The sequence below is a fragment of the Schistocerca cancellata genome, chromosome 10 (assembly GCF_023864275.1).
Source record: "Schistocerca cancellata isolate TAMUIC-IGC-003103 chromosome 10, iqSchCanc2.1, whole genome shotgun sequence".
NCBI classification, from domain to species: Eukaryota; Metazoa; Arthropoda; class Insecta; order Orthoptera; family Acrididae; genus Schistocerca; species Schistocerca cancellata.
In genome coordinates this window covers 223,220,651-223,364,829 of record NC_064635.1, presented here as the reverse complement: position 1 = coordinate 223,364,829, position 144,179 = coordinate 223,220,651, and the positions used below count along the sequence as shown (strand labels likewise).

Sequence of the window (144,179 nt, the reverse complement as noted above, 5' to 3'; positions counted from 1 at the left end):
GAAAATGTTCGACTGCTGCCCTGGCCAGCAATTTCTCCAGATCTCTCACCAACTGAAAACGTCTGGTCAATGGTGGCCGAGCAACTGGCTCGTCACAATACGCCAATCACTACTCTTGATGAACTGTGGTATCGTGTTGAAGCTGCATGGGCAGCTGTACCTGTACATGCCATCCAAGCTCTGTTTGACTCAATGCCCAGGCATATCAAGGCCGTTATTACGGCCAGAGGTGGTTGTTCTGGGACCGTTGCTGTTAACAATATGTAAAAATTATTTAGTAGAAAGCGTCGGATGCTCTTTAAGGCTTTTCTCAGATGATGCAGTTAGTAGTGGGACAAAGTATGTGTCACGCCACTCTGCATTGTTGCCAAATTTATTCAAGATGGTACTGCTGACGTCATCCAAGATGGCGGCGTGTAGACTTAGCATCAGCGCATGGCATCATCCAAGATGGCGGCTTTTGACGGGAAAATAGACAAATTGTGCTATGTCCACTAACCTAAGCCTCCAGAAAAAATGGCGGCAAATTTGAATTCCAACAGGATAATGGCAGGCTTCTCTTTATTATTATTGATATCAAGTACGTGTCCAACTGGGTTATTTGATATCTGCCCCATCTCCATTATGTGATTAAAGACGGCCAATTGGGCCACATCCACTAACCTAAGTCCACCAAGTTTGAATTTCCGTGGTCACTTTGCTTCCGCCGCTAAATTATTAAAATCATGTCATTAGTACTACACTAAGTTACAAGGTGGGAAAAGGACTCTTTATTTCAGGCATTACGGTCATGCAGTTGTGTCCCAACTCACTTAGTAAACATCCTCGAGATTCTCACACCACGAACTGCAGAGCACAGCTGACGTACGCGCGGCCGGCTGATGCCACGCTCGGCAGGTAGGCAGCGACCAGCTCCCGGCTACTGGCATCCCAGGGTACGCCACACCACCCGCCTTAAGTAAACATGTTTTGACGAGCACTTAATGCTGGACAGGATGGAACCTGTCCACGGCTACGTCACAACGGTCGGCCATTCGATCCAGCATGCGGTGGACAGAGAACACACTCTCACACTTTTGGCGGCAAAGTTGTTTTTCTGGACAGGTTCTAACAGGTCCAAATTCACGTCAGACACTCGCCAATCCGCCCGCATTCCACCACGTGTCTCAGTCGCGGGCAAAAGAACACGTTTCGCGCCAAAGTTGTTTTTTGGGACGCTGGATTCTTCCCTGACGTCACAGAACGGTCCGAGATGTTTGCTACAAGCTACAAAGTTCTATCACGTGACCCGCTAATAGCTATTCTTTATTATTATTATTCATTATTACTCATTATCATTTATTATTATTATTCATTATTAGTCATTATCATTCATTATCATTTATTATTATTATTATTATTATTATTATTATTATTAGTATACGACCGAGAATGCCGTGCTACACTTTTGGCGCCAAAGTTTGCTCAACAGTTGAATCAGCCATGACTGTACAAGACCCTTCGCTAAGTTAGTTGACTCTCTGTCTCTCTCGCGCGCGTGTTATAACCAGACACGTGCTCTGCGGACGTCTGACCGCTTATGTCACACACCCTCGATCGCTCCCTCCATACATGTGACGGACACAGTCTTCTGTAAATATGCTAACACCCACATTGTGCATCTAACCTATCAATTGCCTAAGTACTTAATTCTATTTCAATTTTAATCATATTAAATAATTCAATTTACAATTTCATATACGTATGCAAAGGTGTTCAACTACCTACTTCCAACTACTTTTAGAGGACCAGACCGCCACCTCTTCCTACAGACCCTCGCTGAGTTTGAATTCTGTCAGTAAAGAAACGTCGCTTGCGCTTTTGCTGCCAACCTAAGAAAACTGCGCATAAAGAAATGACACTTGTACTAACCTCATCCACCTGACCACTACTTCCTCCTAGGACCAGGCGCCAAGTGTGAAATCTGCCAGTAAACAAACCCCACTTGCGTCATCGCTACCAACGTTAGAAAATTACTGAAAACGAAGCGTACCACCACCACCAGTTCCTAGGGGGCGGGTGGTAAAAGGACTCAGCCTGCACTAGGCTGATGGAAGGAGGAAGGAGTGTACTCTATTTATTTGGGAGCAGTTTATTTAGGGATGGAGTATATGTATCTCAGAACACACACTCTGACATGCCCCCACAGCATACAGACCTGCAAACTACCCCTACATAACTCATGTATAAGGCTCTACACACATGCTTGCTAATTGTAAACCGTCAAAAAATTCACTGAACAGTCTACAGACATGTGAAGCATACCTAAATAATTCAAAACATTCACGCCCATAGAACGGAACAAATCTTAATTTCTTTAAATAATAATCCATCTGAAATACCCTCCTCGCTAATCGTCAACTTTTCAAAATCATACACATGTCGTTATTTAAACAACCAGAGATAGACAGCACCACCACCCTCTGTATTCGCTACTCAGTCCACTGTCCAGCTGACTTACTACACAGGACACCCCCCATGACATCGGAACATCGAATAGTTCCACATATCTTTTTGAAACTTTTGCATCTCATATGTTTCGATATGTAAGGCAGGATCTGAACTCTAGCAGTGCAGTACACTTGGCAACACAACCACACCCATCAAGATATTCATTCCAATCCAGGCCTGTAACTCCTCTACAGATAAAGTTGTCCAGTTATTTGTAGACGCAGTTACAGTCTGACCAGATTGCCGTTTTTGCGCAAAAACCATTCAGACTGCGCTGTGCTCCTCGGGGAACTAAGGAAGGACTGCACTCTATTTATTTCGAGCCCCTTTATTTAGGCATGGAGTATATTTGTCACAAAACACCCGCACTGATCTGACTGTGGTCATGTGACACAGCCCACAAACACGTAAACAACTCCTAATTTCACCACACAATAGCAAACTGCTCTTAAATAATGCAGTACACAATATCCGGAGACTAGCTCTGTACTCTTAATCTCTCCAAATAACGCACAGCACAGTGCACAGACATGCTCGCAGAATAGTGCAACAGGCGCGCCCAGTACCCTGCCCCCATCTGCCACACCGACCAAAAGTCTCTGCTCGGCCTCCCCCAAACATGACCTCCTCACAGTCGCATTCGCGCCTAACACCGGAGAAATTCATATCACCTATGCGCCTTAGATTACGCTCCAAGGCAGGCCACGTGCGCGTGCGGTCGGCCAGAAGGTGGGTTCCAGAGCTCAAAAAATGGCTCAAATGGCTCTGAGCACTATGGGACTTAACATCTGAGGTCATCAGTCCCCTAGAACTCAGAACTACTTAAACCTAACTAACCTAAGGACAACACACATCCATGCCTGAGGTAGGATTCGAACCTGCGACCGTAGCGGTCGCGCGGTTCCAGACTGAAGTGCCTAGAACCGCTCGGCCACACTAGCCTGCGGTTCCAGAGCCTCCAACCAAGTTCAGCTTCCGCACGCTCGTGACAGCCGACACTTGTGAAAGCTGCATTGTTCTTCTCACGTATACCGCCGGCGTGTCAGGTCTGGACCTGCCTTCACGTCTATTGTCAGAATACCCCTTGGGTCGTTGACACACACGATTAACGCCGCCACAAAACACTTACTACTCGCCTGCAACTGAGATGGTGACGGAAAACCAATCACTCTGATCTGCGCTGCAGGGGCGTGTAATGATTGACAGCACTCTATTTATTTTTTCAAACAACTTATTAAACCATACAGTATATCTATCACACTATCACGAAACAACACCTAGATGTGTCCTGGGCCATGTTGCACAGCCTACAGACAAGCACCCAACTGACAATTTCAGTACACACAATAACAAACTGCTACTAAATAATTCTTCACACTGGTGTGTAGATATGCTGAGTACATGTAAACTATCCAAATAACGCATAGCAGAGCCTGCAGATCCGCTCGCAAAATAACTCAGCAGACGTGCGCAGGTACCCGCCCACCGCACCCTGCCCACAGGATCGTCAAGTCACCCATCCCTCTTATTTCAGGCCTCGCACAGCCCCTGCTCGGCTTCCGCAAGCGTGAGTTGGCGCTGTCAACGCGCTCGTCAGCGGTCAAAGCACACACAGACGACCGTCCAGGACCGCGATCCGTCACAACCCGGAGCCGTGACCACAACTCGGGTGAAAGTCAACCTTATATCAAGGTAGCATAATTCCAAAGCGCAGCCTCCATACCCTAGACACATCATAGCAGCAGCACATGTCTTTACCTCCTACGACACACTGCGCATTGCTCCTGACACGACATTACACGGCCCTTTAACTAAACATAACTACACATCCCTGCTCTTGCCTAGTCGCGTGACCAGCCATCTAAAACCTTCTCAATATTATTCTTAGTTTACAACATTTTTTTGAAAAAAAAGATATAATTTACTCCTCCCACCATACCTAACCTCACACCCATCCCACCACCAACATACGCAAACGTCCTCAACCCTGTCTTGAGGCTCATACATCACCCCACAAACCATGTCCATCAATCAATTTACCATTCTCATCCCATCTTTTCGAATTACAAAAATAGCCTCTATCTAAACACCAATCAACTCATCTTCCTCGCACTTTCAACAGTAAAATTAATTTTACACACACCCCAAAATACCAAACGCAATTAAAGAGTCAAACTTTTATACAGACCATCAAGCACATACCACACTCACACCAATATTCAAAGCCTGGTACATATTTACCACCTCCAACTTGAATTAAATATTATTACCATTGCCCCAACATTCTGCCAGCGCTCGATTTGGACCTATTTTTCCGCTCTTAACTGTTGTCACTAGCGGTCCATTATCGCTATCTATAGATTGCATAAATATCCACATAAAAAAACCTCATCCAATTATCTATGTCATCAAGCTGCACCCTCTCACGATAGGATACAAACTCATCTTTTCTACTCATTATACAACTTTTATCAGCAACACGCCTCAGTCGCTATCCCTGATAATGTATGCCCGACCAGCGTGCATAAGGCCTGTTAAGACATCGCCGACGCGGCTTTGTGTACTGTAAGCATCATCACATTTCATGTAACAACAAGTAAAGACGCGAATTCGCTCGTCCTCGATTTTCTAATGCCTCAGACCTTCCAACAAGCATTACACTTCATCCATTCAACATACACATCCATTCGCGCCGCCGTTTAGAGACATATCCGAACACATAGCATCATTCAACAACTATCACTTGCTGTTATCTAATAACTCATCCATCACGTCTGGGAGCAAGGTCACCCCTTTGTTTCTTTCTTTCTTTCTTTATTTCAGCAGCAGACAGCTATTTTTTTTACAGTGGTAGCTAAACTGCGCCATCAACTTAACATCACCAATCGCGAAACATATCTTCAAATATGTAAACACTCTTGCTCAATTACACAGCATTCCCACATATGACATGACCTTCAATATTACAGTTCTTAATCCAATAACCACCAAAACAAGTACTAAATGCTCAAACTAATCCCATTGCACCTTACAAAGCGAGCGTCCGAGCGCCGCCGACAGCATGTCAAAGCCACATAGCTGTCCATCTAAACAGCTGTCCACTCAGCCCCAGGACAAGCATGCCGAAGTGGGCACCTGCTCTCCAGCTATTGTCTAACGACATAAACTGCACAAATGGATTCCTGAATAGCGCAGATCTCTATCCTCCCCTGCATCTCCAACTCGACATTTAAACAGTGTCTCCCCCAGCCAGCGAACTCGACGTCATTCACTCTGCACTGAGAATTTCCAGCCACAAACCTTAAACACTCTCATATATAAAAGCCTATTCACTCCTGCCAAAACTCACTTAATAATAAAAAAGCATTCTCCCTTTCTAAGCATAGATGAGTATGCATATCGAACAAATAGACAAACATAATTCCAAGCAGAAGTCATACATATGATTAAAAAGAAAAAAAAGGTTATCCGACATTTATTTACATGTTCTAATGATACAGTCGTAGATAAGTCGCGTCATCCACTCACTCATTCCTTCAACACACGCTTTCACACAACTTGTTCTACTTATATGCCACCCACCCTCAATAGAACATAATAATTCCTTTTTCCATAGATAGTCATATTCAGTGAACAATTAAACGTCCTAAATTACGCATACATGTAGTCAAATAAGCAAATACTTTTACCGACATACCCCTCTCACTGAGGATAGGGCATTTAATATTATATACTTAAACACAGACCAATGATAACAATATTCCGACGCACACCTTGTCCTTGTAATAAAGATACAATTCATTTTCCTATACAGTTCAAAATCACCATTTCACGTCAGAGCACCCTCAGTCGAGCCAAGTCGCTCTCAGAGCAGTTCAGCTGATTCGGGAGCCTCTTCCCGTTGGCAGAAACGCATCAGTCTTGCTGATAAGAGCCTGCTCCCTTTTCTACAGACATTTCCAGACTCGCGTATTAGAAGACCAAAAATATTTTTAATATAATATTACAAAATTCACCTCATACTCGTCGATATTAAGCACAGTCCTAGTACTTTAGTGGGCCATAGACGTCTAACTAGAATTCCTGCCCTGCACAGACATTAACGCGGACTGATGCATGGCCTCTCACAGGAAACCATACCTTGCACCTTGTAAATCATATTCTTACAGTCGATAGCATAACATTGAACGATTTTAAATAAAGGACAGCCACAACACAAGGAAACTAGAAGAGCCTGGTGGCGTTGTGGCGACTTTCCAAACTACCCCCCGAAAGTGATTGACGGCCTCTACATTTAAACTCATATGTCGCAATGACCCAATAGATGATAACTCTCCGTTCCATTTCTAGTGATTGTTCATTTAGCACACAAGTACGGGATCACCGTTTTCAGTGCTAGCAACACCAGAAGTTGCGATTCATCAACCAAAATTTGTTCCCCAACTCAAACAAGCATTTTCACTCAATCATTATGTGGTACCCAATGCACGGATGGGATGGATACGACACCACCGATCTACTGTAATATTATCCATCACAGCTGATATCGCGAAAAATTTTACAGTAAGTCCAACACTGGGCAATCATGTGACAGCATGTTTTCCTAATTTCAGTATCATGGCTAAACCAACCTCGCGCATAGTACTCGATCAATCTCTCTGCGTATGGCGGTCACAGAGCAATCTCGTCCTCTTACGTTAAAAGACCATCCTCACTTATTTGGATGAATCAATCATTGTTGTTGCTGTGGTCTTCAGTCCTGAGACTGGTTTGATGCAGTTCTCCATGGTAATCTATCCTCTGCAAGCTCCTTCATCTCCCAGTACCTACTGCAACCTACATTCCCCTGAATCTGCTTAGTGTATTCATCTCTTGGTCTCCCTCTTCGATTTTTAGCCTCCACACTGCCCTCCAGTGCTAAATTTGCGATCCCTTGATGCCTCAGGACATGTCCTACCAACAGATCTCTTCTTCTAGGCAGGTTGTGCCACAAACTTCTCTTCTTCCCAATCCTATTCAATACCTCCTCATTAGTTATGTGATCTACCCACCTAATCCTCAACATTCTTCTGTAGCACCACATTTCTAAAGCTTCTATTCTCTTCTTGTCCAAACTATTTATTGTCCATGTTTCACTTCCATACATGGCTACACTCCATACGAATACTTTCAGAAACGACTTCCTGACACTTAAATCTATACCCGATGTTAACAAATTTCGATTCTTGAGAAACGCTTTCCTTGCCATTGCCAGTCTACATTTTATATCCTCTCTCCTTCGACCATCATCAGTTATTTTGCTCCCCAAATAGCAAACCTCCTTTACTACTTCAAGTGTCTCATTTCCTAATCTAATTCGCTCAGCATCACCCGACTTAATTCGACTACATTCCATTATCCTCGTTTTGCTTTTGTTGATGTTCATCTTATACCCTCCTTTCAAGACACTGTCCTGTCCGTTCAAATGCTCTTCCAAGTCCTTTGCTGTCTCTGACAGAATTACAATGTCATCGGCGAACCTCAAAGTTTTTATTTCTTCTCCCTGGATTTTAATACCTACTCCAAATTTTTCTTTTGTTTTCTTTACAGCTTGCTCAATATACAGTTTGAATAACATCGGGGAGAGGATACAACCCTGTCTCACTCCCTTCCCAACCACTGCTTCCCTTTCATGCCCCTCGACTCTTATAATTGCCATCTGGTTTCTCTACAAATTGTAAATAGCCTTTCGCTCCCTGTATTTTACCCCTGCCACCTTTAGAATTTGAAAGAGAGTATTCCAGTCAACATTGTCAAAAGCTTTCTCTAAGTCTACAAATGCTAGAAACGTAGGTTTGCCTTTCCTTAATCTTCCTTCTAAGATAAGTCGTAAGGTCAGTATTGCCTAACGTGTTCCAACATTTCTACGGAATCCAAACTGATCTTCCCCGAGGTTGGCTTCTACCAGTTTTTCCATTCGTCTGTAAATAATTCGCGTTAGTATTTTGCAGCTGTGACTTATTAAACTGATAGTTCGGTAATTTTCACATCTGTCAACACCTGCTTTCTTTGTGATTGGAATTATTATATTCTTTTTGAAGTCTGAGGGTATTTCACCTGTCTCGTACATTTTGCTCACCAGATGGTAGAGTTTTGTCAGGATTGGCTCTCCCAAGGCCGTCAGTAGTTCTAATGGAATGTGGTCTACTCCCGGGGCCTTGTTTCGACTCAGGTCTTTCAGTGCTCTGTCAAACTCTTCACGCAGTATCGTATCTCCCATTTCATCTTCATCTACATCCTCTTCCATTTCCATAATATTGTCCTCAAGTACATCGCCGTTGTATAGACCCTCTATATACTACTTCCACCTTTCTGCTTTCCCCTCTTTGCTTAGAACTGGGTTTCCATCTGAGCTCTTGATATTCATACAAGTGGCTCTCTTTTCTGCAAAGGTCTCTTTAATTTTCCTGTAGGCTGTATCTATTTTACCCCTAGTGAGATAAGCCTCTACATCCTTACATTCGTCCTCTAGCCATGCCTGCTTAGCCATTTTGCACTTCCTGTCGATCTCATTTTTGAGACGTTTGTATTCCTTTTTGCCTGCTTCTTTTACTGCATTTTTATATTTTCTCCTTTCATCAATTAAATTCAATATTTCTTCTGTTACCTAAGGATTTCTACTAGCCCTCGTCTTTTTACCTACTTGATCCTCTGCTGCCTTCACTACTTCATCCTTCAGAGCTACCCATTCGTCTTCTACTGTATTTCTTTCCCCCATTCCTGTCAATTGTTCCCTTACACTCTCCTTGAAACTCTGTACAACCTCTGCTTCTTTCAGTTTATCCAGGCCCCATCTCCTTAAATTTCCATCTTTTTGCAGTTTCTTCAGTTTTAATCTACAGTTCATAACCAATAGATTGTGGTCAGAGTCCACATCTGCCCCTGGAAATGTCCTACAACTTAAAACCTGGTTTTTAAATCTCTGTCTTACCATTATATAATCTATCTGATACCTTTTAGTATCTCCAGGATTCTTCCATGTATACAACCTTCTTTTATGATTCTTGAACCAATCATACTAATCATATATTTACACACCTTGTTCCACAGGGCGGCATTGACCAACCTACCCCGCAACGTCGCTACCCAATTAATCCTCAACCGAGCAGACGAATATAGCTACACTTCATCTCTCATGACTGAATAGAGCTTTCCTAGTCCTAACCCCTCCAAGTGCACCACATTTCTCGAGATGTAACCAAGTCTTGGAGCTTAGCACACCATATCGATCTATAGTAACAGATCTGAAAGTGCCTTAATGTAATAACATACAGTTAAGAAGAACAAGAACGGAGTGATATTTATACGCAACATACTTCAACACATTTTTACGTAAATCATCCAATCATGTGTAAAGTATTGTAGCTCCATATGACTAAACGCAGGCTATATCACGTGACTACAGCATCCAGATAGAACACTGGGAAAAAAATGTCCTCCAGCAACTTGTTCTTCTCTAGAATAAAGGAGTCAAATTTTCAATCGTACCTAGTTACAGCTCTATCTCAATCGATCATCCTGTACATATTGAAATATACCAGGTGGTTATAATTAAATTTTGCCAATTTAACTCATTATAACATGGAAACTAATTACCATACGAGTACCAAACTTGGTAGAATTGATGTCCAGAGCATGGGGTGCAGTGTCAGATGGACCGTCAGAAACAGAGCACCTCATGTTCCTGCTGCTGATACGCCAAGTACACACTTCATTTCTTACACATTTTTACGAGCTTCAAGCAGGAGCGACTGGTGTAATGGATAGGAACTGTGATTGCTGTGTACAGATGCAAACTGAGTTGGCGACCCTTCGCTCACAGCTCCAGGCTGCATTGGCTTCTGTCACACAGCAAGAAGCTGCCGCCAACAGGCATCACTGTGGTGGGGTCGGGCATAGGGATGTGAGGGACGTCGAACACGTCCCACGTGTCCCCTGTTCGGTCCACTGATGTAGCCGCCCTGGGCTCTGCCGGCACTGAGGTTGACCCCTCACCCATGGTCGAGTGGGAGATCATTCCAAAGTCTTGCAGGCAGCGAAAAACTTTCCGAGGGGCCAGTTCGTATGATGAACAGCTTTTGGGTGTTATCTGTGGCTGACAATGTCTCTGAGCGGGATGCAGTCGTCCACCCTGTTCCAGAGGAAACTTCACGGCCCGCAAGGTCTGGGCGTTCAAAGGGGGTGGGTTTAGTGGTAGTTGGGAGCTCCAACGTAAGGCGCATAATGCGGCCCCTTAGGATAATGGCTGCCAAGGAGGGGAAGAAAGCCAGTGTGCACTCCATGTGCATACCAGGAGGAGTTATTCCGGATGTGGAAAGGCTGCTTCCAGATACCATGAAGAGTACAGGGTGCAGCCAACTGCAGGTGGTGGCTCATATCGGAACCAATGAGTGTGTCGCTTTGTATCGGAGGAGATTCTCTCTGGTTTCAGGCGGCTACCGGAAATGGTAAAGACTGCCAGTCTTGCTTGCAAGATTAAGGCGGAGCTCACCATCTGCAGCATCGTCGATAGAACCGACTGTGGTCATTTGGTGCAGAGCCGAGTGGAGGATCTGAATCAGAGGCCCTGGCGGTTCTGTAACCGTGTAGGCTGCAGATTCCTTGACTCGCGCCATCGGCTGGTGGGTTTCCGGGTTCCACTTAATAGGTCAGGAGTCCACTACACACAGGAGGCGGCTACACGGGTAGCGGGGGCTGGGTGGAAGGGACTGGGCTGTTTTTAGATGGTCTCAGGGAACCACAGAAGGGGCGTCCATCTAAAAGGGAACAGGTAAAACGAGGTAAGTTAGTCATAGAAACGATCGGTATTAGAGTTGTATGTAAATTGTCGTAGCTGTGTTGGGAAAGAACCAGAGCTCCAAGCCCTAATAGAAAGCACTGAAGCTCAAATAGTTGTAGGTACAGAAAGCTGGCTAAAACCGGAAATAAGTTCAGCCGATTTTTTTTCAAATGATGTAACAGTGTTCATAAAGGATACATTAAATACATTTGGTGGTGGAGTATTTATTGCTGTAAGAAGCAGTTTGCCTTGTAGTGAAATTGAAGTAGACAGTTCCTGCGAAATAGTATGGGTAAAGGTTATACTTGACAAACTATTAATTGGATCGTTTTACTGACCCGACCCCCCCCCCCCCCCCCGCCCGACCCAGGAGATGTTGTTGCTAAACAGTTCAAAGAAAACTTGAGTATCATTTCAAATAGGTATCCAACTCGTATAGTTATAGTCGCTGGTGACTTCAATCTATCCTCGATATGCTGGAAAAATTATACGTTTAAAGCATAAGTCATCCGAAATTGTACTGAATGTTTTCTCAGAAAATTAGTTTGAACAATCAGTTCATGAGCCCACTCGAAGCGTAAATGGTTGCGATAGCATACTTGACCTCTTAGCAACAAATAATCCTGGACAAATGGTATCATGCCGAATACAGGGATTAGCGACCACAAGGCAGTAGCTGCTAGACTGAACGCCGTAACACCTACAACCATCAAAAAGAGACGCAAAATATATGTTTAAAAAGAGCTGATAAAAATGCTGTTAACGCCGTTTTAACAGACAGTCTTCACTCCTTCCGATCTGGCCATGTAAGCGTTGAAAACTTGTGGAATGATTTCAAAGAGATAGTAGCGACAGCAATTGAGAGATACATACCACATACATTAATAAGTGATGGCACTGATCCCCCACGGTTCACAAAACGAGTCAGATCGCCGTTGCAGAAGAGAAGCAACTACAAAAGTATGCCAAATTTAAAAGTACGCAAATTCCCCAGGACTGCCAAACTTTTACAGAACTCTGAAATATAGCGCGTACTTCAGTGCGAGATACTTTTAATAATTTCCATAACGGAACTTTGTCTCGAAATCTGGCAGAAAACCCAAAGAGATTCTGGTCATACATAAAGCACACCAGTGGCAAGACTCAATCAATACCTTCACTGCGTGATAACATCGCTGAAGTCACTGATGACAGTGCCACTAAAGCAGAGTTATTAAACACGGTTTTCCGAAACTCCTTCACCAAAGAAGACGAAGTATATATTCCTGAATTCCAATCAAGAACAACTACCAAGATGAGAAACATAGTAGATTTCCTCGGTGCAGCGAAACAGCTAAAATCACTCAGTGAAGGCAAGGCCTCCGGTCCAGATTGTACATCAGTCAGGCTGCTCTCAGAGTATGCTGATACAATAACTCCATATTTAGCAAATATATACAATCAGTCGCTCACAGAAAGATACGTACCTAAAGACTGGAAAATTTCTCAAGTCACGCCAATATCCAAAAAGGGAATTAGGAGTAATCCGTTCAATTGCAGGCCCATATCACTAACGTCCATTTGCAGTAGGGTTTTGGAACATATGCTATGTTCGAACATTATGAAGTACCTCGAAGAAAACAGTTTATTGACACATAGTCAGCAAGGATTCAGAAAGTATTGTTCTTGTGAAACACAACTAGCTCTTTATACTCATGAAGTAATGAGTGCTATCGACAGGAAATGTCAAATTGATCCATATTTTTAGATTTCAAGAAGGCTTTCGACACCGTTCCTCACAAGCGTCTTCTAACCAAACTGCGTGCCTATGGAATATCGCCTCAGTTGTGCAACTGGATTCGTGATTTCCTGTCAGAAAGGTCACAGTTCGTAGTAATAGATGGAAAGACATCGAGTAAAATAGAAGTAACATCCGGCGTTCCCCACTGAAATTTTATGTGCCCTCTATTGTTCGTGATCTATATTAACGACACAGGATACAATCTTAGTGGCCGTCTTAGAATGTTTGCAGGTGATGCTGTCATTTACCGTCTTGTAAAGTCATGAGATGGCCAAAACGAATCGCAAAATAATTTATACAAGATATCTGTATGGTGCGAAAAGTGGCAATTGACCCTGAATAAGGAAAAGTATGAAGTTATTCGCATGAATACGAAAAGAGATGCGCTAAATTTCGATTACACACAAATCTGAAAGTTGTCAATTCAACTAAATACTTAGGGATTACAATTACCAATAACCTAAATTGGAACGATCACATAAATAATGTTGTGGGTAGAGCAAACCAAAGACTGCGATTCATTGGCAGAACACTTAGAAGGTGCAACAGGTCTACTAAAGAGACTGCTTACACCACGTTTATCCGTCCTATTCTGGAGTATTGCTGTGCGGTGTGGGATCCGCACCAGGTGGGACTGACGGATGATATCGAAATAGTACAAAGAAGGGCCGCTCGTTTTCTATTATCGCGAAATAGGGGAGATAGTGTCACAGACGTGATACGTGAACAGGAGTGGCAATTATTAAAACAAAGGCGTTTCTCGTTGCGACAGGATCTGCTCATGAAATTTCAATCACCAGTTTTCTCCTCCGATTACAAAAACATTCTGTTGGCACCCACCTACATAGGGAGAAAAGATCATCACGATAAAATAAGATAAATCAGGGCTCGCACAGAAAAAATTAAGTGCTCGTTTTTCCCTCTCGCCGTTCGAGAGTGGAACGGTAGACAGACAGCTTGAAGGTGGTTCATTGAACCCTCTGCCAGGCACTTTATTGTGAATAGCAGAGTAATCGTGTAGATGTAAATGTAGATGTAGATTATCTCCATGCGTCACAGCGCCACCGTCCCTGTTCCAACTATGACCACCAGGTGCCGTGATCAGTCATCTCTTGGCAAATGCCTTTCCGAGATTGATGTCTGAAATACTCCTTTTTAATACAGACAAGAGAGAGACTGAATCAATAATTAAATCACTGAACACTCTCATCGATATGATGGGGTGCCTAGCAATATATTAAAGTACTGTGCTGCACATGTTAGCCCTGTATTTAGGCATATTTGTAATTTCTCCTTTAGAAATGGTCAGTTTCCCGAACGATTAAAGTACTCAGCAGTAAAGCCGCTTTATAAAAAGGGAGAAAGTGATAACGTAGACAATTTTAGATCTATTTCTATGCCATTAGTATTTGCTAAAATTATTGAAAAGGCTATGTATGTAAGGATAATTGATCATTTTATATCACACGATTTGCTGTCAAATGTATAGTTTGGCTTTAGAAGTCGTTTAACAACTGAAAATGCTATATTCTCATTTCTCTGTGAGGTACTGGCGTTTGATTGTGTTGATCCCAAAATATTGCTCCTGAAGTTGGACCATTACGGAATACGGGGAGTAGCTCACAATTGGTTCATCTCCTACTTTAGCAACAGACAGCCAGTGTTGAGAATGGCTGTGATGTGCGGTCAAGTAGGCGTGCCCCAGCGATCAGTGTTGGGTCACCCCTGTTCCTCACGTGTATAAATGACACACAAGAATTGCATCAAATGAAATATTTCAGCCTTAATAATTACTATAATTGTCATTTTAACAATATGGCCCTCTAGTATTACGGGTAACTCTAAAATATTTCTGTTTGCTGATGACACTAGCTTGGTAGTAAAGGATGTTGTGTGCGACATTGGCTCTGTTTCAAATAGTCCAATTCATGGCTTGTAGATAGTGAACTAACACTAAATCACAGTAAGACTCAGTTTTTACAGTTTCTGACACACCATTCAACAAAACCTGACGCTTTAATTTCACAGAATGGGCATACGATTAGTGAAACTGATCAGTTCAAATTTCTTGGTGTTCAGATAGATAATAAACTGTCGTGGAAAGCCCACGTTTAATTCACCAGCAATGCTCAGAAAATGATTGTTAAATACTGTACGTATATCTGATAAACCAGTAACAGAAATACTTTTACTACGAACTGACTTTATATCGTCGACTTTGTGCTGCTGACCAGACACTTCGTTCACAACTGACCATACGGTTTTAACTTTATCCTGTGAATTAGCTATTCTATTTGCATACCGCATACTCTTTGCCTTCCTAATAACATACAGTACTGTTTGAAATGGGCTACTGTAGCTTGATTGTGACTACTCCTAACATTTTGATATAATTCCCGCTTTGCTCTACATGATAACTTTACCTCACTAGTTAGCCACCCAGGCTACCTTTCACTGCTAGTATCCCGTTAAGAACGTTCTAAAAGCGTGTCAACTGAACTGACTCTGAATGATTTCTCTTCCTCGTGTCCTCGACATTAATGCTACCAAGCTTGGTACTCGTACGGTAATTAGTTTCCGTGTTATAACTTTCTAAGTATGGAAAGTTTAGTTGTAACGACCTGGTATAAGACCAAAGGTTGTTTAACAGTAACGTAACTTGCTTACCTAGGAGCAGGTATAGACTCAGATCACAGTATAGTAGTCGTGAAGATTAGGCTGAAGTTTAATACATTAGTCAGGAAGAATCAATACGCAAAGAAGTGGGATACGGAAGTACTAAGGAACGTGAGATACGCTTGAAGATATCTAAGGCTATAGATACAGCAATAAGGAACAGTTCAGTAGGCATTACAGTTGAAGAGGAATGGACATCTCTAAAAAGGGCGATCCCAGAAGTTGGAAAGAAAAACATTGGTAAAAGGAAGGTAACTGCGAAAAACCATGGGTAAAAGAAGAAATACTTCAGTTGCTCGATGAAAGGAGGAAATATAAAAATGTTCCGGGCAACTCAAAATACATAAAAACAAGTCGCTGAGGAAGGAAATAAATAGGAAGTGCAGGGAAGCTAAGACGAAATGGCTGCATGAAAAATGTGAAGAAATCGAAAAAGAAATGATTGTCGGAAGGACAAAGCATATAGGAGAGTCAAACAAACCTTCAGAGACATTAAAAGCCAGTGAGATTAAGAGCGCAACAGGAACTCCGCTGTTAAATGCAGAGGAGAGAGCGGATAGGTGGAAAGAATACATTGAAAGCCTCTATGAGGGTGAAGATTTGTCTGATGCGATAGAAGAAGAAACAGGAGTCGATTTAGAAGAGACTGGGGATCCGGTATTAGAATCGGAATTTAAAAGAGCTTTGGAGGACTTAAGATCAAATAAGGCAGAAGGGATAGATGACATTCCATCAGAATTTCTAAAATCATTGACAGAAGTGGCAACACTGCGACTATTCACGTTGCTGTGTAGCATTTATGAGTCAGGTGGCACAGTATTTGACTTTCGGTAAAATATCATCCACACAATTCCGAAGACTGCAAGAGCTGAAAAATGCGAGAATTATCGCGCAATCAGCTTAACAGCTAATGCATGGAAGTTGCTGAAAAGAATAATATACAGAAGAATGGAAAAGAAAATTGAGGATGTGCTAGATGACGATCAGTTTGGATTTAGAAAAGGTAAAGTCACGAGAGAGGCAATTCTGACGTTGCGGTTAATAATGGAAGCAAGACTAAAGAAAAATCAAGACACGTTCGTAGGATTTTTCGACCTAGAAAAAGCATTCGACAATGTAAAATGATGCAAGATGTCCGAAATTCTGAGAAAAACAAGGGTAAGCTCTAGAGAGAGACGGGTAATATACAATATGTACAAGAACCAACAGGGAATAATAAGAGTGGACGACCAACATCGAAATACTCAGATTAAAAGGGGTGTATGACAGGGATGTAGTCTTTCGCCTCTACTATTCAATCTGTATAACGAAGAAGCAATGGCGGAAATAAAAGAAAAGTTCAAGAGTGAATTAAAATTCATAGTGAAAGAGTATCAATGATATGATTCGCTGATGACGTTACTATCCTGAGTGAAAATGAAGAAGAATTGCATGATCTGCTGGATGGAATGAACAGTCTAATGAGTGCAGAATATGGAATGAGAGTAAATCGAAGAAAGATAAAAATAATGAGAAGTAGCAGAAATGAGAACAACGAGAAACTTCACATCAGGATTGATGGTCACGAAGTAGATGAGGTTGAGGAATTCTGCTACTTAGGCAGCAAAATAACCCATGACGGACGGAGCAAGGAGGACATCAAACGCAGACTAGCTATGGCACAAAAGGTATTCCTTGCCAATAGAAGTCTAATAATATCAAATATCGGCCTTAGTTTGAGGAAGAAATTTCTGAGAACGTACGTCTGGAGTACAGCATTGTATGGTAGTGAAACATGGACTGTGGGAAAACTGGAACAGAAGAGGATAGAAACATTTGAGATGTGGTGCTACAGACGAATGTTGACAATTAGGTGGACTGATAAGGTAAGGAATGAGAAGGTTCTGCGCAGAATCGGGGAGGAAAGGAATATGTGGAAAACGCTGACAAGGAGGACAAGATGATGGGACGTCTGTTAAGACATGAGGGAATGACTTCCATGGTACTAGTGGAAGATGTAGAGGGCAAAAACTGTAGAGGATGACAGAGATTGCAATACATCCAGCAAATAATTGAGGAGGTAGGTCGCAAATGCTAGTGTGAGATGAAGAGGTCGGCACAGGAATTCGTGGCGGCTGCATCAAACCAGTGAGAAAACTGATGACCCAAAAAAAAGTCTTTCATATTTCAATATATACATCATACTCATCCTTGCTGTTCTTTACCGTATTCTTTATCTAACAGATACAATCACAAGTCAACACAGCACTAGTGAATACGTCCATCACATACCACACTTTCACTAAGAATGTATCAGACTGAGTAGAGGCAAGGACTGTAATGTGGTAAGACCAAAGATTGTTTAACACTAACAACGTCTTCGGCCATAAATATAATAGACTGGCCCTGACCTCATTTTCGTGGCTGCAACATCTCTGGGCTAAAGTCACGTGAATGTTGGCAAGACATAGTTGTTTCGTGTTTCTTATGGCTGTACTCAGCGTTTGGTCGGGGGAAATGGCATTACATTTCACGTGTAACTGTTTCTATGATAGTGCAGATGCGTTTATTGAAATCTGCTGAAGTGTCTTTTATATGTTTTTTACACTTGAAATAGAGCATCACGTAATTTAAAGTGTTGAAAGTGATGCCTGTAAAGTCAGACATTTTGGAAAGTATCTGCGCTAATTCGGTTACAGAAGTAAGTATAACTGTTTCTCGTTCCTACTCATAGGTTCCCTAAGGATGAAAACCGAAGGCAGCTTTGGATACAGGCCATGAAACGCAAAAACTTTAAGCCAATCTGCACATACGCGCCTTTTTGTATATTATAATAAGGTAAGACCATCTATAGTCGACACATGATGAGAATTTTTTTCTACCTTCTAATACTATTAAATAAGTGTAGGCTCTAAAATTATTTTCTGAAACTTCAAAGTCTCACCTTTCATCTAAAATATGTTTTTTTTTAAACTGATAGTTTAAACTTTTGTAAAAATATTAGGAACTGAACCTTTGAAGTGCGCCTAAAATTGATACTCTAAAAATGGACCTGCTCCTAAAGTCTACAATTTTGGCACCTATAGCTGACATAATTCCCATATCCCATTTTCTTTTATAAGTGACTAGAGCTCAAAACGCGGCGAATCCAATGTTTAAAGTTTTGACACGAGCCCACTCTTGCTGTTTAAAAGAATTTTAACGACATTTTACTTTAATTGATAGTTTATAGTCATTTCGTCCCGCTGCCCACCAGAGGGGCGTTGGATGTATTTGTTAGATCTTATAAATGGTACTGTGAACAAATCCAGGTCAAATTTAGTTCTGACATAATTTTTCGCAAATAAAAAAAGTAATTTTTGTTGGAAGCGTTTGGCAGTCAATTGAGAAATGTGAGGAAAATACGATACAAACATAGGATGGCAGACCGCTGATTTGAAATCCCGCCACGTTTTGCCAGCAGTCACGTGGTTTATGTTGGAGCCACACCAGCCCTATGGCTTCTGCACAGCAAGGCCAGTGTACTAGTATCTATGGTCGAAGCGTAACTTTCTCTTTCTCTGACTGGCATATCGATGACATATAAAAATCAAAATGACACGACCTCCTTACACAACACCGGCAACCTATCGACAATACATCGAGAACTGCCTGCAAGTTGTGCAGCGTCAAGACTGTTATCCGGTGAAGCCGCAGACACATCGCAGCAATGTTGACGGCGACGCCATAGCGGCCATATTGCCGTAACACGTGGCCAGTGTAAACGTACGTTCGGAGAGTGGAGCTGGAAGCGGTTGCGGTCCGGTGGCGTCCAGCTGGGGGGAAGTCGGCCAGTCCTGGAGGGGAGCGCGGCAGACACTTGTTAAGAGCGCGCCCGCCTGCGCTCAGACGCGAGTCTGCTCGGGCAGAAGCAGGCCGCAGCTCAGCTCAGCTCAGCTCAGCTCAGCCCAGCAACACGCCGCCGCACACGACATCCGTCTCCCGCCGCTCGCGTCTGCAACGCCAAGAGGTAAGGCGGCGCTGCCTACACGCTAGGCGCGCCTCACCGGTTCTTCGGTCGACTGACAGTCTATACCGGCGAGCAATAATCTTTTGTTCGATACAGTTCCCCACAGTCGTTTAGTGAACAAAGTAAGAGCATATGGACTATTAGATCAATTGTGTGATTGGATTGAAGAGTTCCTAGATAACAGGACGCAGCATGTCATTCTCAATGGAGAAAAGTCTTCCGAAGTAAGAGTGATTTCAGGTGTGCCGTAGGGGAGTGTCGTAGGAACATTGCTATTCACAATATACATAAATGACCTTGTGGATGACATCGGAAGTTCACTGAGGTTTTTTACGGATGATGCTGTGGTATATCGAGAGGTTGTAACAATTGAAAATTGTACTGAAGTGCAGGAGGATCTGCAGTGAATTGACGCATGGTGCAGGGAATGGCAATTGAATCTCAATGTAGACAAGTGTAATATGCTGCGAATACATAGAAAGATAGATCCCTTATCATTTAGCTACAAAATAGCAGGTCAGCAACTGGAAGCAGTTAATTCCATAAATTATCTGGGAGTACGCATTAGGAGTGATTTAAAATCATATAAAGTTGATCGTCGGTAAAGCAGATGCCAGACTGAGATTCATGGGAAGAATCCTAAGGAAATGCAATCCGAAAACAAAGGAAGTAGGTTACAGTACGCTTGTTCGCCCACTGCTTGAATACTGCCCAGCAGTGTGGGATCCGTACCAGATAGGGTTGATAGAAGAGATAGAGAAGATCCAAAGGAGAGCAGCGCGCTTCGTTACAGCATCATTTAGTAATCGCGAAAGCGTTACGGTGATGATAGATAAACTCCAGTGGAAGACTCTGCAGGAGAGACGCTCAGTAGCTCGGTACGGGCTTTTGTTGAAGTTTCGAGAACATACCTTCACCGAAGACTCAAGCAGTATATTGCTCCCTCCTACGTATATCTCGCGAAGAGACCATGAGGATAAAATCAGAGAGATTAGAGCCCACACAGAGGCATGCCGACAATCCTTCTTTCCACGAACAATACGAGACTGAAATACAAGGGAGAACCGATAGAGGTACTTAAGATACCCTCCGCCACACACCGTCAGGTGGCTTGCGGAGTATGGATGTAGATGTAGATGTAAATCGTGCGACAGTAGATCGCGTTCGTGGCAGATTCCTGGAGCGGCCAACAGTTCAGACGATTGCAAGCCTTGTTGGAAAGTTAAAAATTAATAGTCACTGGGGAGAAATCACAAATGTGGTCTGACAGGTTTCAATTTTGGGTCCACTCCTACTCCTTACACAGGATGTTTCCGTGATCATACTACAAGCTTTCGTGGATGATCGACAAGGGTAAACGTATCAGTCAGAAGTAAGGGATCCTGGTCCAGAAACGACAGCTGACTCTTCTATGCAGAAATAGTTCCAGTAGCTCTGACAGTGTAATACGTGTACCGATACTGTTGTTGCTGAGATTTTAAGATTTTAGGGTAGCAAACTTCCAGAGGTGGTAGTATGGACCAAAAATGAAAAACATCCCGTAAGCGTTGGCTCTGACATGCACTCCTTAAGAGGTATAGGCACTTCATCTTTCATACTGTGAAACAGACCTCTTCTAATGCAAACACTTTGGTTTCCATATTTTTGGAGGAGGTAGTATGTACCAAAATAAGGAAAATATGTATAGTAAATATGGGCTCTAAAATTCGTATCTTAAGAGCTATGGGCACTTCTTCAGTAGAAGAGATGTGTTCCATAGCAGCGATTAAAATTGATACCGGTATTTTAGTTCTGAATAACCGGTATTTTTCTTTATATCTTTGGTCTCGGTTATAACAGGTATCTTTTCTATTTTTTACTAACAACCGAGTGAAAAAACCGAAATATCAATTAGCCATAGCAGCCGTGGTAAAGCTTCTCCTTTTTAAAAACATATTTTTTAAAAGAAAGGAGTAATTTTTATTCGTAATACTTGAACAGGTTTGAAATATTGCGTTACTGTATAAGACGGGAAAAGCGATAAGTATTCTATCAACAACAACACCAACAGACACATGGCATACGGACTCGTACAGGAGTGCTGTCCCTGTTGCTGTTTGTCGCGAGTTAAAGTACGCGTGAAAGCGCCCTGTGCGAGACTGGTCTATATGATGGTTTCTCGCTGTCGTCGCACGAAATGCGATGTATTGCAGAATGGCACCAACCCCAGGTTGGAGATATTTTTACGATATGACGTAGCAATTAAGCACAATACTTCATTTGCTTTAATAGTAAAAAGATTTGTCTGCCATTTCTATAAAATACTAAAAGAGGAAGGAAATTATAGTAACAGTAAGAAATTAAAAGCTTAGCAACAATTCATTGATAGGATAAAATAAAAACAGGTACTAGGTGATCTGCCGGCTGTCTCTACATAATATGCCTTTATCTGACTGTAGCCCTTGAAAACGGACAAACTAACTTAGAAGGTAGAATTCTTCAACCTCAGTTCACCCTTTAGCACTGATTATTACAATGCCCAAAAAGTGGTATGGTCCCGTGTTACAACATTATTTTTGAGCACAGTCTCAGAAATAAGAATCAATAGGAAAATACTGATGATTTTTTTGTAGTCTTCAACCACTTATCACCTTAAATGTTTTTTTATTCCAGTCTTTGATCACAATATCAGTTCTTTTGACGATGACCGGTTTCAGTCTGCAATGACCATCCTCAGATCTACAATATAAAAATATATACACCTAGTGAGCAGTGTGTCTTTCAACACAATACAGTATTACGTATCGCAATATACTATCACACAACCAGGGAAATGTACAGGTAAAATACGGTAAAACGTACCTTTTCTACACCATGTCCTAAAGTGATAAGGCCGTAATGGCATCGTCAAAACATATAAATATACTCAGCACAGCATCGTCACATAGATCTAAAATGAGGTGTAGAACAGGCCACATCATCCACACAGTCATTTTTGCAACTGGCAACTGAAGTACAGTAGCTACAAGAAATATGTTTTTCTGCATCCTACATAGATGTCGCTACTGTGGGCTTAGATGTAGTCATTATTTACGTAAGAAACATAATCTAATAAAAAACGCGTTTGGTAAAATACATGTAGAAGGCTTTTAAATATTGTTAACTATTATAGAAACCAATTGTGATACAGTAAAAGACGAATACAGCTACCCAAATAAAATTATTAAAAGGAAACATATAAAGCTAATAGGTCTCACACTTTTATGGTGAATCTACGGTCAAAAACCAATATACACAATACATTGCCTGTAGGAACCTATAAATTACCTATGGAAGATAAAATGTCCATATGACAGCCGAAGAAAAGGCGGAGCAATGATCAGCGCCCTCTGTTAGGTCGGCCGCCAGGACGTTATGTAGGGGCTCACCGATCGCAAGAACTTAGCCACTAGAGGGCTGTACATACATCGTGAAATGTCTCCCACAGAAAAAGTTTAAGAAACGCATTAACAGTCAACAAATAAAGTTATCTAGTCTGGCCATACAATCCATGAATAGGTAGGACATAATCAGTTACAGGATTACAGCGACGAATGTATGGAATTGCCTACTGTTCTCAACATAAATCATCAAGCAAGGCTAGGTATAAATATGAGAGGCATTATTTGGTTATCGTAGTACGTTATCAAACAAAGCAAAGTAGGCGTTGTGCACCCTAGTGGGCTGATTCGTTTTGGCCTTGTAAATCTCCAACAAGTCAAGAGCGCGACCCTTCTCTGTCCTGTGTACGAAATGGTGTAGAAAAGATATGTTTTACCGTATTTTATCTGTTCATTTCCTTGATTGTATGGTAGTATAGTGTGATACGTATGCTGAAAGACACACCGCTCACTAGCTGTATATATTTTTATATTGTAGATCTGAGGATAGTCATTACTGACTGAAACCGGTCATCGTCAAAAGAATTGATATTGTGATCAAAGACTGGAATAAAAAACATTTGACAGTATTGGATCTCTGTTAATAGACGCGACTATGTCGCACCTGGTGAAACTTATCATCTTTAAAGGAAAACGGTGAACGGACTAAGTTTGCTTTCATTTGCCTATTTCATTTAATACTTTGATTCTATGTACGCTGGCGATAGAAGACCACAACACCGAGAAGGAATTGCGTGACGTAAAGTTGCTAGGCGACATCCTCCACCTAAAAGATGATGTCTATCACAATTTCGCACCAGTCACATAAGTGTGGCGTCGGTAGCGCTACTGTGACGCTGGAAACCATATTTGCTTTAAATGTGCGTTGCAAAGGTGGTGAGCGTTAATTACCTTTGGGATTACACGTGATGAGTTCTTGTTAGTCAAGAACACCTTTAAGAGTGTTGTGCTTTCTGATGAAAGCTGCTTCCGCCTAGGTGCCAGTGAAGGCCGTGTGTTGGCCAGAAGGAGACCAGTTGAGGCCCTATAAGCAGCCTGGCTGCATGCTGGACACGCTGGACCTCCAGCTGGAGCTATGGTCTGGGGTGAGACAGCAGGAGCACTCTCGAGGTTATCCCACGCACTCTGACTGCAAATTCTTGCGTCAGTCTGGTGTTCGACCCGTCGTGTTGCCATTCACGAACAATATTCCAGGGGGTGTTTTCCAGCACGATAACGCTCGCCCACATACACCACTGGTGTAACCCAACATCCTCTACAGAGTGTCGGCATGTTTCCTTCTCCTACTCGATCACCAGATCTGTCTCCAACCGTGCACACACGGGACATCTTTCGACAACAGCTCCTGCGTCATCCACATCCAGCTTCAACCGTCTCTCTATTGGCCGACCAAGTGCAACAGACACGGAACTCCATTCCACAGACTGACATCCGGCACATGTACAACTCAATGCGTGCACGTTTGTATGCTTGCATTCAAAATTCTGGCGGTCAAACCGGTTATTAATGTGCCAGCATTTCATATTTGCAATGGCTCATGTCACACTTTCAGTAACAAATGTATTCCCGAAATTTCATTACTCTACGTTAATTATTTTTCGATGTTGCGACTTCTTTTCTGGCAAGGTATCGCCGGCCACTGTGGCCGAGTGGTTCTAGGCGCTTCAGTCCGGAACCGCGCGACTGCTACGGTCGCAGGTTCGAATCCTACCTCGGGCATGGATGTGTGTGATGTCCTTAGGTTAGATAGGTTTAAGTAGTTCTGAGTTCTAGGGGACTTATTACCTCAGATGTAAAGTCTCATAGTGCTCAGAGCCATTTGAACCATTTGACAGGGTATCTTGAAACTGAGAGAGTCCAAATTTTTCATTTCTTGTTAACTGCTACATTTATTACCGGAAATCTACTATTTCAGAAACATGTTATTTTAGATAGCTTTAACACCCAGTTTAAACTGGCGTCGAAAGAAAGATCGCCATCCCCGTTTCATAGTAGCGAAGACGATCAAATACTCATAGCTCTTAAGGAACGCAACTCAAACCACATGTTTACTGCACATTTTTTCTTCTTTCGACTCCATTGCTTTATCTAAAATCTTAGCCAGTACATGTATGCCACTGTAAGAGGTTTCAGAACCTTTTTCGCCTACAACCTCAAATTGACATATTTATCCTTCTCCATTGTCCCTGAAAGTTTGTATCATCATCACGCAATCCCCCTGTATACGTGAATAACCTCCCACTTAACATTCATCAGGCAGAGTTGGTACGCTTTCCAGTCGATACTAGTGTTGTGACAAATCCCTTTAAAGAGAATGCAAACAGAAAAAATTGTTAATGCTATTTTAGAAAAAAATAATTAAGGGGTTCTCTGAAATTTTACTGTCCTTAAATTTTGAGAAAACACACTGTGTTCCGTCCTTTATAGCAATGATTAATGCAGTACTTGAACAGGAGCCAGTAACTACAGTAGGACGCTCCCAATTTTTGGGCATACATATCCGAGAAAACTAGAACTGCAGGTCATATATTATCATGCGTCTCAAACAATTAAGTTCGGCTACTTTTTCTCTTTGTATAACTGCTAGTCTTGGAAAGAAACGAATTAACTTCCTGACATATTTTGCATCTTATAGAATAATTTTCTGGAGTAACTTATCACTCAGAAAAAAAGTTGAGTACACAAAAGCTAGCAGTTAATAATAATATATAGTGTTCATCAGCGGTCGCTATGTAGCTACCTCTTCAAGGAGTTGAGCATTTTAACTGTACCTTCGCAATACAGGATGGTCCACTGATAGTGACCGGACCAAATATCTCATGAAATAAGCATCAAACGAAAAAACTACAAAGAACGAAACTCGTCTAGCTTGATGGAAGAAACCGATGGCGCTATGGTTCGCCTGCTAGATGGCACTGCCATAGGTCAAACGGATATCAACTGCGTTTTTTTTTTTTAAATAGGAACCCCGATTTTTTATTACATATTCGCGTAGTACGTAAAGAAATATGAATCTTTTTGTTGGACCACATTTTCGTTTTGTGATAGATGCCGCTGTAATAGTCACAAACGTATAAAGTACGTGGTATCACGTAACATTACGCCAGTTCGGACGGTATTTGCTTCGTGATACATTACCCGTGTTAAAATGGACCGTTTACCAATTGCGGAAAAGGTCGATATCGAGTTTATATATGGCTATCGTGATCAAAATGCCCAACGGGCGTGTGGTATGTATGCTGCTCGGTATCCTGGATGACATCATCCAAGTGTCCGGACCGTTCGCCGGATAGTTCCCCTATTTAAGGAAACAGGAAGTGTTCAGCCACATGTGAAACGTCAACCACGACCTGCAACAAATGATGATGCCCAAGTAGGTGTTTTAGCTGCTGTCGCGGCTAATCCGCACATCAGTAGGAGACAAATTTCTCGAGAATCGGGAATCTCAAAAACGTCGGTGTTCAGAATGCTACATCAACATCGATTGCACCCGCACCATATTTCTATGCAACAGGAATTGCAAGGCGACGACTTTGAACGTCGTGTACAGTTCTGCCACTAGGCACAGGAGAAATTACGGGACGATGACGGATTTTTTGCACGCGTTTTATTTAGCGACGAAGCGTCATTCACCAACAGTGGTAACGTAAACCGGCATAATATGCACTATTGGGCAACGGAAAATCCATGATGGCTGCGATAAGTGGAACATCAGCGACCTTGGCCGGTTAATGTATGGTGCGGCATTATGGGAGGAAGGATAATTGGCCTCCATTTTATCGATGGCAATCTCAATGGTGCAATGTATGCTGATTTCCTACGTAATATTCTACCGATGTTACTACAGGATGTTTCACTGCATGACAGAATGGCGATGTACTTCCAACATGATGGATGTCCGGCATATAGCTCGCGTGCTGCTGAAGCGGTATTGAATAGCATATTTCATGACAGGTGCATTGGTCGTCGAAGCACCATACCACGGCCCGCACGTTCACCGGATCTGACGTCCCCGGATTTCTTTCTGAGGGGAGAGTTGAAGGATATTTGCTATCGTGATCGACCGACAACGCCTGACAACATGCGTCAGCGCATTGTCAATGCATGTGCGAACATTACGGAAGGTGAACTACTCGCTGTTGAGGGGAATGTCGTTACACGTATTGGCAAATGCTTTGAGGTTGACGGACATTATTTTGAGCATTTATTGCACTAATGTGGTATTTACAGGTAATAACGCTGTAACAGCATGCTTTCTCAGAAATGATAAGTTCACAAAGGTAGATGTATCACATTGGAACAACGGAAATAAAATGTTCTACGTACCACGTTCTGTATTTTAATTTAAAAAACCTACCTGTTACCAACTGTTTGTCTAAAACTGTGAGCCATATGTTTGTGACTATTACAGCGCAATCTATCACAAAGCGAAAAAAGTGGTCCAACAGAAACATTCATATTTCTTTACGTACTACACGAATATGTAATAAAGAATGGGGGTTCTTATTTTAAAAAACGCCGTTGATATCCATTTGACCTATGGCAGTGCCATCTAGCTGGCCAACCATAGCGCCATCTGCTTTCCCACTTCAAGCTAGACAAGTTTCGTTCTTTGCAGTTTTTTTTTTTTCTTTTGACGCTTATTTCGTGAGATATTTGGCCCAGTCACGATCAATGGACCACCCTATATATATATATGTCCATGACTACAACACTAGAGGGAAAAGTAACGTCCATCCCTCTCCCTACCTCCCTTCTCCCCCCCCCTCGAGTCCTTTTGTATTCCCCTCCTCTGCCTACTCCACTCCCTGTCGCGTCTGCCCAGCGCCCCCCACCCCTCTTATGGGTCCTCATCCTCCATCAGCTCCTTTCCCGGCTCCCCCCCCCCCTTCGCTTTTACTCTCCTTTCCCCCCTTCATTATTTTCCCATCATCTGTCCAGTTTCCCCCCACCTGCTCTCGGCTGCGGTATGTCACATTTGCCAACTTTTTAGTGCAGTGTTCCAGTGACTGTTCAAAGTTGTTCGTCTTTCTCGTGTTGCGAACAGAAACCATGCTGTCGCTAGGTGTGAATTTTATGGCTTTTGCGAACAGACACCAGACTGTCGCCGTGTTTTTTAATTGTCTGTCTATTGTTTTACCTGTCTGCTTCGTATGGATTTTATTAGCCTCATCATCCCTCTGTTCTTTGTTTTAAGTTCCACGATTTCTTTTCGCCATGTTACTCTTTAAGTCTCCGATTTTATCGCCCTTTTTTATTATTTATTCTCTTCATCTTTCTAACAAAGTCTGTAAGCTAAAGAGCGGCATACAAAGCTGCTGCCAGCCCGCCCCCTTCGGGGGGAATTGAAATTCAGTAAAGAAAAAAATAAAATAAAATAACGTTCATTACTCATTAATGTTGTCCATGGCTCAGAAGGATTCAATGTGCAGCAACAAAAGTTTTTTAATATTTCTCCAACGTCACATCATTTTTAAGTGTGTTCATTGATGTTAACACTAATCATTTATACGTGTCCTGTGAAGTAACTCGTTCCACATCACTTAAAAAATCTTAACACATCTACATCTACATCTACATCTACATCCATACTCCGCAAGCCACCTGACGGTGTTCTACGAATCTACGAGTATTCTCACACAGTTCAACAACTATGTCAACATTCTCACATATTTTCATAAAAGAAGTGCTCTCTGGTGGTACCATGGACGATTACCACAGAAAGATGATGCATGCGTTAGATAGGGTTAATGTGCTAGATACTAACGTAAATCGTCTTATTAAAGGCATCAACACATCCTTATGAATACTGCATTAGGCGTTATTTTTTTTCCGATATAAATGATCGATCCACTCCTTCGAGACAGTCATATCTGGTGCCTGAAGCGCAAAAACAATTACTGAAACACGTCATGCTCAATGGACGACAGCACAAAATGGAAGACAAAGGACTGAAGGTCTTTGTATTGTACGCAACACAAAGAAGATAAAATTTGGTGAAAAAAATTGTAGACATTCGTGAAGAAATCAGCAACGAGTTACGTAAACCAATGAGAAAATTTTTTAAAGGAAGATATATTATTTCTCTTGGTAAAGACGATCTATGGTAAGCAGATCTAGTATAAATCGACAATTGGAACGAGAAAATCTCGAAGAACAAAGCACACAAGTATTTGTTGAATGTCATCGATGCCAGTTAAGGATAAAATAGGCATAAATGTGGTTGATGCCTTTGGAAAACTGCTGCAGGAGAGGACACCGAGAAATCTACGGACAATAATGGAAGAGAGTTCTTGAGAAAATAATTTCGTGAACTGATTTAGAAACGCGGCATGAACCGTTACTCAGCATTTAGTGAGAAGAAGGCATCCGTTGTTGAAAGATTCAACAGAACACTGAAGGAAAAAATGTGGGAAAAGTTTTCTCTTCTGCGTAAGTTGGTTCATGGGTACAATACAATGCATTCAATGGTAAAGATGAAGACAAAGGATGTGAGCAACAGAAGGAGAAATACTTGTTGAAGACAATTTACGTTGAAGATGTCAAATCTAAGGTGAACGATAAGGTGAGGATCAGAAAACTTAAGGAAATTTCGAAAAAGGTTACACACCCAAGTCTTCAACAGGAATGTTTGATAATCAACGTTTCGTTCTTTCTAATTCAGTTACGTACAAGAGGAAAGCCTTGGACGGTGAAGAAGAGAAAGGAAATTTTTACGAATAGAAACTACAGGAAACTAACTAACCTAATGTGTGTTCGTTGCGAAAGCCTTGAGGAAATCTGTGTGAAATAGTGTGGTGTCACAACCAGACACCACACTTGCTAGGTGGTAGCCTTTAAATCGGCCGCGGTCCGCTAGTATACGTCGGACCCGCGTGTCGCCACTATCAGTGATTGCAGACCGAGCGCCGCCACACGGCAGGTCTAGAGAGACTTCCTAGCACTCGCCCCAGTTGTACAGCCGACTTTGCTAGCGATGGTTCACTGACAAATTACGCTCTCATTTGCCGAGACGATAGTTGGCGTGGCCTTCAGCTGCGTCAATTGCTACGACCCCAGTAGCAGTTACTATTGATATTATGAATATTGTACCGTCAGGAGCGACGTTCACCAGTTATGGATTAAGGTTGAGTATTCCACCGGCTGCGTCCGTTTTTCTAGACTCTAGTTTCCTTGTCCTGTTCCAGACCTCACGCCGGCCTGCGTGAGCTGGGACGCGTGCCTTTCGGCTTCCTCTCATGCCCGGTGTTGGCTCTCCTGCCAACCCACAACAAATAGTTGGGTTTTGATGACTCACACAACAGTTGAGTGATGAAGAAAAAATTATTCTATTGAAAATTTCCTCTTTATAAATGAGTTCGGAAAAGATGATGAAAAGATGATGATAGATGATGAGAAAATGATGATATATGGTGAGACGATGATGGTAGATGAAGACATACGAATGTTTCAAATGATCAGGACAGAAGATTTGAGTTAATAGACGGGTGACTCGAATCCATGTTTGGTAATGATCGAGATAAATGGATTGGGGCGATGGATAGATGGTGTGAGATAACCTTTCAATCCATAGAATAAGAAGAATATCAGATGAATTCTATTGATGTTGACAAAAATAATTGAGAAAGGTCAGCAGCCAATGATGATGACAATGTTGACGAAACTCCAATTGTGAAGGAAGATAAAACGTATTAGAAATTGTGTAATTTTTCCTCCATTCACATGGTTTTTTCATCATTTTGGTGAAAAATCTCTCTTTTTGGTAAATATCTTCTTTTCATACGGGTTTTTCTTTGATTTACTGCTGATTTTTGTTTGGATTTGAAGATTTTGATGAGTTGGGGAAAAAGTAGTCCAGAACATCCGGTGGAAATCGTTTTGCTCTTTTTTCTGTGCAAATTCTTTGTTTTTCCTCCATAAACCGTGGTTCACAACATTAAAAAGATAAAGCTTATTTTGATAGATATTTCATGGTGTTTCGTAAGTTTTTTCACCCATTTGTCCGAAATTTTCATGTTGAGAAAAGTGGGGCAGAAACACTAATACACTCCTGGAAATTGAAATAAGAACACCGTGAATTCATTGTCCCAGGAAGGGGAAACTTTATTGACACATTCCTGGGGTCAGATACATCACATGATCACACTGACAGAACCACAGGCACATAGACACAGGCAATAGAGCATGCACAATGTCGGCACTAGTACAGTGTATATCCACCTTTCGCAGCAATGCAGGCTGCTATTCTCCCATGGAGACGATCGTAGAGATGCTGGATGTAGTCCTGTGGAACGGCTTGCCATGCCATTTCCACCTGGCGCCTCAGTTGGACCAGCGTTCGTGCTGGACGTGCAGACCGCGTGAGACGACGCTTCATCCAGTCCCAAACATGCTCAATGGGGGACAGATCCGGAGATCTTGCTGGCCAGGGTAGTTGACTTACACCTTCTAGAGCACGTTGGGTGGCACGGGATACATGCGGACGTGCATTGTCCTGTTGGAACAGCAAGTTCCCTTGCCGGTCTAGGAATGGTAGAACGATGGGTTCGATGACGGTTTGGATGTACCGTGCACTATTCAGTGTCCCCTCGACGATCACCAGTGGTGTACGGCCAGTGTAGGAGATCTCTCCCCACACCATGATGCCGGGTGTTGGCCCTGTGTGCCTCGGTCGTATGCAGTCCTGATTGTGGCGCTCACCTGCACGGCGCCAAACACGCATACGACCATCATTGGCACCAAGGCAGAAGCGACTCTCATCGCTGAAGAGGACACGTCTCCATTCCTCCCTCCATTCACGCCTGTCGCGACACCACTGGAGGCGGGCTGCACGATGTTGGGGCGTGAGCGGAAGACGGCCTAACGGTGTGCGGGACCGTAGCCCAGCTTCATGGAGACGGTTGCGAATGGTCCTCGCCGATACCCCAGGAGCAACAGTGTCCCTAATTTGCTGGGAAGTGGTGGTGCGGTCCCCTACGGCACTGCGTAGGATCCTACGGTCTTGGCCTGCATCCGTGCGTCGCTGCGGTCCGGTCCCAGGTCGACGGGCACGTGCACCTTCCGCCGACCACTGGCGACAACATCGATGTACTGTGGAGACCTCACGCCCCACGTGTTGAGCAATTCGGCGGTACGCCCACCCGGCCTCCCGCATGCCCACTATACGCCCTCGCTCAAAGTCCGTCAACTGCACATACGGTTCACGTCCACGCTGTCGCGGCATGCTACCAGTGTTAAAGACTGCGATGGAGCTCCGTATGCCACGGCAAACTGGCTGGCACTGACGGCGGCGGTGCACAAATGCTGCGCAGCTAGCGCCATTCGACGGCCAACACCGCGGTTCCTGGTGTGTCCGCTGCGCCGTGCGTGTGATCATTGCTTGTACAGCCCTCTCGCAGTGTCCGGAGCAAGTATGGTGGGTCTGACACACCGGTGTCAATGTGTTCTTTTTTCCATTTCCAGGAGTGTACATAACTAGTCCTGTCCCCAGGTATATGACCATAAGGATCTCTCCCTTGTCAGAGTCACTTGTGTCAGTGAATTTCTCCATTTACGGCATGAACGAAATTTTAACAGGGCTGGAACAGGAACAATTTTATGAGTAAACACGGTTGTTCTTCTTATCACACACGTTTATTCGTCCAGATGGCATAACAATGCACGACGAGTACTAGTTTCAGCGAAATTAAATCACCATCTTGAGATCGTTTGTATAGAAAAATTTTGTACAGGGCCAATCCATTTCGTCGACTTTCCACATTAAATGGACACAATTGTATTGTAAATGAAGGTGCGGTAATGGAAAATTCTAATGTCAAACCAGCATAAAATGCGTACAAATTAAAAGTAAACATATGTTACTGAGACGTTCGATAGGACCGTCTCTCATCATACAGTAAGAGAATAGCTGTGATAAGAGCGCAAATAGTTACAAATAAAATACACAAGACGTGTGTAAAATGTTTTCATTTTACGTTTTCGTTGTTATCTGACAAGAAACGGTTATGAGGCAGTCAACGGAATACATCGTGTGACGGCAGCAGTCTTTTACAACGTAAGATTATGTCTACCAAATACAATATAAAGAATTATATACACATAAAAGGAACATAGACCTGCTTTTCCAAATATATACATCAAAAATTATTACAAAACTATTATTGCTGTATCTTACATCGTGTTGTGGTCATCGCTACCAGATACATAAATTGGTAAACTATTAACGGTGCAATAACAAACACTTGGCATATAGAAATTAAAAATACAGGATGAAAACAGTGTTGTGTGATTTTACTGCACGCGGGCATAGTCTCGTATAATAATGTATTTTTAATTATCAGCTGATGCGTGCTGAGTAGCTCGAGGTCTAGGTCAAGGTCCAATGTATCAAGTCTCTTATCTCAGTCACTGCCTAGCTTACGATGAGTGTTACGTATTGACTCATTATCCAAAAGTTTCGGACCAAATTCCTTTAAACTCAAAAAAAGACTGAGGGGAGGTATAAACACCAGAGGCGGCACGTAGTTTTATCTAAATCTATTGCAGCACCTTCCAGCGTAATACCACGTATAATTATGGAACAGATAAAAATATATAAAAAGCTATCAATGCAGTACATAAAGAAGCATTACAAAGCTTACAGTACTAGATATCAAATCGCATTAATATCAATAAAAGCTCAATGTCGTAGCATATGTAAAATAAAATAATAAAAGCCGCAAGCAGGGTTACCATTTCACAAACTGTACTATCTTTCCATAATGAGATTTTCACTCTGTAGCGGAGTGTTCGGTGATATGAAACTTTCTTGGCAGATTAAAAGTGTGTGCCGGACCGAGACTCGAACTCGGGACCTTTGCCTTTCGCGGGCAAGTGCTCTACCACTAGAGGAGGAGATTAGTGTTTAACGTCCCGTCGACAAAGAGGTCATTAGAGACGGAGCATAACCTCGGATTAGGGAAGGATGAGGAACAAAATCGGCCGTGCCCTTTCAAAGAAACCATCCCGGCATTTGCCTGAAGTGGTTTAGGGAAATCTCGGAGAACATAAATCAGGATGGCCGAACGCGGGTTTGAATCGTCGTCCTCCCGAATCCGAGTCGGATGAGCTAACCAGTGTGCCACCTCACTCGGTGTAGTATAAACGAAGAGTTCCATTGTTTGCAGCGTAGGTCGAGGTCAAGGTTTAACGTGACACACAATAAGGTCCTGCGTAAGCGAGTGTGAAGGTTCTACTGCGGTTGTACGTTAAAATCCTTAATGTAAGCACAATATCCTCTACTGGGTTAACTTGACCTGTGGTAGACAAGTTTGGCACTATCACCTCTCAATATTATAAAGCTTTGTTAGAATGCCTTTGCAGGTATACATATATTTTATGTTGGTCTGTCGTTTGAATTTTCGATAATCGCATCTTTACATACATTACAGTTGTGTCCAATCAATGTGAACAGCCGACGGAATGGATTGGCCCCGTAAAAATTTTCTCTATACAAATGATCTAAAGATGGCGATTTAATTTCGCTGAAACAGGTAAACATAGAGCATTTTTGTGCGATCTGTGCGAATAAACTTCTGTAATACGAACAATCGTGTTTGATTCAGAGATCACCTCCACTACAGCACAGGTAATAATCATTTTTATGACTACTTAATAGTCCCCATTCGTCTTCCAAAGTATTAAAAATAGACAATCTCTAGGTCTAGCCCCCCCCCCCCTACGAACTATTGTGTTACGGATGGGAAAAACCGATCCGTCAAAACCGATACCGCTATTTTAGTTATGAATAATCGGTATTTTTTGGTACTTGTTTGGTTCATTTATAACAGGTGCCTTTATTTTTTTACCGACAAATGGGTATAAAACCGATATATCAATTTGCCATAGCAGTGGTGCTAAAAATTTTTCACGAAATGAGTTTTGTATGTACGTCTGTAGCTTCTGAAAGGTTGGTATTGTCTTTGAACGATATTCGTGAAAGGACTCAACTTACCGATCAACACATTATAAAACAAGTATTTCTGAACAGATTGTATCACAAACATTGGCCAGTGGATTAACTCATTACTGAAATTATAACTATTGTCATGTATTTGTCCCTGGTAAATGCTATATTTCGTCTACTATCTAAATTGTTCAATTCAGTTTTTTGAAAAAGCATTTCTTGTTTTTTTTCAGAATCAATTTTACTCAGATTCCTACTAAAAAGTAGAGATATATATTTGCCTAAAAACAGGTTATTCATTAGAAATAATTAAAGAAAAAGAATGCTTCAAATTTCACACAACACTTATTTGTCTCTCATTTCTATCAAATAAGTATAGAGGAAGGAAGTTATGGCAATAGTAACAAATTATGCATGTGCATGATATACAACGGGCTCTAGGTACCGGCTCCCAGGTCGATGCCATATTCCTCGACTTTCGAAAGGTGTTCGACTCAGTTCCGCACAGTCGCTTGCTCCAGAATAGGCGCGCTTACGGTGTGTTCGATGACATATGCGGCTGGACAGAAAGTTTTCTAACAGACAGAAAGCAGTATGTCGTCCTGAATGGGGAGACTTCAGCAGAAACAGGCGTAACATCAGGTGTGCCCTGGAGCAGTGTAATAGGTCCGCTCTTTTTTACGATTTACATAAACGATCTGGTTGATGGTATTGACAGTGGCATTAGACTGTTTGCCGATGATGCTGTAGTCTACAGGAAAGTAGAATCAGACGAAAGTTGTGGCGATTTGCAGAAAATAAATGCGTGGCGTAATGACTAGGAGTTATCTCTCAATATTAGTAAGTGTAACCTACTCCGTATAACAAAGCGAAAATCCCCATTAATGTACGAGTACAAAATAAATGCCCAGTCTTTGGAAACGGTAACATCCGTCAAGTATCTCGGTGTAACTATTCGAAATGATCTCAAATGGAACGATCAGATTACACAAGTAACAGGTAAGGTGAAATCTAGATTGCCGTTTATTGGTAGAATCCTGAAGCGATGCAGTTCTTCAGCAAAGGAAATTGATTACAATACATTAGTTCGTCCGGTCTTAGAGTATTGTTCGACTGTATGGGATCCTTACCAGTTGGAACTGATTCAAGAAACTGAGAAGGTCCAAAGAAGAGTGGCAAGATTCGTGACTGGTACATTTAGCCATCGCGAGAACGTTGCAAATCTCATAGAAAGTTTGAAGTGGGACACATTTGCAGATAGACGACGCACTACACGGTAGGGGCTGCTCACAATTCCAAAATACAATCTTCGCTGAGGATGTAGAGGATATATTACTATCGCCAACTTTCATATCGCGCAATGATCACCATTCAAAGATAAGGGAAATTAGATCTCGTACTGAGGCGTTCACACAGTCGTTTTTCCATCGCGCGATCCGCGAGTGGGACTAACGGGGGGAGGGGACGGGGAATATGACTTTGGCGTGAATAGTGCCCTCAGCGACACACCGCTTGGTGGATAGTGGAGTATATATGTAGATGCAGAAATTGAAAACTTCACAATTCATTCGTAGTTTACAAAAACATAGAAAGTAGCTGATTTGCTGCATCTGCCTACATGGCAAACGTATTACAAAAAATAAAGTTCTCCAACCTCAGTTTTCACTATTTAGCACTGACTATTCGTGAAATCCAAAAAGCAATATGAGCCTCAACTACAATATGCTTTTTGAGCATGTATTTAAAAAACTTAGAATCAGTAAGACAATACTGGAGAATTTTTTTATATCATCTAAACCCTCACTAGTTTCCGAGAAAGGGGGCGAACAGGAGATGGACTAATTTCTTTAATATTTACCTATTTAATTGATACTTTAAGTACCTTGGAACGTACAATGGAAAAGTATAAGCGAGTCTTAGCATTTTTCAATCTTTGTTCGTTTATTTTTGTAACTAATGGCGATAAAAACAGAAAATCGGTGATTTCAGTAACCGGTTATTTTGAGCGGTTGTAATAGTCAGCTCAAACTGGAGATGAAACAAACCAGTACAGCCTGAAACAGGTTATTTTAGCGATAATTGTCATCCCTGTATGGAATGGGCGCCCTTCTATGTTAATGAGTGATAAATCACTGCAATATAATACTAGACATCTACGTGTGGTAATTTGTCGTAAGTGGGAACATGAACAAAGCAGCAATTATTTTATTCGCGATGGATTACTACCTGTAATCTGCGTAGCGCACGGCAACCATTCACTCTAAAACTAGTTGCTGTGTCGGGGCACATAACCCACCAGCATGACAAGACAGAGCTGCGGGTAGCCTAAACGGGAACTCGTAGGGGCCACGGAAGTGAGAACCAAAATACAAGGGATATTCGGAAAGTAAGTTCCGATCGGTCAAGAAATGCAAACCACTGTGAATATCTAATAAAGCTATGCACATATGTGTTCGACAGTGCCTCTAGTATGGCTGTCGGTTGCATCACTTCGCTCTTTTCAGTTTTGAGCGCATGGTGAGCACAGAAAGATGTGTACAAAATAGTGTCTCCCGCCAAGTATAAGGTCCTGGTGAGAGATTCCGCCTGATAGTATGCAGCCCACATTACAGAACTGTCATACGGTTTCTACTTCGTGACAAATCTCAGCGGCGATCTGCAGGGGCAATGAAAATGCTCCTGCAGCGTTTTCGATGGGAAGTGTTTGGTCACCCGCACTATAGCCCGTAATTGGCTCCCTCTGTGTTTCATCTGTGCTCACATTAACTACTGGCTATGAAGACAACATTTTTGCAGAGACGACGAGCAATAGAGGAGCGTAGAGAATTGGCGGGAAGCACAGGCGGCTGCCCTCTATGACGAGGGTATTGGGAAGTTGGTACAACGCTACGACGAATGTCTAAGTCGGAGTGGTGACTACGTAGAGCAGTGCCTGGAAGCTGTCGCTAACTATTGCAGATAAAATATTTCTGGTTTTCAAAGTGGTTTCCATTTCGCGACAAATCGGAACTTACTTTCCGAATAGCCCTAGTATTAATAAATACAACAGAGGTCACCAAACTTTCTTCACAGTGGGTAGCATAACTGACAAAAAGATGGGCGCAGGCCGCGTCTTCATTCTATGCAATACTTGAAAGTCATTACTAAAGCTCTGGGGTAAAAAACGAGGAACAAAGTTCTGCATTACGTGTTAATCATGGCTGAGTGGCATGCAAAGCATAAAAAACGACAGCCAACCTATTTACTTACTAGAAAAGTTATCAAAGAAGGCGATGTTAGCAAAGAGAGTTACATATCCGAAACACGCAAACGAAACAGCAAAACAGATTGGTGAGATTTGTGACACTGACGTTTGGCTTTCGAATATTATCAATGTTTGGTTTGGAGTTGCTGGATATAATCAACAGAATTGCTTTCAAATGTCCATCAGTCAATCTCGTTCACTATGCTTTATTCTTGAAAATGGTTGCTCACAGACATAAGCTATTGCAAACACTGATGCTATAACAGCGACAAATTTCAGCTTCAGAAATTCAGCATCAGGTAAGCAGCGATAATATTCAAGTAGTTTTCATTCTCTGTGCTTCTCTTTCAACAAGTCATTTTCTTGCTGAACAATGAGCTCCAGCTGTAGCTCGACAGTCACATTATCAAAGTTAGAACCATTCGGAGTCTGGAAGAGAGGAATATCACCCTCAGTTCTGTCAAGATCGGAAAATCTTTCGAAAAAATGCTTCTTGAAGTCCGGAATAAATTTTTCGGAAGATCAAAATTGACATCTTTGGCGACTGAAATGACAACGAGAGAAGCTGTCTCCTTCCGATTGTGTTCCAAACAACGATAGCTCTCTCCGAAATCTTTTACTCATCTTCTAGAGATCGCAGACGAGGTTAGCCTTTGCCTGAAGTTTCAAGTTCAGTTCATTCAGGTGGGACGTGATGTCGATCAACAATGACAACTTTGACTGCAGTGTATCGGCTGCCTTTTTCGGTGAGAAAAACATTTGTTTCGGAGATTGTCAGAACGAAAGAGGACTTTACCGCTTTTGAGGCACCTCACAGCAATGTGATGAGCCAATCCACACAATTCAGAATCAATTTCTTCAAGAGAAGCCTGGAAATGTGAGCGTGTCCCCGAATGAATTACGTACGGGACAAGGGGCCGTGTATGGAATCCGTCACGGTGATTTGGCAGAGTCTGTATGCAACACGACGCGAGAACAAGTCAGTAAGTCCTTGGGTACAATGATATTCAACTCCGTATGTCGGGATGCCGGCCACGGGCGAAACTTACAGATGGAACTCTTGACTTTCTGAAGTGGTAAGGAAGCTTCTTAAGGTTCTTCATGTGGGTGGCCACGTGTGAGTAGTTCAGCACGCACGAAGTGCGCCGTGGAAGCTCCGTTGTCGGGTTTCACAGCTGCTCGTAGCTCCAGCAAGACCAACAGGAGCCCAGAAACGTCTCCTGTTACCTTCCTTTTATCGAGCAAATTCAGGTACCGTCGGCGCGCTGGGTGAACGGTTGTCGCCTTCAAACCTCAAACATAGCTTAGTACTGACGACTACAGAAATGCGTAGCTCATGAGAAGCTGATTCTCTTTAATTCCCTAAATATCGTAATTGTTCTAGGTGGAGTTCTGATAGCACTTACGGAATGACGAGAGATTCCGCCCGCTGACTGCGTGCGGTATTTTCACAACCATCACCCGCAATGCTCGATGGATTGTCTCCGTCAGAACATCAGGTCTGCCTGGTCCCTTCGTGCCTCCACTTCACAATCACATAACCAACAATTGACAGCTGTACAAGGGTTGAAATGCACCTGATGGATTCGTTACTCGCGTGGCAGCCGTGGCTAGCCTGCGTTCGAAGTCACACAGCTTTGCCGACCAACCCACTCCGCTTCCCTACTGCCAAAGCAACACTCCGTGCCTCCTTTTATATGTACTGGCGGGTCCACGGCTAGTGACATCTAGTGGTCAATTAGAGGTGTGCGAGTACTCTCCTCGCTCAACAAATCAATCATCATCATGATCATCATCATTTAAGACTGATTATGCCTTTCAGCGTTCACTCTGGAGCAAAGTCCCTCTTATAAAATTCCTCCATGATCCCCTATTCAGTGCTAACATTGGTGCCTCTTCTGATGTTAAACCTATTACTTCAAAGTCATTCTTACCCGAATCCAGGTACCTTCTCCTCGGTCTGCCCCGACTCCTCCTACCCTCTACTGCTGAACCCATGAGTCTCTTGGGTAACCTTGCTTCTCCCATGCGTGTAACATGACCCCACCATCTAAGCCCGTTCGCCCTGACTGCTACATCTATAGAGTTCATTCCCAGTTTTTCTATGATCTCCTCATTGTGGACACCCTCCTGCCATTGTTCCCATCTACTAGTACCCGCAATCATCCTAGCTACTTTCCTATCCGTAACCTCAACCTTATTGATAAGGTAACCTGAATCCACCCAGCTTTCGCTCCCATACAACAAAGTTGGTCGAAAGATTGAACGGTGCACAGATAACTTAGTCTTGGTATTGACTTCCTTCTTGCAGAAGACAGCAGATCGTAGCTGAACGCTCACTGCATTAGCTTTGCTACACCTCGCTTCCAGTTCTTTCACTTTGTTGCCATTCTGTGAGAATATGCATCCTAAGTACTTGAAACCGTCCACCTGTTCTAACTTTGTTCCTCCTATTTGGCACTCAATCCGATTATATCTCTTTCCCACTGACATTACTTTCGTTTTGGAGATGCTAATCTTCATACCATAGTCCTTACATTTCTGATCTAGCTCTGAAATATTACTTTGCAAACTTTCAATCGAATCTGCCATCACTACTAAGTCATCCGCTTATGCCAGACTGCTTATTTTGTATTCACATATCTTAATCTCACCCAGCCAGTCTATTGTTTTCAACATACGATCCATAAATAATATTAACAACAGTGGAGATAGGTTGCAGCCTTGTCTTACCCCTGAAACTACTCTGAACCATGATCTTAATTTACCGTCAACTCTAACTGCTGCCTGACTATCTATGTAAAGACCTTTAATTGCTTGCAAAAGTTTGCCTCCTATTCCATAATCTCGTAGAACAGACAATAACTTCCTCCTAGGAACACGGTCATATGCCTTTTCTAGATATATAAAGCATAGATACAGTTCCCTGTTCTACTCGTAACACTTCTCCATTATTTGCGTAAGCTAAGGATCTGGTCCTGACAACCTTTAAGAGGCCTAAACCCACACTGATTTTCATCCAATTGGTCCTCAACTAATACTCGCACTTTCCTTTCAACAATACCTGAGAAGATTTTACCCACAACGCTGATTAAAGAGATACCTCTGTAGTTGTTACAATCTTTTCTGTTTCCATGTTTAAAGATTACAGCTTTCGTCCAGTCTGATGGAACCTGTCCCGACTCCCACGCCATTTCAGTTATCCTGTGTAGCCATTTAAGACCTGACATTCCACTGTATTTCATGAGTTCCGACTTAATTTCACCCACCCCAGCCGCTTTATTTCACTGCAATCTATTGACCATTTTCTCCACTTCCTCAAATGTGATCCTATTTCCATCATCATTCCTATCCCATTGTACATCGAAATTTGAAACATTACTGATCGTATTTTCACCTACATTGAGCAACTGTTCAAAATATTCCCTCCACCTGCCCAAGAAATCAATAACAAAATTAATCGTTCATTAACAAATTCTGGTCTCAGTGGCTTCATATAAATTAATTACACTAACCACTCTTTTCTTTTCTGAAGTCTATCACCCATATAGAGTGTACCATCAGAAGTCCTCTATCACACTATTATGTATTTTTTGGTATCGTGGAGTCGGAGGGGGGGGGGGGAGGGGTAGAACGACATGTTTGTGTGGTGCTACGATTTAATTAGGAGCATAAAGGACTACACACGTGAAATGTTGCAGAGAGTAAGCTTCTGGAGATGGGTGTCCCGCCCGAAACAGGTTTGGCGAAAACAAGTCCCGCGGAATGGTTTCCGTCAGCAGTGCGTCACCCCATCTGTGCGTAGCGTTGCATTTCCGAAGTTTCCAGTTTGCCGCTCTCCTATCTCAGGGTCCCAGTTCCCTTCCACGCGGTACTGTGTCCCAGCACATAGCTCCAGAAACTCCTTCCTTAATTTTGTGTCAATACTCAATATAATTACAATATTTTCCTTTTACTGCAGACTAGATTATAGCCCGATGCTTCATTCGGTAAATGGTATGATATGCAAGTATGTTTTTTTTGTTTTTCTTTAATCGTATTTTTCTGTCGTTCACAGATGGAAACATCTAATAATGCGCTTCTGACCAAAAATCGATTCTGGTAGCTGGAGTCACAGGTTTTCGTCAGTCCTGCGTTTTGAGTTTTAGTAGTGATATTACCATAGGAGCTCTCACCCCTAACACATATTTCTTCAGAAGTCGAATACCAGGTTCAAAAATGGTTCAAATGGCTCTGAGCACTATGCGACTTAACTTCTGAGATCATCAGTCACCTAGAACTTAGAACTAATTAAACCTAACTAACCTAAGGACATCACACACATCCATGCCCGAGGCAGGATTCGAACCTGCGACCGTAGCGGTCGCGCGGTTCCAGACTGAAGCGCCTAGAACCGCTCGGCCACTCCGGCCGGCCAAACACCAGGTTTCATAGATTTAGCTTTAAAAGTGGTTTAATATGACGAAATATTCTCATAAAAATTTTGATCCTCTACTTCACTCCCTTAGGGGTTGTATTTCCAAAAAGCATAAAAAAACCGTAATTTTTATTTCCAGCCGAGAAGCCAGATACAAATTTTCAGAGATTTAGTTTCAAACATACTTTTATAATGAAATGTTTTCATAAAAAATTTCATCCCGTATTTCACCCCCTTAGACTTCGGATTTGCAAAAACATAGAAACATATATTTTTTCAATTTTTATGCGAGAAGTCAAACAGCGTTTTTCGTAGATGTAGCTTTAAAATACTTTAGTACTTCTTTAATAATGGTTTATTTAAAATAACTTTCAGCCACTATTCCGCCCCATAGGGGCTAAATTTTCTAAAATGCCGAAACACGTATTTACTTATTTCTGACCGAGACACAGAATTTCAAGTTTCTATCCGCAGCGGTTTGGGTTGAGTGATGATGAATCAGCCAGTCAGGACATTTTCTTTTATATACTGAGATAGCTTCCCTTGCTGCGTCACTCGCTTTTTGCATCCAACAAAACAGAATTATTTCATTTCACGCATTGTACCTTTCCGTAGTATCCACAACTCTTCTTCACTTTCGTCTTCATTTATCTCAACTCACACCCTCACATCCTGTACTAGTTACTCTCTCCATCCCGCTGAGTTCCCCTAGGCATCGTTTAGCGCGCCAGACGAGTGTGTAGTTTATCTGCTAATCTCAGAAATGGTACCTCCCCCCCCCCCCCCACCCATTCTCATCCGTTCACAGGTCTGGTAGCTCACTTCCACCATATGCACCGACTTCTCTTGTGTGTTGGAAATGCGCTCTCTATTCTATGGCCAGTTGAAAAGAGAGGCAAGTTTTCGCAAGGCAGGAGAGTAACAGTGAGTTCCATTTTAGTCATGTAAAAAATTGTATTTTAAACTGTTTCGAGTCTACAAGTAAATCGAAACTGTAGTTTCGAGACATCATCTACTGAAGATGCCTTTAATATAAAATGCGAAACGCATCTAGAAAACAAATATTATACTGCAAGAAAATAGGCGTATTAAAGTTAATAAAACCGGATAAATGCGAATAAGAACCGCGCTCCCAGGATATATATACAGGGTGTCCTATTTATCTTGACCATCCTAAATAACTGTATGTCCAGATGCAAATTACAAAATGTTTCAAGCAAATTTTCTTTAGCCGTCAGGGGGACATCAATCAGCACGATTGCCTTCGTTGTAGCTATGCTTTTTACAAAGATATGAACATCAGTATGACCTTTTTAAATGGCATACTGCATTTTTTATTTGGTAATTCATTTCCTCTCCTAAATACCTATTCAAACATGTATAACAGTGCACCATTAACTGAAACACAACGTTATTAAATTACATAACACAACATTGACGTTGACGCTCTTATCCCTAGTGAGATAAGCCTCTACATCCTTATATTTGTCCTCTAGCCATCTCTTCTTAGCCATTTTGCACTTCCTGTCGATCTCATTTTTGAGACGTTTCTATTCCTTTTTGCCTGCTTCATTTACTGCATTTTTATATTTTCTCCTTTCACCAATTAAATTCAATATTTCTTCTGTTACCCAAGGATTTCTACTACCCCTCGTCTTTTTACCTACTAGATCCTCTGCTGCCATCACTACTACATCCCTCAAAGCTACCCATTCTTCTTCTACTGTATTTATTTCCCCCATTCCTGTCAATTGTTCCCTTATGCTCTCCCTGAAACTTCGTACAACCTCTGGCTTAGTCAGTTTATCCAAGTCCTATTTCCTCAAATTCCCACCCTTTTTGCAGTTTCTTCAGTTTTAATCTACAGTTCATAATCAATAGATTGTGGTCAGAGTCCACATCTGCCTTTGGAAATGTCTTACAATTTAAAATCTGGTTCCTAAATCTCTGTCTTACCATTAATCTATCTGATACCTTCTAGTATTTCCAGGATTCTTCCATGTGTACAACTTTCTTTCATGATTCTTGAACCAAGTGTTAGCTATGATTAAGTTATGCTCTGTGCAAAATTCTACCAGGCGGCTTCCTCTTTCATTTCTTACTCCCATATTCATATTCACCTACTGCGTTTCCTTCTCTCCATTTTCCTACTATCGAATTCCAGTCACCCATGACTATTAAATTTTCGTCTCCCTTCACTATCTGAATAATTTCTTTTATCTCATCATACATTTCATCAATTTGTTCGTCATCTGCAGAGCTAGTTGGCATGTAAACTTGTACTACTGTAATAGGCGTGGGCTTCGTGTCTATCTTGACCACAATAACGCGTTCACTATGCTGTTTGTAGTAGCTTACCTGCACTCCCATTTTTTTGTTCATTGTTAAACCTACTCCTGCATTACCCCAATTTGATTTTGTATTTATAACCCTGTATTCACCTGACCAAAAGTCTTGTTCCTCCTGCCACCGAACTTCACTAATTCCCACTATATCTAACTTTAACCTATCCATTTCTCTTTTTAAATTTTCTAACCTACCTGCCCGATTAAGGGATCTGACATTCCACGCTCTGATCCGTAGAACGCCAGTTTTCTTTCTCCTGATAACGACGTCCTCTTGAGGATGCCATCATCATTTAACCATACAGTAAATCTGCATGCCCTCGGGAAAAATTACAGCTATAGTTTCCCCTTGCTTTCAGCCGTTCTCAGTACAAGCACAGCAAGGCCGTTTTGGTTAGTGTTACAAGGCCAGATCAGTCAATCATCCAGACTGTTGCCCCTGCAACTACTGAAAAGGCTGCTGCCCCTCTTCAGAAACCACAGGTTTGTCTGGCCTCTCAACAGATACCCCTCCATTGTGGTTGCACCTACCGTACGGCCATCTGCATCACTGAGGCACGCAAGCCTCCCCACCAACGGAAAGGTCCATGGTTCATGGTGGGCATAGTACATTGGGAGTAGAAAACGGAAAATGTCAAATTTCAACGAATTTGACGTACAATGTTTCCTTAACTGACTTTTCGTGTGCTACGTTTCCATGCTAAACGTTTTTCAGTGTACATCCCTTTGCATAACATAAGGCGCAACCCTCCACGGGATGGGTTAATCCGTAGCCTACGTGGTATATGGTTTTCCGAAAACTGACAAGAAGTTCGAGTGACGTCACGGAACCGGTGCCACGCCATTACAAGTCCTCCATGAAATCCCATAGGATATGTAACTGCTTTACTCCACCAATTTGATGTACATACAGTTCATTTTCTAGCGAACTGTTTAGAAGATGCTGGTACCCAGCTTTGATCTAAAAGTTGTGTGGGTCTTGTCCTCCCATTTACCCAGACCCGGTTCGAAAACTGGTGCGTCTGCTTGTGTTTTTACGTTACGCTAAGAACTTACATTTGCAAGCAACGCCGTTGTCCAGCTTTCTGTAATAATCTGCAATGGATGCCATTCTCCTCTGCAACCGGTCGGGTTTGAACCCTGGGTAGTAATTTTGTGGTTTTATTAATTTATATAACGTATTTATTTTTGTACTTCACACTCTATTATCATTGTTGTATTGTGAAAAATACGTTAATGTTAACTTGCCACTGTGATAACTTCTGTTGGCTGTTAGGTGTTCAGTTTTAGTGTATTTATTTTACATTAAGAGCTTACGTTTGTACAATGAATGCTTTTTGTTGATCTAGTTTGGAAATCGCAGTTATGTTAATATGGCACGTTTGTGACTACTGTGGCCACTCCCATCGGAGGTTCAAGTCCTCCCTCGGGGATGATGTGTTGTTCTTAGCACAAGTCAGTTTAAGTAGTGTATAAGTCTAGGGACCGATGACCTGAGCAGTTTGGTCCCTTAGAAATTCACACACGTTTGAACATTTGAGTAGCTACTGTTGTCTGTAGGGTCTTTGCTGCCCAGAGCCAAAAATAAATAAATAAATAAAAAATCCCGTAGTATACGGGCGAGTTCTGACTGCATAGGCTGCAGTTGTGGGCTTCGCGCTTTCGGCGTGTGCGTATGGTATTTGACGGTGTTGCGGGTTGCATAAATCCATTTGCAGGGGCAGCTCAATCACCCTGTATAAAGATAAGCGTGTAGCGTTTGTGCTAGGGACGTAGACAGCGTTTGAGTTTAGTTACAGTTAAATGTATTTCCAGATGTGTGCGTCTCAGTATCAAAAAACTGTTCACAAATTGACGCAAGCAACAGTAGACGGAAGTTATTTAAGTTTTTCTAGCCGTTGCAAACGTTTGTTAATCGGTACGTTTCCGACAGATCGTTTAGAGACTAGGTTTGGTCGCAACGGAAAAGCGTGTGGTGTGTGTTACCATGTTTCAGCTTTGTACATCGTAGCCTCTGTAAATAATGAAACTATTAAAACTAAAATATGTGTCAGTAGGGGAATTGTAAGCAACAGACCTAACATTGAGTTTTATAGAAACTGCTGGAAATTTTTAGGTACTTATAGCATGCTCATGAACATGCAAGTAAAATAGGAACCTCTCAGAACGACTTAAAGGTACTGTTTTACATAAAATTTGTCTGATGGTTTATTAATATTCGTTAACGAGTGCGATATATGTAAAATCACTTGTTTCCAATGATGATGACTTCACTGCAAACAAGATAAACAGTGACATTACTTCATATTTACTCAATATCTGCAGAGTCACCTTAAAATAGCCATCTCATTTAATGTTTTAGATTAATAGAGGACACCAGTTGTTTCAAACACTTACATCTGATAACTCCGAAACTTCGTTCCGAAGGAGCGCATATTATACAGAAATGTTTATTCAACTTCTGTAAACATGAGTACGCTCTATCTTGTGGGACACGAATTTCTGTTAAAGATGTGAAAGAAATCACTTAAAAAGCTGCCACATTTGGATAAATATTTTCACAAACGACCAAGTGATTCAAATGGTGATCAGTGGTCGAATGCTGGTCTTCTGCGACAGCTCCGCCTGTTTCTGTGCATCTTCCAATGACGCTGAAATTTCATGTCGCTCGACTTCTCTCGCATACTGTGTCTGCGGCAGCAGAAGCTCCACTTCACCTCCTCTGGGCCCAAGTCCACCGGACATCCGGCCTCCTTCGAAGCAGCGGAACCGCTAATGAACACGCGCTAATCCTCGGACGGACGCTGTGACTTTCGTCCACTCTCCAAAAGTTTCTACGAAAAATTTCAGCGTCGTGGTAGAAAGCGACGCTCATATGCAGCAAAATTCATATATGCATTTGGTATTTCCTCTGGTTTTCTGCGAATGTGAACTACGGCATCATTTCATTTGTATTCCACTTATCACGTGGCTCTATTGTCCCAATTCTTTTACCCTTCTTAATTTTAACTAGTTAAGAAGCGAATCTAGAACTGGTAGTTCGCTTGTGTTCCACCTTCTTATCACCCTCAGCATCTCTTTATGAACGCATTATTTTTTCCTTCCGTTCTTCCGAGGATTTCTTGTCAGTTTTCTGTTGAAGCTTCACCATGAATCTCTACTTCGTTACCAGTGTTCTACAGGCTAGATAGTTTATAATTATTTCTTTGCTGATGTTTACGTCTTTTAGATCTTCGCCACTTTCTTCTAACCAGGTGATTTCGACCTTCAAATGAATCGTGTTAAGCAGTCTTTTATGAGTCTTTGGCTGCCCGTGCTACAAATTGGCCATAGAATAAATAATTTCAAGCTGCTATTCAGTACAGTTTTAGTGATACTATATATTTCTTTGTAGACGTCGGAAGTTCTCGACTTTATCCACATTACAAGGGGCGTCCAATAAGCTTTGCAACACATATTTTTCTCAACCAATTTCGGTTGGAAAAATGTGAAATTTGTTCTCGGACGTCGTGGAATATTCCCGCTTCGGCTCCTATAGTTTCATAAGTTCCGGTAGGTGGCAGCGCTACACATAGCCTTCAAAGTGGCGTCTGCAAGAGAGGCGCATTCCAAGCAGACAGCTGTCATTGAGTTTCTTTTGGCGGAAAACCAGAGCATCGCAGTTATTCGTAGGCGCTTGCAGAATATTTACAGACGCCTGGTAGTGAACAAAAGCACGGTGAGTCGTTGTGCGAGGAGTGTGTCTTCGTGGCAACGAGGTCGCGCAAACCTGTCCCACCTCCCGCGGGCTGGCCGGTCGTACACAGGTGTGACTCCTGCAACGTGCGGACACTCTCATCTGAGGTGATCGACGGAACACAATCAGACACCTCGGTGCGCATCTGTACGTCTCTGTACGTAGTGCGCTGTTGCCTTTTGTCTGGGTGCACTCAGCCTAGTGATGCCAATTGAGGAGCCACGACCGAACAGTAGCGGCAACGACCAGGAGAGCGGTGTGCTGGCCACACGCCCCTCCTATCCGCATCCTCAGCTGAGGATGATACGGCGGTCGGAAGGACCCGATGGGCCACTTGTGGCCTGAAGACGGAGTCCTCTCTTGGGAAATTGAAGAAACGACTTCAGTGTGTTCGTCGCCACAAAAACGCAACGAATTTTTCCTTTTCCGTGGCAAGGCCCCAGACAAGTCTGCGCGCCCGAGAGGATCTCACAAACTTCATTGGACTGTTCTTCCTCATCTACCCTACAGCCCGGATCTCGCACCTTCCGTAAGGTCTACAGCCAATGGATACCCCAGACGTTGAATGGGCAACGAAAAGTGGATGGCTGTTTCCCTGAAAAATCTGAAGCGTTTCAGTGTTGAGCAGATGGTTGCAGACGACAAAAACTGGTGCAACCCCTGGGAACACGTGTGGAAAGCGCAAGCTCACGACCAGCCATCTCCTCACCCTGCTGTTTGATTACCGAGGCCTATTCCTTACTGATCTCAAGGAATCTGGTCTCTGCTTCGCTGGGAACTGTTGTGCGCAACGCTGGAGAAATTACGGTGTGCAATTAAGGCGAAGCGTTTGAGAAATATACGACAAGGGCTGGTGGTTCTGCTTCATAATAACGGACGTCTTCGCGCAGAAGATAGCCAACTCAAATCGGAGACAGTGGAGCACCCGCCCTATGGTATTGTAAAACAGTTAAAATCTTTAGACGCCAGGAAGGCATCTGGTCCAGACAGTATCCCCGTAAGATTTTATGTTGACTATGCTACAAATCTACCACCATTCTTATCCATCATCTATCAGGAATCACTGGAACAGCGGAAAGTTCTACGGGACTGGAAGAACGACCAGGTCACAGCAATGTATAAAAAGGGTAGAAAATCGTATGCACATAATTACCGGCCAATTTCGCTGACATCGATTTGTTGTAGAATCATGGGAGATATTTTGTGCTCAGACAGAATGACCTTTCTAGACTCTGAGAAGCTCATCTGCAGAAACCAGCACGGTTTTAGGAAACAGCGGTCATGCGAGACACAGCTGGCCCTCTTTGTGCACGATATGCAACAGGCTCTAGATACCGGCTCCCAGGTTGATGCCATATTCCTCGACTTTCGAAAGGCGTTCGACTCAGTTCCGCACTGTCGCTTGCTCCAGAATGGGCGCGCTTACGGTCTATCCGATGGCATATGCGGTTGGATAGAAAGTTTTATAACAGACAGAGAGCAGTATGTCGTCCTGAATGGAGTGACTTCAACAGAAACAAGCGTAACATCAGGTGTACCCCAGGGGAACGTAATAGTTCCGCTACTTTTTACGATTTACATAAACGGTCTGGTTGATGGCATTGACAGCGGCATTAGACTGTTTGCCGATGTTGCTGTAAAGTAGTATCACACGAAAGTTGTGAACAAATCAATGAGGATTTGCAGAAAATAAATGCGTGGTGTAATGACTGGCAGTTATCTCTCAATATTAGTAAGTGTAACCTACTGCGTATAACAAGGCGAAAATCCCCATTAACGTAAGAGTACAAAATAAATGACCAGTCTTTGGATGCGGTAACATCCGTCAAGTATCTGGGTGTGACTATTCCTAAATGATCTCAAATGGAGTGATCAGATTACACAAGTAACAGGCAAAGCGACCTGTAGATTGCGGTTTATTGGTAGAATCCTGAAGCGATGCAGTCCTTCAACAAAGGAAATAGCTTATAATATGTTAGTTCGACCAGTCTTGGAGTATTGTTCGTCTCTATGGGACCCTTGCGAGTTGAGTCTCATTCAAGAGACTGAGAAGGTCCAAAGAAGAGCGGCAGGATTCGGGACTGGTACATTTAGTCATCGCGAGAGTTTTACAAATCTCATAGAGAGTTTTGAAGTGGGACACACTTGCAGATAGACGATGCGCTAAACAGAAGGGGCTGCTCTCTAAATTCCGAAATCCAATCTTCGCCGAAGATGTAGAGCATATATTATTATCACCCAATTTGAAATCGCGCAATCTTTACTATTCAAAGATAAGGGAAATTAGAGCCCGTACTGAGGCGTTCAGACAGTCGTTTTTCCCTCGCGCGATCCGCGAATGGAACAGAGGGGGGGGGGGGGGGGGGATCTGACTTTGGCGCGGATTGTACCCTCCGCCACACAACGGTTGGAGTCTAGCGGAGTATATATGTAGATGTAGATGTAGATATCTCCCCATGAGGTTATCAGGCTTCTATATCTGCATCTACGTATATACCCCGCAAGTCGCAGTACGGTGCGTGGCCGAGGGTACCCTGTACCACTGCTGCTCGTTTCCTTTCCAGTTCCACTCGCAGGTGGAGCAAGGCATAAACGACTATGTATATGTCTCCGTATGAGTTCCGTTACCGTATCTATGTGGTCCTTACGCGGAATGTAGTAGAATCGTTCTGCAGTCAGCTTCAAATACCGGTTTCCTAAATTTTCCCAATAGTGATCCTCGAAAAGGACCTCACCTTCTCTCCACTGAATACCTTTGATTTCTCGACGAATGTCCGCAACACTTGCGAGTTGTTTGAACGTACCATTAACAATTGCAGCAATCTGCCTCCGAATTGCGTCGATGTCTTTCTTTAATCCAAAGCGGTGCGGATCCCTAACACTCGAGCAGAAGAATAGGTCGCTCTAGCATCCTATATGCGGTCTCCTTTACAGATGAGCCACACTTCCCTAAAATACTCTCAATAAACCTAAGTCGACCGTTCGCGTTGCCTACCATAGTCCTGACACGCTCGATCCATTCCAATCTCTTTGCAACATTACTCTCAGATATTTAAAAGATACGACTCTTTCAAGCAGGGCACAACTAATGGTGTATGCATTTGGAGCGAGTTGCCATTCGTCACCTTTGGTCCCTGAGGGCCTTCAAAGATCGGCGGTACCTGCTGGACGAGGATGAGCAGCAAGCCACGGTATTTTACCAAATCCGTATTTTCAAGCTGGTGGGGTGACTGGCTCAGTCTTCACGGCGATTTTACCTATTGGCATACCGATTCTGAACTGTACTGCCTATGAACGGAAACTTCTTGATCGCCCCTCATACATTGCCAAACATTTTACGTCGACAAATTCTATGAAAGTGACTCCAATTTTCTTTTCGTTGTTGTTGTTGTGGTCTACAGGCCTTGTTTGATGCAGCTCTCCATGCTACTCTATCCTGTGCAAGCTTCTTCATCTCCCAGTACTTACTGCAACCTACATTCCTCTGAATCTGCTTATTGTATTCATCTCTTGGGCTTCCTCTACGATTTTTACCCTCCACGCTGCCCTCCAATGCTAAATTTGTGATCCCCTGATGCCTCAGAACATGTCCTACCAACCGGTCTCTTCTTCCTGTCGAGTTGTGCCACAAACTCCTCTTCTCCCCAATTCTATTCAATACCTCCTCATTAATTATGTGATCTACCCATCTAATCTTCAGCATTCTTGTGTAGCACCACATTTCGAAAGCTTCTATTCTCTTCTTGTCCAAACTATTTATCGTCCACGTTTCACTTCCATACATGGCTACACTCCATACAAATACTTTCAGAAAGCAAGGTGTCCATTTCCAAGTAGAGTGTCAGAGCCGCCTCAATGGCGCCTTTACCTTTCGAAAAGCCAAACTGATCGACAGTGAATATTCCTCAACTTTCCCTATAATACGACATAACCTTTATTCGACCCCTGCATCCCTTTAGTGAGACAGGACGATGTAACGCCAATTTGTAAATAAGCTAAATTGTGAGGCTGTACGCATGTTATAACGCAATGTGGTCCGTGCTGCAGATGGTAGCGGTGCTGGCACTGTTTGTGTTGGCCGCGGCGAGCACGTCGACGTCGGGAGCACACCGCGGCCCCCCGGACCACGCCCCCTCGGGCCACGCCCCCTCGGGCCACGCCCCCTCCCTGGAGCCCGCCGACGGGCGTCGCGGCGCCCGCGCCTTCCGCATCCCCGCGCCTTACCGGCCGCTGGTGCACATCCGTCCAGAGGCTGCACAAGACGCAGCGCCGCCGCCTCCGGAGCCGGAGCGCAGGCGGGACGGGGGCGGCGGGGCGACGGCGGCGCAGCTGCTGGCCGGGGGCGGCTGCCGCCAGGGCGAGAAGTGCGACACGACGCCGCAGCACACGCAGGTAGGGACAACTAGAGCACTGCTCCACTCACCTTTACCATACATTCCGACCAATCCTCCTCTACCAATATCAGGTAGCTACTTACCAGAGGCAAAATACTCCTATCGGAGCCCAATAAACGCGAATAAGTTTCTGTTCATTCAAAAGACTCTGACTGAAAAGAGGAGTACCAGCCGCCTCATTCTACCTGCCCCAGCACCTTTAAAAATCTCCCAGATATTTTTAACATGGAACTGATTTCCTCCTCTTATAACATCCCCTAACTGTGATCGCCTGCCTCGAGATGACTGGGTATTTGTGTTGCACTTATCATTTCACCATCATTCGTGAAAGTGGCGAGTTTCGACTAAGCAAAGATCGGGAATTTGTATGGGCGCTGATAACCGCGCAGTTGAGCGCCCCACAAACCAAACATCATCATCATCCCAACTGTGACTCATTCACACTCACCACTCCATCGCTGTAAGTAGCTGATGCCCATCGACTCCAAGTTGGCCTTTCTCATTCACTCATTCAGCCTACCTCCCTGTCATTGTATCTCTCTGTCACTTCCCCCGTCGGAGGTTCGAGTCCTCCCTCGGGCACGGTTCGCCGCGCCGGGTAGCCGCGTGGTCCATGGCGTCTTGTCACGGTGCGCGCGGCTCCTCCCGTGTGTGTGTGTGTGTCGTCCTTAGCGTAAGTTACATTATGTACTGTAGTGTGTAAGCTTAGGGACCGATGACCTTAGCAGTTTCGTCCCACAAGACCTTACCACAAAATTCCAAAATTTCTCTGTCACTGTCTCCCGTGTCACAGTCACAGTCCCCTTCGTCCTGTCCTACTACTACTGTCTTCCTTCACTGCCAGTATCTCCCTCTTGCTGCCTCTCTTACCGGTAACATCTCATTCATTCCTACCCACTGCTGCTATCTCTTCTCACTATCTCTCTCTTCCCCGTCGCCATTGTCATACACTCTCTTTCTGATTATCACTCCACATTTCTCTTTATTTCTCCCCTCCTGGCACTGTCTCCATCCCTCTTTTCCTAACACTGTTCTGTGACTGTCGGCTACGTTCCACCGCCACTGTCTCCCTCTCTTTCTCTCTTACTGTCATTCACTCTTTGTATAACACAACCACTGTCAACTACCATCCACTATTTATTACTTTTAAGTCTCTTTGCCAATGCTACTGCCTTCTTCTCTCTCAGAATAAAACGGCGCGAATATGTTCATATGCCAAAATTTTTGAGAAAATTTTTAGGTGCTGAGAAAGGTACAATGAAGCAGATGCTACCCCACTTTTCAGACAGGAAGGTATTCGCACTTCTTGTGCATTCTTCCCTGCAGTTGCAGGACCTGTGAACATTTGAGAAGAAAAGTATTGCACAACAAATTTTAGATAGTTTACTTATGTGAAATTGAGATCTAATCTCAGCCGCCTCTTCTACAATGGAGTCCCAGTATGTTGACGCATGAGCCAAGATACTTGTGTTCTCAAAATGTATTTTGTGACCGTTTTTGAGACAATTCTTAGCTATTTCCAGGTTGCGAGCTCCCTCTGCTGAATATTGTTTCTCGTGTTCGGCACGACGCTCTGCAATTTTGCGAATTGTCTGGCCTGTATGGATGCTGCCGCACTCGCAACGGACGCCAATAACGTAAAACAAATTTTAGATCTAAGGCCGAATTTTAAGTGCAAAAAATTTTGCACATGCTTCAGTACTACACATGGTGTTCCTAGGTGATAGCGGAGTCACTTGCGTCCTCGGAGTCTTTTTTGTACCGCGCCGAATATTATGATGGGCTCACCACTGGCTTCCCCCAGTCACCAATTTCTTCACGGAGCTCTTCGAGGAGCAGGCTCTGAACTCTGCACTGTTACGTCGTCTTGCTTCCTTAGGTACGTCGATGACACCTTCCTCATATGGCCTCACCGTGAAAATACACTGTAGCAGCTCGTGGATCACATTAACGCTATCCATCTCGACATTAAATTTACCGTCGAGATGGAGGAGCTACCGTTGACAGTTGTTTTAGTTGAGCGGAAGGCAGGAGGCCGGCTCGGTCATTCATTGTACAGGAAACCGACGCACACTGACCGATAATTGAACGCCGGCAGTTTTCACCACCTGTACACAAGAAACCAGTCCTGAACACGTTAATACACAGAGCCAAAGTTGTTTCTGACGACGGCCACCTACAGTCTGAATTGCAGTACTTGAGACACGTGTTCAGGGAGAATGGCTACAGCAAAACATTGCAAACATTTTCATGTGTCAACGTATCCTTGTGAATCTGGAGAACAAGCAATGCCGGTGGCTTTCCCACCATACAGTGTGGCAACGGGCAGCCAGTTAGCACGTCTACTGCAGAGACATGGATTGAGACGGGTGTTTCGGCCTGCGCCCAAGATACGAGACACGTTTCTTCCTGTTAAAGACGACACAGGTCTTCGTGTGCCAGGTGTGTGCGGTGTACGTTGCGAGTGCGGCAGCATCTGTACAGGCCAGACAATTCGCTAAGTTGCAACGAAGTCACTTTACAGCACGTTTATCCGTGTTCCATCATATTACAAAATAGTTTCCGTTGCGCCTCGGATTTTAAGTGCGTATTTTATGCGTGGGATAACTCTATGTCTCGGAAACGAATAAAGATTTTGACAACGGTATCTTAGGAATGTATCGTAAAAATTTCAGCCATTTACTGTGCACAGCAGTCTTGGAATCCTCGGCATCAGTTTGGTCTGATGGTGACCGCGAAAATATAGTTTTGCGAGGAACTCCCATAAAGCCCACTATAGACCACATTAAATTCAAAAAGAACCAACCCATTTGACCCATTTGCCTAAGCAGAGAGAAGTGTGTAATATTCATACTTCGAGTCTATACTGTAGGAGAGTGCCACTACGGCCATCCCTCTGCTGGGTACAAAAATGGTTTCTGGCCCAGGGGCCTCCCAAACCACTTGACCCTCGACAATAGAACCGAACGTACGAGTACCGGGAAATCACGTTTTCATGCGCGGCATTGTGGAACATATTAGATACGTATCCTGTAGCACGCATACTGATCGACAAAACTGTACTCTCGCCGGTATACAAGGTGTCCCTCCTAAGAGTCGCCAGGAGCATTCCCTCTGGTGTTTCAGCAAATATTTGTAATTTGTAGCAGGAGACAACCCAAACAAATACAGCTCATCACATCTTTAATGCAACGTCCAGCGTCGACGGAAAGCCTCGGTTTTCTTTCCAGTTACAAGTGAACGGGGGAGCCACATTAACGCGACTACCCCCTATGTTCGACGTCGACGTGCAGTAACCTCTCACAGGCGGGCGGCAGATGTCAGCACTAGCAGCGGAAAGTATATACAACGTGTGGGAGAGACGCGGCAAACAGTGAGATCCTTATCACAACGTGGAAACAGCGATTTATCTGCCGACCAAAGGGACACGATCGTTGGCTCTTGCGGCGAGGATGGAAGCATTTTCGAAACGGCTAAGTTTGTAAACTGTTCTTCCGGCACTGTGGCTTAAAGCATACCGTGCATCGCAAAATGGCACGATCCAAAGCCGGCCGCTGTGGCCGAGAGGTTTGAGGCACTTCAGTCCCGAACCACACGGCTGCTTCACTCACAGATTCGAATCCTGCCTCGGGCATAGATGTGTGTGATATCCTTAGGTTAGTAAGGTTTACTTAGTTCTAAGTCTAGGGGACTGATGGCCTCAGATGTTAAGTCACATAGTGCTTAGAGCCATTTCAACCATTTGAACCGTGACCCAAAACCGATGCAAACTCAACTGTGGTGCACCAGCGGCCAGCGGCCACAGATCACAGGGGTGCACGGCGGCTGTGGAGATGTGTGCGGGCGAACAGACGTGCAACTGTTGAGCAGCTGACCACCCAGATGAAGCAAGATCCTGTCAACAGTGTCTCCTTAATGATCGTTCGCCGCACGTTGCTGCACATGGAACCCCTGCAGTACCCACGCTTACTGCTAGTCATCAACAGCGAACACTGGCTTTTGCAGGCCAATACCGCAGCTGGACGTCAGTTATGTGGCGACAGGTGGCCCTTTCAAATGAGTCACGTTTTGTCCTCCATCCGACAGATGGCTGTTGGCGTGTACGTTGTGAAATGTCTGAAAACAAAAAACCCGCAACAACCGTCGCAAGGTTCCAGGCCAGAGGAAGGAGTGTTATGGTCTGGAGAACGTTTTTATGGCATTCCGTGGGTAATCTCGTCATTCTGGAAGGCACAACGGATCAGTACAAGTATGCACCTATCGTTGGGAACCTCGTCCACCCCTGTTGTATGCTGTGTGTTAAAACCGGGGACCTAGAAACGGCGGAGAGGCTCCGTCCCTGCTGCAGCCGCAGTGGTCCACAACCCCACGACGACTACACCACTCCGCCGCCCCACACCGAACCCAGGGTTATTGTGCGGTTCGGCCCCCAGTGGACACCCCCCACCCCCAGGGAATGTCTCATACTAGACGAGTGTAACCCCTATGTTTCCACAGTAGAGTAATAGTGGTGTACGCGTATGTGGAGAACTTGGTTGCGCAGCAATCCCCGACATAGTGTAACTGAGGCAGAATAAGGGGAACCAGCCTGCATTCACGGAGGCAGACGTAAAACCGCCTAAAAACCGTCCACAGACTGGCCAGCTCGCTGGACCTCCACACAAGTCCACTGCGCGGATTCGTGCCGGGGCCCGTACGCTCCTTCCCGCTCCGAAAAGCCGTGCCTCAGACCACTCGGCTAACTGGGCGGACCTTGACCACCCTTACATGCAGTTCGCTTTTCCTCATTGTGATGGCATCTACCAGCAGGACAATGCAAAGCCCGCGTGGGATTAGCCTAGCAGTCTAAGGCGGCTGGTCCCGGCGGGGGTTCGAGTCCTCCCTCGAGCATGGGTGTGTGTGTTTGTCGTTAAGATAATTTAGGTTAAGTAGTGAGTGAGCTTAGGGACTGATGACTTTAGCAGTTAAGTCCCACAAGATTTCACACACATTTGAAGATTTTTTGACAATGCAAAGTGTCGGACATCTCGCAAAGTACGTGCACGGTTCGAAGAGCACGAGGATGAGTACCACACTCCCCTGGTTGTCAAACTCCCCGGATTTGACCCCAATCGAGGATCTGTAGGGGCACCTCGGTCGGGCTGCACGTGCAGTGGATCCTCAACTGAGATACGTAGCGCAGCTGGCCACAGCGCCAGACTCGGCAAGGGCCTGCATCCCTGGCGGTGCCTTGCAGAACCTACTGACTCTCTTCCTGAACGTTTCGCAGCAGTCCGCGCTGGAAATTCAATCTCATGACAGGCGATCACACCAATGTGACTGGACACTGTAGAATGATTGAAACTTGCACTGTACGTGCCATTCGTCAGAGTAGTCCCACATCAGACTAGTACGGTATTCGTTTTATCGACTTATATTAACAGCGACAGTAACAAATGAAGAGTAACCAGTACTGCAGCAACGACTGTGCAGCGCTGCTGCATGGCAGTAGCAGTCGGTGTGTTCAAGACGGCGTTGTCGGTGTTGGGTGCTGGTAATTCTTCGTGTTGTTCTGTCTGTTAATTCATTGCTATAGAACGAATATCGCACTAGACTAGTTGGGACCACTCTATCGAACGAGGACGTAAAATTCCATTACAAAAATTGTTTTAATCAAATGAAACTTGGTGTTCCAGAGACCTTTTCGAGCCTCAGACACCTATGATGTACACAGGGTGACAGTTATTGAACAATATGAAATAAATCCGTCATAACTTCTGAGCGGTTTGCATTAGGACGTTCAACCTGTACGGTTGGCCACAGGGAATGATGGGAATTAGTATAGTTTCGTTTGCGACGAAGCCCACTTCCATTTGGATGGGTTCGTCAATAAGCAAAACTGGCACCTTTGGGAGCCTGAGAATCCGCATTTTGCCATCGAGAAGTCTCTTCACCCTCAATGATTGACTGCGGTGTACAGTGTCCGGTCACGGAACAATCGAGATATTTCTTGATGGCATGGTGACTACCGAACAGTACGTGAAGATTTTGGAAGATGATTTCATCCCATTATCCAAAGTGACCCCGATTTGTGGTTCATGCCAGACGGAGCTCGACCCCTTCGAAGCAGGAGGGTGTTTGATGTCCCGGAGGGGCAATCTGGGGGTCGCATTCTGGCTCTGCAGTACACAGAGGCCACTGGCATGGGCCTCGATTGGCCGCCATATTTTCTCGATCCAAACACAAAATGTTCAAATGTGTGTGAAATCTTATGGGACTCAACTGCTAAGGTCGTCAGTCCCTAAGCTTACACACTACATAACCTAAATTATCCTAAGGACAAACAAACACACACCCATGCCCGAGGGAGGACTCGAACCTCCACCGGGACCAGCCGCACAGTCCATGACTGCAGCGCCTTAGACCGCTCGGCTCAATCCAAACACATGCGAATCCTTTTTGTGGCGCTGTATTAAAGAGAAGGTGTGCAGCAATAACCCCAAAACCATTTCTGGGCAGAAAACAACCATTCAGGAGGTCATCGACAGCATCGACGTTCCGACACTTCAGCGAGCCATGCAGAATTTCGCCACTCGTCTGCGCCACATCATCATCAATGATGGCAGTCAAATCGAACCCGTCATAACTTAAATCGGAAAATCTGTAGTGACGTTTACATGTTGAATAAATTGTGTTACACCGTAGTTTGTAACTAATTTATGTTTTTTTCATATAGCTCAATAAGTGTCACCGTGTATGTACCGACTGAAGTGACAAGTGGCTGGCTGGGCTGTTTTGGGGAGGAGACCAGACAGCGAGGTCATCGGTCTCACCGGATTAGGGAAGGACGGGGAAGCAAATCGGCCGTGCTCTTTCAAAGTAACCATCCCGGCATTTGCCTGGGACGATTTAGGGAAATCACGGAAAACCTAAATCACGATGGCCGGACGCGAGATTGAACCGTCGTCCTCCCGAATGCGAGTCCAGTGTGAAAATTTGTCCCATGGTCGGGATTCAAACCAGGATCTCCTGCTCACTAGGGACATGCGCTAACCAATATGCCGCACTAGCGCATTGGCATTGAACAAATGCACGGACTACCCAAGTACGCCTTCCTCGTCCGCAATACTGTACGGGTTTAGTGGAAATAGCAGATCAGGTGAAGGGTGAGTGGTAAGTTGGACTGAGGAGGAAGGCGTGCTAGCGTAGTCCGTGCATTGGTGCAGAGCCACTGTACCAGGTGGCGTAGTGGTCCGTGTACCTCCTAGATCTGGGTTCATTCGTCGCTCCAGTCTGCTTATCTACATCATAGATTTAGAGACTTGGGAAGGTCTCTTAAAAAGGTTTCATTTGATTAAAGCACCTATGCCTGGACGTCAGGCACAATCCCCCGTTTCGTTCGATGCTACAGTGCTCTTCCAATACAAAAATGGTTCAAATGGCTCTGAGCACCATGGGAGTCAACTACTCAGGTCATAAGTCCTCTAGAACTTAGAACTACTTCAACGTAACTAACCTAAGGACAACACACACATCCATGCCCGAGGCAGGATTCGAACCTGCGACTGTAGCGGTCACGCGGTTCCAGATTGTAGCGCCTAGAACCGCACGGCCACTCCGGCCGGCTCTTCCAATACAACTGGAGAACCTCAGCATAGTTGTTGTAGTTTACAAGTGGCCTGTAACGGGAATCGAACCGATACTTTCCGTTGCTTTAAAGATGTGATGAGCAGCATTTGTTTGGACTCACTCCAGCAACACATTGCAAAAACTAAATTGCCAACACCTGTCCAAAAATAAGAGAAAATGCGCCAGCCGACTCTTAGGAAGGACACCCGGGATACACCACACAAAATTTCACTCACAAACTCATACGACAATAATCATCCCCAATTGCTTCGAACAAGAAGGAATAATCGCGTTCAGAAAATAACGAGCTGCAATTAATACACATGTTTAAGGAAATGAAATAAGAAAACCACTTGTGTAATACCTTTCTTAAAACAATAGCAGGTTGAGTAATATGTCCAATATACATTCTTTATTGTAATCCCGTCACAGTTGCGTTTTATTAAGCGGGCGATTAGCTTCGAACTGTCAAAGTACTTTTCAAGCCAGGCCTATTGAAGCTGCAGTACTAGTGCTTGGTTAGGCAACACTCAATTCACACATAGGTAATACACGTATAATACATAGTCACAGTGGAATGTCAGATCAATTTCACAATGTAGATGTATTCATGGAGTGCAATTGAACGTATGTACTTTATGTGTATTAAATATGTGTGAACTGACTGTCGTCTAACCGAGCACAACTAGGGCAGCTTTTATAGCCCTGGCTTGAAAATGAACTCGGCAGTTCGCAACACGCCACCAGCGCAATAAAACGGAACAGTGAAGAAATTACTCTAAGGAATTTACATTGAATAGCCAAATAAACTGTTACACCTGCCTAATATCGCGTAGGGCCCCTGTGAGCACGCAGAAGTGCCGCAGCACGACGTGCCATGGACTCGACTAACATCTGAAGTAGTGCTGCAGGGAACTGACACCGTGAATCCTGCAGGGCTGTCCAGGCGGGGGGGGGGGGGGGGGGGGGGACATCTCTTCTGAACAGCACGGTGCAAGGCATCCCAGGTACGCTCAATAACATTCATTCTGGGGAGTTTGATGGCCAGCGGAAGTGTTTAAACTCAGAAGAGTGTTCCTGGAGCCACTCTGCAGGAATTCTGGACGTATGGCCTATCGCATAGTCCTGCTGGAATTGCTCAAGTAAATCGGAATGCACAATGGACATGAATGGATGCAGGTGATCAGACAGAACGCTTATGTGCGTGTCACTTGTCAGAATCGTACCTAGACGTATCAGGGGTCCCATATCAGTTCAACTGCACACGCCCCACAATACTACAGAGCCTCCATCAGCTTGAACAGTCACCTGACGACATGCAGGGCCCACGGATTCAAAAGGTTGTCTCTATACCCATACAGGTATGTACTCGATACAATTTGAAACGAGACTCGTCCGACAAGGCAACATGTTTCCAGTCATCAACAGTTCAATGTCGGTGTTGACGGGCCCAACTGACGCGTATAGGAGAGAGCCTTCGACTCCGTAAGAACATATCGATGATATTTTGAATGGTTCAAATAGCTCTAAGCACTATGGGACTTAACATCTGATGTCATCAGTCCCCTACACTTAGAACTACTTAAACTTTAAGGACATCACACACATCCATGCCCGAGGCAGGATTCGAACCTGCGACCGTAGCACGCTGACACTTGTTGATGGTCCAGCGGTGAAATCGGCAGCAATTTGCGAAAGAGTTGCACTACTGTCACACTGAACGACTCTCTTCAGTCATCGCTGGTCCCGTTCTTGCAGGATCTTTTTCCAGCCGCAGCGATGTCAGAGAGTTGATGTTTTACCGCTTTCGTGATAGTCACGCTACACTCGTGAAATGGTCGTATGGGAAAATTCCCACTTCATGGCTACCTCGGAAATGCTGTGCCCCATCGCTCGTGCGCCGACTATAACACCACGTTCAAAGTCACTTAAATCTTGATAACCTGTGAATGCAGCAGCAGTAACTGACCTAACAACTGCACCACACACGTGTTGTTTATATAGGCGTTGCCGATCGCAGCGCCTTATTCTGCCTGTTCATATATCTCTATTTGAATACGCGTGCCTATATCTGTTTCTTTGGCGCTTCAGTGCATGTTGTCCAAATTGTTGGTCCTGTCCTGAGTTAAAGTTGGAAATAAGTAGATGTGCATGTTTCGTAGGGACTGACAGGAGTTCGATTTACCGAGAAATTCGACATATGGAGGATCGAAGTAGCAAGAGTCAGCCGTACGTCGTGTGAGCTGCCTTTGCTGCCTCGCCGCGTATTTTCGGACTGGTCTGCTTTTAGCTTCGCCCGGAAAGACGCGCGCGTGCAACCGGCCCAGCGACAGGTCTTTGACTGAACTGGCCGGGGTGACCTTGAACTGCGCAACCAGCAGAAAGGAGGCTACGGTCGCCGACCGCCTTGCCTCTGCCGTAACTCTCTCCTGTCTCCACACACACACACGCACACACACACACACGACTGTTCTAGCAGTCCACTATTGTGTGCGGCTCGGCAGGAAGGGAGATAGGCTTTGCACACCTAACTGCTCTCCACAAGGACGGGAGAGGATAATCTTAGCAGTTGGCAAATAAGGAAATGCATCTTTTATTCGTTTAACGAGGAAAGACAGTCCCGCATTTACACTGCAGGCTATCTAAGCTGCAGCCACAAAAACTTCAAACAAGAAATGTGTTTTCTATAGTACGGTTTGGGTCCCCTTATAACACACTGAAACGAGAAGACAGAAGGAGAGCAGGAAAGAAAATGGAACATCACTCGCTCAGAGGGATGTGATGTTATTGCAGTGATTATACAATGACAGGCCAAAGAAGCTGGTTACAGGCATGCGTATTCAAATGCAGAGATATGTAAACAGGCAGAGTACAGCGCTGCGTTCGGTAGCGTCTATATAAGACAACAAGTGTCTCGCTGAGTTGTTAGACCGGTTACTCCTGCTACAATGGCAGGTTATCAAGATTTAAGTGAGTTTGAACGTGGTGTTATAGTCGGCGTACGAGTTATGGGACACAGCATCTCCGAGGTAGCAATGAAGTGAGGATTTTCTCGTACAACCATTTCGCGAGCGTGTCGGGAATATCACGAATCCAGTAAAACACCAAATCTCCTGCATATATGCGGTCGGAAAAAGATCCTGCAAGACCGGGACCAACGACGACTGAAGAGAAACGTACAACGTAACAGAAGTCCAACCCTTCCGCAAACTGCTGCATGAACTCAATGCTAGACCATCAACAAGTATCAGAGTGCGAACCACTCAACGAAAACTCAGCGATGTGGGCTTTTTGAGCCGAAGTCCTACTCGTGTCCCCTTGATGACTGCACGACACAAAGCTTTACGCCTCGCCTGGGCCTGTCAACACCGACATTGTACTGTTGATGACTGGAAACATGTAGCCTGGTCGGACGAGTCTCGTTTCAAATTGTATCGATCGGATGGACGTGTATGAGTATGGAGACAACCTCGTCAACCCATGGACCCTGCATATGGCAGTACAGGACTGTAGCCGGCCGGAGTGGCCGAGCGATTCTAGGCGCTACAGTCCGGAACCACGCGGCTGCTACGGTCCCAGGTTCGAATCCTGCCTCGGGCATGGATGTGTGTGATGTCCTTAGGTTAGTTAGGTTTAAGTAGTTCTAAGTTCTAGGGAATGATGAGCTCAGAAGTTAAGTCCCATAGTGCTCAGAGCCACTTGAACAGGACTGTTCAAACTGGTGGAGGCTCTTTTATGGCATCGGGCGTGTGCAGTTGGAGTGATATGGGACCCATGATGCGTCTAGATACGACTCTGACAGATGACACATACGTAAACATCCTGTCTGATCACCTGCATCCATTCATGTTCTTTGTGCATTCCGACGGACTTGGGCAATTTTAGCACGACAATGCGACACCTCCCACGTCCAGAACTGCTACAGACTGGCTCCAGGAACACTCTTCTGAGTTTAATCACTTCCACTGGCCACCAAACTCCCCAGACATAAACGTTATTGGGAATATCTGGGATGCCATGCAACGTGCTGTTCAGAAGAGATCTCCATCCCCTTGTACTCTTTCGGATTTATGGACAGCTCCGCAGGATTCATGACGTCATTTGATTCGAGCACAACTTCAGACATTAGTCGAGTCCACGCCACGTCGTGTTGTGGCTCTTCTGCGTTCTCGCAGGGGACCTACACGACATTAGGCAGGTGTACCACTTTCTTTGACTCTTTAGTGTAAAATAGAGACATATTTGAAAACCAGCTGTCTAATTCTGAGTATTGCATGGGCCACAAATATGAGCTAATTTGTAAATCTGATAAATGTTCTCAAGCCTTGTGATATCGATTTAACATTGCCCTCTTAATTAAACACTTTGGAACTATGTTCGAAACCAGAGATGTTGGTCAGAGAGGTCAGCTTTACTTTAAAGTGAGAGTGTGCTAATAGCAACTCTTTGGTACGTACCTGGTTTGAAATGGACGGAAGCTGGCATGGCCTGGAGTGGAGGCAGCATTATTTGGAGCAATTTTTGTAATTTGCTATTTAAAGAGAGATGTTTAGTAGAAGGATTATTATAATGTATGAAAAGAAAAGGTAACATTTAAAGGTAACGTGGTTTGTTAATTTGCAGTTAGTTGAAAACGCTGATTGTTATAAAAATGCTAACGTTTTAGATTTTCTGTAAAGTTTTCATAGTAAAGTTACGTCCTTCTGAGGCAGGGGCCTCGCCGCAGTGGTAAGACGTGTTCCCGTCAGCTCTGCTGGGCCAGCACTCGGATGGGTGACCGTCCGGTCTGGCGAGCGCTGTTGGCAAGCGGGCTGCACTCGGCGCCTGTGAGGCGAACTGAGGAGCTGCCGTGAGGATGACACGACGGCCGGTCGGCACCGTTACGCCTTCGTGGCTTGTTTGGCAGGAGTTTACAGCTTTTTATGTGGTTCTGTCTTTCACTACAGTGATAAGAGCTAAAGAGACATTTTGCAAATTAGTTCTTGAGTGAGAAGTGTAGAAAGTTGAATAGTTCCTATGACTTAAAGAAGCTCAGTTAAAACTTGAAGTGTCGATTCAGTTATTTCTTTTTCAATGAGATTAGTACCCGATTTTTCATTTGCATTCGTGGTTTTATTTGAATGCACACTCGCGTTGCACATCGCGAGTTGTGTGCTGAGTAACATTTTTGAGGACTGATGAAATCCCGTCTCGAATTGCACATCGCAAACCTTAATTATGACAGTCATAAAAAACAAAGTTGCAGAGCAGACGAAGGGCCCATTGTGCGCAGGTAAGCCATAATTTCATTTTCATAGTAGTTGATATTCAGAATCAGGCTCAGTTAGTGTCATTTACGAGAAAAATAAGAGTTCAGAGCTTTAATGCGAGTGAAATATTTTATGAGAACGCTACACTGTGATCTGAACAGATTTCACTGATAAAGTCAGATGCGTTTTATTCAGAGGTCATTAGTAGTGTAATAACGATAATACAGCAATTATTTTCTAAACTAACAAAGATGCGCAACATTCAATGCCAAAAGTTAACAAAAACTCATTTTCTCAAAGAGTCAGATAGCGTACGTAAATTTATTGAGAGCAGATTTCTTCTGAACAGCACGTTGCGAGGTATCCCAGATATGTTCATATCTGGGGAGTTTGGTGGCCAGCGGAAGGGATTAAACTCAGAGGAGTGTTCCTGGAGCCACTCGGCAGCAATTCTGGACGTGTGAGTTGTCGAATTGTCCTGCCGGAATTCCCTAAGTCCGTCGGAATGCACAATGGACATGAGTGGATGCAGGTGATCAGACAGGATGCGTACGTGTGTGTCACCTGTCAGAGTCGTATCTAGACGTATCAGACGTTTCGCATCACTCCAACTGCACGCGCCCCCCGCCGTTACAGAGCCTCCGCCAGTCTGAACAGGCCCCAGCTGACATGCAGGGTCCACGGATTCGTGAGTTTGTCTCCATAACAGTACACTTCCATCCGATCGACACAATTTGAAAGGAGACTCGTCCGACCAGGCAACGTGTTTCCAGTCATCGACGATCCAGTGTCCGTGTTTACGGACTCGGGCAAGGCGCAAAACTGTGCCGTGCAGCCATCAAGGGCGCACGAGTCGACCTTCGGCTCCAAAAGCCCACATCGATGATGTTCCGTTGACACTTGTTGATGGCCCAGCATTGACATCTGCAGCAATTTGGCGGAAGGGTTGCACTTCTAACACTTTAAACGATTCTCTTCAGTCGTCGTTGGTTCCGTTCTACGAGTATCTTTTTCCAGTCGCAGCCATGTCAGAGATTTCCTGTTTTACCGGATACAAGATATTCACGGCATACTCGTGAAATAGTCGTACAGGAAAAATCCCCACTTTATCTCTACCCCAGATATGCTGTATCCCATCGGTCGTGCGGCATCTGTAACACCACATTCAAACTCACTTAAATCTTGATAACCTGCCGTTGTAGCAGCAGTAATCGATCTAACAACTGCGCCAGACACTTGTGTTATATAGGCGTTGCCGACCGCAGCGCCGTATTCTGCTTTTTTACATATCTCTGTATTTGAATACGCATGTCTGTACCAGTTTCTTTGGCGCTTCAGGGTATTTCCATGTCAAATAAGCTTCAGATCTTTTCGGTCAACATTTCTCAATTACTCAGCTTTGCATATTCTACCGTTTGACTTCACAAATATACGGGTATTAAAATACTTCAAAGAATATTTTCATATTTGCAAAAAAAAACTTGGCAGTGTGAGTCCACTTATTAGTGTTCCGTTGCGCCTCCCTCTTTCCCTGAGGTATGCGTTGCTTCGACTGGGGAGGGCGTCATAAAGGGGCGTCGTACCCTCTCTCGAAGGACGCCGGCCCTCAGCTGTTGCCGCCGTTCCTCGATATCCTGGGAAGGAGCTGGCGTCCGACCTGCTCCCAAACAAGTCCCGCTGATGACAGAACTGAAGATGTTGCTGGCCACGGGACCACCCCAGCACCACGCAGACAACTCGTAGAGATACGTGGCACGTGTGGTCTGGCATCGTTTTCTTGAAAACTGCCACCACGGTACTGCCGCATGAAAGTTAACATGTGATGACGTAGGATGTCCGTGACGTACCGTTGTGACGTCACAGTTCTCTTAATCAGTAACAGCCGCGATGTGAAATCAGACGCGATGGCTTCCCACACGATGAAGACGGGAGTAACTGCTCTGTGCCTCTCCAAAACACTGCAAGTAGGACTGCTGGTATTTTTAAAAATATAGGGTTCCGATATATCGATATTTTAAAAGATATTATCGGCTCTTGATTTATCAAAAAAGCATCGATATATAGGCGTAAGAAGTATCGACGTATCTCCCTATAAAAAGATCGGCTACACACTGTAAATATACTGCAGGTTTTGGAGCTGTATATTTTATTGATTTATTATTAGATATTCTGTAAATCAACAAGCTAGCAGCGTGCCTGCCCTCTATTCCCTGTAGAGCGAGAATTGGAATGAATACGGTGCACGTTCACGCTTGGCGATAACCACTTTGCTAACAATGGTAACTGCATGTCAGTGGCAAGGTGAAAGACGTCCGATGGGTCCACCGTTTGGTTTCGTCACATATCGGGTTTGTCCAGAACACCTCACGTCGACTTGCCTGTTTCCCACTTCTGCAGACTCCAGCGGCCCAGCAGCTGTAGTGTCGAAACTGCGCGGTCAAGCTAAACGTTGCAGTTTCTGTCGGTAGTGTCGAGCGCCAATAACGTCAGGATTTCCCCTCACACGTCTCCGGCCAACGAAACGACCAATCTTGTCACTTAGATTTTTTAAAATTATTTTCATCAACTGTTTTTGAAGAATGTCGGTGTGAATAAATAGCACACTAGTTACGTTAAAAACTATTTTTTAACCCAACTGATATACTGTTTCTTCACATCTTCACATTCCACTCACACCGTCACACCCCAGTGCAATCGTAGTTCTCCTTTTGTGCGACATATCCTTGCTCCACACAAAGAAAATATTGGACGTTATGAAAACTCAAAAAGTAATAGGACTCTCTTCACACAGTGAAAGTAAAATTACATCCTACTGCGGTTTCAGAAGAGCAGCTTCAAATATTTTCCGAAAACTGTGAATAATATAATATAAAATGAAAATATCAGCGCTTGATATTGATGTTTTCATATCGGTATACACTCCTGGAAATGGAAAAAAGAACACATTGACACCGGTGTGTCAGACCCACCATACTTGCTCCGGACACTGCGAGAGGGCTGTACAAGCAATGATCACACGCACGGCACAGCGGACACACCAGGAACCGCGGTGTTGGCCGTCGAATGGCGCTAGCTGCGCAGCATTTGTGCACCGCCGCCGTCAGTGTCAGCCAGTTTGCCGTGGCATACGGAGCTCCATCGCAGTCTTTAACACTGGTAGCATGCCGCGACAGCGTGGACGTGAACCGTATGTGCAGTTGACGGACTTTGAGCGAGGGCGTATAGTGGGCATGCGGGAGGCCGGGTGGACGTACCGCCGAATTGCTCAACACGTGGGGCGTGAGGTCTCCACAGTACATCGATGTTGTCGCCAGTGGTCGGCGGAAGGTGCACGTGCCCGTCGACCTGGGACCGGACCGCAGCGACGCACAGATGCACGCCAAGACCGTAGTATCCTACGCAGTGCCGTAGGGGACCGCACCGCCACTTCCCAGCAAATTAGGGACACTGTTGCTCCTGGGATATCGGCGAGGACCATTCGCAACCGTCTCCATGAAGCTGGGCTACGGTCCCGCACACCGTTAGGCCGTCTTCCGCTCACGCCCCAACATCGTGCAGCCCGCCTCCAGTGGTGTCGCGACAGGCGTGAATGGAGGGACGAATGGAGACGTGTCGTCTTCAGCGATGAGAGTCGCTTCTGCCTTGGTGCCAATGATGGTCGTATGCGTGTTTGGCGCCGTGCAGGTGAGCGCCACAATCAGGACTGCATACGACCGAGGCACACAGGGCCAACACCCGGCATCATGGTGTGGGGAGCGATCTCCTACACTGGCCGTACACCACTGGTGATCGTCGAGGGGACACTGAATAGTGCACGGTACATCCAAACCGTCATCGAACCCATCGTTCTACCATTCCTAGACCGGCAAGGAAACTTGCTGTTCCAACAAGACAATGCACATCCGCATGTATCCCGTGCCACCCAACGTGCTCTAGAAGGTGTAAGTCAACTACCCTGGCCAGCAAGATCTCCGGATCTGTCCCCCATTGAGCATGTTTGGGACTGGATGAAGCGTCGTCTCACGCGGTCTGCACGTCCAGCACGAACGCCGGTCCAACTGAGGCGCCAGGTGGAAATGGCATGGCAAGCCGTTCCACAGGACTACATCCAGCATCTCTACGATCGTCTCCATGGGAGAATAGCAGCCTGCATTGCTGCGAAAGGTGGATATACACTGTACTAGTGCCGACATTGTGCATGCTCTGTTGCCTGTGTCTATGTGCCTGTGGTTCTGTCAGTGTGATCATGTGATGTATCTGACCCCAGGAATGTGTTAATAAAGTTTCCCCTTCCTGGGACAATGAATTCACGGTGTTCTTATTTCAATTTCCAGGAGTGTATATCGATCCGTTGTGTAAATATATATATACGCTGAGGAGCCAAAGAAACTGGCGCACACGCCTAATACCGTGTAGGTCCCCAGCGAGCACGCACAAGTGCCGCAACACGACGTGGCACGGACTCGACTAATGTCTGAAGTAGTGCTGGAGCGAACTGACACCGTGAATCCTGCACGGCTGTCCATAAATCCGGAAGAGTACGACGCGGTGCAGATCTCTTCTGAACAGCACGTTGCAAGGCAACCCAGATATGCTCAATAATGTTCATTTCTGGGGAGTTTGATGGCCAGCGGAAGTGTTTAAACTCAGAGGAGTATTCCCGGAGCCACTCCGTAGCAATTCGAGATGTGGGGTATCGCACTGTCCTGCCGGAATTGTCCAAGTCCGTCGGAATGCACAGTGGACGTGAATGCACGCAGGTGGTCAGACAGGATGTTTACGTACCCGTCACCTCTCAGAATCCTATCTAGGCGTATCAGAGGTCCCGTATCACTCCAACGGCTCACGCCCCGAACCATTACAGAGCCTCCACGAGCTTCAACAGCCCCAGCTGACATGCGGGGTCCCTGGATTCGTGAGGTTGTCTCCATAGCCGTAAAAGTCCGTCCGCTCGATACAATTTGAAACGAGACTCGTCAGACCAGGCAACATATTTCCAGTCATCGACAGTCCAATGTTGGTATTGATGGGGTCAGTCCAGACGTAAAGCTTTGTGTCGTGCAGTCATCAAGGGAATATCGATGATGTTTCGTTGATGGTTCAATATTGAAATCTCCAAGCAAGGGTCCACTTCCGTCACGTTGAACAATTCTCTTCACTCGTCGTAGGTCCCGTTCGTGCTGCATCTGTTTTCAGCCGCAGCGATATCGGAGATTTGATGTTTTCCCTGATTCCTTACACTCACGGTACACTCGTGAATTGGCCGTACAGCATAATCCGCACTTGATCGGTACCTCGGAGATTTCTGTCCCATCGCTCGTGCACCGACTATAACACCACGCTCAAACTCACTTAAATCTTGATAACCTGCCACTGTAGCAGAAGTAACTGATCCAACAACTGCAGCAGACTCTCGGTACCTACCGCAGCGCCGTATTCTGCCTGTGTACATATCTCGGTATTTGAATACGCATGCCTGCGCCAGTTTCTTTGGCTTTCAGTGTACGTCTTAAGCAACTCGCCTAGTGTATTGCCAATTTACAGTACACTTTTTCCACAACAGTTTAAAAAAGGAGCATCGTGTTGCGTTCTGGAATACATTACTATCGTTTGGTCGTAGGAGCTGATCGAGAAGTTTCTGAAGGAATTGGCGGCATCTACGCGCGACCGACCACCAGCACAGGTTGCTACACCAATCAGGGACCATGACAACAAGATCGACCCCGGGAATCGACTGCGGCCATCGACCGAGGAACCCACCAACAGGTGACGTCAAATTTTCCTATCAACTCTTTTTGCCAAAAATTTAAACCTTTTCCAGATCACTGGGTATTTCAATTCTTTACATCCACTTTCCTTGTATTCATTTATTACGCACCTTCCTGCAACACTGTTTCTCTTCACAACTAGTTAGTTACGTGTTCCACTGATTATAATCACGATAAACTCAATTGTTCAGAATAGATCGAATGAATTAAACATTGCGTGTACAAGTAAATAAACACATACATAGTCTATGGCAATTAATAGGAAAAACTGACGTGAATGGAGGTATATGATAAGAGAAGCAAAGATGTCCCAGTTAACATGCATGCTGATAAGAGCTGTTAGCGAAATAATTGCGAATATATGGTTACGCCACTCCACTGGCTCCAGTATTAAATGCACTGTCCAGTGCCATTATGTGACCACCTGTCCAAAGTCTGAATAACCAGCTTTTGGTGCGCAGACAGCTGCGAGACGTGCAGCAAGAGCGCCGATGAGGTCCTGGAAGGTACCCGCAGGGGTGTGGAGCCGTGCACCGTGCCCAGCTGGCTTCCTCCACTAACAGTCCACGGCGCATACAGCGCGATCGACATGGTCCAACAGATTCTCTATTGAGCCCAAATCCAGGGAGCGTGGTGGCCACGAGAGTATGGTAAACTCATCCTGGTGCTTTCTGAACCACGCACGGGCACCGTGAGCTGTGTGGCATGTCGTATTGTCCAGCTGGTAGATGCCATCGCTCTGAGGAGAAACAAATCACATGTACGTGTGGACATGGTCCCAAAGCATAGATGCATACTGTTGTTGATGCACTGTACCTTGCAGAATAACGAGATCACCCAGAGAATGCCACGAAAACATCCCACGCAGCGCCGTATTTCGCTTATTTACATATCTCTGTATTTGAATATGCATACCTATACTAGTTTCTTTCGCGCTTCAGTGTGTAATAATTTTGGCCAATTAGCTCTATCTAACAAATCTCATTCGGAGGCATCTATTCGATGATTTATAATGTCATATACGGACAAGTGTAATGTTGTACAATATGCGATAAACTCTACTGAGCAACATATATTGCGCCGTGATCACTCGCTGAGTGGTGGTCGATCAGCTGAAACGACTGAGAAGCAGTGTTTCTCGCCTCCCGCTGCCTGTCCAGAGCACGCCCTTACGAGAAAGTATTGCCTTTTCCGAACGGCCTGACACGAAGTCGTTGATCAAGTTCTAAAGTGAGTTTCATTAATTCCATCTCCGAATTCAAAGCACTTTCGAATTCTCTTAACAACGGTCGTAACTCTTCTGAGTTCGTCTCAGCGTTCTCTTATGAGAGCAGCACTGTTCCTAATGCAAGCGAGCAATTGGCTCTTGTGTTTATTTTCACGTTGCTGACCTCACCTTTGAACCGTCCTCATCAGCAAAAATCTAAAAGTGTAAGGTCCAGGAACCGTGGTGGCCTAGAAACGTTACCGTATCTGATGATCCACGTTTCGCGGAATGTACGGTTTACATGATGGATCAATGGATCCCTCTTTCAGGGAATTTTAGGTTTAGATGATGGATCAGCAGAAATTGTCACGTTTTTTGTCCACCAAGGTCCTCGGACCTTAGCCGTGGCCATTGAGGATAGTTGAAAGGCGAACTCTACAAAGAAAATGTAAGATTCATAGCTCGGATTACACGAAGGGCGTTCAATGAGAAATTTTTGTCAGATCAGGCTGATTTTATTGAGAGTTCAAGTACATCATATTACTCCCCACTCCTTTGGCTGCAAAGCCCCATTTTTCGGAGTAATCTCCGTTCACTGCGACGGCGTTACACCACCTTACTGGGATGGCCTGTACGCTCGCGAGGTACCACTCAGCTGGTCTGCGTCGGGGCCAATTTTTGTTGCATCAGTAACTTCCCCCGTCACCTGCTTACTGCTTACCGCGAAGTTTATCCTTCATTGGGCCAAGCAGATGGAAGTCAGAAGGTGCGACAAGAAGGCTGTGGGGTGGATGAGGAAAGACAGTTCAGTGAAGTGTTGTGACCTCCTTTCAGGTGTATAGACCTGTGTGAGCCCTGCGTTGTCAAGGATAAGCAGAAGTTCGTTTGCATTTTTGTGGCGACGAATACGATTGAAGTCCTTTCATCGGTTTCCTGAGGTTAGCTCACAGCATCGGGCAGGGTTGCGAGACCATACTGGAATGCTGACAGGCGCCTAGCCCAACGACTCACTGTACTTCTGTTCACTGCTAGATCTCCGTAGACATTCTGGAAGCGCCTATGAATATTTGTGAAGCTCTAGTTTTGCGCAAAAAGAAACTCAGAGACAACTCTGTGCTAGAAACGCGCCTCCGTAGCACTTGCCATTTTCATGGCTATCGGAACTTCATCAAACTATAGGGACTGAAGGTGGAATACAAGTATTCCAAGATGTCCACAACAAATTCCGTATTCTTTCAACAGAAGAGGGTGTTGCATTACCTATTGAACGCCCATCATAAATTGTGCTGCTCTCATTAGGGCATGCCAAGACCTCAGAATAGCTACACCGTGTATATCTCGTGTAAACAATACAGTGCTGAAGTTAAGGAAACCCAGCGTCATACTAAGAGGAACCAACAACCTCGATTGCCGTTAAGCGTCCACCAGTAAGTGTAGGAGGGGGTGGGGGATGATACTTGTGCAATATGTACTCTGCACTGCACTGCACATCTTACAGTAGCTTGCAGAGCAGAGATGTAGAAGAAGTTTCTGCTCCACTCACTTCGTGCCCAGCAATTTGTACTTGGGAAGGTAGCCAGACTGTGTGTGCCGCAGGTTGGCGAGCCTGTACCTGGACAATGAGGAGGCTGCTGACAAAAGCAGCGGCAGCAGCAGCAGTGAGTCCAGTGAGAGAGACACGGGCCCTGTCGAGGGTTCCAGTGATGGCGACGGCGAGCTGGGCTCCAGCGAGCACAGCTGGAGTTTGCTGGAGTCCAAAAGCCACCGTCATCCCTACGACGATCGTGACGGCTGGGTGACGCTGGAGGCAGTGCCCTGGGCCGCTGCCAAGGTCGCTAAATGGAAGCCCAACCCCGGCCGCCGACCACCCTGGGTCACGCTACAGAATAGCTACGGGTGAGATATTGCTGAGTTCTGTCCGATAATAACTAGAACTGGAACACACGACAAAGAACACCACAACGGGTGAGTGATGTTAGTGGTTCTTGACCTAGAGCACAAATGATGTCACCAAGTAGGAACACAACCTGGGGCTACAGGGACCCTGAATCGTGCACCAACCTAGCTACAGATGAGATACTCCGTAATTCACTCCAATAATAGTAAAAATTGCATTCGATACGGTAATTGCTGAAATAGATCACCACAAAGGTGTGCCTTCACTATACCATCCTTACATGCTTGTTCCGTTTCGTCTGCAACATTAATCCTAGGTATTTAATAGAGGTGACTGTGTCGAGAAGTATCTACTGGTACTATACATCAACATTAACTTACATTTTTCTACAGAGTATGCTGCTATTCGTCACACCATTTTGTATCTTCCTATGGTCACTAAATGTACACCACAGCACCGTCAGGAAACAGCCATGTGTTGCTGCAGAATTTTTCGATTTATTGCTGCTGATCACCAGTGTTTTCTCGTGTTTGTAAAATACTATTGCAGTAATAGTAATTGATAATACACGTTCATTTTTAATTGTGAATAACAGTATAATGTTAAAATGGAAGTTAACTCTGAATTGTGAATAGCTACATTTTTTCTGGCAAAAAGCCAGTGAAAATAAGGCCCACGGACTGCGAGACTAGCTAGCTCACTGCAACCACGGTGGTTTGCAGGGGCCAGCAGAGCAGTCCCCCCCACGACCGCTGGGACCGACCTCAGCCGACTTCCGTCTGGCACCGACCCGCCCCGGAGCACCCCCCGGCTGTGAAGCCGTCACTGCCGGCAGACCCTTACGAATACCTGGCGCACCACCACGGCGACATCGTGACCGACGAGCGCCCCCTCCACCGGCCCCCCTGGGCGCCCCCTCCCGGCAGTGCCGAGGTCGGAGAGGGTGGCGGCGGCCTCTCCCACCCCCAGCAGCACGGCCCTGCCAGACCCGGCTACGCTTTCCCAGCGGAGCCCTCGGGGCCGGACTCGCTCCACCCGCACCACTACCGTCAGCCGCACCACCCCCCCAGCTACCCAGGTGAGGCGGACGGTGAGTGGGTGCTGCTGTCCAGCACCAGGGGCTACTCCCTGCCGCCACACCGCCGCCTGCACCAGCGCGCCGTCTCCTTCAGTGCGAGACCCGTCACCCTCAGGTAACCAGCTACAACAGCTTCACATCTTTTGTCTGAATTATTATTTATTTTATGGCCTTCATTGGACCACTCTAGTCAGAAATACAAAGTTGTAAACAAGTTATTACACAGGGATACAATTTGGTTCAACAATAACTTAATATCATATTTAGGTAATATAATTATTAGAGTCTATTCTTATACGAAAGGTGTTTTGCTCTTATGTCTGCCCAATATTTCTTCATTCTTTCAGATATTTTCTTTCTTTCTTCATCTGAGACAACTCTTCCCGTACTCCTTTTATTGATTTTCATTTGTAGTCTGGTTTGCGGGTCTTGCAGTATTCTGGTTTTTTCTGTCTTGTTTTTTAGGTCACCTACTGTAATTTGAAGTTCTTTTATATCTTCCTTAATTTCTGTGATCCATTTAACGTCGCTCTTGCTATTCCACAATTTTTGTGTTATTTTTTTACTAATTCTGTTTTCTGGAGTTCTCATCTGATGTCCAAAGAATGAGATGCGTTTCTTCCTGATTGTGCTCATGACTGGTTCTATTTTCTTATATACTGTTTCATTTGATGCTATTCTCCAATGTCCATTTATTTTATACTGTTTATTTATACATGTCCTAATTATTCTTGTTTCTATTTTTAGTATTCTGTCAATTTCTGCTGCATCAGTTTTTTTGAAGATAGTTTCAGCTGCATACGTTATTTCTGGTTGTGTAACTGTTTTATAGTGTTTTAATTTTGCGTCTATAGATAGGCTTTTTTTGTTGTATGTAGTTTTGGCAACGTAATTTGCGTAGTTCAGTTTTTTTATTCTATTCTGCCATGATGGCTTCTCATTTAGATTGTATGTTATTATTTCGCCTAAATATTTACATTTATCAACAATTTTGATTGTAATTTTGTTTGCAAGTGGTGGATCAGTTAGCATAATCTCCGTTTTTTCAAATGATATTCTAAGGCCTACTTTCTCTGCTATTTCTTGTAGTGATTTCATCTTTTGTCTGAATTATATCAATTGACCCACATTAATGCTGGATGAGCTCCACTGCTATTGAGAATTACCTATATTTGGTTTCTTTGTTTATAAAAGTCGAGTCTACAGTAGATTCACAAATCCACAACTTACCTTGTGACAGTTAGTTTGTCTAAGGTTCCAGGTCCATGGCTTCAGATAATGTTTGAGGTGATTTTAAATGGGTGAAAATCAAAGGAAAACTACCTACAACATTAGTTTAGTTCAGCACAAAACAAATACATATTGCTCCACTTCAGTATGGTGTAGCCAGTGTTGCCACCAAACTATTTACATGAATCGAATCTGAAGAATCAGTCTGCCAGTAACTGGCCTAACTCACCATAACGGTCCTCAACGACTAACCTTCAGCTGATGTGACTTCTTTTATTTCAGTGCTTCGCGACACCTTCCCGTGCCAACAAACAAGCCCCATGTCAGAATTACAAAGTTCATTAAGTATCAAGTTAAAATTGGTGCAGTTCGCAATGGCGCTGAAGACAAATTTTCAGTATGATTCAGTGGATCTAAATACACCCTAAGACCAAAAAAAAAAAGATGCACCACAAAGTAATATCTGAATGAAGTGATGTACATGTGCAGACAAACAAATTGTTGCAATTTCAGAAAAGTTGGATGATTTAGACAAGAAAAAGAGCTTCACAAGCTGAGCAAGTCAATAATGCATTCATCCACCTCTGACCCTTATGCAAGCAATTATTCGGCTTGGCGTTGTTTGATGGAGTGTTGCATGTTCTCTTGAGGAATACTGAATCAAATCCTGACAATCAGCGTGTTACATTTGTTATTAACTAATTTATTTATTATATAGATTAATTAAAATATAGATATAATGAAATATAAATATAATATTTATTAAAATATAAATTTATCAAAATATTAAATGAATAAATAGTGCTTTCGGTTCTAGACGCTTCAGTCTGGAACCGAGTGACCGCTACGGTCGCAAGTTCGAATCCTGCCTCGGGCATGGATGTGTGTGATGTCCTTACGTTAGTCAGGTTTAACTAGTTCTAAGTTCTAGGGGACTGATGACCTCAGATGTTAAGTCCCATAGTGCTCAGAGCCATTTGAACCAAATGATAGATATCTAAGAACCTGAGGGATGGGATCTGACGATCTTACTGGCCAAGATAGTGTCTGATAAGCACGAAGATAAGCAGTAGAAACTATCGCCATATGTGGGTACCATTATCTCACTGAAATGTAAGACCAGGATGGCTTGCCATGAAGGGAAACAAACCGTGGCACTGAATATCGTAGACATAATGTTTCGCCATAATGGTGCAACGGATCACAACCAAAAGCCTCCTGCTGTCAAGAGAAATGCCACGCCATACCACCGCTCCTGATTGTCGTATCATACATCTGGTGACAGGCTGGTATTCTACCGCTGTCCAGGGCATCTCCAAATACTGTACGTCTTCGGCCTGTATCTCACTGACTGGAATCGAACTGTCTGCAGTGAAGAGTCTCACTTCGAACTGAGCCCCAATGACCAGCAAAGACGTGTCTGAACACGCCCTGGACAGCAGTAGGATATCAATCTGAATGGCGCTCGCAATATGGCCCAACAACCAGGAGTCATTTCACTTCATGTCTTGGCCCGTTTGGTTGTCATCCGTGGCCCCCTTACAGCACAGCAGTATGCCAACAGTGTTCTACACCCCGCTTTGTTGCCATTCGTAGCAAGCCATCCGGAGCTCACATTTCAGCAAGATAATGCCTGCCTGCACATGGTCTCTACAGGGCTTGTCAAACCCTTGCTTAGCCAGCAAAGTCGCCGAATCTCTCCCCGATTCAGACTGTTTGAAGCATTATGGGCAGGGCCCTCTAACCATCTCGGAATTTTGATGAGCTCAAGTGCCAGTTGGACAGTATTTGGCATGATATCCCTCTGGAGGACATCCAACAACTCTGTCAATGAATTCCAAGCAGAATAACTGCTTCCATCACGAACATAGGGGAAAATTATCCATTTTTTTGAAACTGCAATCACTTGTACATCTGTACATGTATGTCACATCCTCAGATCTCCCTCCCATTCGGATAATTGCTTCATGGTACGTCGTTTCTTGTGCTAGAGAGTATGTATGTATGTAATGCATGTATGCATACGTATTCAGGGACCCTCATGGACTGCCAGACCTGTTCGTATGCAATTCATACACTGAAGAGCCAAAGAAACTGGTACACCATCCTAATACCGTGTAAGGCCCCTGTGAGCATGCAGAAGTACCACAACATGGAGTGGCGTGGACTCGACTAATATCTGAAGTAGTGCTGGAGGGAATTGACACCGTGAATCGTGCACAGCTGTCTATAAATCCATAAGAGTACGAGAGGGTGGAGATCTCTTCTGAACGCCACGTTGCAAGGCATCCCAGATGTGCCCAAAAATGTTCATGCCTGGGGAGTTTGGTGGCCAGTAGAAATTTTTAGACTCAGAAGAGTGTTCCTGGAGCCACTCTGTAGAAATTCTGGATGTGTGGGGTGTCGCATTGTCCTGCTGGAATCGCCCAATCCCGTCGGAATGCACAATGGACATGAATGGATACAGTTGATCAGACAGGATGCTTTCGTAAGTATCACATGTCATACCACGACGTTTCAAGGGACCGATATCACTCCAACTGCACACTCCCCACACCATTTCAGAGCCTCCACCAGCTTCAACAGTCCCCTGCTGACATGCAGGGTTCATGAACTCATGAGGATGTCTCCATACCCATACACGTCCATCCACTCTTTACTATTTAAAACGAGACTCGTTCCACCAGGCAACATGTTTCCAGTCATTTCCAGTCCAGTGTCGGTGTTGATGGACTCAGGCAAGGCGTAAAGCTTTGTGTCATGCAGTCATGAAGGGTACACGAGTGGACCTTTGGCTCCGAAAGCCCGTACCGACGATGTTTCGTTGAATGATTCGCATGCTTACACTTGTTGATGCCCCAGCTTTGAAATCTGCAGCGATTTGCGAGAGGGTTGGACGTCTGCCATGTTGAACGATTCTCTTCAGTCGTCGTTGGTGCCATTCTTGCAGGATCTTTTTCCGGCCGCAGCGATATGGGAAATTTGGTGTTTTACCGGACTCCTGATATTCTGCCGTTGTAGCAGCAGTAACCGATCTAACAACTGTGTCAGACACTTGTCTTATATAGGCGTTGCCGACCGCTGCGCTGTATTCTCCATGTTTACATATCTCTGTATTTGAATACGCATGCCTGCACCAATTTCTATTGTGCTTCAGTGTATTTACAATATATTAACTGAATGGTTTCGTATAGCTAGTACGTTTCCCGAGTTGTCTACTAACTTTTAATTAATAGTTACCTGCTCTTTAACTTCTGGCTCCTTTCTCTCGCCCTGACAAGCACAGTACAAACACTTTCATGTTTACTGATGCAGCACATCGTTTATAATTTGGTCAAGTAATGTTTTGCTGTACATCATAAGTAAAGCACATGTAACGTCAAGCTATGGTTTTCTTACACATTCCAAAATTAATTCTTCTGTATGTACTATAATGAGTCACACTAGTTTTTTTTATTTAGATGTAAGTAGTGATACCACACATTTTACACACAATTAACACGTGGTCCAGTCACATTGTGTCCGCCTCTCAAAAGTGTGAATAATCACCTTTCGCTGTGTGGACGTGCAAAGAGGTTCTGAAATGTATCGACACGGATGTGGAGCCATTCCAATTTCATTGTCGCGGCCAGCTGCAATAGGTTTCTCGCTACAGGGTACAAGACGGAATAGTTGGATGGAGGTGGTCCAGCAGATTCTAGATTGAGTTTAAATTCGAATAGTTTGGTGGTCAGGGAATTAGCGTGAATTCATCTTGAAGCACTTTGAACCACACACGTACCTTGCAGGGCCATGTGACTTGTTGTATTGGTCCATGGGTAGATGCCATTGTGCCGAAGAAAGACGAATTGCATGTAGGGGCTCACATGGTCCACAAGGACATGTGCGTATTTGTGTTCCTCCATTGTGCCTTTCAGAATTACGATGGTTCCAATGGTTCAAATGGCTCTGAGCACTGTGGGACTTAAACATCTGAGGTCATCAGTCCCCTAGAACTTAGAACTACCTAAACGTAACTAACCTAAGGACGTCACACACATCCATACCCGAGGCAAGATTCGAACCTGCGACCGTAGCGGTCGCGCGGTTCCAGATTGAAGCGCCTAGAATCGCTCGGCCACACCGGCCGGCAGAATTACGAGATCCCCCGGGGAATGCCACGTAAACATCCCCCAGACCATAGTGCTCCCTCCTCCGACCCAGACCCTTTGCTTTGAGATGTTCCATGCCGTACATGCCAACTGCCTTCTGCCCAGTGGAGTATAAAATGCTTTTCATCTAGAAAGCCCATCTGTCGCCACTCCGAAGGCATCCTCTTGTGATATTGACGTGCAAATTGCAGTCTTTGTTGCTGGTGATCAGCTTTGGCACATGAACCAGGTGGCTGCTGAGGAGACCCGTACACAGCAGCATTCACTGTGTGCTCATTGAGGGGACACTGTTGGCAGCGCTCGGTTGGTCTGGGCAGTGTGTCGGTCAGCAGTTGCCCGCCTGTTCAGCCGCACACATTTCTGCAGCCAGCACTGAGCCTGTCATCTATGGTCCGTGGTGCAGCACAACTGCCTTGTTGCCAGTCTTGGATCGGCTTTATATGCCCGTTTCGCCACGTGTAGTATACTTTAAGCACAGCAGCATGCTAACTTAGACGTATTGGAACTGCTTCCAACCCTGACCCAAAAGCCAATGATCATGCCCTTTTGAACTTCAGACAAATCGCATCGTTTCCGCATTACTACGTCCTCCTGCCGCCCCCCTCCGCCCTTCCACTGCTAACTCTGCCATCTGCCGGCTGCGAGTGGTTATTACATGCTGACAACGGACATAGGTGGTGGGCACGTTCTCCGATTGAGCCGTGTACGTTGACACAATGGAATAGCATTTTAGAATGAATAAAACAAGAAGTAAATGGCTTATATTATACACAGTTATTAAAATGTCACGTTGCTATTAATGATTATTTGTTTATGTTCAGTCCGTGTGCGAACAGTCGAACTTTTGCAGATCTTCCTGCATGGCACTACAACTTTTAAGCATTGCGACTTTAGCATGTACAACAGCACCATCCTTTAACAGGCTCATGAAGCTCCTGGCGTTATCCACTAGGTATTTAGTGATGAACCACTTTCGTTTCTTTTTTTTATTTTTAACACACACAAAAAATGGCTCTGAGCACTATAGGACTTAACATCTGAGGTCGCAGTCCCCTAGAACTTAGAACTACTTAAACCTAACTGACCTAAGGACATCACACACATCCATGCCCGAGGCAGGATTCGAGCCTCCGGACTGAAGCGCCTAGAACAGCTCGGCCACACGGCCGGCTAATACACACATTGTTAGTACAGTGTGGACTGTGTATTTTTATACTTAGTCCCCGCACGCTTTATTTACTGCAGAGGACGAGAAAATACAAAGGAAAAAGCAACGATTTTAGTGCAGCCAATCGCAGCTCTTATTGTAACTTTACATAATTTAAATTCCGCTGAGACAACTGCTGCTGAGATGCACTCCATTCTGTTCTAGTTTGTAGTTGCAATGAAAAGATACAATATTTCTTTTTATAGCAATGAAAATTACAGGATACAAACTACACTCCTGGAAATGGAAAAAAGAACACATTGACACCGGTGTGTCAGACCCACCATACTTGCTCCGGACACTGCGAGAGGGCTGTACAAGCAATGATCACACGCACGGCACAGCGGACACACCAGGAACCGCGGTGTTGGCCGTCGAATGGCGCTAGCTGCGCAGCATTTGTGCACCGCCGCCGTCAGTGTCAGCCAGTTTGCCGTGGCATACGGAGCTCCATCGCAGTCTTTAACACTGGTAGCATGCCGCGACAGCGTGGACGTGAACCGTATGTGCAGTTGACGGACTTTGAGCGAGGGCGTATAGTGGGCATGCGGGAGGCCGGGTGGACGTACCGCCGAATTGCTCAACACGTGGGGCGTGAGGTCTCCACAGTACATCGATGTTGTCGCCAGTGGTCGGCGGAAGGTGCACGTGCCCGTCGACCTGGGACCGGACCGCAGCGACGCACGGATGCACGCCAAGACCGTAGGATCCTACGCAGTGCCATAGGGGACCGCACCGCCACTTCCCAGCAAATTAGGGACACTGTTGCTCCTGGGGTATCGGCGAGGACCATTCGCAACCGTCTCCATGAAGCTGGGCTACGGTCCCGCACACCGTTAGGCCGTCTTCCGCTCACGCCCCAACATCGTGCAGCCCGCCTCCAGTGGTGCCGCAACAGGCGTGAATGGAGGGACGAATGGAGACGTGTCCTCTTCAGCGATGAGAGTCGCTTCTGCCTTGGTGCCAATGATGGTCGTATGCGTGTTTGGCGCCGTGCAGGTGAGCGCCACAATCAGGACTGCATACGACCGAGGCACACAGGGCCAACACCCGGCATCATGGTGTGGGGAGCGATCTCCTACACTGGCCGTACACCACTGGTGATCGTCGAGGGGACACTGAATAGTGCACGGTACATCCAAACCGTCATCGAACCCATCGTTCTACCATTCCTAGACCGGCAAGGGAACTTGCTGTTCCAACAGGACAATGCACGTCCGCATGTACCCCGTGCCACCCAACGTGCTCTAGAAGGTGTAAGTCAACTACCCTGGCCAGCAAGATCTCCGGATCTGTCCCCCATTGAGCATGTTTGGGACTGGATGAAGCGTCGTCTCACGCGGTCTGCACGTCCAGCACGAACGCTGGTCCAACTGAGGCGCCAGGTGGAAATGGCATGGCAAGCCGTTCCACAGAACTACATCCAGCATCTCTACGATCGTCTCCATGGGAGAATAGCAGCCTGCATTGCTGCGAAAGGTGGATATACACTGTACTAGTGCCGACATTGTGCATGCTCTGTTGCCTGTGTCTATGTGCCTGTGGTTCTGTCAGTGTGATCATGTGATGTATCTGACCCCAGGAATGTGTCAATAAAGTTTCCCCTTCCTGGGACAATGAATTCACGGTGTTCTTATTTCAATTTCCAGGAGTGTATACGCAAAACACAGACACACCACTGAGTCGCAGATGAATGGAGCGTGGAGCATAGACAAATGAGTACATGGCTATTATATAATCATACTAGGTTATGAGCTCCAAATCATCTTCCAGTCTAAGAATGCACACATAGTTATCCACGAAGTGGAAAGTAATAAACGAGGGAAGAAAGAAACAAAGGACATCATTTTTAATCCCAGATCTCTCCTACCGTGACACAATGTACACTAAATGATTGGAAGTATCCGTACAGCCATATGTACTGCAGAGTTGACCTCTAGATGTCACGAGAGGACGGGTATTGTGTTCTCAGTGGAGAATGTTCCCTGCCATCATGTGTGGTACAAGCAGTGAACTATGTAGCTGGCGGTGTTACGGTACGGGGATGTCTTTCAGTGGCCGAGCGGTTATAGGCGCTACAGTCTGGAACTGCGTGACTGCTACGGTCCCAGGTTCGAATGTTGGCTCGAGCATGGATGTGTGTGATGTCCTTAGGTTAGTTAGGTTTAAGTAGTTCTAAGTTCTAGGGGACTGATGATCTCAGATGTTAAGTCCCACAGTGCTCAGAACCATTTTAACCATTTTGATGTTTTTCACAGTTAGGCTCTGGCACCAGTATTGAGCTTAAGAAAACATAAAGTGCATAATGATATGTACAAATCTTACAGCACTGTGTACTGTGTACAGTATAGAAAAAGTTCAGTGCTGCAGTCACCACAGATGCCTACTGCAGTGGCAACACGGCAGACAGACCAGCGATGCGGGTTGCTGACTAAGCTGCGAAGTCTGGCCGAGGCAAGAGTGTTTACAAACAAGTACCACAGTTGACAACAAACACGTAGGTGTGACCAATGTCCATCAGAGGGCATCAACCAGCAACAAAGGAAGGGGGCACGACGATCAACGAATTATTTCCTGGCGATCAAGTGTGCACAAATAGTCCTGAAAATATCCTCCCGCCCGAGGCTAGATAAGCCGGCACCCAGCTATTCGGTGGGCACTTCTCGACTCGGAGGGTGTGGTGAAGATCAGCCGGTCCAGCAGTGTGCCAGCTCGACCAACCTCTCTTCCGCAACAGTTGGGTCCGCAGCTTGTGGTCTAGTGGCTAGCATTGCTGCCTCCGGATCATGGGGTCCCGTGTTCGATTCCTGGCTGGGTTGGGGATTTTCTCTGCACAGGGACTGGGTGTTTGTGTTGTCCTCATCATTTCGTCATCATTCGTCACGTGGCTAAACTGGACTGAGTAAAGAAATTGGACTGTGTGAAACACTGGGACATTGTATGTGCGCTGATGACCGCGCAGTTGAGTGCCCAACAAAACCAAACATCATCATCATCATCATCTGCAACGATTGGGATACGTCGCTTTCGTCAGGTTACGCTATCTACTAGCTGCTAACAGCCGACTTCAACGTGGAACAATTGTACAGGTATAAAGTCGAAGGGAAGTCTGATTGTAGGAATTAGTTGTTATTTGCTTGTTCTGCAGAAGGGATCCTTATTGTTTTGTTGATTTTGAAGAGAGTTTTACTGTTGGTAGTTTATTCTAGTTTCCTTAGTAAATAAGTTGGCAAAGCGAGTTGGTTCTTGCTCTGTAGATTTAGCATTCAGAGACAATGATTGTTGGAGACGATGACTATGAGCATGACAATCTTGTCATAAAGCAACATCTGCAAGTCACTGGTCTGGGGACAATAACATTCCTGAAACGGACTGGTCTGCCCAGAGTCTGGACCAAACTCAGTGGAACACCTTTGGGATGAGCTAGGACACGACATCGATACAGTCTCCAGCGTCCAACATCACTATCTCCTCTGTTTTCCACTCTTGAGGAAGAATGGATAGTCATCCTCATCAATCAGACATTTCATTGAAAGTTTCCCCATCAGAGTTCAAGCCCTCATAAATACAAAGGGTGGATACGCCCCATATTGTTGTCCAGTAATAGGTATCTGGATATTTTTGATCATATAGCATAATTTATTGCTGGGCACAATCATACCACTTTCAAAACGAAATTGTCAGGTTCAATCATTGATGGTAATTTTAGTTTAAAACTGGATTGATTGCGTGGGACAGTGCATTATTTTCAAAACAAGCAATCACTATGAGTGTCCAGATCGACTGGAACGTCACTCTTTCCAGACCCACAGAGGAAAGTGCCTTAAACTGGATTCCCCTCACCCCTCGGACGGCCTCCCTGGTCTCTTCGCTGTGCATTCTCGTGAACTCTAGTAGGACAAAGTGCAAACAGTCGTTTAGGCTTCTACCACTGTGCAGCAGGGTGCACAATTCGCCCACTTCACTTGTCACTTATCAGTTTTCCATTACATGTTCTGACAGTGGAAAAAATTTGTTCCACTTTGCTACATTTAAGGTTAATGTTTATGATTAACCCGTTTCATTTAGACGTTTGGTTCAAACTTTATTGGGTTATAGTCACATAAACTGGACTCCCTTCAGTTCCTTGAACTGAAACTCATAATTTTTCATGTTTCAAGTCTGGCTGTATTAGAACACACTTATTCTCTAGGAAGACTCCTGCGGATTCTGAGAAGACTATGGGGAAGGTTGATCAAATGAAGTGTGATCCATCCAAAATAGTTGAAGCCACTGATGCAGTTCAGAAAAAGAAAATGGATCGGAAGGAGGCCAGTAAACGGTTTCATGTTCCAAAAGCAACACTTATGGGGCTGTCCAATATAAAGAATGGTACACCTAAGGAAGCAACAAAAACAAAATGAGACATACATGAGAGTGGGTAAAGATTTTGAAGATGCGCTGGTTTAGAGCTGTCTTGCTAAGAGAGACCATTCCTTTGGGCTTACTGGTAATGACTTAAGAAGAACAGCAGTGATAAATTATACTGACTGATCTTTAACAGACGAAATTCCTGGGAAAAGTGGTTCTGGCTTTTTCTTAAATGATACAAAAGTAAACTGTCAGAAGGGACATCCTACAGCAGGGCCCTTGGCTTCAGCAAAGAAAACACAGAGAAATTTTATAAATTTCTGCAAAATATTATACACACATCAAAAAAGTTTTGCATCACCTCCATTCCGAGAGTTCCGCGACCTGTACAGAAAATTGGAATAGATATCAACATAAACATTATTTACGTCCTTTTTATTGCTCATGAAAACCACACTTTGCATGTTGTACCACCATACAGCAAGACCAACAGTGGTGGTGGTCCGGATTGCTGTACACACCGGTACCTCTAATACCCAGCGGCACGTCCTCATGCATTGATGCCTGCCTGTATTCGTCGTGGCATACTATCCACAAGTTCATCAGGGTACTGTCTGTCCACATTGTCAGACTCCTCAAGGGCGATTCGGAGTAGATCCCTCAGAGAGGTTGGTGGGTCACGTCGTCAGTAAACAGCCCTTTTCTAACTAACCCAGGCATGTTTGATAGCGTTCATGTCGGGAGAACTATGTTGTTATCCTGAAGGAAGTCATTTACAAGATGTGCACGATGGAGGCGCGAATTGTCATCCATGAAGACGAATACCTCGCCAATATGCTGCTGATATGGTTGCACTATCGGTCGGAGGATGGCATTCACGTATCGCACAGCCGTTCACAGCGCCTTCCATAACCACCAGCAGCGTACGTTGGCCCTACATAACGCCACCCCAAAACAGTGTGTCTAAGGCGTTCAGCCTGACCGGGTTGCCTCCAAACATGTCTCTCACGATTGTCTGAGTAAAGCCATATGCGACACTCATCAGTGAAGAGCGCGTGATGCCAATCCTGAGCGGTCCATTCAGCTTGTTGTTGGGCCAATCTGTACCATACTGCACAGTGTGGTGGTTGCAAAGATGGACTTCGTCACGGACATTGGGAGTGAAGTTGTACATCATGCAGCTTACTGCACACAGTTTGTATCGTAACACGACGTCCTGAGGCTGCACGAAAAGCATTATTCAACATGGTGGCATTACTGTGAGGTTCCTCCGAACCATAATCCGTAGGTAGCGTTCATCCACTGCAGTAGTAGCCTTTGGGCAGCCTGAGCGAGGCATGTCATCGACGGTTCCTGTGTATCTCCCCCATGTCCGAACAACATCAATTTGAAACTTCCTGGCAGATTAAAACTGTGTGCCGAACCGAGACTCGAACTCGGGAGCTTTGCCTTTCGTGGGCAAGTGCTCTGCCAACTGAGCTACCCAAGCACGACTCACGCCCCGTCCTCACAGCCTCACTTCTGCCAGTACCTCGTCTCCTACCTTCCAAACTTTACAGAAGCTCTCCTGCGAACCTTGGAGAACTAGCACTCCTGGCTTAGCCACAGCCTGGGGGATGTTTCTAGAATGAGATTTTCACTCTGCAGCGGAGTGTGCGCTGATATGAAACTTCCTGGCAGATTAAAACTGTGTGCTGGACCGAGACTCGAACTCGGGAGAGCTTCTGTAAAGTTTGGAAGGTAGGAGACGAGGTACTGGCAGAAGTAAGGCTGTGAGGACGGGGCGTGAGTCGTGCTTGAGTAGTTCAGTTGGCAGAGCACTTGCCCGCGAAAGGCAAAGGTCCTGAGTTCGAGTCTCGGTCCGGCACACAGTTTTCATCTGCCAGGAAGTTTCATATCAGCGCACACTCCGCTGCAGAGTGAAAATCTCATTCTGGAAACATCAATTTGGTTCACTCCGAGACGCCTGGACACTATGACTGGAACTGATCGGCTGTCGGCCCCCTCCGTCTAATAGGCGCTGCTCGTGCATGGTTGTTTACATCTTTGGGTGTGTTTAGTGACATCTGTGAACAGTCTAAGGGACTGTGTCTGCGATACAATATCCCCAGTCAACGTCTATCTTCAGGAGTTCTGGGAACCGGGCTGATGCAAAACTTTTTTTGATGTGTGTATTACACATTGAAACTAGATTATGTTTTGTCTGATTTAATCGCTTACTCTAATTTCTTTCAACGTTATTTTATTTTGATAAGGGATCAGATTTTGGTAGCTACTGTTAAGTGTAAGTTTTTTGAAAATAATGTTTATTCATAGTAATAACGAGCTGTTTCCTGTGGCTGTGACTGAGTGAGGTGGTGCAGTAATTAGCACATTGGACTCAGGGGAGGATGATGGTTCAAATCCGCATCCAGGCATTCTGATATAGGTTTTCCGTGATTTCCCTAAATCACTACAGGCCTGGGTGGTTGCTTTGAAAGGGAAAGACTGACTTCCTTCCACGCCCTTCCCTAATCCCATGTGACTGATGACGTCACTGTTTGGTCCCCTCCCCCAACCAACCGACCAAGCAACTGTGGTTGTTATCGCATACCAGTAGTGTTGTTACGACGAGTGATGGTACGTCAGCAAGCTACTGTAGGTGCAATATCACCAGCAGCCCTCACATGGCTGCCTGTTTGGGTAATGCAAGCAAATTTCATGGTCTGCTCCACACTCTCCCATCTCCCAACCTGTCCCAACACTCGGTGCATCAGAATGCGAAGCATTGCTGCCGAGCAGTGTATACAAAGGGGGAGGGGCAGTAGGGCGCCTCTATGTATCTTGCTATTGAAGTAGGTACACATTGTACAATATGTACATTAATGCAGAAAATAGTGTGGACATATGTATTAAATACTGAATGTCTAAAGGCATTGTATTGATTAATTTCAATCGTATTATGTAGCACATATCAACCAACAGAAGCATTTTCACAAATACGATCGAGTTCAAAAGTCAAAGAATAAATAGCTTCTTCAAAGAGTAAATATATTTCCGTAATTCTCGTAATGTTCTTCAAAACAATACGTATCTTGTACTACACATTGTGTATAGCAGTCTTTATTGTTCCTCAAGGTTCAAGCTATGTCCTTACCGACATTCATTGAAACCGGCTGAATGGGTTACTAATAATAAATTTAAACGACATGCATGATGCAGCCGTTTTTCACGCATCCCCTGTTTATTACATCTTATACTGTGTCCTGACCTGTGTCGTACAATTATATAATTTTGCAGATACATTCAGTGGTGTATGGGAAGACTGTCTGCAAAACGTATCACAAATACAATTAGTAGTAGAGAAATTATAAATTAAAACTTAATTCATGATGCGAAAATTAACAGCAGAAATGTAGTAAGCGATAAACTTTTTTTCCTTTCATCTTTTTTTGAAGGGTGCAAGCCACAAAAAATTTGTCCAAGATTTGAAATTATGTCTAACGTTCTTTGCAAGTCGCTGAGTGCTCTAACTGGATTAATAAAATCTGGGTATTCTCGCTTTGTAGCCTACATTTCTTTTTCACCCCCGTCCCCTTTGAAAGGTTAGTAGTTCTTATCCCCACACCGATTCTTTCCAGACACTAAATGCTTTGCGTACGAAGTTTAGTTGAAATTGGTCCAATGGTTTTGGAGGAGATGTGGAACATACATACATACATACATATAGTTTCATAGTATGTATGGCTATCCTTTGTGTCGTGATCCGATTTTGATGAAATAAAACTTGTACAGTGCCCCAAACTATGCTCAAGTTACCTGTGAAAACCCCATAAAAATTCGTGTAGCAGTTTTGGAAATTAGAGTGTTCAGACAGACATACGGACAGACCAGAATGTTTAAAAGTTTAAACCACGATATCTTTTTTTATGTGGTACGAGTTTGATGAAGTAAACCGTACACTCTGCACCAAACTATGCTTGAGCTACCTGCGAAAATTCCACGAAAATTCGTCTTGTAGTTTTGGAGATTACCGAGTTCAAATAGAAGGAGACAAGACAGTATTACATATTTATCATTAGTAATGGATAGTAAAACGTAAGTGGTGCATAACATTATAAAGTAAATACTACAGACATTAAAAAAATATATTTTTTTAATTTTGTTCTGTTTTCAAAAACAAAAACCAAATGTGGGTCCGATTTTGGGTTTGGTTGGTCGGTTTGTAGAATAAAGGAAATAAACTACAAAGTTATCAGTCGCTTCTGGTTTTGGGCCCTGTCCTCCACGTTTCGCTGGCTTTATTTCTGTAGCTGCAGTGTCTGCCCAGCACGTGTGTGTGTGTGTGTGTGACCTGCAGGAGGTCGGTGCGGCTGACGGTGCTGCCTGCGCAGAACGGCACGACCGACACGTCGACGTCGCACGGCGGCCTGCTCGAGGTGCACAGCTCCTTCAACAGCGTCGAGCAGGACGTGCACGACCGCGAACACGACCAACAGGTAAGCCGCGATCGTCGATAACACTTACAGTGTCCAGTCTCATTCATGTGACCACCAGTCGAAAGCCCGAATAACCGCCTTCTACAGCGCAGACAGCTGCGATACCTGCAGGAGCTGGCGTAGTTCTGCTGACCTCAGATGCTGAGTCTCACGGTGCTCAGAGCCAGCCTGCAGGAAGCACGTCAGTGAGGCTCTGGATGATGTGAAGCCACGCGAACTCCAGTGCCGCGCTAGGTTTCTCGGCTAAGGATCCGTGGAGCGAACGGGGTGCTCCCACGGTTTCTCGATTGGGTATAAATCTGTGGCATTTGGTAGCCAGGGGAGCACTGTCAACTCACCCTGGTGGTCTTCGAACCACGCACATACACTGAATGCTGTGTGACGTGCTGTGTTGTCCTGTTGATAGATGCCATCGTGACGGGGAGAAAAGAACTGCACGTAGGGGAGACACAGTCCCCAAGGATAGATGCATAGTTGTATTGATTCATTGTTCCTTCCAGAATGACGAGATCACCCTGGGAATGCCGTCCAGCCTGGGCTCTTCCAACGATTGTTTCACGGTGTCCCCTTTCAGACGTTTCATGTCAAACGTGCCAAGAGCCATCTTTTCGATGGAACCTGTCGCCACTTATTGGATGTACAGTTGCGCTACAGGCGTGCAAATTCCAACCTGCTTCGCTGATGACAGCAGTCAGCACGGGTGGATGAACTATGGACCAGCTGTGGAGGCCCACGTACACCAATGTTAACTGAAAGGTCACTGAGAAGGCACTGTTGGCAGCCTCGTGGTTCATTTGGGCGGTCAGTTGCTCAACAATTGCACATCTATGCACGTATAGACATCTTCACAGCCGTTATTCACCTCTCTTATACAGTGTGTTACAAAAAGGTACGGCCAAACATTCAGCAAACATTCCTCACACACAAATAAAGAAAAGATGTTATGTGGACATGTGTCTGGAAACGCTTAATTTCCATGTTAGACCTCATTTTAGTTTCGTCAGTATGTACTGTACTTCCTCGATTCACCGCCAGTTGGTCCAATTGAAGGAAGATAATGTTGACTTCGGTGCATGTGTTGAGATGCGACTCATTGCTCTACAGTACTAGCATCAAGCACGTTACTACGTAGCATCAACAGGTTAGTGTTCATCACGAACGTGGTTTTGAAGTCAGTGCAATGTTTACAAATGCGGAGTTGGCATATGCCCTTCTGATGTATGGATTAGCACGGGGCAATAGCCGTGGCGCGGAACGTTTGTATCGAGACAGATTTACAGAACGAAGGTGTCCCGACAGGAGGACGTTCGAAGCAATTGATCGGCGTCTTAGGGAGCAACGAACATTCCAGCCTATGACTCGCGACTGGGGAAGGCCTAGAACGACGAGGACACCTGCAATGGACGAGGCAATTCTTCGTGCAGTTGACGATAACCCTAATGTCAGCGTCAGAGAAGTTGCTGCTGTACAAGGTAACGTTGACCACGTTACTGTATGGAGAGTGCTACGGGAGAACCAGTTGTTTCCGTACCATGTACAGCGTGTGCAGGCACTATCAGCAGCTGATTGGCCTCCACGGGTACACTTCTGCGAATGGTTCATTCAACAATGTGTCAATCCTCATTTCAGTGCAAATGTTCTCTTTATGGATGAGGCTTCATTCCAACGTGATCAAATTGTAAATTTTCACAGTCAACATGTGTGGCCTGACGAGAATCCGCACGCAATTGTGCAATCACGTCATCAACACAGATTTTCTGTGACCGTTTGGGCAGGCATTGTTGGTGATGTCTCGATTGGGTCCCATGTTCTTCCACCTACGCTCAATGGAGCACGTTATCATGATTTCATACGGGGTACTCTACCTGTGCTGCTAGAACATGTGCCTTTACAAGTACTACACAACATGAGGTTCATGCACGTGGAGCTCCTGCACATTTCAGTCGAAGTGTTCGTACGCTTCTCGACAACAGATTCGGTGACCGACGGATTGGTAGAGGCGGACCAATTCCGTGGCCTCCACGCTCTCCTGACATCAACCCTCTCGACTTTCATTTATGGGGGCATTTGAAAGCTCTTGTCTACGCAACCCCGGTACCAAATGTAGAGACTCTCCGTGCTCGTATTGTGGACGGCTGTGATACAATACGCCATTCTCCAGGGCTGCATCAGCGCATCAGGGATTCCGTGCGACGCAGGGTGGACGCACGTATCCTCGCTAACGGAGGACATTTTGAACATTTCCTGTAACAAAGTGTTTGAAGTCACGCTGGTACGTTCTGTTGCTGTATGTTTCCATTCCGTGATTAATGTGGTTTGAAGAGAAGTAAGAAAATGAGCTCTAATATGGAAAGTAAGCGTTTCCGGACACAAATCCACATAACATATCTTCTTTCTTTGTGTCTGAGGAATGTTTCCTGAAAGTTTGGCCGTACCTTTTTGTAACACCCTGTATCTGGCCCACGGAGCACCACACTTGCCTGTGCGTCACTTTTCGATAATGCCATTTCCCCAAGCACGGCGTGTTTCAAACGTGGCTGCATGTTGCAGGTGGACAGTTTAGAAACTTACCCATTATGGAGAAGTGTTGTAACCGCGACCGGAACGGCCGCGGGGTTGCCGTGAAGGAAAGCGTGGCGGGCCCGCAAAGAACAACACAAACGGGAGAGGACAGAGACGAACAACGAAGGACCTTACGAACAACAGAGTCACAAGGAAACCTAACTAATCAGTGACGCCCACTAATACACGGAACAAAGAACGTAAATACGCTGTCTGAGGCGAAATGTCGATAGATGCAGGCCAAGGTTAGACTGACTGGCTGAGTGGGGGGCAGGCGCTTAAATACACGATCGGGGGACGCAGTGATTCGCCGCAGGGACCACGTGTTCCACTGTGCGCCCTCACATTAAAAGTGGGCCAGAGGCACACGCCGCCACGGCTTAGGGCGCGACGGTGCAGAGACGTCTAGGGGTCTTCGATGTCCACGCTGTCTGGGACAGATTCAGAATCCGCGGCGCGCAGTACCAGACCTCCTGCCCCCCCCCCTCCCCCCTGAAACTGGCGCGTAGGGGCGGAAACGCCCTGGACATTGGCGAGGTGGGCGGCAGGGAGCCGTTGCCAGGGAGGAAGGGACGCACCGAGGTATCCGTGCCGGCCGACCCAGAGTCCAGGGCAGAGGAGAGAGCTCCCGACCCACCCGGGGGCAGGGAGGGCCAGCGGCCGACGCACGGGCAGATGGCAACCGGGGGCAGGGGCGGCGGCTCGAGGACCACGTCCGTGCCCGAAAGAGGAGGCGGCAGCGCGAGTCCCGCGGGGGCACGCAGCCGGGTCTGATCGTGATGGCGGCGCTCCAACCCTTTCGACATCTGCGCCGACGTCACACGCCGCCCACGGGCTGCGTCCAACCCGCCTTGCGCCCGTACTCGCAGGCCCACGCGGCCGCGCCGGGGGGGCCAGGAGTGGGGGCGGGAGGGGGTGGCATCAGCAAATGGAGCAGGGTCCGCAGCTGTCGCCCGTGAAGGAGCTCTGCCAGACTACGTCTATCAATTGGCATAGTGCGGTAGGTGCTCAAAAACGGGGTGAGGGCCAATGTGGTGGGCGATATGTCGACCACCTTTGTCAACTTCTTAGGCTAGGCGCAAATTGAGACGCGAATAGCACGTGTGACGTGACACGACACTACGAGTACAGCGCGACACGCACGTTCCTCACGAGTCGCGCGGGTGCAGCGCATATTGCGACGCGCACACCGTACTTCGCACGCGCCGACTGGCGAAGCTCTGCGCTGACAGAACCGGAGCGCGCGCAACCCGTTATTTTCCCCAAACGATTTTACAGAAACTATTCACTGTAAATATTTGATTTTTGCCTTACTTGTAGCGTTATATGTCAGCTTCGTGGCGAGAGTGCCCATCATCTCGCTAATGGCCATTCTTATTGTGATGTGCACATTTTAGTAAGACACTACGGAAAAAAAAAGTTTGCAATGAAAATTAGGGGTCGCTATGATTTTGCGTTTGGTGCGTATTACACCATATGCTGCGTATGAAATTTAGCTAACATGTTGAATTTTTTTTTTAAACTTGGGAGCAGGTCTCTATGTGCCTCCGATCTCGAGAAATTGGATCCCATGTAGCGCGCTCACTTCCGATCTCACGCACGCCAGAATGAATTACTCGCAACATCTCTCGTATCTCCTAAACCACTCGAGACATCGAAACGAAAGTTTGGCGAATGATAGCACACAAGGAGGAGAGTGTTTTGCCAATTGTTAAACACAGGAACTTTCTTATCTACGGCGATATACCAATACTTATACTTCCCTTTTTATTTATTTCACTCCAGTGACTAATTTTTTAAGAGTTATCGACAGCTACCGAAACAAGAGCTTCCTAGTATGAAAATAAACATGACATTTCTTCTTTTATGTTACTGCAAACCGACACTAAGAGGTTTTTCGTAAGCTATCGAGCTCTGTGATTGCCAATTACTTGTTTAATCAGGCAGTCCTTTTCGGAATTTCGGAATTCTGTTGCAATACCTGCTGTGAGATGACTTTGGCAAATTACTCTGTGACAAAGGAAGTACAATTAAACCAGTCACCAAGAGAAATGTAGTCGTTACTCACAAACGGTGATGCTTCTTCGAATTAGAAAAGATTAACAATTCACACAAAAACAGATTGCCAGTTCTGTTGGAATTCTGGTGGAATCCCCGTAACCCATCATCTTTTTAACACTGAGCGACTGGAACGGAAACTTACCAAAGGATTTTATTCCTTCTCTTGATCTGAGCAGTATTAAAATAATGACGATCGTTCCTTCAGGCGGAATGGTAGGCACATGCCACATACTGGTTACTCACCTACGGCTTACCAAACTGACAATGTGTGATCGCGAATAAAATAGTTGCATTGAAAAAAATAAACAATTGATCTGTCCCACAACACAATGGTCAGTGTATTGTCAGCAGCGGAGGATAATGCGCGCGACAGGAATGTAGAAGCTAGCCATGTGTGCCTTGTGAGTTGGAGTTCGAAAAACATTGTCATGAAAGTAGATCTGCCTTTGTCAGTAGTGCATTTCAATAAATTAAATATATCTAATCATAGCACTCTTTTAGGATATTCCTACTTTCGTAATAATAGCGACCACTTTTTTTCATTTGTGTAGCCTGTTGTATAATTAGTTTATTAATGTTGATAACGTGGATGCAACAATTGAAATGCTTTTTATTATCACGGCGAACCAATTAAAACATTGTTATTTGTGACTGCTTTTAGACTGTTTCTAGCTTGCAGTGGAAATGTGATGTTCAGATGTATGTAGTACAGTGTGTCGTATTACATTATTACATCCATATCCAAATAATCACAGTGAGACTTCTATACTTCAGATCTTGGACGCTTTTTCCCAGGAGCACAAAGGGATCACACCTGTGGAGATTATCCCTTTCTAAATTTTTGTAACAGGTCGTACAGATACGCCAGCATACTAGGCAGCGAGAAAATAACCTTGTTTTACTTTCCTTCTTAATCACATTATTTTATAATATTCCTTGCTTTCTTATTCACTAACCTCTGTCCCTTCTTGCGATCTAAAAACATCGCAGAGGCATATGATATAGTTCCAGCGGCCAATGGCTCATCAGTTATTGAAGTATGCAATTCTCTTGACAGAAGAAAAACAAAACAAAAGAAAACTATACAGATATAAATAACAGAAAAGTATAATGTACTATCGAAGAAAGCTGGAGCGTTTAAATGGTGAAAAAAGAAACACTACCCAAAGGCAATAAAATTTAGTAGACAGTAAGGCAAAATTTATCGTATGGGCAATACTACCACTGCTCATATTCGCCGTGCCGATGTGAGCATATGGCCGGGCTACTTTTCCGCTCCCCGCCTCAAATTTCCCACGGTGCTAGCGAGCCACGCGCGGCGCGAGAAACTGTGCCTCAACCGCAACGCCGCGCGACCTGGCGCAGGCGCGTGTCGCGTCCCACTCGCGTCCCAGTCGCGTCGCAGTTTGCGCGGTCCCATTTGAATCTGTGAAGTTACAAGAATGCGCGCTGCGCTGCGTCATGCCACACGCGCTATAGGCGTCTCAATTTGCGCCTAGCCTATTAACCAGTGAAGTTACAAAAATGCGCTCTTCGCTGCGTCACGCCACAGACGCTATACGCGTCTCAATTTGCGGTTAGCCTTAGAGGCATTAGCAATGTGCCGTTCGGAGCCATCGGCATCCCGATGCGCGAGGATGACCCCAATCCGTATGCCGACGCACCAGCCGCCACAAACCGAGGGCCAGTCTGGAGAGAAGGGAGTAAGGCATGGCCTTTAAACGGAGAAAAGCCCGGTCACAGGCACGAGGCCAGTCAAAAGGCACGCCTTTGCGACGAAAGTTATTGAGGGGTTGAGCAACGGAGGCAGCCTGAACTTTAAACAATAAGTAACACCTAGAGGTCAGATAAGTCCTTGGGACGAGGAAGGGCCTCAATGGCCGTGACATTGCGACCCAAAGGCCGAATGCCACCTTTGCTAAGCCAGTGGCCTAAATATTCCACTTCCGGTTGAAAAAAATAACACTTGCCCAGCCGACAGCGTAAACTAGCAGATTGCAGAGCACGAAATAGGGCGCTGAGGTTTTGCAAGTGTTCCTAGCGGGAACATCGGGTGACCGAGATGTCATCCAGATAATTCGTGCAGCTGCGTAAGCTGCTCCAGGAACCGCTGGAAAATGGCCGGCGCCAAAGAGACACCAAAGGGAAGTCACTTGTGTAACTGGAAAGGCGTGTCGATAAGCACGATGTTCTGGGACACGGCATCCGAGAATAGCTGGTGGTACGCCTCTGCCAGGTCGATCCTCGCGGTAGCTCGGCGAGAAGGTTTTCCTCTCGGGGAACGGGGTAATTGTCGACGAGGGGCCGAGCACTGACAGTAGCGCCGAAGTCCCCACGCAGCCGAAGGGACCCACTGGGTTTCCGTAGGACCACCGACGGTGTCGCCCGGGCTCCAGAACGCCACAGGCCCGGGGCCGACCGAGTTCCCGCTCAATCGCCGGCAGTAAGGAAGGCCACCGGAAGGGGCGAGGCTGCGCACCCAGCCGAAATGTGACGTGCGCCTGAAAATCGGAAGCACATCCGAGATCCGTAGCAAACGACGACGCAAAAGCAGAGCACAGATCGTCCGAGTCCCGAAAAGGAACAGCCGTGGAAACGACCTTAACTTCCTTCGTCGAAAATTGAAAAGCCAAACAGCTGAAAGGCATCCGGGCCAAAAAAATTCGAAGCCGACGGACGGTCGACGACAAATCGAGTAAGGAGCCGGGGAACACGTTTGTACGTCGCCTGGACGACGAACGGCGCTCGAAAGGGAACGGAACCCTCTCCGTGGGCGAAGAGGGAGGTGACAACTCAGGGGAGCCCAAGGCGGGCATATTAATCATGGAGACGGTGGCCCCTGTGTCGACCTGAGAACTGACATCCTCAGTGAAAATGCGGAGCGCGAGGAAAAGCTTCTGCGCAGGCGGGCCGTTCTGCGGGACGACTCACAGGGGGAGGTCGCGACGTTTGGAACGCCGATTTGCTGCAAACTTCCTACACTCGTAGTATTCCACGAGGACAACGAAACGTGTGAGCAGTAGCGCGTACTTCTCAAGCGTTACTGAGAAAATCGCAAGATAAATGGTTCAAATGGCTCTGAGCACTATGCGACTTAACATCTGTGGTCATCAGTCCCCTAGAACTTAGAACTACTTAAACCTAACTAACCTAAGGACAGCACACACATCCATGCCCGAGGCAGCATTCGAACCTGCGACCGTAGCAGTCGCGCGGTTCCGGACTGAGCGCCTAGAACCGCTAGACCACCGCGGCCGGCAAATCGCGAGATAATTTCGGTGGTCAAATATATAGGGTGTTACGAAAAGGTACGGCCAAACTTTCAGGAAACATTCCTCACACACAAAGAAAGAAAATATGTTATGTGGTCATGTGTCCGGAAACGCTTACTTTCCGTGTTAGAGCTCATTTTATTACTTCTCTTCAAATCACATTAATCATGGAATGGAAACACACAGCAACACAACGTACCAGCGTGACTTCAAACACTTTGTTACAGGAAATGTTCAAAATGTCCTCCGTTAGCGAGGATACGTGCATCCACCCTCCGTCGCACGGAATCCCTGGTGCGCTGATGCAACCCCGGAGAATGGCGTATTGTATCACAGCCGTCCACAATACGAGCACGGAGAGTCTCTACATTTGGTACCGGGGTTGCGTAGACGAGAGCTTTCAAATGCCCCCATAAATGAAAGTCGAGAGGGTTGAGGTCAGGAGAGCGTGGAGGCCACGGAATTGGTCCGCCTCTACCAATCCGTCGGTCACCGAATCTGTTGTCGAGAAGCGTACGAACACTTCGACTGAAATGTGCAGGAGCTCCACGTGCATGAACCTCATGTTGTGTAGTACTTGTAAAGGCACATGTTCTAGCAGCACAGGTAGAGTACCCCGTATGAAATCATGATAACGTGCTCCATTGAGCGTAGGTGGAAGAACATGGGACCCAATCGAGACATCACCAACAATGCCTGCCCAAACGGTCACAGAAAATCTGTGTTGATGACGTGATTGCACAATTGCGTGCGGATTCTCGTCAGCCCACAGATATTGATTGTGAAAATTTACAATTTGATCACGTTGGAATGAAGCCTCATCCTTAAAGAGAACATTTGCACTGAAATGAGGATTGTCACATTGTTAGATGAACCGTTCGCAGAAGTGTACCCGTGGAGGCCAATCAGCTGCTGACAGTGCCTGCACACGCTGTACATGGTACGGAAACAACTGGTTCTCCCGTAGCACTCTCCATACAGTAACGTGGTCAACGTTACCTTGTACAGCAGCAACTTCTCTGACGCTGACATTAGGGTTATCATCAACTGCAAGAAGAATTGCCTCGTCCATTGCAGGTGTCCTCGTCGTTCTAGGCCTTCCCCAGTCGCGAGTCATACGCTGGAATGTTCGTTGCTCCCTAAGACGCCGATCAATTGCTTCGAACGTCCTCCTGTCGGGACACCTTCGTTCTGCAAATCTGTCTCGATACAAACGTACCGCGCCACGGCTATTGCCCCGTGCTAATCCATACATGAAATGGGCATCTGCCAACTCCACATTTGTAAACATTGCACTGACTGCAAAACCACGTTCGTGATGAACACTAACCTGTTGATGCTACGTGCTGATGTGCTTGATGCTAGTACTGTAGAGGAATGAGTCGCATCTCAACACAAGCACCGAAGTCAACATTACCTTCCTTCAATTGGGCCAACTGGCGGTGAATCGAGGAAGTAGAGTACATACTGACCAAACTAAAACGAGCTCTAACATGGAAATTAATTTTTCTGACAATTTCGGTTAAAAATACAGAATTTTCTGTGGGACATCATGGAATATTCTCGCTTCAGCCGCTGTTATTTCATGAAGTTCCTATATGTGGCGGCACTATACATAGCTTCAAAATGGAATGTATAATGGGGGTGTGTTCCGAAAAGAGAACTGTCATTGATTTCTTTGGGCGAAAAACCCGAGCATCGCAGACATTCATAGCTGCTTGCTGAACGTCTACATAAACATGGCAGCGAACAAAAGCACGGCGAGTCATTGGGGAAAGCGTCTGCCATCATTTGCACGAGGCCGTGTGAACCTGCCCAGTCTCCAGCACGCTGGCTGGCCAGATACAGCTGTTAACTCCTACTGTGTTGGAACGTACAGACACTCTCATTCGAGGTGACTGACAGATCACGATCAAACACCTCACTGCTCAACTAGACATCTCTGTTGGTAATGCTGACTTAGTTATCCACCAGCCTGGGGTACGCAAATGTGTGTGCCCGCTGGAATCCTCACTGCCTTGAACTTAATGAGGATGATCGTGAAAATTTTTTTTGTTGAACATCATCACAGGTGATGAAACATGGGTTCATCACTTTGAACCAGAAACAAAATGGCAATCCGTGGCGTAGCACCACACCATCTCTCCTTTGAAGAAAAAGTTCAAAGTGCGCCCTCAACTGGTAAAGTCACAGCAATGGTCTTCTGGAACTATGAAGGGGGTTATCTTGTTTGATGTCCTCCCTTGTGGTGCAACAGTCAACTCTGAAGTGTATTTTGCTACTCTCAGTAAACTGAAGAAACAACTTCATCGTTTGTCATCACAAAAATCCAAATGGGCTTCTCCTTCTTCAAGATAATGCAAGATCTCAACAAGTCTCTGCACCTCAAACGAACTTACAAAACTTCATTGGACTGTTCTACTTTATCCACCCACCTCGCACCTTCCAGCTTACATCTGTTTGCCCCAATGAAGGAAGCACTCTGTGGGAAGCAGTATATGAATTTTGTGGAGGTTTTTGAGGTGACAAAACATTGGCTCTGATGCCAACCAGTAGAGTGGTACATAGGTCCTCCCAGTAAGCAGGCATCAGGTCATCTCAAGGAGATTATGTTGAAAAATAGGATTTTTTTAGGCAAAAGAGTGGAGAATTATACGGTGTATTGGAATCCTGAATAAAAGCAACCTGCTTTCAGAAGAAAAATTCGTTGCATTACTTACTGAATGCCCCTCATAGATAAAAGCACAACAGGATCACGAACAATAACTATGCCAATCATTACCATAATAATTTATTTACCTTTTTTTGGTATTCCTGGAAGCACCATTTAATAGAAATCAATAGATTTGTCTGTAATTACATAGTACTTTGCCTTTCCCTCTATTCCATACCCCAGTCATATACTTATTTTCTTCTTCCCTTCTATTTTTCTTCCTTTTCCAGCTCGACAGCTTTTCAGTTACATCTTATTAATAGTGAGGTAGTGTAATCTGGTGCTTTGTTTTGGACTGCACAGAAACCTAATCACAAAATTAAGCAAAAAAAATTAATGCAATGTGGATCTCAATAATAATAATAATAACTGTGAAACAAGGTCTGTAATAATGTGCAGGTCATATCTAAAAACAGAAACTAACATATTATATGAAATAAAATAAGATTTAATTAGTTGATTTCCAGCCATTCGCACTATGATGATGTTATGAGCTTCAACCTACAAGAATTACTGGAAAGCAGTAATGCAAAGCACACAAACTATTTCTGATCTGTGAAACTTTTACAGTTTTGTATGTGGTGGACATGACAAGACACCCTGCAAGACAATATTAAATGCTTTCTCCAAAAATTACATCATATAGATATTTGAAGACCATCAGGATTACTGCCAAGAGTGACTGATAAAATTTCTTTATTTAACAACCAGTTTCCAAATACAGACCATTATCAGTATTTACAACATCGTATTAGGCACTATAAAATCACTGGTGTCAGTTAATAGAATCCATGAATTCATCACTACTGTCACATAGTAATGCTAACTACACCATCATCATAGACTGTGCAAGTCAGTGCACTTATCCATAGCTGATCCTAAGAACGCAGACATTCTACATCACTGAGTACATGGATGGCTCCATTCCTAGCACTGATGCTGACTGCTGACCATCTGTGGATAAGTGCACAGTCTGGCACAGTTTATGATGATGGTGTAGTTAACATTACTATGTAACAACAGTGACAAATTCATGGATTTTATTATCTGATGCCTATGATTTTGTAATACCTTAAATGATGCTGTAAATACTTCTATGAATCTGATGGTGGTCTGTGGCCTGAAACTGGTTCTTAAATAAATAAATTTTATCAGTATATCTTGCCACTAATCATGGCTTGCTGCAAATATTTACAAGCAGTGAGGCACCACCTTCTGAAAATATTACAGACAGTTTGTGATGTGGGCAGGTAGACTTAACCCTCTTTGAAATGCCTGCATTGAAACTGCTATCAATGGCCATGAGGCAGTTGTAGTGACAGTTATTTACAAATATCAAAGAGCAACTAAGAAACAGTGATAACTGCACAATAGGTGCAAAACAAAGCATGGAGCTATAGACACAGAGATGCTGAATAAAATGCACTTGGCTGTCAATAGGGCAAAACATGAAGCCTTCATCAACTACTGTATCACAATCTTATTGAAGGCCTATCACAAAACTCAAATATATTCTCCTCACGTGTGACGCCTTTCATTGGCACCAAAGTTAGTGACCAAACACTTGTGCTGACACAGAAATTGAAACTGAAGCTAGCAAAGCAAAAGCAGAAATGTTTTAACAGCACTTCCAAATCCAAGAGTACTGCCTCAGGCAGTACACCACATCCTGGGTGTACACCACAATCTGGATAAATTGTTCCATCAGTCTCTATGTTAAAACTGTCCTTATTTAGCACTGTCCACCTCTGTAGACCACGAGGGGGAACAGAGTTCAATTCCTGGGACTGCCAAGGGTTTTTTGTAGGTGGGAAGATGTAACAGCATGCACTCAGCCTGTGGTGCCAAGTGAGGAACTACATGAATGAGAGGTAGCAGCATCAGAGCTGCCAGGAGAGTGGTGTGCTGACCCTATGCCACTCCTTACCATCCAAAAAGAGCCATTGGCACTGGATGATATGCCGCAATGGTGCTGCCCTTATTTTATTAAGCACTACTAGTTTTGAGTGCAGCTAATTCTCAGGTGCATCTACAGTAGATGTGGATATATCATCCTCATCAAACGAAAATCAAGTGTCCTGCACAGTTGTGCACAGCACGGTCATTAAAGTGCATGATGCATGGCAATGCAATTCAATATGGTGCACTTTGATGAATGTGCCATGCATAACTACATCCAGCAAGCAATATCTGTTTCATGAGGATGATATATACTCCTGGAAATTGAAATAAGAACACCGTGAATTCATTGTCCCAGGAAGGGGAAACTTTATTGACACATTCTTGGGGTCAGATACATCACATGATCACACTGACAGAACCACAGGCACATAGACACAGGCAACAGAGCATGCACAATGTCGGCACTAGTACAGTGTATATCCACCTTTCGCAGCAATGCAGGCTGCTATTCTCCCATGGAGACGATCGTAGAGATGCTGGATGTAGTCCTGTGGAACGGCTTGCCATGCCATTTCCACCTGGCGCCTCAGTTGGACCAGCGTTCGTGCTGGACGTGCAGACTGCGTGAGACGACGCTTCATCCAGTCCCAAACATGCTCAATGGGGGACAGATTCGGAGATCTTGCTGGCCAGGGTAGTTGACTTACACCTTCTAGAGCACGTTGGGTGGCACGGGATACATGCGGACGTGCATTGTCCTGTTGGAACAGCAAGTTCCCTTGCCGGTCTAGGAATGGTAGAACGATGGGTTCGATGACGGTTTGGATGTACCGTGCACTATTCAGTGTCCCCTCGACGATCACCAGTGGTGTACAGCCAGTGTAGGAGATCGCTCCCCACACCATGATGCCGGGTGTTGGCCCTGTGTGCCTCGGTCGTATGCAGTCCTGATTGTGGCGCTCACCTGCACGGCGCCAAACACGCATACGACCATCATTGGCACCAAGGCAGAAGCGACTCTCATCGCTGAAGACGACACGTCTCCATTCGTCCCTCCATTCACGCCTGTCGCGACACCACTGGAGGCGGGCTGCACGATGTTGGGGCGTGAGCAGAAGACGGCCTAACGGTGTGCGGGACCGTAGCCCAGCTTCATGGAGACGGTTGCGAATGGTCCTCGCCGATACCCCAGGAGCAACATTGTCCCTAATTTGCTGGGAAGTGGCAGTGCGGTCCCCTACGGCACTGCGTAGGATCCTACGGTCTTGGCGTGCATCCGTGCGTCACTGGGGTCTGGTCCCAGGTCGACGGGCACGTGCACCTTCCGCCGGCCACTGGCGACAACATCGATGTACTGTGGAGACCTCACGCCCCACGTGTTGAGCAATTCGGCGGTACATCTACCCGGCCTCCCGCATGCCCACTATACGCCCTCGCTCAAAGTCCGTCAACTGCACATACGGTTCACGTCCACGCTGTCGCGGCATGCTACCAGTGTTAAAGACTGCGATGGAGCTCCGTATGCCATGGCAAACTGGCTGACACTGACGGCGGCGGTGCACAAATGCTGCGCAGCTAGCGCCATTCGACAGCCAACATCGCGGTTCCTGGTGTGTCCGCTGTGCCGTGCGTGTGATCATTGCTTGTACAGCCCTCTCGCAGTGTCCGGAGCAAGTATGGTGGGTCTGACACACCGGTGTCAATGTGTTCTTTTTTCCATTTCCAGGAGTGTATATATCCACATCTATTGTAGTTGCACTTTAGAATGAGCAATGCTTGAAACTAGTAGTGCTTAATAAACTACAATTTTAAAACAGTCTGATCATCTTTCTTCAAATTTTGGTAGTTATCAATACATCTTTACTGATGTTTTAATTATTTATTATTAATTAAAACATTATTGTTTGGGTGAAGCTGGATATCTGGATCAAGGTACTCTGACATGCTTTGATTGGGATATCTGTATGCCTCAAATGGATTGTTTTTTAGTGTTAAAAACTAAACAGGCAACACTTTTGTATCAGGCTTAGTATGAGCAGCTGATAAAAGCTTTCCTCCATAAAACATTTTATACCACTGCAAATAAGTGGTGATTCTAACTTTAGATAAATGCTAGTAATGTCAATCATAATTTCTGAAGAGGAAACCAAAAGTAAAAACCTGATTCACACATTGTGAACTGGTAGACTAAACATATGTAAAATGACTAGCATGAAAAACAAGTGGATAGTTTCAAGTAATTTTGTTTTGTAACCTAAAGTGTCTGACATGTTACATCAGAACCAATAATGGAAAAATCCAGGATAGAATGTAACCTTGTCCCTCTACACTCCCATTACCATCTCTCATCCCTACCCTGCTATCCTTCCCTCCCCCCACCCCAGCCTACTCTTTACCCCCCCCCCCCCACCCAAAAAAAATCCAGTTGTTCTCCCATCATGCACTGCTGCTCACAGTATGGCTTAAGTAGCCACATACTGCAGTCATGTATGTGTAAGTAGCATTTTTGTGTGTGTGTGTGTGTGTGTGTGTGTGTGTGTGTGTGCGTGTGTGTGTGTGTGTGTGTGTGTGTGTGTGTGTATGTCTATTTCTGACAGCGGCATAGGTGGCTGAAAGCTCACTTTCCGACAGCCTTTTTGTTGTGCCTATCTGCAACTCAGAACCAGCTTATATTACATTAAAATTTTCCTAATGTTGAACAAAAAGCTTTCCCTACAAAACAACTGATTAGATGTAAATTTTGTGTTCGATCTTACAAAGTGACTTCATGCACCAATCCTCTTTGATTTTCTTCAAACTTACAACATTTGAAGGTCAATACTCAAACATCACTTACCAATAGCTAAAGCAATATAATAATTTTCTCAAAAATGCTCAAAAACTTGATTTTTAGTGTTGTTAAAGGATAGAATACTTCCATACTTATAACTCAGCAGTCTGTAGCTGTCCATTAACAATCCAGTCTAATAGTCTTGAAGTTGACTTTTTGATTCCCACTGGATCCAAGTTTATGTTAACTATTATCTGCATTTGTATTATCATCAGTCTGAATGGCTAAATAACAAAATTTAATCTCAGTTTTTAACACAAAAATATTTTTTGTTTTTAATTACAAATCACATGAAAGAGTGAGTATATACACAATAAAATAAAATTTGCTACAAAAGTTTCTTGCTGTTAAATGAAATAACTATACATACCAATAACGTTATTTTAATATTATTTTTTGTATTTATTAGTAATCTCTAGAAATAAATTGTTTTATTTTCTGTTTCATGTTTCACATTTATGTACTATACCTACCACATCTGAATTTATTATGAATGCAGTCACCACACTTCTATTCCATTACCACATATAAATATAAAGATGTTATTTTCTATTAAGAACTATGATTCAGTGTTTGTTAATTAACATTTCAGTTTGATAATACATGCAGAGTTCATAAAAATAAAAAAAAATGACTCTACTAAGAATCAAACTAACAACCACAAGACCACAATTCCAGAGAACTATGCACACAGTTATGACTGTTCTTCTTCTAAAAGACGGTTTTCGAATTTCCTAATTGTCAGAATTCCCACCCCCCTTGTATTTGCTTTTTGTCGACCTTCTGTGGGGTGTATTTCCCATGCTAGGGTCAATTGCACACCAACATTGTTTACTAATGAGACTTCCCTTAATTTTTTGTAACCAGTGGTGATAATGATCTTTATTCAAAAGTTTAGTTTTTCCACAGAGGTTGGAATATTATTCTACCTTTCTTGAATTTTTCACTTACGAATCCTCTTCAGAACCTGCACAAATGGAAAAATTTTCAGTAATGGTATTGACAGTGTCTCAGCATTTAAAAATCTTTTCCAGCCAGTCTTGTTATTTAGATGGTGCTCTTCCTTTGTGTAGCTCTCATGACTGTATAATAAGGGAGAGGCTTACACTGTACGTTGCTTCGAAACTGGCGCCGTGTTAGATGCCCCAAAAGCTTAGCAGACTACAACTACTTTTTGTTCTTAATATCTGTAGTGTGCAGGCAACAGTTGTTTTAAAAATGTTACAGTGCTTTTGAAAATAATATAGCACCAGGAACACATTTTTCAGGCATTTTTCTGGTCTTAAATGCATGTTTGATCCAGACAACACCATATTTTGACTTGTTAATGCAAGTTTCTTTTTTTATTTGTTTATAATAACCAAGAAATGAAAATGGTGCTTTCATAATCATACACTCCTGGAAATTGAAATAAGAACACCGTGAATTCATTGTCCCAGGAAGGGGAAACTTTATTGACACATTCCTGGGGTCAGATACATCACATGATCACACTGACAGAACCACAGGCACATAGACACAGGCAACAGAGCATGCACAATGTCGGCACTAGTACAGTGTATATCCACCTTTCGCAGCAATGCAGGCTGCTATTCTCCCATGGAGACGATCGTAGAGATGCTGGATGTAGTCCTGTGGAACGGCTTGCCATGCCATTTCCACCTGGCGCCTCAGTTGGACCAACGTTCGTGCTGGACGTGCAGACCGCGTGAGACGACGCTTCATCCAGTCCCAAACATGCTCAATGGGGGACAGATCCGGAGATCTTGCTGGCCAGGGTAGTTGACTTACACCTTCTAGAGCACGTTGGGTGGCACGGGATACATGCGGATGTGCATTGTCTTGTTGGAACAGCAAGTTTCCTTGCCGGTCTAGGAATGGTAGAACGATGGGTTCGATGACGGTTTGGATATACCGTACACTATTCAGTGTCCCCTCGACGATCACCAGTGGTGTACGGCCAGTGTAGGAGATCGCTCCCCACACCATGATGCCGGGTGTTGGCCCTGTGTGCCTCGGTCGTATGCAGTCCTGATTGTGGCGCTCACCTGCACGGCGCCAAACACGCATACGACCATCATTGGCACCAAGGCAGAAGCGACTCTCATCGCTGAAGACGACACGTCTCCATTCGTCCCTCCATTCACGCCTGTCGCGACACCACTGGAGGCGGGCTGCACGATGTTGGGGCGTGAGCGGAAGACAGCCTAACGGTGTGCAGGACCGTAGCCCAGCTTCATGGAGACGGTTGCGAATGGTCCTCGCCGATACCCCAGGAGCAACAGTGTCCCTAATTTGCTGGGAAGTGGCGGTGCGGTCCCCTATGGCACTGCGTAGGATCCTACGGTCTTGGCGTGCATCCGTGCGTCGCTGCGGTCCGGTCCTAGGTCGACGGGCACATGCACCTTCCGCCGACCACTGGCGACAACATCGATGTACTGTGGAGACCTCACACCCCACGTGTTGAGCAATTCGGCGGTACGTCCACCCGGCCTCCCGTATGCCCACTATATGCCCTCGCTCGAAGTCCGTCAACTGCACATATGGTTCACATCCACGCTGTCGCGGCATGCTACCAGTGTTAAGGACTGCGATGGAGCTCCATATGCCACGGCAAACTGGCTGACACTGACGGCGGCAGTGCACAAATGCTGCGCAGCTAGCGCCATTCGACAGCCAACACCGCGGTTCCTGTTGTGTCCGCTGTGCCGTGCGTGTGATCATTGCTTGTACAGCCCTCTCACAGTGTACGGAGCAAGTATGGTGGGTCTGACACACCGGTGTCAATGTGTTCTTTTTTCCATTTCCAGGAGTGTATTTTCTGTAATATGGGCTCACTACATTATTGTTCTGTCTATGTCCTCTTCCTGAAAATGCTGAGAACATATTTTGCTATGTTTGGTGAGTTTCCAGTCTTTTTTTCTCGACTGGAGTGTGTCAGCTCTCGCATTAGCTGAGCAAAGTCGAAACAAGTCGAGACACAGGGACATATTACAGACTAGTCTGCAGGGAGCTAGAGGGGAAAGAAACATTAATTTAAGGGTGTGTGGCATAAATACTCACATTCAAAAATAAAAGTCGAGATTGTCCAGACAGCTTTTCAAGTTAGACTAATAGAAAATCTAAAGTCAAATGACAAAAATAAAACCACTACAGTAAAAGCAAGCAGTACAACCAAAATTCATTTGTATAAAGGAAATATCACTTAACAAGTCCACTTATGAATATAATGTAAGTCCTTTATATTTTAGACTATAATCATAGTGATTAGTACATCTGTAAATGACACAAGCTGACATTTTTTATCAAAACACTTCCACCAGAAGATAAAGTCTAAGGCAACTAAGGTGGCCTACATTTGCCTCAAGTTTGTGACATCATGACAACTCCCCTCATTACACCTCCATGGTAGCTGTGGATCAACAATCATGGGCCCATAACCTGTGAACATTCTTTAGAAGAATGGCACAGAGCACACCAAAAAACAAAGTACATTGCAAATAAAAGAACACATAGGTTTTAACATAGATGCAGAATACCTTTACAATGTAGTGTACATAATAACAAGAAGACAGCAATAAGTACCAGTACCAGCTAACTCACAGTCCACAAGACAGACAGTCCACATCTCTAACATGAAATGCATCACAATTTTTTATACTTAACAGTGGTTAGAAATCTCTGAATGCAATTTCTTTATTGTTTCTTAGAAGTGTGCCATACAACTTTAAGAAACAGGTATCTGTGTTCCGATCTTGAAATCTATTCATTTCTTTTTTACTTATTTATCCCACACGTATAAAGAAAATCAAAGAGGTCCAGTCTGTACAGATAAACAGAGAGGAATTCAGCAAAATTATAATTAATATTCACTGCAAACAGAAGACCAAACAACTATTCATGACACCCCATTGCTTCTTTGGGCATGATGTTCACAAGATATATGCTCTAACTTCCCACCCCTAATTTACATACACGTCGTATGACTGAAGAAAAAGTAATACACCTTCCCATTCTCCTCTTCACTCACATCTCCTCAGCATTTTCCTCGGTACTTACAGAATGGCCCGGTCCCCGCACAAGACATCCCCGTGTTCACCGGCTTGCCAGCACGTCCCACTCTGGCGTCTGTGCCAGTATTGCAAGGTGTTGGCAGTGGAGCCAACTTGACAACACAGTTTGGCATCCGCCCACTACAGCAGCAGCTCGTGCACGTGGTGTCGGGTAGGAAGGGCACCAAGCCGAATCCGGGCCGTGCACTATTGGCAGCAGTAGGTGCCGGGGTGTTACCTGCTACCGTGGCCATGTTGGTACCCCTGGCACTCGGACGCCGAAGGCGGAGGAGCATCTACGGAGGGGAATACCCCAGTAAGGACTGGCTGCTTGTTCCAGACACTACCACATTCAGCAGGTGAGCATTTGCCCTTTTTTACATTGTAATTTTATTAAAGTCTTTCAAAAAGTAATGGCAAACCCTCAATTCTACACAAAGGGGAACAGTCCAGAAATTTCAAACTCTCATAAAGGACTAATACGTGCCCTTTAAAGGTGTTGACATATGCCAGAAGACCATTCACCTCTACAACAAAAAGTGGTAGTTGAAAAAAGATGGCAGTATGTTTACCTGTGGATAACATAGAATAACAGTGAGCAGCTGCACAATTTTTTTGATCAGGGCAAATAAAACATCAGTAAAACCAACACAGGATGGTGGAATGCATGGTAGTAGCCACATTAAGGGACACATTAAGGGAGAGTTTGAGTGAATAAAATATGTTTATAAATGCACATATGTCAGTCCATAGCAAAACACATTCCATTCACTGTAGTCCTCTGTTTATGAGAATGTGGGACGCATCAGTTTTATAATTCTTGAGAGCTCCTATGACCCTCTACAAGTTACGGACAGGGAAGTCGGTGGCAGTATCAGTCCATTTATAACGATAACAGAGGCTGCACAGTACCAGAAGTTGTACGCACTGTGCTGGTATTGCGTAAAGTTGTCACATGAAGGGTTCCTCTTGTTTACCTCACTGTAATTGATACACTTGTCATTATCCACAAACCAAAGTTCTAGATACTCCTACATCCCCTCACCATACTGCAATACTCTCACCAGTGAAGGGTGTTTTGGGGAATTTAGAGTGAAGGCAACCCAAAGACTCTCTCTGTCTCATAGGGTAAAAGAACTGGTGCAGACATGTGTGAAACATATGAAACAGTGGATTTCCGTTTCAAAACATTAATTCCAGGGCAATTCTTGATAAGAACTACAGAGAATCTAAAAGAAAGTTCAAAATTTTGATTGTTTTGCATGCACAGTGAATTATAAGCTGTCACATTCTATGGGAATGCTGGAATCCATGGAGAAAGGACCATTGGATGCATGTCTCATTTTTAGCAATGAAGCAACCATCCCCACAAGTACTGGCACAACATTCACTTAGATACAGAAAAGACTTTATGTGTAAGTGAGCATCAGCATGACTCATCAAAAGTTAATTTCTTCTCTGTGATGTCACAAAAATTGTAAATCCCACTTTTCTTCACTAAGTGTTTCAATAAATATTTATCTGGAAGCAACGGCTGATGCCACAGCTTGATACAGAGCACATGGATTGTGTCTGTCATCAAGATTGAGCACTCTCATATTTGGGTAAGGAAGTTCACACTTTTTTAAATCAACATCTTCCAAATGAGTGGATTTGTCATACCAGACATGACAGAGCTGTGTTCTCAGAATGAGATTTTCATTCTACAGTGGAGTCTGTGCTGATATGAAACTTCCTGGCAGATTAAAACTGTGTGCCAGACCGAGACTCGAACTCGGGACCTTTGCCTTTCGCAGGCAAGTGCACTACCATCTGAGCTACCCAAGCACGACTCACACCCGGCCCCACAGCTTTACTTCTGCCACTACCTCGTCTCCTACCTTCCAAACTTTACAGTAGCTCTCCTGCGAACCACAGGAGAGCTTCTGTAAAGTTTGGAAGGTAGGAGACGAGGTACTGGCAGAAGTAAAGCTGTGGGGCCGGGTGTGAGTCGTGCTTGGGTAGCTCAGACCACAGGAGAGCTTCTGTAAAGTTTGGAAGTTAAGAGACGAGATACTGGCAGAAGTAAAGTTGTGGGGCCGGGTGTGAGTCATGCTTGGGTAGCTCAGACCACAGGAGAGCTTCTGTAAAGTTTGGAAGTTAAGAGACGAGATACTGGCAGAAGTAAAGCTGTGGGGCCGGGTGTGAGTCATGTTTGGGTAGCTCAGATGGTAGTGCACTTGCCGGCGAAAGGCAAAGGTCCCGAGTTCGAGTCTCGGTCCGGCACACAGTTTTAATCTGCCAAGAAGTTTCATAGCTATATTCTGCTCTTGGCCATCTAAATCTCTGGACCTGACAGCCCGTGATGGATTGAGTATTTCGTTTTGGGAAGGGCTTGGCCCAACTGAACGTAGGCTTTCTCAAAGTAAACATTAATGCAAATTCTTCAATGACTTTGACAGGTTGCAGGCTGCCAGATATATCTCGGTGAATATACATGGCAACCACACCATTCAACTTGTCATCCACCATTGTTGTACGAAGGTACGATTTCATCAGTTTAAGCGAAGAAGAGAAGCTAATCTCCACAAAACAAGTAGATACTGGTAGTGTAGCGAGGATTTGTAAAAGAATTTTTATATTAGGGAAAAATTCATTTGTCTCTTGATGTGCCTCTGCTGCTGTTTGGGGGGTGGGGGGGGATATTCCCTGTCTCTCCAGAGCTCCTTTCGAAGAGTTATTTCTCCCGACAACGAGAGAGGATGAGGCAAGTCGCTGCTGCAACCACTAGAGAGTTCATATTTTCTGTTTTAACGATGGCACTTGGTATAAGGGTGAAGAGGTCGTGATTTGAAGAGTGCTCTGCTCTCGAATAGCGACTCAACTGTCCCAGTACAAATCAATGAAAGTGAACAAAACACGACAATACATTATTCTCGAACTCGAAAGAACAGAAAAGAAATAAATGCTGCATCAAGCAAAAACATGTGTTTGTATTAAAGGTTTATTTTACCTGTAGTATTCCTTAGCATCAGGTGCATCTATACTTGAGCAATGAGAACGATTGGCGATTCTGGGTGCCTGCACTGAGATGTCCAAAGGTTCTACAATATGACACGCCTCTTGGAAAATTTCTTCATGTTGCGTTTCTCTGTATCATCCCAGTGTTCTTATTACACTGTCTACCATCGCATAGCAAAGTTTGAGATCTAATGCAACAGCCTGAAACTGCCGTGGAAGCGAGACAGTAATTTCAATTGTCAAGTCATAGCATTGAATAGTAAGCCAGAAAACGTGCTCTTTCTGACAACGGCCAAGTTCTGTCCATTTCTTCAAGGAACTGTACCACAGAGTCAAAGAACTCTTTGAATTGAAGGAGTGCATCATGGCTTTCAAGTCAGCGTGTATCACCAAGACTTCGTAACTTAACTCTTTTCGCCTCTGGTTGTTTTTCAAGGATAGCTTGCTTGATAAGTTCCAACCTTTTTGCTGACTAGCGCACAAAATTGGTAACACGGCTTACAACTCCCACCATATTGCGAATGCAAGGCGACCGGCAGCACCTCACGATAGCTAGGTTTAGTTTATGTGTTGCACAATGCATGTAAGTCGCCAGCGGTTGCAGCTACTTTATTTGGGATTGTACGCCACTGAACTTTTCAGACATGTGGGCACCTCCATCATAACCTTGACCTCTCAAATTCTTAACTTGTACGCCGACTTCATTTAATTTTTGAACGAGTCGTGACAGTTGCAGATAGAAATTATATGAAGTCTTCGTGTATTATGCTTTTTTGTAAATTCAGATACCAGATACATACACCAAGTTGTTCTGTACCACTGGCGTCCGTCGTTGCGTCGCCAAGGACAGCGTTATATTTTGCTTCTTCAACTTTGTCGAGTACAGTTTTCATAATGACAGAATGGCAACAATCAATCAGCTGATTCTGAGTTGTTTTGCTCAGATATGTAGCATTTTTGGCGCTATCTACATATGTTTTTGGAGAGACGAATCACCGGAGTCAATGGGAAATTTTAAAAAGTGCTCGAAATTTTCCTTGGTTGATTTCATCACTCAGTGTACCATCAGTGGCCTCTTAACGGTATGTTCTCTCGACCACATAATATAATCGTCTTTACGATAGGAAACAGTCGCTCTGTTTGATTTAGTCATTTTCAGTTTCTCAATTTCGATTACATTATTTACAGTTTTTCAGGGTTTTCATACGAACTTTTGAAATGTGTGCTTTTTAAAACTGCCATTTTGTGATAATCTGTAGCAGAATGGTTTCTGAAGATTTCTAGTGCTTTTTTATATTTGCAAAGTTGACCAGTGACTCGAGATCTTAGAGCCACAGAAAGCTTGCCCGCACTATCTGGACCAGAAAATAGCACGAAAGGCAAACAATATGCACCGTTCTGTTGTTGGCTATAAACTAGCAGAGAGTGTTCCGTTGGACAATCAGAACGTAACTTTCTTTTTTGTCCACCCTCTGTCTGCTAGGGATATTCATAATTACGAAGTTGTTCTGAAGACTCCGTCAGATTTTTAAACTTTTCCTCGTCACTGAGTACTTTTCCTGCCACATGAGAAATATCAAAAGGATTTTCAGCGCAAGTAGTGATCTACCAGACACACCCGCTGACACTGGTTCCGGTTCTGTTCACAACAGCAAACAAAATATTGCAGGGTTATTTAAAAAGCCCAATAACCATTTAATGGTTTAAAATAAAACTCATTAATATGAAGGTTTTCTTTTATTATGGGACAGACTTGAAATCAGCTAGTCCCTGTAAAAGTTACATACGAACTAACCTAGCCGACCAAAATGTATGAAACAGGTGATTTTTCGCGATTTTGAAGTTGGTCCCACAGTAAAAGTTGTTCTTATTGATGAGTACTTTAATCCATTAAAAGATTATTTACCGATTTTAGGTAAATAACGCGGTATAAAAGGATGAAATTCACGGCAACACCGGGAAGCGCGGAGAAAGCTAGTTTAAAAAGAATTCAAAACCGAACAAACCCGATGATTGATATTACGTTACATCATTTACGCTAAATATTACTTCACGCTGTCCCTTGCAGGGCAGGCAGAGAGAATCGAGTGGTCAGAGTATTTTTGTTCCTAACAGTGAAATGAGATTTCCGGCTAAAATAACTTATTCAAAATCCCTATAAACGACTACGTTTTTTATCGTGCCTTTAACAAAACCATTGGATTGTTATTTTTTAAGCACTGAGTCTGTTGAGTAACCAAAATTATGCGACAATTCAATTTATCCCTTTGTTTAAAGCTATAACAATATTATGAAATGTGGCACAGCGAACTTACCTAAGAGAAAATGAAATGCTCGAGGTTATCAACGTCTTTCCCAACAGAAGGTTCAACACCGTAGGCAGAGGTAGTAGCGGATAAAGTACGTCCAGATGCTTCCAGAGTATGTTCAGAGGCGTTACATGTAGTTAACAGTTCCTATCAGGTCACATGAAATTGAATGAAACCGCAAACAGCTGTTACCCGGCCGGTGAGACCGAGCGGTTCTAGTCGCTACAGTCTGGAACCGCGCGACCGGTACGGTCGCAGGTACGAATCCTGCCTCGGGGATGGATGTGTGTGATGTCCTTAGGTTAGTTAGGTTTAAGTAGTTCTAACTTCTAGGGGACTGATGACCTCAGAAGTTAAGTCCCATAGTGCTCAGAGGCATTTGAACCAAATAGGTGTTAACTGATGGTGTATTAACACGATCGGTTTCGCTGCGTTAAAGCAATATCTTCAGGTGTAAGTGGTGTCACATAAATTAGCACATGGAGACACTCGAACGTTCGCAGTCAGAGAATCCAACCCCACGAAGAGGGGAAGTGCTCAACGAACAAAAGTCGGCGAAACATTGGGGTGAATAGTGCAGGGGATGCGACAACTGTAGTCAGAAGTCGTAAGGATTCTCTGACTACGAACGCTGGGAGCATCTCCACGTGCTAATTTATGTTACACCCTTACACCCGAATACGCTGCTTTAACGCAGCGAAACCGGTCGGGTCAATAAACGATCAGTTAACAGCTGGCTGCGGTTTCATTCAGTTTCAATTCACCACGAATTTCACTGGTCGTGGGTGCCCATCTTACAAAGTTGTTTCTACCTGCGTCGGCACATCTGTTGGCAGTTCACTATTGTGGCAACATTGTTTCTTCGTCCCGATTCCTGCTCGAATCGACAATTGTGAATTCACCATTTAGAATTTCATTTTATTTCTCGTTTTGGTTTTAATAATGCCCACCTGCCTAAAAAGTCTTTGCACTTCCGCATTCGACCACGGTAACGTTGGTCGAGACAGCGCAGAAGTTGTTAACTCGCGGAATGGGTCGACACTATTTGCAGCTCTGTGTTGAAGCACTTCACAGCAGAAATTAACAGCGTCTGTTTCGGACCATTTGACAAGAACTGAATTTTGTCACTGAAAATCAGATTTTGTTATTGTGCCAGGATCAATATCAGCCTACACGATTCAAGGAGAGGAATCAGTGACTTTGTAACGACACTGAATTATAAATTGGTACACAAACTGGATGCATCTCAGATGTAGGACACATACTTGTTCCGGGCACAATTAAGAGTTTCTCAATTCATTAATCTTATTTTCGAACTAATCTCCCGGTACGTGGGGGGGAGACGCGCAGTCCGAGGCGCCTTGTCGACGGTCCGCGCGGCCACCCCCGTCGGGGTCCCTCGGGCACGGGTGTGAGAGTCGTCCTTAGCGTGAGTTACACCGCTGGCCACTAAAACTGCTACACCAAGAAGAAATGCAGATGATAAACGGGTATTCATTGCACAAATACATTATACTAGAACTGACATGTGATTACATTTTCACGCAATTTGGGTGCATAGACCCTGAGAAATCAGTACCCAGAACAACCACCTCTGGCCGTAATAACGGCCTTGATACGCCTGGGCATTGAGTCAAACAGAGCTTGGATGGCGTGTACAGGTACAGCTGCCCATGCAGCTTCAACACGATACCACAGTTCATCGAGAGTAGTGACTGGCGTATTGTGACGAGCCAGTTGCTCGGCCACCATTGACCAGACGTTTTCAATTGGTGAGAGATCTGGAGAATGTGCTGGCCAGGGCAGCAACTGAACATTTTCTGTATCCAGAAAGGCCCGTACAGCAACTGCAACATGCGGTCGTGCATTATCCTGCTGAAATGTAGGGTTTCGCAGGGATCGAATGAAGGGTAGAGCCACGGGTCGTAACACATCTGAAATGTAACGTCCACTGTTCAAAGAGCCGTCAATGCGAACAAGAGGTGACAGAGACGTATAACCAATGGCACCCCATACCATCACGCCACGTGATACCCCAGCATGGCGATGGCTAATACACGCTTCCAATGTCCGTTCACCGTGATGTCGCCAAACACGGATGCGACCATCACGGTGCTGTAAACAGAACCTGCATTCATCCGAAAAAATGACGTTTTGCCATTCGTGCACCCAGGTTCGTCGTTGAGTACACCATCGCAGGCGCTCCTGTCTGTGATGCAGCGTCAAGGGCAACCGCAGCCACGGTCTCCGAGCTGATAGTCCATGCTGCTGCAAACGTCGTCGAACTGTTCGTGCAGATGGTTGTTGTCTTGCAAACGTCCCCGTCTGTTGACTCAGGGATCGAGACGTTTCTGCACGATCCGTTACAGTCGTGCGGATAAGATGCCTGTCATCTCGACTGCTAGTGATGCGAGGCCGTTGGGATCCAGCACGGCGTTCCGTATTACCCTCCTGAACCCACCGAGTCCATATTCTGCTAACAGTCATTGGATCTCGACCAACGCGGGCAGCAATGTCGCGATACGATAAACCGCAATCGCGATAGGGTACAATCCGACCTTTATCAAAGTCGGAAACGTGATGGTACGCATCACAACAACGTTTCACCAGTTAAATTTCGCATCTGTAGCACGTCATTTTCGTGGTGCAGCAATTTTAATGGCCAGTAGTGTAGTTTAAGTATGGGTAAGCTTACGGACCGATGACCTCAGTAGTTTGGTCTCATTAGACCTTACCACAAATTTCCAAAAAATTTAACAGCTTACACGAATCATCTGTATTTGGTTCAAAATGTTGTTAACTAGATGCAAATTTGAAAGAATCGTCTTGGAAAATATTTAAATAAGCCTAGCAGGATTTATCAGAAAACACTGAATAAAGCACTTCTGCAGTGTAACAGTTGTCTTTGAATCCCTTTATTTCGGTGAGCGTACTAAGCTGTAACTGCTGGTCCGTAGTTTTTGTTAGCGCAGGTTCTGTGGACAACTTCGCGTATCACATGCGCGTGGAATTTTAAGAGGTTGTGCTTCTTTGACAGTCTGATAAATATTACTATTCAACTGTGGGGCTAGTTGAAGAATGCAAAAACCAATTATATGTTTCCCTAATTAACAAGTCCAGATTTCCTGGAGCGTCTCACTTGCAGCAGAAGTAGCAAGTTGAACTGAATGGCTTACACATTTTATAACAATCAAATCCAGAATTACATGTTTCAAAATTTGATTGACACCATTGTGAACACCTACCATTACGTTCGTATTGTCTGTGCCTATACCCTGGAGGTTGTTTAGATCTAACTTTAATTCTTGAGGCGTGCATTATAATGTTCGACATCGGCTAATTTTAAAAACGTGTAAATGATTTCATTGGTAGCAGCACTGTAATATATTATTGTTATTCCTAAAAATTTGGTCACATTAATGTCTGTTGATTCATTGATTATAATGATATACATGCTGTCACCGATATCTTGCAGCACATTTTCCACAAAATACCGCATTATTACATGTTTTATAGCTGCACTACATTTTGTTCAACGTAATTTAAGTTTTCTGGCAATATTACTGTCTATGAATTTACTCTTGCACAAACCAGTTACGTGATGACATGACATGATCGGACAATGGGTGGAAACAAATAATGCAAGGGAACCCTCAGCTTGAGTCACGTCTGAATACGCTATCAAGGTTTTGAAAGATATTTTTGTTTGTCGTCAAAGGTGCTGCCGCTGTCTTGTACATTTTTACACAACTGTAAGCTTATTATTGCGGCAGAACCCACTAACAAAATATTACCTCAAAATTTACAATATGCTCTTGTGTCATCACCTAGAATTCTTTCTAGACAGTCTGTAAATTTCCTGTCGCGTAGCGACTCTGCACGAAATTTCTGGGTGTACTGTCCCTTTACATACGTTTAGCACCAAAACAACAAGTGATTTAAGAAACACCACATTACCACCGGCACTACAGATACGCACTGTGAATGCAACTGCAGATTTATTAATACTAGAGCGCATAACAAAGCGGGTGCGTAACAATACGGGCACAAAACAACACGGAAACGGAGACAAAATACCGTGTATTATAAATGTTTATGTGATATAAATTTAAGAGCTACTAGATGTTAGCAAATGAAATAGTGCTCTTTGCTGTATGTAATATGGATATGTGGCTTTAAAAAATAATTTTACCATAAACCACTCCAATCTTTTTAAAATCCACCATGATTCACACTAGCCAGTATATGCAAGATCTGCACATTAGACATGTACTCAAAACCATCAAATTTAGAGGGAAAAATCACTAACTTCGCAATACTGATCGAGTCCGCACCACACCGACAGAAAGGCCAACGAACTCAACCCAATAAAAAGTCACAAGCTCGACTAATCGTGATTCTTGAAGTTTTCCCGGCGGACGTAATGTTCCATCATCTTTCGGGCGTGCACTCGGGACAGCGACAATTCTTCTTGCGATAATTCGGCTAGAAACCTCCCAGCCATCTTCAAGGCGAGTCAGAGACTGAGTTCATAGCGTTTGCGCGTGCCTATTTATACGGAGAGATGGCTGGGAGGTTTCTAGCCGAAATATCGCAAGAAGAATTGTCGCTGTCCCGAGTGTACGCCCAAAAGATGATGGAACATCGACTAATCGTGTTTGTATAAATTTCATTAAGTACCGTACATTAAAAAATAATTAGAAAGATGTACCTGCCGAACGTTGGGTCGACAATGATAAGTCACCGACATTGTTTCCAGGTAATGCTGGTTCATTTTCGCATTCTACGTCTTCTTTCTTCCTTTCAAAAAAAAAAAGAAAAAAAAGTTTCATTGTAATTTTTTTTAATCGGACACATACAAACAAAAGCACGCCTTGATTACAATCAAAAACCACTTGAACAGCGAATTCTATTGTGTCTGATTCGACAAACCATACAACAACGCGCTATGCGTGAAGTAGCGGCGCAGCGCGCGCACAGCCAAACTGCACATTCGCGTCGAGCGGGCGTGTGGCGGCAGTGTTGTGTGTATGTAGCTGCGTTCCGAATGGGTGGCGCGCCATTTAAAAACTAGTCACATAAGCACCTTCTTAGAGAAATGTAAAATTTGAAAACATACTACACCTACTTCTCAAGAATTTCATCTCACTTTCGGCCAACTGTGGGCCACGAAGATTTTTCTCTCTTCCCTGACTGTGTTTTCCTCTTTTGCCAGTAGATTTTCATTTTGACTGACTGTGCTTTTCTTTGTTTTGACCATTTGCAGGCAGGACGTGGAACTGGCGTAGGAAGCGAAATAAGGTTTTTAGTAATTCTGACTTTTTCTCTGGAAACTTCTCGATCCTGAATGTCATCAAATGAAATTTCAGCTTCCTGTAAATTCTTTTTAACTTGGCTTGCCCATTTTGAATACGATTTTGTTTTTGAAATTGATGAATGTATGCGATCAGTAAGTCTTTGTGGGTTCATTCTTTCCTGATGACCAAACAACATCATTCTCTGCTTCGTCATGCTGGTAACAATGTTTTCTGTATGTTCGTATAATTCACAGTTGTGTCTTCGGAGGAATTCTCCGTTTTCTTTGATAGGGCCAAGGATTTTCCTCAAAAAAATTTCCAGTATTTCATTTCAAGTTTTGATAGTGGTCCTTTCTTCGTCATGTTCAAACATTCTGATTTGGGCTACATCCTTGCTCCATATCAGCCTTCTGGCACTCTTCCGAAATGCTTCTGCTTTTCTCGCCAGCTCGTTTATTTCTCTGCCGTTTTTTCCATCTTCCTGAATCAAGACTTCCTAGGTACTTCAATCGTTCCACACCAGTTGTTGTTCCAGTCGTTCCTCTCTTCTTCTTTCTTCTTGTGATAATTATCTCACTCTTACTTACACTAAATGTCATCCCATATTGGAAATTTCATCCCATATTGGTGTACTGTTCGTTCCCATACATTCAACTGCTGTTCCTTCTCCTTATTCCCCCAAATCATCAGTGACAAAGATAGACAGGTTAAGAAATGGGAGGATCAGAAAGTTAATGAAGGTGGAACCATTACAGGAGGAGATAGAGAAATCAAAGCTGAGATGGTACAGACTCAATAAGAGAATGGAGGAGAAGAGGATACCCAGGAAAATACACGAGATAAAACTGGAAGGAGAGAGACCAAGAGGAAGACGGAGAGACAGAAGGCTGAAAGGAGTAGAGGAATGCATCCAGAAGAAAGGAGAAGGCTAGGACCAAGGTAAAGACGGACAGATGGTGGCAAGACAGAAGACGATGGAGAGGCCTATGTTCCATACAGACCTGGCCAGAGGCTGGAAAACTATCCAAGATGATGATGATGACTACACCTACTTAAAATGGATTATTTAACAAGTGATGAAAATTGCACTGTAGGTAGTATAGTACTAAGACAGTAGAACAATATCAAGTTTAATTTGAGAAGATTTGTCATGGGTGGACCCAGATGCTTTTTGGATTTGGGGGGCCCCTTGAGCCTCTTAGCCGCTCCCCCCCCCCCCTTCCCCCTGAATCTGCTAGTGTTGACACCGATTAATTTTTAAGGTTACCTGAAAGACCTTTTGCATGTGCCTCCTTTGCTGCAAACAATTCCAGAACACCAAACGTGCATTTCTGCTGCCTTCTTATGGTGACTCCACACTGGCTTTGGAATAGATTATGTGAAATGTATTACTGCTTAGATGTTGCCCATGTTACAAAGGGGGGGGGGGGTCATATAGAACACTTATAAAGTACTGTATGTAAAAGAAAATTAAATTTTCTTTAACATTCTGTGTAATTCTTGCTGGTGTACGACTGTGTGTTAAATAGTTATAATCATTTGTAAACATTACATTCATTTTGAATTGGCCTATACTTCTTGTATTTGTAACTGAAAACTATGTTTTAGAAAAACTGGGTAAACTGTTACTTTTTGAAACATCAGTTTTTAAAAATACTGATTGCTTTCTTGGACACTGTCATTTCCTCCTCACTTCAAGTGATACAATTTCTTCATTATGCCCTATTTCTATCTGAAAATCAAAATTTTACCAGTTTAAATTGTTTCTCACAGCTCTGTTAAATTTATGAGAATAGTGTAGCATTCTAAATCGAGTTCCTCACTCAAAATGGGGAACTTACCTGCACATTTTTAGCCCTGCTGAAAGAGTAGCTGACAAACCACAGATGTAGTTTTGTCAGATCATTAATCATCAAAGTATTGTGTAGGCGAAAAATCCTTTGAGTAAATGTGACATGTTATCTCAAACACCATTGCAGAATGCTTCAAGGAAAGAAGGAAATAAACTTCACCCTGCACACAGACTGCTAAGGGGAAAGAACTGATGGAGAGCAAGTAAGATGTGCCTACAGCAGCATTTTCCTATTATTTTTATACTCTTGCAATCGATTATAAACTCTCCTATCTCAGAAGGAGTGATAGGAGGCATGTTTAATAGACCAGGAACAGCTTTACATCCATAGTGGTAAAAATAATCCAAAATCAAGTGGATAAAATGTAATGAAACACAGCATATGCCAATGGCTCCTGCTGCAGCAGCCTATTATTGGATTACAAAGACTGACAACAAGTGAAAGAAGAGTGCTAATGGCCAAAAGTGTCTTGATTCAATTGACTGTCAAGAAAGAGGCTGACTGAAAAAAAGTGCACACCGTTGTTATTTGTAACCACAAGGTAAGGCCACTGATTGAAATGTTGCTGGGCAGATGCATTTGTCTAAGAATGCTGTAAATATCAGACAATGGAAAATCCAGGATGGAATGTAACAATATTATGAGAAGGAAAGTTACAACTCACCATATAGTGGAGATGCTGAGTCGCATACAGGCACAACAAAAAGATTTTCACACTTAAAGCTTTAGGCTAATGGCCTTTGTCAACAATAGACACACATATGCGCAAAACACACACACACACACACACACACACACACACACACACACACGAATGACTCGTTTGCGTGTCTATTGTTGACAAAGGCCGTGGCCAAAGTTTTAAGTGTGAAAATCTTTTTGCTGTGCCTATCTGCATCTCAGAATCTCCACTATTTGGTGAATGCTGTAAATACATATAAATAGGTAAATCATAATACTGTATGATTCCTGGTTAAACTATTACAAGACAGCAGACAGTATACAGATTGTTCAGAATATTTGCTGCATTCTATTCAGAACTGTACTTTGAAAGCCATCACGTGATGTATCAGTGTCATCTGTCAGTGCCATGAACCGTGTCAACAATTCACTTCCAGACACATGTTCATAGGACTTTTCTCCTCCATTTCCAGTCCAGAATCTGCCCCTGCAGTTTCTCAGTTTTATTAATGTTCATGATGTATAAAATTCTAATTAAAATGTGAGCTTGATTTTGGCGTTGCTGCAACCGAGGTTAGATCAGCTTGGATACTGTCAACGGTCTAGTACAAAGCATATGTAAACATTTTAAAAGTGAATATTAATAAACAGAGTGATGTGCTTGCTGCCAAGTCTCACAGTACGAATCACCACATTCTCTGTACTCTCTAGTATGACACTGATCCTACTCGCACATTCATTCTCATACTTCATGAACCTGTCACTTGAGGGGGTTGGGGGGGGATGTGGAGTGTCTTCAGTCTTAACTGCTTTCTGGCTTACAGTGTGAACCTTACAATACCATACAATGAGATTAATAGAAGGTGGGCTGGCATGGGACATAAATGCCACAATACATTCTTAATTTCCAGATAATGCAAACTGGGCATACTTTAGCAGCATTCAAAGCATTGTATTCTTGTATAATGAAATCATTGATAATCACAGTGTAAGAATCCAATGACATCTAGTAAAAGCTGACAGGTGAAAGGCACATCACAGCACAAGCGACATGCTGGTGTGGTCAATCTGTAAGCAGAGAGCACAGCACAGTGAGCTGGTAAGCCAACGGGCCGATGGGCTGGCCTTGTAGCCTGGCATACGTGGTGTGGTGGGCTGCACTCAGCTCACTGACTAAACGGGATAGTTCGTGGCCAGCACATCTGACATGGGCTGGGCAGGTTAAAACTTGTGCTGCCCAAAATTCTACGTGAGGGAAACTGATGGGATTTGGCTCAATTGCCCTCCAGGTTACACGACCGTCATCTGCCGAACACGTCTAGGCCACAATTGAGCACAGTGTGTAGGCCTCAAATTCAGCTCTGAGCTGTTGGTGGTGGTTGCGGATCAGAATCAGTCCTGAACATTTTTGGTGTCTTGTGGAGTGCATGCCACATTGCATCAACACTGTCATAAAAATGAATGGTGTGTACATGTTACTAGGTTCTTGTCTCAAATAAACTGAAGCCTGTGGCAACAGGAAGGGCTTCTGACAGCCCCTTATATTAACCATGCCAAATCTGTTAATAACAATGTAGGCCAAAGGCACAAGAAAAACAAGACAAAGAAAGAACTGAACCATTGCCAAAGTCCAATTGCTCATGTGTGTATACAACTGGGTATATGACAGGGAATATTCCTATTCTGTTAAACAGACAGGAGAAATTAAAACTGTTTAATCAGCCCAGATTCAAATCCCAAAACCTGCTTTTCATGTGATGTATTCTATTACTGAAATGTGTGGGCACATGCATGTTACACGCCTCTGAGCTCTCCTCATTCTTCCATCCCCACAGAGGCTGTGCCTTGAAGCTATGTGATTGCCACCTCTGAGATAATGGATACTGTGCAGAGTTCTGACTTAACCACAGCATAAGGACTGCACAGATGTTGAACTGTTTTCTACTCCTCGTGGAGAAATGAAGTATGCCCCACTGGAGTTTGAATGATGCCCCATTGGAGTTTGAATGAATGGTGGAAAGCCAGTGAGAAATTGAAATGAGGCATGTTAATGTGGCTAATACGACAAGGTTGAAGCTCTAGTTTGATGTACAGTTTTAACTCAAAATTATTGTTTAATCATTTGTGTTATCTAGTGCTTGCTTGTCTTAGCAAATGAAATTTAAAAAATAATTTCATCACAAATGTCACTTATTAGATTCTGCAGTGTTATTGGAACATTTGATAAATTATATGTAACAGAAAATTGGAAAATTACAAGAAGACAAAATAATTGTCCAACACTTAATTTCAAGAGGAGAAATTTTGAGAAATGATGATAGACACATAACAAAATTGTAAAAGAAAAAAGTTTCTAGCATTTAGAACTATTACTTTGTATATTTATGTTTGTTGGTTCTTCCTCCCAGCCCTTACTTTTTCACCTCTGAAGTGCTCCACCATCCATTTACTGCTTGAGTTACACATCTGACAAAGCACACCTCTTAACAACACAATGAAGAGCAATATGTACAGCAATAACTGCAATACAGTGATTCCTACATAAGTTTATGCTTATATTCTGTTATTTACACATATGTGAAAAATGGATTTGTAAATGTAATTCAAAGATTCACTCAGTCAATGTAAAGAACAGTGTACACAAACCTACGTATCCTACGTCTAGCATGCCATACATCAAACATTTCTGAGGAGTAAACTAAAACAAGAAGGTTAAGTAGAGAGCACATATCGATACAAAGGCTGACATCTCTTTCTTTTTGGCAGGGAACAGACTGCATCAGCCAGGAGACCAAATCAACATCACCAGAAGAGGTTCTAGCTGCTATCACCACGTGTTCAACAAATGGCACTGCTGTAACTCCGTCATTAATGAGACATTGTGTGGCGTTACAGTCAAAAGAGGTCATTGGCAAACTGGGTGCTGCTAACAAACAGTGGATGTTACTAAGACATGAAGGTCCTCACTAGCAAAATAACTCATCATTTTTGGAGTTCCGTGCTCAAGTTGGTAGGCTCTTTGGGTTGTCTGAAGTATAGAGTTCCTAAATTCATTACTTCTCCAACATCGTGGTTTTGTATCTGTCCCTTCCCACCTTCACCCACACACATGTGTAAATGTAATTTAGGTATCATAGTAAGTTCATTATGTGTCATGATCCCTCAAATATTTAATCTCAAATATTCAGGTAGATTACGTAAAGCAGCGAGGATAAAATATTATACAGTTGTGCTGGAATTTATACTTGTGGTACTTCATGGCTCTGGATGCAACCACTTTGACTGCAGCAGGATTTCCAGCCACTCAGCCAACCGCTGGACCTCAGTTTAGCATTATTTAACCATCACATCACTTCACCTTATCTTCTAAACTTTCCACTCCTCTCACACAATTTGTTACCATCGATATTTCACCTGATATGCCAGTCTCTCCTTTCTTCCAGGAGTGCGGGGTACTGCAATGAGATCGTCTATCAAAGTTTGGAAACAAGGACATATTTACTGGCAGTAGTGAAACTGTTATCAATGGTGCCCAGCCAGCCTAGTTGATAAAAGCATTGCACATGAAAGGCAAGTTTCCAGGTTCCAGTACCACTCCAAGACACAGTTTTAATCTGCCAGGAAGTTTCAACTCAGTGTGTACCACACGTCTATGATGTTTCTTCTGTTGATCTCAAAATTTCAAATGCTTGTGTGTTGTTACCATCTGCACTGACAAAAAATGTGGAGGATTACCAAAAACCAAAACACAAACTGGCCAGTGTAACATACCAACAGTCATAATATCATATACAGATTGATCTAACACTGACTCAACACCATCTGTCTCTGTCTCTATTGATCCAGTTATCAACGCACCACTAGACCTAATTTTTTTCATTTCCCTGCACCAACACCAGTATTAAGCTATAAGAACAGATCACTTTTTACACGTGAAGGGGAAAAAAGGAAATGTTTAAGAGTTGCATACAAACAATACTCAAGAAAATAATTAATGCATCCACTTACCTGGTGCCAAAACATGCCGATGGGGGCATTTAGTGCTTCCGTATGCAATTAAAAGTGGACTCCATCCTCAACCTTTTTGAAAATGTTATCAGGGTAGATAGGGAATACAGGAAATAGGTGAAAGAGATGATAATCAGTTCTGGATGATGACAGCTAACATGTTCAAGAAAGAACTTTGAATTATCAGCCCTTTTCCAGTAAAATATCACAAGTACTCAGGAGTAAACATGCTAAAATTATCATCCTGTCACTCTCATTTACATTTTGCATGTTTTTCTCCAAAAGTCACTGCCTTCATAGCTTCAAACATCCAATACCTCTCTATCCTCTGTTCCGTACTGTGCAGTAGCTCTCTAGCGAACATCCCAACCTCCACAGCAGCTAGTTTGTTTCTGTGGTCCTTTTCCTCAGCAAGTATATAAACATTTGTTTTATAAATTCAAACATGTTTTCCTCTCAGGGAAAAATGGTTTAGCTACAGCCCAGGAAATGTTTGCAGAATTAAGTTCAGATTGAGCTATTTTGGAAACTTCCGAAGAAACTAAAATTGGTTATCAAGCCAGTACTCAAATACAGATCCTTCCCTTCACAGGCAGTCCTCATATCCACTGAGATATCCAGGTACAACTCACAAATTCCATCTGCCAGTGCAGACTTTCCAAAGCCCTGTAAACCTCTTCTACTAACATAACTGGTGTGCATTTAATTTGTCACTGATTTTATTTTAAAAACCATGTCCCCAATTTGCTACTGCTAACCACTGTAAATTGTAGACATTCCATCTAGTTTGCTTTATGCAGGCATTTTACAATGCATCTCCATTGTATTACTGACCTAGTGCAAGTGACGCAGTGGGTACTTTCAAAGTCAATGTTTAGTAACCTGTTCATTAGAGTTTCCTTTTACCACATATCTGTCAATCTTTAGGCACTTCCTTCAGGTTTTGGTTTGTAGTTCAGATTAAATGAAGCCTTTAATACCAATTAACCAACTTACAATCAAACCATAACCTCTGAACGCAATCTAGGCCTCAAGCTGTGCTACAGATCAATATTCCACCACAAGCAAGATTTCTTATTTCACATTCATTGACTTTGTCAACTCTCAGTCAGATTGCCACCTTTCATCCTAATGTAGAGCTCAGGCTACACTATAGATCAGCTTGCCACCACAATCTACATACCAAAAAATAATACAGATACAAGAAATATTTCTAACTTTTTAGTCTCTATTCTATTCCCATTTGAGTAAGTAAGATTTCATAAGCAATGACATCCTTATATCACACGGTGAAGCCAACATGCAGTACTGGTAGGTTCAGTTGACCATACAGTTCCATACCCACTTTTTTGTAATCAGAGTTAATGATTCCATGAGACAAATATTAAAATGGCATGTCCGATGTCTCACAAATCATAATGAGCACATTTTACAGAAGAGATGGTGATGTATAACAAGAAAGTTTCCAACTTAAATGCCTGGTTACCTTGCTATAGTCTGTGACTATTCCAAATGCATTGATATATTGTGTGAATGCATTGTTATATTGTGTGAATGGGTAATGTATTTAAGCTTCTAAACTTTCAGTGTACTGCCTGCTTTTGCATCCTTTACTCTTTTTAATCTTGTATGTATGCTGTTCCAATTAGTACAGTTTTCCAAAACACTGCCTACACCTTCAAGTTAAAACAAATACAAGCAAGTTACCAATCTGCCATAGCAGTGATGGTGAAGATCGTAGAATTGTAATCACAGCTGCTGCTATGGTTGTGACTGTAGCTTGTCTCTATGATCTGTATTTAATACTAAAACCTGCACACCAAAGCAACTGCCTCAGATTTTTGTAGGTTACAGACAAGTAGAGTGCACTGAAAAATTTCATGATTTTCACTATTTTGCCACCATTTTCCTCCTTTTCATGAGATTTATTTATATTCCGATGTACTGTTGTACTATTGTTAAGTATTACATGTTTTGTTTAGCAGTAGTATTTATTGTGTGAGGAACAAGTTGAGTGTGGAGAGATACGGGGAGAGAGAGAGAGAGATAATGCGTGTGTGTGTGTGTGTGTGTGTGTGTGTGTGTGTGTGTGTGTGTGTGTGTGTGTGTGTGTGTGTGTGTGTGTGTGTGTACATGTTTCAGAATATTTCATAATAAATTCAAATTTGCTGTACTGTACCTGTAATTTAATAATTTAATGTTTGCTTTAAGTTCAATAAATTATTTCATCATACTGTTTCTCATTTTTCGTAACATTGTTTATTTTTTTGGTTAATTTTCTCCTCTCATAAGAGAGTGCGGGGGCAGGGAAAATTGTAAAACTGCAATGAAAACGTCATTCAAGATATGGAAATTTGCATGTGTACTGCAAGCTTATTTTACAATATGTCCACAAACTGCTGTCTCATCAATGTGTTGTGTATTGCTGAAGACACTTTATTGTAACCTGCATTCTCCCACATCTGCATAAATTATGTTTTGGCTTTTTGCAAGATATAGCAACAGTGGCTTGTAAAAGAATATTATCACAAATAATAACAATAGTATTTCGTTTTTATATTACCATTCACACATACATGTCAAATTATAGTCTCAGGCACACAGCAGGAACTATTATTTGCAAAATAATGATGTAAAGTGCCATACAATCCAAGGTTTTCATGAATGCGACAGATATGTTTAATTAGAAAATCAAAAACATATATTTTTCCACACCAAACTTTGCTTGTCAGATACAGTTATGGTACTTAAGCTTAAAAAGCAAACAACTGTGTTTTGTTCCACTTATGTATGTTTAATATGAACCAATTTTCATTTTATTTGGTCATTACCACATAATCCAATAAACTGAAAAGTAGTTTGTAATAAATAAACGTTAGTGGAACAAACATGTTTTATTTGCAACCTTGAATATGAAATTATTCTAATAAGAAAAGGCTCTTTTAAAATGGTTATCTTGATATTAAAATATGTTGCATCAAATATTGTGGCAGAAATACTCTCATGACTGAAGTCATGATTTTATTTGGTACTCTACATTCAGCTGTTGTGCACTGTCTGACAGAAAAACTGAGGCAACCAGAAGAGATACCACTCTGTATATATACAAACCATCTGCATATATGTTAATGAGCAGTGTAATAATTTTCTGTGACAGACAGTACAGCAATCAGACTGCATTGGTGTTGTTTCTGTTTAGAGTTGTTACCGAGCTTGGTGATGTATATGTAAGCTGTGAACAGAATCAGATGTCGAGTGATAATGTCATGTACTCGAGTGATACGGCGTTACCGGCACCTCAGAGTGTTTGAAAGGGACCATATTGTGGGTCTCCCTTTTGACACCTGGTCAAATCATGCAAGATGCATATTTGTGGGGCGTTCGGATGTGACAGCGGCCCAATGTTAGACTGCATGTGAACGTGAGGGTAGGCATCTTCATCACTGAAGTTCATATCGACTACACCTGACATCTGAAAAAAGTAATGCAGTCCATGTGTCAACCCTCATACTATTGGTTGGATACTGGCAACAGCTGGACAAGAGAATTACTGTCCCATGTATACACTGCTGTTAAAACAAAAGCACAAATGGCTGCATTTGGAGTGGTGCTTTGACCAAGATGAATGCATTGCTGATGAATGGCACAGCTGGTAGTGACTGAGGAAATTTTGATGGTGCAACGGTACATCACAGACATCCTGTGTCCTCATGTGTTACCTCTCATATGACACTATCATGGTGCCATTTTCCAATGGGACAATGTTCAACCACACGCTCTATGAAATGTCTGTGTAACATGAGGTACTGTGGCCATATTTGTTCCCATGAGAATATATGTGAGAGTAGCTTGGATGCCAACTCTATCCCAATGTCAGTACACAGGATATCGAGGACCAGTTACAATGGTTGTGTGCCAGGTTCTCAGAAGAGCATACAACAGCTTCATGACACTCTTTGCAATGGAAACAGAGCATGCATCTAGACAGAGTAGGTGTAACATCTTACACATAAGTAGCCTCCTAATGCCACCTTCTTTGGAAATATGACTTAATTTTTTAAGTGGTGAAATAACATCATGTACCCTCTCAACTTGCTAACCTTCATTTTATTTCCCCCTTCCCTTATAGGAGCTTCATTTTTTTAGTCGGGCAGTATATATGACAAATTTGTAAAATATGTATCAGATTGTTGTTACAGCAGTTGTCAATTAGACCTATCTGAAAGCTTACACAATTAGAGGCATAAAATTTGATATCTTGAGGCATTATAGGACCTATAAGCCACCAAAAATCACCTATCCCTTTAGGTAAGCTTCAAAGGTCAAGCCCCAAACACCACAACAGTTGAAAAACTTACCTTTATTGAAAACGCTTGTGAAAGTTCTGATTTGTAAACGTAGTAGGTTATATGAACTTGGGACTCATTAAGACAGTAACATAACAAAGGCTCTTGTATCAGAATATTTATTTGCAAAAATAAATTGTATTTACATCATATACAAAACACTCCATAACATTCAAAACATTCGATAACTTTAGATTGTGTAGAGTATCCTTATGGTAACTTCCTATTCTCTGTAAATGCAAATGTGTTGCTAAGAAGGGACAGAAGTTGTCTTTGGTAACAAACATATGAAATACTGCATTATCAAAAATGCGTGGTCATTAGGTAATTATGGAAATTTCTTACTGATATGAAATAAATATGTTACAGCCAAGAAACAAAATGGTACAAAACATAATATCAATAACTGTCACTGGATCTACTTTCTTGAATTTTATTCACAATTACAACAGTACCATTAATTATTTATTGGTTTATATGCCCATTAAATATTTCATATGCAAGATGTTACTCATAATTTATATTTTTACTGTGGAACTGATACCTATTTGAGAATGCATAACTTCTTTCCTGTGATTGAATCATACAATGTGATCAAGTATATGAGAAGTAATTACATCTGTCTACCATGTGCTGTGCCTTCAAGATGACATGGATATAAACCACAGCTGTGTATCATATAGTCTATGCAAGAAAAAAACTCTTGAAAGAGGCCAGTGATCATTGTGTACATATACAATGAAATAATTGACCAGATAACACTTTGTTTAGCCGCATCATCTGATTCTGAATGTCTATCAAAACACACAGTTTCTAGTTGATGTGAATAAATAAAGTGTGATCGTTACATTTCTTTTAGTACATAAGTATACCACATTCCAAACTAGGATAATGATATGAGTAAAAATACTTTTCTATGCCTAATTCCTACAAATGTTTGAAACATACACTGTTTCAGTGTTTAACGCTAAATCATAACAGACTTAAGCTGGACATTTAAAAGAGAACAGCAAACATTTTCTCCACATTGTAAAAAGAGTTTTAGGCCTAGTTTTACAAAACATCACACATCAGTTATATTCTAACAGATCTTCAAGCAGTAAATAATTAAGGAAGTTGTGAAAAACATAGACAACTTAAATGATAACTTCTCCGTCAACAGTAATTTAATCATTATTGGTGGCACAAATAACACTAATAAACCTCTGGAAGAATTGCAGAGGAACATGAAAGATTCTTTGGAATACATACTTAAACTCATGCAGAAAACAAATGTAATACTTCATCAAATATCACTTAGACATGACGCACAAGGTCTCAATGGAAAAATCAAAGCTCCAGACTGCATTATGTTAGAAAAAATCAACACTGCCACAGGCGTGTGTAGGAAGAGATTATCTGTGAATTTCAAAATCGAACGCCTGAAAAGAAATGAATATACAACTCATGGTTTACATCTAAACAAACAAGGAAAGATTCGCATTTGTAATAGGCTTGCTTCTTTCACACATGTGGCGAAAACTGAGAAACCAAGAACCAGTGAAGGGAAGAAGCATACACAAATGGACAGTCACATAGAAAGTGCCAGTCTAAAAGTGAAAGAGCCACCCACAAAAAAACAGACAGTTATGGACCATTTTATAACAAAAAATAAGCCCAATGAAAGTCATAATAAGACACTTACTAGGTCAACTTTCAAGCCATCGCAGCAACAAGGCGGTTGTTAATGAACAAATGGGTGAAAAAGGACAGAAAAAAAGTGAAAATTGGGAACATTTTCACAGAAGAAAGGCAGGAACCCACAGATAGTGAACCAGCAAGCCACATGGCAAACACTATGAATACCATCCCAGGAAAACATGAGGATTTTTTACCACTAAGTACACTAGCGCAAATAGTGAGGTAAATGATCAAGCAAGAAATGATTCCCTCTCTGTCCCTAATTTTAAATTACTCCATCAGAATGTTCGGTCACTCCCAAATAAACTAAATGAAATAGAAATAATGTTAAATGCTCTAAATGATATTTCTGTACTATGCTTTACAGAACACTGGATCAAACAAGATATGTTAGAGCAAAGATACCTTCCTCAGTTCAAACTTGCAAGCATGTTTTGTAGGAAAATATTGAGTCATGGGGGTACTTGTATATATGAACCATAGACCTTGCCGTTGGTGGGGAGGCTTGCGTGCCTCAGCGATACAGATAGCCATACCGTAGGTGCAACCACAACGGAGGGGTATCTGTTGAGAGGTCAGACAAACATGTGGTTCCTGAAGAGGGGCAGCAGCCTTTTCAGTAGTTGCAGGGGCAACAGTCTGGATGATTGACTGATCTGGCCTTGTAACATTAACCATAATGGCCTTGCTGTTGTGGTACTGCGAACGGCTGAAAGCAAGGGGAAACTACAGCCGAAATTTTCCCTGAGGGCATGCTTTACTGTATGGTTAAATGATGATGGCGTCCTCTTGGGTAAAACATTCTGTAGGTAAAATAGTCCCCCATGTGAATCTCCGAGCGGGGACTACTCAGGAGGATTTAGTTATCAGGAGAAACAAAACTGGCATTCTACGGATCGGAGCATGGAATGTCAGATCGCTTAATCAGGCAAGTAGGTTAGAAAATTTAAAAAGGGAAATGGATAGATTAAAGTTAGATATAGTGGGAATTAGTGAAGTTCAGTGGCAGGATGAAAAAGACTTCTGGTCTTGTGAATGCAGGGTTATAAATACAAAGTCAAATAGGGGCAATGCAGGAGTAGGTTTAATAATGAATAAAACAAATAGCAGTGCAGGTAAGCTACTACAAACAGCATAGCGAACGCCTTATTGTGGCCAAGATAGACATGAAGTCCACACCTACTACAGTAGTAAAAGTTTATATGCCAAGTAGCTCTGCAGATGATGAAGAAACTGAAGAAATGTATGATGAGATAAAAGAAATTATTCAGATAGTGAAGGGAGATGAAAATTTAATAGCCATGGGTGACTGGAATTTGATAGTAGGAAAAGGAAGAGAAGGAAACATAGTAGGTGAATATGGATTGGGGTTAAGGAATGAAAGAGGAAGCCGCCTAGTAGAATTTTGCACAGAGCATAACTTGTTGTTGTTGTTGTTGTTGTTGTTGTCTTCAGTCCTGAGACTGGTTTGATGCAGCTCTCCATGCTACTCTATCCTGTGCAAGCTTCTTCATCTCCCAGTACTTACTGCAACCTACATCATTCTGAATCTGCTTAGTGTATTCATTTCTTGGTCTCCCTCTATGATTTTTACCCTCCACGCTGCCCTCCAATGCTAAATTTGTGATCCCTTGATGCCTCAGAACATGTCCTACCAACCGGTCCCTTCTTCTTGTCAAGTTGTGCCATAAACTGCGCTTCTCCCCAATCGTATTCAATACCTCCTCATTAGTTATGTGATCTACCCACCCAATTTTCAGCATTCTTCTGTAACACCACATTTCGAAAGCTTCTATTCTCTTCTTGTCCAAACTAGTTATCGTCCATGTTTCAGTTCCATACATGGCTACACTCCATACAAATACTTTCAGAAACGACGTCCTGACACTTAAAACTATACTCGATGTTAACAAATTTCTCTTCTTCAGAAACGCTTTCCTTGCCATTGCCAGTCTACATTTTATATCCTCTCTACTTCGACCATCATCAGTTATTTTGCTCCCCAAATAGCAAAACTCATTTACTACTTTAAGTGTCTCATTTCCTAATCTAATTCCCTCAGCATCACCAGACTTAATTTGACTACATTCCATTATCTTCGTTTTGCTTTTGTTGATGTTCATCTTATATCCTCCTTTCAAGACACTGTCCATTCCGTTCAACTGCTCTTGCAAGTCCTTTGCTGTCTCCGACAGAATTACAATGTCATCGATGAACTGCAAAGTTTTTATTTCTTCTCCATGGATTTTAATACCTACTCTGAATTTTTCTTTTGTTTCCTTTACTGCTTGCTCAATATACAAATTGAATAACATTGGGGAGAGGCTACACCCCTGTCTCACTCCCTTCCCAACCACTGCTTCCCTTTCATGCCCCTCGACTCTTATAACTGCCATCTGGTTTCTGTACAAATTGTAAATAGCCTTTCACTCCCTGTATTTTACCCCTGCCACCTTTAGAATTTGAAAGAGAGTATTCCAGTCAACATTGTCAAAAGCCTTCTCTAAGTCTACAAATGCTAGAAACGTAGGTTTGCCTTTCCTGAATCTTTCTTCTAAGATAAGTCGTAGGGTCAGTATTGCCTCATGTGTTCCAAAATTTCTGCAGAATCCAAACTGATCTTTGCCGAGGTCGGCTTCTACCAGTTTTTCCATTCGTCTGTAAAGAATTTGCGTTAGTATTTTGCAGCTGTGACTTATTACACTGATAGTTCAGTAATTTTCACATCTGTCAACACCTGCTTTCTTTGGGATTGGAATTATTATATTCTTCTTGAAGTCTGAGGGTATTTTGCCTGTCTCATACATCTTGCTCACCAGATGGTAGAGTTTTGTCAGGGCTGGCTCTCCCAAGGCCGTCAGTAGTTCCAATGGAATGTTGACTACTCCCGGGGCCTTGTTTCGACTCAGGTCTTTCAGTGCTCTGTCAAACTCTTCACACAGTATCGTATCTCCCATTTCATCTTCATCTACATCCTCTTCCATTTCCATAATATTGTCCTCAAGTACATCGCCTTTGTATAGACCGTCTATATACTCCTTCCACCTTTCTGCTTTCCCTTATTTGCTTAGAACTGGGTTTCCAACTGAGCTCTTGATATTCATACAAGTGGCTCTCTTTTCTCCAAAGGTCTCTTTAATTTTCCTGTAGGCAGTATCTATCTTACTCCTAGTGAGATAAGCCTCTACATCCTTACATTTGTCCTCTAGCCATCCCTGCTTAGCCATTTTCACTTCCTGTCGATCTCATTTTTGAGACGTTTGTATTCCTTTTTACCTGCTTCATTTACTGCATTTTTGTATTTTCTCCTTTCATCAGTTAAATTCAATATCTCTTCTGTTACCCAAGGATTTCTATTACCCCTTGTCTTTTTACCTACTAGATCCTCTGCTGCTTTCACTATTTCATCTCTTAAAGCTACCCATTCTTCTTCTACTGTATTTCTTTCCCCCAGTCTTGTCAATTGTTCCCTAATGCTCTTCCTGAAACTCTCTACAACCTCTGCTTCTTTCAATTTATCCAGGTCCCATCTCCTTAAATTCCCACCTTTGTGCAGTTTCTTCAGTTTTAATCTACAGTTCATAACCAATAGATTGTGGTCAGAGTCCACATCTGCCCCTGGAAATGTCTTACAATTTAAAACCTGGTTCCTAAATCTCTGTCTTACCATTATATAATCTATCTGATACCTTCTAGTATCTCCAGGATTCTTCCATGTATACAACCTTTTTTTATGATTCTTGAACCAAGTGTTAGCTGTGATTAAGTTATGCTCTATGCAAAATTCTAACAGACAGCTTCCTCTTTCATTTCTCTCCCCCAATCCATATTCACCCACTATGTTTCCATCTCTCCCTTTTCCTACTCTTGAATTCCAGTCACCCATGACTATTAAATTTTCATCTCCCTTCACTGCCTGAATAATTTCTTTTATTTGCTAATACATTTCATCAATTTCTTCATCATCTGCAGAGCTAGTTGGCATATAAACTTGTACTACTGCAGTAGGCATGGACTTCGTGTCTATCTTGGCCATAATAATGCATTCACTATGCTGTTTGTAGTAGCTTACCTGCACTCCTATTTTTTATTCATTATTAAACCTGCTCCTGCATTACCCCTATTTGATTTTGTATTTATAACCCTGTATTCACCTGACCAGAAGTCTTGTTCCTCTTGCCACCGAACTTCACTAATTCCCACTATATCTAACTTTAACCTATCCATTTCCCGTTTTAAATTTTCTAACCTACCTGCCCGATTAAGGGATATGACATTCCACACTCCGATCCATAGAATGCCAGTTTTCTTTCTCCTGATAACGCTGTCCTCTTGAGTAGTCCCCACCCGGAGATCCGAATGGGGGACTATTTTACCTCCAGAATATTTTACCCAAGAGGACGCCATCATCATTTAACCATACAGTAAAGCTGCATGCCCTCGGGAAAAATTACGGCTGTAGTATCCCCTTGCTTTCAGCCGTTCGCAGTACCACAATAGCAAGGCCGTTATGGTTAATGTTACAAGGCCAGATCAGTCAATCATCCAGGCTGCTGCCCCTGCAACTACTGAAAAGGCTGCTTCCCCTCTTCAGGAACCACACGTTTGTCTGCCCTCTCAACAGGTACCCCTCCATTGTGGTTGCACCTATGGTATGGCCACCTGTATCGCTGAGGCACGCAAGCCTCCCCACCAATGGCAAGGTCCATGATTCATGGGGGTAGGAGCATAACTTAATCATAGCTAACACTTGGTTCGAGAATCATAATAAAAGGTTGTATACATGGAAGAAGCCTGGAGATTCTGCAAGGTGTCAGACAGACTATATAATGGTAAGACAGAGATTTAGCAGCCAGGTTTGAAATTGTAAGACATTTCCAGGGGCGGATGTGGACTCTGACCACAAGCTATTGGTTATGAACTGTAGATTAAAACTGAAGAAACTGCACAAAGATGGGAATTTAAGGAGATGGGACCTGGATAAATTGAAAGAAGCAGAGGTTGTAGAGAGTTTCAGGAAGAGCATTAGGGAACAATTGACAAGAATGGGGAAAGAAATACAGTAGAAGAAGAATGGGTAACTTTAAGAGATGAAATAGTGAAAGCAGCAGAAGATCTAGTAGGTAAAAAGACAAGGGGTAATAGAAATCCTTGGGTAACAGAAGAGATATTGAATTTAACTGATGAAAGGAGAAAATACAAAAATGCAGTAAATGAAGCAAGTAAAAAGGAATACAAACTTCTCAAAAATGAGATCGACAGGAAATGAAAATGGCTAAGCAGGGATGGTTGGTTGGTTGGTTGGGGAAGGAGACCAGACAGCGTGGTCATCGGTCTCATCGGATTAGGGAAGGATGGGGAAGGAAGTCGGCCGTGCCCTTTTAGAGGAACCATCCCAGCATTTGCCTGGAGTGATTTAGGGAAATCACGGAAAACCTAAATCAGGATGGCCGGACCTAAGCAGGGATGGTCAGAGGACAAATGTAAGGATGTAGAGGATTATCTCACTAGGGGTAAGATAGATACTGCCTACAGGAAAATTAAAGAGACCTTTGGAGAAAAAAGAACCACTTGCACGAATATGAAGAGCGCAAATGGAAACTCAGTTCTAAGCAAAGAAGGGAAACAGAATGGTGGAAGGAGTATACAGAGGGTCTTTACAAGGGCAATGTTCTTGAGCACAATATTATGGAAATGGAAGAGGAGGTAGAAGAAGATGAAATAGGAGATATGAAACTGCATGAAGAGTTTGACAGAGCACTGAAAGACCTAAGTCGAAACAAGGCCCCGAGAGTAGTCAACATTCCATTGGAACTACTGACAGCCTTGGGAGAGCCAGCCCTGACATAACTCTACCACCTGGTGAGCAAGATGTATGATACAGGTGAAATACCCTCAGACTTTAAGAAGAATATAATAATTCCAATCCCAAAGAAAGCAGGTGCTAACAGATTTGAAAATTACCGAACTATCAGTCTAATAAGCCATGGCTGCAAAATACTAACATAAATTGTTTACAGATGAATGGAAAAACTGGTAGCAGCCAACCTTGGGGAAGATCAGTTTGGATTCCGTAGAAATGTTGGAACACGTGAGGCAATACTGATCCTCCGAGTTATCTTACAGAATAGATTGAGGAAAGGCAAACCTACATTTCTAGCATTTGTAGACTCAGAGAAGGCTTTTGACAATGTTGATCGGAATACTCTCTTTCAAATTCTAAAGATGGCAGGGGTAAAATACAGGGAGCAAAAGACTAATTACGATTGGTGCAGAAACCAGATGGCAGTTATGAGTCGAGGGGCATGAAAGGGAAGCAGTGGTTGGGAAGGGAGTGAGACAGGGTTGTAAGCTCTCCCTGATGTTATTCAATCTGTATATTGAGCAAGCAGTAAAGGAAACATAAGAAAAATTTGGAGTTGGAATTAAAATCCATGGAGAAGAAATAAAAATTTGTGGTTCGCTGATGACACTGTAATTCTGTCAGAGACAGCAATGGACCTGGAAGAGCAGGTGAACAGAATAGACAGTATCTTGGAAGGAGGATATAAGATGAACATCAACAAAAGCAAAACGAGGATAATGGAATGTAGTCGAATTAAATCGGGTGATGCTGCGGGAATTAGATTAGGAAATGAGACGCTTAAAGTAGTAAATGAGTTTTGCTATTTGGGGAGCAAAATAACTGATGATAGTCAAATTAGAGAGGATATAAAATGTAGACTGGCAATGGGAATGAAATCATTTCTGAAGAAGAGAAATTTGTAACAACGAGTATAGATTTAAGTGTCAGGAAGTCGTTTCTGAACGTATTTGTATGGGGTGTAGCCATATATGGAAGTGAAATGTGGACGATAAATAGTTTAGACAAGAAGTGAATAGAAGCTTTAGAAATGTGGTGCTACAGAAGAATGCTGAAGATTAGATGGGTAGATCATGTAACTAATGAGGAGGTTTTGAATAGAATTGGGGAGAAGAGGAATTTGTGGCACAACTTGACAAGAAGAAGGGACCGGTTGGTAGGACATGTTCTGAGGCATCAGGGGATCACAAATGTAGCATTGGAGGGCAGTGTGGAGGGTAAAAATCGTAGTGGGAGATGAAAAGATGAATACACTAAGCAGATTCAGAAGGATGTAGATACTGCGAGATGAAGAAGCTTGCACAGGATAGAGTAACATGTGAGAGCTGCATCAAACCAGTCTCTGGACTGAAGACCACAACAACAACAACATGAAATAAAGGTAAATTAGTACAAACTACGGCATGCACACACTTTATTCAACATGTAAATGTGACCACAGATATCCGGATTGGGGTTGTCGTGTTCGATATCCCTGCCATCATTGGTGATGCTGTGGCGCAGACGAATAGTGAAATTCTGAATGACTCACTGAAGTGTCGGAACTTTAATGCTGTCAATGACCTCCTGAATGTCTGTTTTCAGGTCAGGAGTGATTTTGGAGTTATTTCTGTGCACCTTGTCTTTAACAGAGCCCCATAAAAAGAAGTTGCATGTGTTCAGATCAGGAGAATACGGCGGCCAATCGAGGTCCATGCCAGTGGCCTCTGGGTACCCCAGAGCCAGAATATGGTCCCCAAAGTGCTCTTCCAGGAAATCAAACACTCTCCTGCTTTGATGGGGTTGAGAACCATCTTGTATGATCCAAATCGTGTCAAAATCAGGTCACTTAGGATAATAGGGGTGAAATCATCCACCAAAACCTTCATGCACAGTTGGGTAGTCACCATGCCATCAAGGAATGTTGCACCACTTATCTCGTGACTGGACATTGCCCATGTAAGGGATCCATGATCCCACGAACATAGATATTAGTATCCGACGCCCAGGTCGATAGCAGACAGGAGTTGATTGTCAAGCGATGCAGGAGGCAGTGAGACTAGTGTTGAGTGCGCAGTAGCACTGGAGTGTGTTGAGTGACAAGTAGTGCTGGAAAGATGGGCAAGAATGGTGGTTGAATGAGTTGTAAACGGTAAATTTACCGAAGTATGACAAATGAGCGCGTCCCCCTAATCGTCATGGGATGGACCCTCATCGATACCGATTTGCGAGTGATATGAAACCAAAAGTGACAAGTGCCAAATTACGTGTTTTGCGTCAAATGCATAGACCAGCAACAACCATGGATTGGAGTGAGGATTGCTGTGAATGTTAACCATCATCATTGCGTGTGACAAAGTACTTAAAAGCCACAATCAATAAAAGATATAACCGTAATTAGATGTGTAAGGCAAAGGTAGCAACTGCCTCATAAAATGTGTGTTAGTTGGAAATACATATCAGTTTGGACATCGCAACCTTTGTGGTCCTTAATAATAGACAAACTCTCAATCATTAACTACTCCGTCTCAGAACAGCCGCACTCGGCTGAAATACCCCCGAAGCCACAGCAGAAAAACCGATAGCCTTTCATCCATTAAGCACACAGTCATATAATCATAATAATTAACTGTTTGGTGGCTTTGGTAAATTACATAAAACCCAAAAAGGAATTTGAAACGGGGGTGTTTCACACACCACATGGTCACCCATTGAGGGTGAAGAGACTTCTCGATCACGAAATGTGGATTCTTAGTCCCCCGAATACGTCAATTTTGTTGACGAATTCATCTAAATGAAAGTGGGCTTCAACAACAAGGCACGTGTGCATGTGCATACTAATTCGTCAGGCCCCACAGGCAACCACGCAGTTTGAACGTCCTAACACAAACTGCTCAGAGGCTAGGAAGATTATATTTCATACAGTTCAATAACTGTCATTCTCTGCATTCTGGCTATTCACATATTTTTAGATCCACATAAATCTGAGAGTATCAAATTAAACTTTAGCATCTGCTTTATAAAAGTTATATTTATTAACAATATGCAAATATTAATATTAATAGTAATAATATACACAAAGTATCTGAAAATGAAAGAATTTTTGTGAAATTTTGTTGTTTTGTACGTAATTCAGTTTTGGGCAAGAACAAAATGATGTTTAACTGTCGCTACTCGCCATTTCGCATTTTTGTGTAAGGGGAGTTTTTGTACTTTTTTACTTTTTCGACAAATGTACAAGATCGTTAACATATGTATTAGTCCACGAATTAACTTTTCTTACATTGCACCTACACAAAAACTTAGGCTTATTATACACTTCTTCATTAGATGTTCACTTGTTGGCACACTTATCAGAGTTCATCACTTTCTGAGTCAACGGATCTGGTCTGGAAGGCCTTAGTTCCTTTGTGACTCACTTACCCTGGTAATTTTAACAGAGTTCATGTTTCTGCTGCACATAAAAGCCAATTCCTTTAGAATAAACAAAAAACTCCAAACTGCCATTTGTGGAAATAATTAAATCCAGGTCAGGAAGAATTAATACACAAAGAAGTGGGATACGGAAGTACTAAGGAATGACGAGATACACTTGAAGTTCTCTAACGCTATAGATACAGCAATAAGGAATATCTCAGTAGGCAGTACAGTTGAAGAGGAATGGACATCTCTAAAAAGGGCCATCACAGAAGTTGGGAAGGAAAACATAGGTACAAAGAAGGTAACTGCGAAGAAACGATGAGTAACAGAAGAAATACTGCAATTGATCGATGAAAGGAGGAAGTACAAAAACGTTCTGGGAAACTCAGGAATACAGAAATACAAGTCACTGAGGAATGAAATAAACAGGAAGTGCAGGGAAGCTAAGACGAAATGGCTCCAGGAAAGATGTGAAGACATCGAAGAAGAAATGATTGTCAGAAAGACAGACTCAGCAGATAGGTGGAAATAATAGAATGAAAGCCTCTATGAGGGGGAAGATTTGTCTGATGAGATAGAAGAAACAGGAGTCGATTTAGAAGAGATAGGGGTCCAGTATTAGAATCAGAATTTTAAAGAGCTTTGGAGGACTTAAGGTCAAATAAGGCAGAACGGATAGATATCATTCCATCAGAATTTCTAAAATCATTGGGGGGAAGTGGCAACAAAACGATTATTCATGTTGGCACGTAGACTGTATGAGTCTCGCGACATACCATCTGATTTTTGGAAAAGCATCATCAACACAATTCCGAAGATGGCAAGAGCTGAGAAGTGTGAGAATTATTGCACAAACAGCTTAACAGCTCATGCATCC

The 144,179-nt window shown here is 43.8% G+C and overlaps 1 protein-coding gene across 1 annotated transcript; it reads left to right on the top strand.

Moving 5' to 3' along the window:
• The first annotated feature begins 52,886 nt into the window (after positions 1-52,886).
• On the top strand, positions 52,887-130,119 carry LOC126106289 (uncharacterized). The gene is made up of 8 exons (XM_049912509.1): positions 52,887-53,090; positions 53,187-53,249; positions 71,729-71,874; positions 74,680-74,979; positions 75,703-76,173; positions 91,336-91,474; positions 110,876-111,225; positions 126,773-130,119. The coding sequence occupies exons 1-8, from the start codon at positions 52,887-52,889 to the stop codon at positions 126,825-126,827; spliced, it is 1,728 nt and encodes a 575-aa protein (XP_049768466.1). The 3' UTR covers positions 126,828-130,119.
• The last annotated feature ends 14,060 nt before the right edge of the window (positions 130,120-144,179 follow it).

What these genes read in the sequence shown, in the direction of transcription:
- LOC126106289 (XM_049912509.1), top strand. Translation starts at nt 52,887, where the DNA reads ATGTGGTCCGTGCTGCAGATGGTAGCGGTGCTGGCACTGTTTGTGTTG. An exon ending in ACGCTACAGAATAGCTACGG is followed by an intron (nt 74,980 to 75,702) that starts GTGAGATATTGC and finishes GGTGGTTTGCAG; the next exon opens with GGGCCAGCAGAGCAGTCCCC. An exon ending in GACACTACCACATTCAGCAG is followed by an intron (nt 111,226 to 126,772) that starts GTGAGCATTTGC and finishes TCTTTTTGGCAG; the next exon opens with GGAACAGACTGCATCAGCCA.